Source organism: Cibotium barometz, chromosome 38 (assembly GCF_041138505.1).
Source record: "Cibotium barometz isolate CiBa-2024 chromosome 38, ASM4113850v1, whole genome shotgun sequence".
NCBI lineage: Eukaryota > Viridiplantae > Streptophyta > Polypodiopsida > Cyatheales > Cibotiaceae > Cibotium > Cibotium barometz.
In genome coordinates, this window is record NC_141083.1 from 5,961,867 (window position 1) to 6,106,045 (window position 144,179).

The 144,179-nt window shown below is 44.6% G+C and overlaps 2 protein-coding genes across 9 annotated transcripts in view; both read left to right on the forward strand.

Annotated features, from left to right (window-relative positions):
* Positions 1–470: 470 nt before the first annotated feature.
* On the forward strand, positions 471–83,598 carry LOC147616281 (serine/threonine-protein phosphatase PP2A-1 catalytic subunit-like). 6 transcript variants are annotated; one of them, XR_015262470.1, is made up of 7 exons: positions 472–948; positions 1,695–1,809; positions 2,035–2,143; positions 38,240–38,317; positions 44,601–44,792; positions 45,898–46,009; positions 83,174–83,304. XR_015262470.1 is itself a non-coding variant. In XM_086777349.1 (6 exons), the coding sequence occupies exons 1-6, from the start codon at positions 696–698 to the stop codon at positions 82,982–82,984; spliced, it is 795 nt and encodes a 264-aa protein (XP_086633475.1). In that variant the 5' UTR covers positions 471–695; the 3' UTR covers positions 82,985–83,076. The 6 variants fall into 6 exon arrangements, 4 of the variants coding, with proteins under 4 accessions (XP_086633475.1, XP_086633477.1, XP_086633476.1 ...); XR_015262471.1 differs by lacking the exon at positions 83,174–83,304 and adding an exon at positions 46,388–46,708; XM_086777349.1 differs by lacking the exons at positions 45,898–46,009; positions 83,174–83,304 and adding an exon at positions 82,937–83,076 and having other exon boundaries at positions 471–948.
* Positions 83,599–107,959: 24,361 nt separating this feature from the next.
* LOC147616282 (B3 domain-containing protein Os01g0723500-like) overlaps positions 107,960–144,179 on the forward strand; it is a 43,637-nt gene continuing 7,417 nt past the window's right edge. The window contains exons 1-4 of one of the 3 annotated variants that reach the window (XM_086777343.1): positions 107,960–108,037; positions 108,305–108,481; positions 131,464–132,141; positions 132,229–132,399. In XM_086777343.1, coding sequence (XP_086633469.1) covers positions 108,335–108,481; positions 131,464–132,141; positions 132,229–132,399 — 996 coding nt within the window. In that variant the 5' untranslated portion in view covers positions 107,960–108,037; positions 108,305–108,334. Of the gene's footprint in view, positions 108,482–131,463; positions 132,142–132,228; positions 132,400–144,179 lie in introns of all 3 variants that reach the window. The other 2 variants (XM_086777341.1, XM_086777344.1) reach the window with 2 other exon arrangements.

Genomic DNA, 144,179 nt, shown 5'->3' on the forward strand with positions numbered 1-144,179 from the left:
GGTGTGTATATGTGTGTGCATGTGAGAGAGAGAGAGAGAGAGAGAGAGAGAGTTTCAACATTTGAGAGTGTGTGTATGTGACAGAGAGAGGGAGAGGGCATGTGTGTGTGTGTGTGTGAGAGAGAGAGAGAGAGAGAGAGATGGTTGTAGAGAGGGAATAGTTCTTTTCTGGAACCTTGGTCGGCCGCAGCAACGCGCGGGTGCAATACTAGTGTGATTTCATTGACTATGCTAGTCAACACGTAAATGTACTCTCAAATCTCTGCGTCTCCCTCATATTGGAAACTGCTTTCCAAACATTCTAACTTAAATGGTATTAAAACTAAGGATCTCTCCCGCTTGCGATTAAAAACTAAGGATCTCTCCCCCTTGCGATTATCTTTTGGGCGCTGCCCAGTGGTTGGGACGGGCGGCTTATCAGCAGCAGCTTGGGGACCGGGTTTCAAACTTTGAACTTGGGTTGTTGTGGGTGTGGGTCCAAGTTTGTGCAGAGAGAGAGATAGAGAGTGGGAGGAGTTAGGACTGCAAAGTCCTTGTCGCTATCGCCTCTCTTCTGAGTGCAGGAGACTGCTGTGCTCCTATCAGCCTATCCAGATCTCAGCTTTTGCTACATAGCAGAAGAGAAGAGAGGAAAAGCACCCTTACAACAGGACACACACCACGGATCTCACACCAAAGCTTGTCCTGCGCAAGACATGCCGCCCTATGCGGACTTGGACCGGCAGATTCAGCAGCTTCTGGAGTGCAAGCCCCTGTCAGAGGCGGAGGTGATGGGTCTTTGCGAGCTGGCACGCGCCATCCTGGCCGAAGAGTGGAACGTGCAGCCCGTCAGGTGCCCCGTAACCGTGTGCGGTGACATCCATGGCCAATTCCACGACTTAATCGAGCTCTTTCGCATCGGTGGCAAATCTCCGGACACCAACTATCTCTTCATGGGCGACTATGTGGGTAAGGCCTCTCGCTTCATGTTTTTCATTTTATTTTGGGCCTGTAAAAATAAATAAAATTTGCTACCCAAATTACACGAGTGGGGATTTTGTACTAGTCACCGTAAAAAGAGGATACACAATGCTGCTTCATTGTGGAGCAATGACTGCCAGGGCCAAGACTTCTGAAGAGCTGTTGGTTGTAGAGGCTGACTTTTAGAAAAGCTGTCAGCAAGCTGACAGAACTTGGGGGGGGGGGGGGAGAATTCAGATTTTGTAAACTTCATTTGGAAAGCTGCAGCATAGTGGGTTTTTTTGGAGTTATTGCACAAGGTTTTCAGTGTTGAAGTGTTATACTGCTCACGCACCTTCATGGGCGCACACACACAGCGTCCCACTGAGCTTGCTGCCTTGCAACCCACTTTCACGTGTGGGGTTGCCCTGCTACACATGCGCAGATAATTGTCATGGTGATGACATGCTGCTGCAGGCAGCACCTGTACTTTCAGACAGCCTACCGAAGACTTTCTCTTCGTTATGCCTCCCTCCATGCTGTGGTGGCTGGGAGTTGGAGGAGTGATCATTTGGCTGGCTTTAAAACAGCATTTACACACTGTACCAAAGGAAAGTTTTGCTTGACAATAAGTCTCTTGGAGTGGTCCTGTTATTGTGGTCTTTTGGAGTTTCTGTCATGTTTCAACACGAGCCACCTAGATGCTTTACTGGACAATGTTTCTTCACAGTGTTATTTATACATGCTGATTACAGATCGAGGCTATTATTCTGTTGAAACTGTGACTCTTTTAGTGGCGCTCAAGGTCCGTTACAGGGATAGAATCACTATATTGCGAGGCAATCATGAGAGCAGGCAAATCACACAAGTGTAAGGTCTATTCTTTTGGAGTGTTATATTGGAGTTCTAAATTTATCAGATTTTCTTAAACTGGGGTTGGTCACTTGAAAAGCACCCTCCCTTCCCCTCTCTCTCCTCTCTCCCAGCTCCCTCTGTTCTACCGTATTGCTGGCAGGTTTTTATGTATTTGGATGATAAGGTTCAAATAAAGTTCACAGTTCAAACATGCTAATAGGAGTCTCTGATTTGTTGCAGATATGGATTTTATGATGAATGTTTAAGGAAGTATGGCAATGCAAATGTATGGAAGTACTTTACTGATCTTTTTGACTATTTGCCTCTAACGGCACTTATTGAAAGCCAGGTAAAACAAAATATGTATAAACATGCTGGGACTACTTTGTGTTTGCTATATTATGTATGACTAAAAGACTAGAAAATTTACACTCACATGAACTAATTGTTAGCAGTCATCTCGAGTCCGTACGATATTACACAGTAGGGAGTGAGGGCTGTGTTGTGCCTGCCTGTGTATGAGTTTCTCCATTTTTTCCTCATTATCCATATTTTGCTAGTCGTGGGGGGGCTGTAGGACGTGGCTGACTGGTTTATCTGATGGCTGTCTCATCATGTTGCTTGCCGACTTGTTTTGTTGGGGCCAACTTTGTTTTTGTTTTTTGCTGGCTGACTGGATTACCCCAGTCGTGGGCATTGTTGGAGCTGTCCGCCTGTTTTACACTGGCCGACCAGCAGCCCCAGGTGGAATTCCCCCCCCCCCCACACTTGTGTTGCACTGGATGTTGTGTATATAGTAGAATTTATACAGCACTTCTCTCTCCAGCATTTCTGCGTTTCTTTTTTGCTTTGTTTAGTCTCATTTCCGTTGCTCATTCTGACATGGTATAAGAGCCCCAGGTAGCTTGAAGATTTGGAGACGGTGAGAGCATTCGAGACTTCTGCGTTTGGTGCTGTTTGGAGTATTTTTGGGCTGTACGGGACGTGGAGAAGACGGTAGAAGGCGGCATCATTGTTGGACAACCACCTTCCATTGAGGTGCAGCCTCTTCTTCATATTTTTTTTCCTACCCACCCTCCCTTCACAAGACCACGTGAACCCCCAAGATGGCATATTTGCGCGAGATGGTAGAGAAACATGTGAAGATCCCCACCCTCTTGACATTTGGACGGGAACAACTAAGGCATCTGGAAGGTAATGACGGAGTCTGTCTTGGAGTCTTATGATTTGGTTGATTTCATCGGGGTTGGAGTTCCAAGGCCAGAGTTGGAGGAGGAGGAACTTTCACTATCCACCAAGAAAGAGTGGGAGGCCTAGGCACAGTTGTGGGATTGTGTCAATGCTCGTGTGCGTTCTTTCATTTTACTTAATTGCACACCCCAAGTGATCAACCACAGCAAACACATGACGTTGGCTCGAGGGATTTGGCAGCACTTGGCTTCTTTGTACAATTGGGTATTGCCCATGAAGAGAATTTCCCTGGAAGTGCAGATGCGAGTGATGAATCCTGCAAAGTCTTCGACGATGCGAGAGCACATCAACAAACTCCAGGCTCTTCAGTAAGAGGTTCTTCATGCTGGGAAGGAGATATCATCAGAGGACATGGCCATCACCTTGCTGTCTCATCTATCCTCTCAATACTCAGCTTTCTATTCTTCTTTGATTACCAGTGGTAGCATGAGCATCATTACATGGGAGGAGCTTGTGCCGATGGTAGGAAGAGCGGTTTCTAAACCCTCCACAGGGCGGAGGTTCTGAGGCTTTGACTGGCCAACGATCGAAAGGCCGCAACAACAACAACAACAACAAGGGCAAAGGGAAGTCTTCATAGACGAAGTCTTCTGAGAAGAAGCTCGACTCAAAGTATGATGCTTTGAAGGCCGAGCAGACCTATAACCATTGTGGTCAGGAGGGTCATTATCGGAGGAAATGTCCTTAGTGGAGCACCGAGAAAGGTGCTGATTCCTCAGCTGCAGTCGCGAAGACTCCAACTTTTGTGCACTTAGAGATTATGGACACTGAAGCTTCATCTTCTTCGAGCAGGGAGGCGGTTGGTCTCACCGTTGGGGATACTTGGGAGTGAATTCTAGATAGTGGTGCTTCCAGGCATATGACTTCTTGAGAGTTGTTATAGGATCTTCGGAGGCAAATAGGTCACATCTTTATTGGTGACAAGTCCACTATCTAGATTCATAGTGAGGACAGGTTGGAGTTCTTTCCCGATGGCAGAGGGGAAAAGCATTCCTCCCGAGTTCTTTATGTCCCATCTCTTGGCTTTCATCTTTTGTTAGTGCATGAGGTTTGCAAGACCGGCATGCGGGTGGAGTTTGATGAGCATTTTGTTGCTATACGGGACAAAGCAACAAGCCAAGTTGTCTAGGAAGGTGGAGTGGAGAATGGGATTTACACTCTTAGCACTCTCTTCTCTTACAGGTACTGAGCTCCGTGATTTGTGGCATTTCCGTTTTGGCCACTTGAATGTGGATGCGTTGCGGCGAGCTTTTCAGGACCAAATGGTGGATGGCTTGTCAGATATTGGCAGCAAGCAGGGACATTGCAGTTCTTGCATTCGTGGGAAGCAACATAGGGAGTCTTTTCCAAAGCAGGCTACCAGGTGGGCTTCGAAACCTCTGGAGCTGGTTCACACTGACTTATGTGGGCCCATGCAGACCCCATCTTTGGGAGGATCCTTGTATTTCATGCTGCTTGTGGATGATTGTAGCAGGTTCACATGGGTGTATTTTCTTTCACAGAAGGAACAAGCCTTTGCTTGGTTCAAGGATTGGTATGCTTTGGTGGAAAAGAAGTCTGGATTGCAAGTGAAGACTGTTCGGGCTGACAAAGAAGGGGAGTTTTCTTCTACATGGCATCAAGCGGGAGCTGGCCAATACAGGGTCGTCTTCAGAGAATAGAGTAGTTGAACGAAAGAACCGCACTATGGTGGAGATGGCGACGACAATGTTGGAGCATCGAGACCTTCCTTGTCCACTTTGGAGAGAGGCTGTGGCCACGGTTATCCATATCCTCAACCGATCTTCGATGACTTCAGTGTCCAAGATGACTCCGTTTGAGGCTTATTTTGACAGGAAACTAGATGTCTTGTCTTTCTGTGTTTTTGGGAGTGATGCCTATGTTCACATACCAAAGAAGCAGAGAGGGAAGCTTGTAATATGCAGCGGAAGTCTTCGTATTGGAGGATCCTGTCACACAAATGCTCACACCGTCTTTTGTATCCTGATTTTCGTGAGTTTAGCAATCCGCTTTAATACTTCAAACCTTAAAGAGATATGAGAGAGAGATATGAGAACTGTACACTAGATTGGGTCCCAAATTACCCACTGAAGGGGCCCCTATCTCGTTACCGAGATAGTAGTTGCTTTATTACTTTAGAGAGAATGATTGTGGACTGTAGATAAGCCAAACGCAAGATCTCGGAGGATCGGAAGCTTGGCTGAACTGTACACAGCTGTAGAAACACCTCAATGAACTGATCTCGAGCCTATGCACTCTTCCCAAGGGCATGAGGAAGGGCTGCACACCTGAGGCTGAGAAAAGACTGTGGTGGATTGTTCTAAGCTATGTAACTATGCTATAAATGCTTATGAATGATATGTTATCTTCAGCAGATGACTGTTGCATGTATGGATGATGCACAGAAAACGCAGACTGTAGACTGAAACGCACTGCTATACTGTTGTAGATCTGCAAACGCAGGCCTGGAGGGGATTGAATGGCTGCTGGTGGTGTTATGTGCTCAAATGCAGACTGTAATTTGTTGTCCTGGGGTTGGTTGTGTGTTGTGTGCAGGCGCCTAGGGGCTGAGCAGATGGTTGAAGGTCTGAACTGTGCGTTAGGCAAAGATGGCTATGCCTAAACTGTGGAGTTGCTGTAGGTTGAATGGACTGCAAGAAGGGCTGCGCCTGATGACTGTGGAGCTGTGGGCTGCTTAAGGGGACTGCAAGAAGGCTGAAGCACAAAAAATCTAGAAGGGCAGGAACGAGTCTAGGCTGGAGGCGAGGAATGCTCCTAGTGCTGAGGAGGAAGGTGCCTAGCTCATTGAAGATTGAATGGAAGACTAAGCCTTATGCAAGTCTATTTATACTAGATAGGGGCTGGTCAAGTTGGCTGGTCATTTATTTAATAAACTTTATGTTTATAAATGACATTAAATGCTGAATAAATACCATAAAATATTGAAAAAATACCAGATAAATCCTAGTAAATTTCCTAAGGCTTCTGAGATGTTCTAAATGATGCACAGGCATATGAATGCACATTATGCAAAATGCAGAGTGCTTTTTGATGCAAACCCCAAGGCTTCTACTGACTCTACATGTATGAATGATTCTCTCCAAGTGGGTTAAGGGACTTGAGTGATTGACTTATCCGCTAAGGCTGAGGAATGATCTACGTAGCTTGTGCCTAACTTAGCGTGGACTGAGGATGTACAATGGGGTCACGGCGTCCGACAAATATCATCCTATTGGGTTCTAATAATGTACAAATGTTGCACTGCTGATGATGAGCCAGTTTGTCACCATGCACTGATTGCAGAGTGCATGCGACAAAGCTTGACTCAAAGTTCCCAAAGCTTGTTTTTGTGGGATTACCTCACCCACATCTTTAATGCAATTTTGCTTATTTCCTCTTTTTTATCTCATAAAGTATCACCAGAAAAAGACAAACATATGCCTGTCATAAGAAACAAGGTGTGTCGTATAACAACAGTTCAGACTCACGCACACACAAGAATATCATCAAGAACAAGGCAAAATCCTCTGGATAGAAGAGATGAAGACTAATCTCAATGTTTATAACCAATGGCTGACCCCCAAGGGCTTAGTTAGCAAAACTAAACACTAAATACTGCCACAAGCAAAACCATATTGCTAAATGACAATGAAGGAACACTGTCCTTTGTTGTGTAGACCTTGTGTGGCCCATACATAGGCTGAGTTGCTGGAAGCATAATCTGTCTAGTCTGCCATCCAAAACTAATAAGATTGCCATTTGTGGCAATCCTTCTTACCATACCCTATGATGTGACAGAAAAAACATCTATTTTCTGACTGATACTTTTTTTGCTCCTCTGGAGGAAGATAACCTCCAGTAATGCCTGCTTTAGCCTTTTCATTGGGGGTTTTCTTAGGCTTAGGTTCTTTATCTTTCTTACCTCCTGAATGGGAGCTATTAATGGCGTCCTTCTTAGCATCTTTAGAAGATGCGTTACCTTTCCGTGGCTGTGCAGTGGATTGCTGCTGCTGGGGTTTGGTACTGGACTGAGATGACTGCTTGGGCTTGCCTTTGTTCATCTTCATTCCTTCATTCTGAGCGAGAGTCAAAGCCCGGTCATATGTACTGGGTTCAAAGTTACGAACTGTGAACTGAATGTTAGGATCCAATCCACGAATGAATTGCTCCATCTTGGCCTGCGCAGATAGCCCTAACTGCTGCGCTAAAGTGATAACCTTGCCGGAAAACTGAAGCACTGGGGATCCGTTTTGTTCGAGACCATAGAACTTATCTGCGAGACCGGTCATGTACTTGGGCGGGAGGAATCTGGTCTTCAGGTCATGGACAAAGGTATCCCAGCTGAAAGCTGTGACACCTGTGGTCTGGTCTGTATAGAGATTAGACCAATGCTGCCACCAAGTGACTGCCTCACCAGTGAGATGGGGAGTCACTGCGGGACACTATCCTGAGGATCTGTGATCCTATCTAATGGAAAATGAGCAGTAAATTGATGAATAAACTGATTTATTGCAAAATGATCACACTTACCATCATACTTATTGAAATTAGGTTGACTTCAAATGACGGTAGTTGATGCTGCGGACTGCCGGCTAGTGGCACCTGAGACTGGGGATGCTGAAGAGAGGTGCTGGTATCTAAGATGAATGGCCTCCTTTTCCCTTTGGCGCTCGAGTAACATACGTTCTCGATCGAGCTCTTGTTGGTGCTCCTGAGCGGCGAGTTTAGCCTGACGCTGGTCTTTGTCGATCCTGCGCTGGGCTTCCTCATAGCATCTGACAAGGACAACACCAAAGATAAAGGCAAAGTTTCAAAGGAGGGATCTGCCAAAGTTGCATACATGGCAGTCACAGATTCATCCACTTCTTCAAAGGATTCATTTCTCGTGATTACAGATATGACTTCTCGTGAAGAGGTTAGTGTCACACGTGAAGCGGTGGAATGGGTTGGTGATAGTGGTGCTTCTGCCCACATGACCAATCAGGCCCATATCTTGGAGGACTACCAGACTATCTCTTCTTTAGTTCGTATCGGCGACAACTTTTTGCTTCCTGTCACCGGTGTTGGTAATGTTTCTTTGGGTTCCTCTGCCACCTTACATGATATTCTGCATGTACCACGAATTTTCAAAAATCCATTTTCAATATACAAAGCTTCTCAGAAGGGACTTGGTGTGTACTTTGATGATGAGGTCATCGAAGTAATCGACAGGAAGACTCTCTCGGTTGTTGCCAATGGAGTCCATGATGGGGGTCTCTACAAGATCACCAATTTTTCTTCCCAGATCCCTCACACTGATTCCCATATTCATTAGCTTTTCTCACCCGTGTTGGCTTTGGTTTTTGAGACAGATACTTCTTTGTGGCATTCTCGCTTCGGTCATGTACCCATTGCTGCCTTACAGAAGTTCCATTCTAAGTAGGTTGTCAGCGGACTACCTTAGCTCAGGTCTCTCTCACACATCTGCTCATCCTGCATGATTGGCAAGCATCATCGAGATGCATTTCCAGAGGAGGCCAGTCATCGAGCAACCCGAAGATTGGAGCTTATACATGCAAATCTTGCAGGACCAATGGAGATTGAGTCTCTTGGTGGGGCTCGATATTTTCTTCTTCTTGTGGATGATTTCACTCGCAAAGTTTGGGTATGTTTTCTGGCTCGCAAGCCAGATGCTTTTGCTAGTTTCAAGACTTGGATTGCGATGGTGGAAAATCAGTCTGGGGGTAGAGTTTCATTCCTCCGGACTGATAATGGTGGCGAGTTTGTACCATTTGATGACTTCCTTGCTTCGAAGGGCATTCACCGACAGACTACAATTCATTACACTCCTCAGCAGAATGGAGTTGTGGAACGAAAGAATCGGACTGTCAAAGAGATGGCTCGTGCTTTGTTGCATCATGCAGGTCTCCCTCCTACTTTTTGGGGTGAAGCTGTGGCTACCTCAGTTTATCTCATTAACCGCTCTCTCACAAAAGCAGTGGAGGAGATGATTCTGGAGGAGGCCTTTACAGGACACAAGCTTGTTGTATCTCATCTTCATGTTTTTGACTGGGTTGCTTATGTGCATGTCCCAGATAAGGAAAGGACCACACTCACCCCGAAGTCAAAGAGGTTGATCTTCACAAGCTACAGTCTGAGATCCAAAGGGTACTGCTTCTGGGATTCGGAGGTTGATGACATCATTATTGCTCGATTTGATGAGAGCTTATTTGGCATTGATTCATCTCCACCTGATGCATCTTTTGACTTTCTGGATGATCCATTCCTGGCAAATGCTAGTGATCTTTTACCTCTTCCACATCTAGCTCCTTCTCCTCCCCTTGCTGCAACCCTAGTGCCAACTGCTCCTTTATAGTCATCCGTTCTCGTTGCATCAGCTTCTGCAGCTCCTAGTCCCTCTATGAGTCATGCTTTGACTCCAGGATTACCCTCACCAGTGCTTACCTCATCACCACTTCCAACAACATTGGATGACTCTTCCACTGTAGCTAGATCTTCTTCACGCTTTGAGAGGAAGGCTAGCCTACCTCTGTGGGTTCTGCAACTCTTTAGAGATTCTGATCTCATTGATGCACAGCTCCATAACCATATCTCTACCACCACCCCTAGCCCTCACCGTTCATCTCGGGCTTCCACATCTCATCACACAGTGAATTATGCTCTCATGAATTCTCTCCAAGAGATTGATGAGCTTGAGAGTCCAGAGGAGGCTCTTTCACAGCCGTAATAAGCGGCAAGCCATGGAAGCAAAGATGACCTCTATTGAGAGGAATAACACTTGGTCTTTGGTACCATGGCCTTTACATCGTTGTGTTATAGGTGTGAAATGGATTTTCAAAGTTTCATGCAGATGGTACTTTGGACAAGTACAAAGCCCTCCTTGTTGCACGAGGATATGCTTAGAAGGCAGGTGAAGACTTTGATGAGACATGTGCTCCTACAGCTAGGTATACCACCATCAAGATTGTTTTGGCTCTGGTTGCACACTTCATATGGCCCGTGTTCCAGATGGATGTCAAAACCACTTTTTGGAATGGAGATTTAGAGGAGGAAGTTTATGTTGAGCAGCCTCTTGGTTTTGTGATTCAAGGACAGGACACCCATGTTTATCTTCTGTAGAAGGCTCTTATGAACAGGCACCCCGTTACTGGTATCAGAAGATTGATGCCTTCTTGTTATCTCTTGGCTTTGAGAGGGCATATGCTGACAACAATCTCTATGTGCTTCTTTCTGATGGAGATATTTTCATTGTTTTGTATGTTGATGACCTCATTCTTTCTGGATCAGATGCTAGGTTGGTCACACAGGTTCAGTCCAAGCTTTCAGAGACATTTCAAATGACTGATCTTGGCCTTCTACATTATTTTCTTGGGCTGGAGGTTTGGCAGAAAGATGATTGTATCTTCATTTCTCAGTAGAAGTATGTGAGGAAGCTGCTCACACTTTATGGATTGTCAAATTGTACACCTCTCTCTTGTCGCATGGATCCCAATGCCAAGTTATCCAAGGAGGATGATACACCCTTGGTGGATTCCATAGAGTACCGGCAGATTGTTGGCTCATTGCTTTACCTTGCCAACACCCGTCCAGACATCTCCTATGCTATGAGTGTTCTCAGCCAGTTCTCATCAGCCGCTTGAAGGTCTCATTGGCAGGCAGTTTTGAGAGTTCTTCGTTATCTTCAAGGTACTTTAGATTATGGCATCATCTACTCTTGTGGTGATGATTTGGTTGGCTTCACAGATTTTGACTGGGCAGGCTGCATTGATACTTGGAGGTCTACATCTGGATATTGCTTCATGCTTGGTACTGGATTGGTTTCTTGGAAGTCTCAAAAGCAGAGGACTGTTTCTGCTTCTTCCACTGAGGCTGAGTATAAATCCTACCGTCGCTTCTCTACCGAGGCACTTTGGATTCATCAGATTCTGGAGCATTTGTGCTGTGCCGACACTTCCTCGGTTACTATTTTCTCAGATTCTTAGAGTGCTATTCACAGAATCCTGTGATACAGGGACGATCCAAGCATATTGAAGTGCATTATCATTTTGTACGCGATTGGATTAAGCTGGGCCGCCTTCGATTGGCCTACTGTTCATCCTGGGGGAATATATAAGGGCTGGCTTCCTTTCCCCCAGTTCATCTCATTTTTTAGCATTCAGTTGAGGACATTAGGGAGGCTATTGCTTCTCACCATTGTACAGCACCTACGGGCTTCTCTCGTGCTCAGATTTCAGCAATAAACATCAGTTTTCAGCATTTACAGGTCTTGTACCTAGGCCTACATCTGTGTTTTATATTTGCTTCACTTTCTTTCAGCACATAGCTATGTTGAAGGTTGCCTTCTCAGAGGAGTTTGAGATGACGGATTTAGGCTTACTTCATTTCTTTTTGGGATTGGAGATTTGGCAGACATAGAGGGGGTTCTTTGTTTCTCAGCGGTGGTATGTTCATGAGTTGTTGGAGGCCCTTGGGATGGAGAACTGCAAGCCTATTTCATCTTCGATGGACCCAATAAACTTACTCTACATGATCCTTGTGAGCAGGTTGATGCCTCCTTGTATTGGAAGCTTGTTGGTTCATTGATTTGGTTGCTCAACACGAGATTGGACTTGAGTTTTCTAGTGGGGTTGTTGAGCTCATTTATGCAGACGCCTTTGAAGACTCATTGGGACACAGGATTGCGGGTCTGCAGGGTACGAAGGATCTTGGACTCTTTTATAACATTGAAGGGGCAACGAAGGACTGAGTCAGTCTCTGTGGTTGGAGTGACTCTGATTGGGGAGGAGATCCAGACACGAGGAGATCTACTTCAGGATACGGCTTTACCCTTGGCTCAGGAGCGATTTCTTGGAGCAGCGAGAGGCAACCAACTATTGCCTTGTTTGTTGCTACTGGGGCAGAGTATTAGGCTGTTTGTGGTGTTGCTTGTGAGGTGGTGTGGCTGCGGACTCTGGAGTTACTTGGGGGTTTCCAAAGAAGGAACCTGTCACGACCTTGTGTTTTTCTCTGGACAGTCTGTAGGTGTGCACGGGGACATGGTGGACAGTGTGAATGGCACCAGTTTGGGGCCAAGTAATTAAAGTCCCTTCACATAACCCAAGGGGACAAAGGGTTGGAGGGGACAAAGGTTTAAAAGCCTTAAAAATAAAAGAACACCCTCTTTTTGAAAGGAATCGTGGCCCATATGCTATTATTGGGGCTTGTGCTCTTTTTGGGGGAGTGGGTTGCATCTGCACGCAAGTGTGTGTTCTTTTTGGAGAAGAGGAGGCTGGCGGGCTGCACCCCCATGTTTGCTCTTTCTCTGGGCGACTAGCAGGCTGCAGGAAGCGCAGGTGGGACTGCCTCTCCCATGCAAACAGTCGGGCCAGCACATGTGGGCGTTTTGCTTTTTTGCGACTGGGGGCTGCAAGCACAAGGTGGGACTGATCTCTCTCTCTAACGCGTGGAAGGCAGCACAGTGCTGGACTGTGCGCCCACTCTGGCTGGCTAGGGATCGGGCAGCATATCCACAAGCTTTGGTCTCTTAGAAAGGAGGGGGGGAGGGGGGGCGCTGGACAGCAGGTTGGAAGGAGGCGCAGGGCTAAAGGCGGCTGCAGGAAGTGCACAGCCGTGTGGGTTTCTCTCTCTCCTACACACTTGTGGGGCATCAGCTTGGTGTTTGGTGGTTTCGAACACATGAACACAGACATCATGTCGATGGCGTTCAACTGATGGAACTTTCAGCTTCTCTTTGCTTTGGTTAGGGACTGTTTTGGAAAGGGTTCATGGACTGTTTCGTGGCAGTGCATGTGGCTACGAACATGAGCAATTCCCGGACTGTTTTGAGATCAGATCGAGGGCTGTTTGAGACTGTTTATGGGTTGTTTTGCTTGGCTGCAAGTACACTGTGTACATGGGATATTGGCTGCTAGTACAAGGTCACCTGGTTATGTTTCTTGGCATGGGAGCGACGCAAGCTCTCATGGGTGCATACCCATGGAGCAGATTGCTTTCTTCCTGCTTGGAAGGAACAGAGGGACCTGCAGTTTTGGGCATACCTATGTGACATAGTTGTGGGGCAGAAATACAGCCAGACATATTCAGTACGAACTCTCTCTTTGGTTTGTGTGTTGTGTTGGCACTACATTTGAGTATGTGCCAAGAATGTTTTCACGTGGAAACAAGACATGGGTTTCATGTTGGGCAGACGAGATGTTTAATGGGGAAACAAGTCACCTGATGTTTGCTGAAATAGGTCTTTGTTTCATGTGGAAACATGTATTTGGGTTTCTCCAGGAGATAGGTCACATGCAGGCAGGGGTCACAGGAGTGGACACATGTTTGGTACAGCCTTGCTACTGATTGGACAGGGGACATGGAATCCATGACTGAGATGGATAGTACCCTTGGAAGGTAGAGAGGGAGTGTACAGGTGTGTCTTTTGTATGGTATGCTGTGCTGTGATGCGAGTTCTCTTTTGGGAGACAGTTTGGGAGTCTTTGCTGTGATGCAGAAGCATTGGATGTTTGAGGGTGTGATGCTGTCCATGGGGTGAGAGGCTATGGATGGTTGTGGCAGCCCTGATCATGGGAGAAAGCTTCTGTATGCAGACTCAATGTGTGGGAGTCTTTTGATGTGAACAATGGCTGGACTTGTTTGTGGATGCTGAGTGGATATGAAGCCATGATGTAGGGTCTTGCAGGCTTCAGGAGTTCTACTATGACGGTTGAGTTTCCAGCCTTATTGTAATCAAAGCTCTCTTATAATCAATTAAAGAAATACCGCAAGGGACGCCACTGCGTTTTGGAGCCAATCGGTGTCCGTGAACTGTTTGCAGGAGCACTCTAGCTCCCCCTGTTTGTTTTCCTTTTCTTGGTTCTCAAAGGTGTTGAAGTGTTTTGTGTGCAAGTTTGTTTTTGCACCGCCCTTTGGTTTTGTCTGAAGACTGAGGTTGGTTTATAGAACCCACGGTCATCCAGTGCGACAACTAGAGCTGTATAGCTATTGCTCGTAGCTCGGTATTCCATGCCCGGACCAAGCACATAGAGATACAATATCACTTTGTTCGTGAGAAGATTTGACATCTTGCTAGTCTTTTGTTTGACGGAGGACAATGCCGCGGACCTCTTCATGAAGTCTCTACCTAAGCAGATGCTCCGTCAGCACTCCAGCTCACTGGGGTTGGTTCCACATCCAGGAGTTGAGAGGGGCTGGTAGCAATTATCTCTTGCCCCTACCATATTGCAAAGTAGGGAGTGAGGGCCTGTGTTGTGGGTGTGCTTGTGCGAGTATGAGTTTCTCCATTTTTTCCTCATTATCCACGTTTTCCCCAGTTTTACTAGTTGTGGGAGGTGGCCGACTAGTTTATTTGATGGCTTACTCAGCATGTTGGTGGTTGACTTGTTTTGTTGGCCGACTTTGCTGGCCGATTGGATATTATCATAGTCGGGGCATTTTTGGGGCTATTGGCCTGTTTTACACTTGCCGACTAGCAACCCCAGGTGGTATATATACCACACTTTCCTCCCCACACGTGTTGTACCGGATCTTGCGTATATAGTAGAGTTTATATAACACTTCTCTCTCCAGCATTTTTGCGTTTCTTTTCTGCTCTGTTAGTAGAGTTTATACAACACTTCTCTCTCTAGCATTTTTGCATTTCTTTTCTGCTTTGTTTAGTCTCATTTCCGTTGCTGCTCATTCTGACACTAATTAGGGTAAGCTATGCACAATCTTGCCACACACTTAAATTATTAATACTATTAAACAAGATGAAATGGCACAAAACCAAACAAGATAGCAATGTTGAAATTTAAATGACTCTTGCAACAGGGCAGGAAAGGGCCGACCACCATTGTAATAGCCTTTTAATATGATTGTATTACCAAGGACTCCTCAAGATACAAGCTTGCCAAATTTTCAGTGACATTCATGCAATGAAACACTAGCAAACATGATTTGTCAAAGTCGGAGTTGATTCCACAGTTTTTGTCGCGAAGAATCTCACTCCCCAATTCCCAATGTCTTGCCACAAGCAGCTATGCTCCACTGGCATCCATACACAAGCATGTCTGTGCTAGATCAAGACATAGGAGACCTTCATGGTCAAGCACACGGATGTAAAGTAAATTGTACTCTTCTCCCTTCTCTAAAATGTGCCAATTTTCCACGAGGAAGTGAAAGAGAAAGTAAGCCTTTCCATACATGAAGAGGGTGGCCATTGGGCCACCTTAGCAGAGGCCACATCTCTCCCATAAGTGGAGAGGGTGCTTGGCCGACCGCCGTCTAATAAGTGCCTAAACTCACTTGTAACTTGCCCACACTTTAATGAAACGTGGATGTCCAAATTCACTTATAACGTGTGCGGTCGTAAGTGTGGACCTGCAAAAGTGAAAAGTGAGAAATAACTCTAATAAGCATAAACAAAGAGTTTAGAGTCATAGCTACCACCTGTCTACCACTTGTCTACAAATACAGATTCACTCGCATGGTTCATGGAAGGGAGACCTCTGCCCGCAAACTACATGTACAGATCTCGTAGGCAATAAAACAATTCAGGCAAAAATAGTTCTAGGCATGCAGGTTTGCCTTGCAATGCACAAAATGTATTGGATAATCTTCCTTTCATTTAGCTTTTAGTTGGCGGTCATTTTGAGCATAGACATTCTGTCCCTAGCCAATCGGAATACTGTACTTTGAATCTAAGGGTGGACCAGAGTCCCTAGCCTACTAGCCCTAGGTGTAGATATAAGTCCCCTACCAATCTACATGACCCTTGGCGTAAGTCCCCTACCCGTGAGATCCTTCCATAGGTCAGAAGTGTACACTAGCATACACTAGTTTAGAGTACGTTTACCCTTATTATCCACATTAATGCCCTCTAATTAGGCAAGTTATACATGAATTAAGCTTTAGAAGTGTTGATTGCTTATTGTATCTTCACCCCTTCACAGCGAGATGTAAATTTTCGCAGCAACACTTTTGAGTCGAAGTCTTTTTTAAAGTTTAGCTTAATGTTTGGTTTTGGCTCTTAAGTGCTTTAGGTCTAGAGTTTACAGTTCTCTGTTTTGCTATTTTGTGTTGTTGTTTAGTATCTTAGCTCAAAAGGTTTAAGTTCTTATTAAGAAGAAATGTGTGTATGCTTTTGTGTGTATGTGTTTTTTATTTTTTAAAGTTTCTTTCATTCATGTAATTGTTTTGTTTTGTTTTCCTGTTTTCTTGTTTTTTGTTTTTTTGTTTGTTTTATTTTGTTTTATTTGTTTGTTTTTGTTTGTTTGTTTGTTTTTTTTTGTTAATGTCTTAATTAAAAGTCTTCATTTGATATTATCTTTTGATTTCCTCTCCTTAGTAGCTAGGTTTGTTAGTTTATTTATTTTTGATCTTTCAAATGCTTTGTTTTTGTCTTTGTTCTTCTTCACTATTATTTCTTTCTCAAATCTCTCAATTTGTAAGTTTAGATTTTTCTGACCTTATGAAGGTATATAATATTTCAAACATTGGGGATGCATAAAATTTTTAGCTCCTCCAAAATGCAAGCAAACAGAAGGACAACAGTGAAAGGCTTAAAACTAAGGACTATGTTGAAAGGCTCATCATTATAGCATGATTGATTTAAATCAACAATGAAAAAATAAAAAAAATTACCATTTATAAGTAGATTCCCTGCATACTGAGGCAAACATAGATAGTGATGAACAAGTGATGGGAAATCCAAATCCTATTGAACCTCTGGAAGGGCTTGGGAACTTTACCAAGCTTTGCTTGAACCAGCATGTAGCCATTGTGAAGGCTATGATCATTGACACCACCAAATGAGCAGGAAACTCGCCCCTTGGGAAGAATCATCCAGATGTTGACATAACCTTAAGTGCTTTGTGTGAATATATGCTCTTATGTGTGTGTGTGTGTGAGAGAGAGAGATGTGTGTGGTGTGTGTGGTGTGTGTGTGTTACGAGCTCTAGCCATGGCGATTCCAGCCCTCAGCCGGCCCTTCTGGTGATCCCGACCCGTTCATACTGTAGTCTACGGTTCGTTCTCCCTCCTGCGCCAGCTCGCTGTGAACAGACACCTTTCAGAGCTCCGTTTTGTCTCTTTCCTGTTTCGTTCCAGCCCCCTGCAGCTCTCCGTTTTGTGTGCGCGCGTTCCATCCAGCCCTGTGTTAGTGTGTGCGTCCCATCCAGCACTCCATTTGTCTATGAACACGACGATCTGCTCCACGATTTCAGCCAATTCGCAGCCCTTACTTCTGCTCGCTCAAAACTTCTCGTTGTTTCACCATCCTGTCTGCCCTCTCAACCCTCCAAGCGCCTCGCTACAGGTCTTTGTGTTCCCTTCTGTGTAAGTCTCGATGGCAGAAACAAGCAAGTATTATGTCAAGAGAGCACTTTCTCCTGAACCTAAAAGACAATCAAGGGAAACTCTGCCCCCCATAGCTCCTTCATTTGAAGATGCTTCCTATGTGTTTGACATGTTGAATGAGGATTTTCAAAAAGTAGAAGAGAATGGATACTACCTGCTCCGGAACTCACTTACAAGATGAAGTTGCCTTCTCTTGTGCATCCTCTGAAGAAGCTCTCTCAAACTGCAGTCATCATCTTTTTTCCAGGCAAAATACCCTCGGCTAATGATGTGGGACAATGGGTGAATTCTCTCCTAGGTGGATGCTATGTAGAAGGAGTCTATTTTGCCTCTCGAGGATTTTATGAAGTTCATCTCTTGGATGCATTGACAAAACAAAAGATGCTAGAAATGTCCCCTTTATTTTTTGGTCGTCAAATGGTGCACATCATGCCTTGGTCTCCTAATAAGGACTATCAGAATCTCATCAAACATCACTGCCCTGTATGGGTTGAAGTGGTTGATTTTCCAGATTACATGAGAACAGAGCTTCTAGGCTTAGCAATGACATTGGGACAAGTGATCTGTCCCCCTCGTCCCACAGGTAATAAAAATCGTTTTTGCATCTTATGGGATACTGATAGACCAACCCCCTCTGCTATTGCAGTTGAGATTGAGGGTGTTAATTTGGGAAAGAAATATTTCACTTTGAAATGGGGCATTTTTGCTGGAGCTTGTTTCTCTTGTCACAAGTTTGGGCACCTAGCTTCTGAGTGTCCCTCTATCCTTCATCCGCCTCCTGCAGCTGCCAATCCTCCGCCATCTAATAAAGGAGGTCAGAAGACATATGTGGAAAAGACTGAAGCTAAAGGAGCAAAGCCTTCAATTCATACAGGGAGCCAAGCCAATTCAACTCAAAACAAGGATAAAGGAAAAAGCAAGCTAGTGGAAAATAATTCATCTTCTCACGAGGGTTGGCAGAATGCAAAGAAGACTTTGCCTCTCAAACAAAGACCTCTCCAATCTCGTAATTGGGATGCTTCTGCTCCATCTCCTGGTCAACCTTCTACCTCTTCGGACAGCCTCATCTCAAAGGCATGGGTCAATGCAGTCAAGAAGGGTATTCCACTTTGTGAAGAAGATGATCTAGTCAGGGAATTGGATTCTGAGGGTCAGCAAGACCCTGTGGCAATGGCAGAGGCCTAATGCCTCCCTTTCTCTTTCAGGACTGCTCATCTCTTGTACATATTTTCATGCGTGCTTCTCTTAAATGTATTTCTTATAACATACAGGGCCTCTGCAACCAGCATAAATGGAGGCTCCTATGGCATTATATACATAAAACTCATCCAGATGTTGTGTGTCTGCAAGAGCATAATCAGCATTCTTTTGCTGGCCAGCATGGGTTCTTTTTAGGATATGATATATTTTATGCAGGATCTGAACAATTCTCTGGGCTGTGCATTTTAGCCAGACATGATCTGCAGCCCTGCGTAGCATATAATGATCTTTGTGGCCGATGGATGATTATCCAATGTATGATCAATGGAGAGATTTTTGAAATAGGCTCCTTGTATGCCTCTCAAATTTCAGCTTCCAGAGCTCAAATGTGGGACTCCATAAAGCAATATCCTTGGTCCTCAAATGCTCTACTTTGTGGTGACTTCAATAATTCTCTTCACTGGAAGGACAATACCACACATAAATCCCATATGCTGCCCTCTGAAATCCAGCAATGGGAACATATGACTTCATCACTTCATACTGCAGATTTATGGACAGCAACTCACCCTTCAGTTTTGGGATTTACATATCATCATAATGCTTTTACAAAATATTGGGCCAGGCTTGATAGATGGTATCTTATTCATGCTCAGCAATATGATGATTATACATGTCAAATGTGGACTGATTATTCTCAACAACTATCTGATCACACTCCACTTTGGCTCAACCTTTCATTTGGTATGCCTCTGGATGATATGCAGCTCTCTTTAGTCAGACACTTGCAGGTCAATCAATTATATCTTTCTCATGAAAAATTCCAGCAAATGATCAGATTGGCTTGCAGGCCATTGTTATCCCATGCTCAGGAGGATCTGGATTTTGCGTGGAACTCTTTTGTACATCGTATTCAAAATGTCATTAAGGAATATAGAAGATGGTACATGGCAGAAACCAGACAGCATATCCAGTGGGCAAAATCATACAAGCAGTCCTTGGTACAGATTAGCCATCAAAGTTCTCTTTCTACTTCTGAGCAGAATTCATTGTCTTGTGCTTCTTCCATAATTGATGCTAATGATAAACGCAAGCTTTTCAAATGGCAGACAAGGGCTAGAGTTAAACCTATGCTAGATAAGGGTTGTTCCTCAAAATCTTTCTTTCGAAATTTACATGCGTATAGACAAAGTCAATCTATCATGAGAGTCAGGAAACCCGATGGTCTTTGAACCCAGACTTTATCTCAGCTAGAAAAACAATGTCTGGATCATTTTCAGCTTCTTTTTTCTCAACCATCTTCTTCTACACCTCAGGTTGCATTGGCTCGGAGAAGATTTATTGAGCTTGTTTCTCCTATTGTTTCTTTGCAAAAAAAGCTTCAATGCTGGAAATGTCCTTTTCAGATATTGAATTGGATGAAGCCCTCAACCATTTGGGTAAACATAAATCCCCTGGCTGGGATGGTTTGATGGTTGAATTTTTTGTAGCCTTCTGGGCTGAATTGAAGGGTCCAATCTTGAAGCTCATTAATGTAGCCTGGCAGCATCAACATCTTCCCTCAGCTTGGAAGCATGGTCTGGTTAAGCTTGTGCCCAAAAAACCTCTATGTGAGACAATGGATGATTGGAGGCCTATCACTTTGATGCCTGTTATATATAAACTTATTGCTAAAATGTTGGTACATCGGATAAAGGATATCCTTCATGATGGACTTCATCCCAGGCAATATGGTTTTGTTCCAAGAAGGCATATACATGATAATATCTCCAATACTCTCATCGCAATGGAATATGCAAAATATTCTACTCAAGATGTCTTGGTCATGTAGGTGGATGTGGCAAAGGCATTTGATACGGTACAGTGGGATTATGTCTCTCAAATCATGTCTAAACTTGGTTTTGGGCCAAAGCTAGTTAATGTCATATATTGGCTTTTTTACTCAGATTCCACTGCTCAATGCTTTATAGGGAATCATTTGTCTGAGTCTTGGACTCTGGAACGATCAATTCGACAGGGATGCCCTCTCAGTGCTTTGTTCTATGCTATTGCTTCACATCCTTTGCTTCTTTATATGGATCATCTGGTTGATACTAGACAGTTAGAGGGGCTTTAGTTTTGAGGTTCACGGCGGGCCCATGTACCCGTGTATACAATGAAGAGAGTGAAAGCTATCATCCTTCTCATGAATGGTGTATAGTGCATCAATGTCAAGCTCTTGCGGCGGTGCATTGTGAGGGCAAAAGGACAGACGGACCAGATATACGAGAGATCAGAGTAAAACTACACAGCATGAAATATGTGAGTGAATATATATAAAAGAGTGAGTGCAGATATGTACAAGAGCCCTCATATGAGAGGTGACTCTGAGCAGAAAGAAGACCAGTGCTGAAGCAGAGAAGACGTCGGAGTTGAAGCACGGTTGATGACGAAGGCTCGTGTCGATGTGAGGCAAAGCACTTCGAGGTGATAGTGGCAGGGGAAAGGTAATGTCGATGATGATGATGGTGGTGCAGTCTTCGATGACACGGGTACTGCGTACCTGAAGCAAAGAGGGCTGCCGTCCCAAGTGGTGCAAGCTCTGGTGACACGGGTGCTGCGTACCTGAAGCAGAGAGGGCTACTGTCCCGATGTAGCAGAGAGGGCTGCTGTCCTGATGTAGCAGAGAGGGCTGCTATCCCAAGGGCTGTGCCAAAACGCACAATATATGCTGAAGGTAGCACGGATGTGAGCCCTAATGTAAGGCTGAGATAAACGCTGATATAAGCCCTGACGTAAGCCTGATGTAAGCGTAGATGTGGGCTGATGTATGCTGCAGCAAAACGTAGATGATTGCTGAAGCAAAGCGTTGATGTAAGCTGATGTATAAATGCTGATGTATGCTCTGATGTAGGCGCTGACATGTGCTGAAGTAAAACACAGATTGGAGCAGAAGAAGGCCTGGTGTAAGCGCCAAGAACAGCCTGATGTAAGGCTGATGTAAGCCCTACAGAAGGCGGCCTGGACCAGCAGAGAAAAACGCAGATATGAGCCCTTGCTGTAGGCGGCCAGATGGTACTTGATATGGTGATGAAGACCATGGTACTTAAATGATGAGATATAGGCAATGCTATATATAGTGAAGGGGGGGTGCTAGTCGGTCACCATAAAGGTGTAGGCTAGCAGCCAAGACAAAAAACCCCCAAATATAAAATATAAAATATCCAGAAAGTCCCTTTTTAGGGTTGGAAAAAGTCATGTTTCTTCACATACATTGCTATGGCGTCTGAGAATGCAGTTGTTGGGCAGAAAGCTTGAAATGAGAATCATCGACATAGAAGACGGGCTTGTTCGAAATAGGGTTGCAAGAATGCGCGTGCACACACACACACAGTGGAGAAGCTCAAGGGAGCACACAATGAGATGATAGATAGATAATGTATGCGTGTTGTACAAAGATGATAAGTATATCCCAAGCTGGGTGTATACTAGCATGGGAAAAAACCTGCTAAAGAGGGGAAAAATGCCCCGGTTGGTCCTAGTGTGTTCACACACCACTACGAAATATGGCTACAAATTTTCCTTGTAGTGATGATGTGAACAAGGGGTGAGCTGGCACTAGAAGTAGGAAGATGTGCCAAGCTCTTTGGACTGTAATAGGGAGCCCAGACTAGTCTCCATATGGAGGTAAGTTTAAAGCTTTGCGAAAAGCTTCAAACTTCTCTCGTGGGAGAGCCTTTGTGAACAGCCAAGCTGATTTCTCGTGCAAAGCATCTCTCCGTGACATAATGATAGTGCATCTCAACGTGCTTTGTGCGAGCATATTCCTCGGAAGTGTTATAGCGCTCTAACTGTCCGTAAGGATGGTAGTGGCTAAGGACTCGCTAATATCCAAATCAGCAATAATGCTCTTGAGCCAAACACACTTAACTGTAGCTGTAAACGTTGCCTTGTACTCAACTTTATAACTAGAAGTGGCCACGGTGGGTTGCTTCTTACTGAGCCATGATATGCATGAACCACCAGGGCGAAAGTAAAAACCACTTGTGGACATGCGTGTGTTGTAACATCCAACCCAGTCTGAGTGTGTAAGTGCATGCAGTTGTGAATCTTTCCCCTTGGGATAAAACAACCCAAAGTGCTTGGTGCCCTTAAGGTAACGAAACACTCTACACAAAAAGACAAGGCATCCAACAGCTTGTTGATACAAGCCAACATCAAAAGGGTCACCTGTATCTGTCAGAATATGTAGCGGAGATGATGACCAAATCTGGGAATACAAGAGCAAAAACGCAGGCAGAAAAACAGCACAAGAGAGAGAGAGATGTAGGCGTGTAACTCTGCTCTATATACACAAGAAGATCCCGAATATGATACAAATAAGGTATGGGGGCTGGGGTCCTATATATACATCCCTGGGAGGGTAGTCGGCCAGCAGATAAAGTGCCCACGACTGCTGAATAGGTCCCACGACTGCATAAATGCAGTCGGCCAGCAGCCCAGTAGCCCACGACTGATGAACATGCAGTCGGCGAGCACTGGAGTGCTCTTGGCATCCTTTGGCAACCCTCCCAAGCCTCAGAAAAATGGAAAAAAATAGGGGAAAAATGCGGGGAGTGAGGAAAAATGATAAAACACCTGATAAGGGTGGGTGTGCAGGTGGTGGATAGCTTGCCAGTAGATGGCAGCAGTTGGCAGGAACTTTCCAGTACTGTTGTTGGTAGTTCTTGTGTTCGTGAGTCAGAGGAAGCTGAATAGGTCACTTATGCTCTGATGTCTCGTAGTGTTCGGGACATAGAACTTCCAGTAGTTGAGGATGTTCTCTCCACGGGGACCTTTCGGAAAGCCAGGCAGGTGGCACGTGCTTACTTGCAGAAGGAGGTGGTTTCTCCAGGCTTTGTGGTTCCGGATTCAGAGGTGGTGGTTGACAGGTTTCAGAAGGCCTTGTGTGGTCTTCAGAAGGTTTCCAGGACTTGTTTGTGCACCGTAACAGGTGTTGATCCTTGTGAGCAGTGTGATGTCTCCGTGACTCAGAAGCTGTATGGTTCATTGATCTGTCTGGTTGATGGACACCAGATTGGACGGGAGCTTCCTGATGAGGCGGTTGAGCTCATGGTTGCGGATGTCTCTTTGGGAGGCAGGATTGCGTTTCCTGTGGTTTTTGCGGCATGCGAAGGATCATGGACTCTTGTACACAGGAGGGGGATTGTTTGATGGAGTCCGACTCCACGGTTGGAGTGACTCGGTTTGGGGAGGAGATCCGGACACGAGGGGATCTACTTATGGCATGGGAGCAGTTTTACGGAGCAGGAGGAGGTTACATTGCCGGTTTGGGCTTCCACCGGAGGAACCCATGGTCATCCCGAGGCACTTTGTTCGTGAAGAGATCGTTGCTGATGACATCTTGCTAGAGTTCTGTTCGACGGAGGACAGTACGGTGGACCTCTTCATGAAGTCGCTCTCTCAGGACTTGCTCGGGCGGCACCCCAGCTCCCAGTGGTTGGTTACACAGCCAGGAGCTGAGAGGGGGTGTTAGAAGTCATCTCCTGTCTAGATTTATCCACACTTAAGTGGCCATTACCAGACTACCACTCATCACAATCCTGAGGACCTGGGAGAGAGAGTGCTGAAAGCCTGTAAACTCCATTCTCCACTCCGCCTTCCCAAACCACTGGGCCTGTTGCTTTGTCCCGGAGAGCAACAAAATGCTCATCAAACTCCACCCGTACGCCAGTCTTGCAAACCTGATGCACTGACAACAGATGAAAACCAAGTGCCGGAACATACAACACCTGGGAGGAATGCTTCCCCCCTCTGCCATCGGGAACTATCTCCATCCTGCCCTCACTGTGAACTGGGATAGTGGATGTATCACCAGTAAGAATATGACCAGAAAGCCTGCAGAGATCCTGTAAACCGGAACGGGAAGGAGTCATGTGCCTGGAAGCACCACTATCGAGAATCCACCCCGAGTATCCGTCGCGGAGAGTCCTCCAATCTCCTCCCTGCCTGAAGAAAATGAAGCATCGATGTCCATCACCTCCAGGTGCACAAAAGCCGGAGTCTTCATGATTGCTACTGAGGAATCTTCACCCTTCTCGGTCTTCCGCTTGGGACACTGCCTCCAGTAGTGGCCTTTCTCGCCACAATCATTACAGGTCCTCTCTGCCTTCAGCTTCTCGCGGTCAGCGTCGGACTTTTTCTCAGAAGACTTCTCCGATGAAGCCTTCCCTTTGCCCGAGTTACGGCCTTTCGACCGTTGGCCAGTAAAGGCCTCCGAACCTCCACCCTAAGGAGGGTTCATGAATCGTTCCTCCTGGTCCAGGACCATGGGCACAAGCTCTCCCACGTGATGGTGCTAAGCCTGCCACTGGTAATCAACGACGAGTAAAATGCTGAGTACGAAGAGGGCAAATGTGACAGCAACGTGATGGCCATGTCCTCTGACGATATCTCCTTCCCAGCCTAAAGAACTTCCTGCTGAAGAGCCTGCAGCATTGTTAATATGCTCCCGCATCATCGACGACTTTGCAGGGCTCATAACCCGCATCTGTACTTCCAAGGAAATCCTCTTCATGGGCGATACCCTGTTGTAAAGTGAGGCCAAATGTTGCCATATACCTCTGGCCAGCGTCATATGCTTTATATGATTGATTACCTGCGGTGTGCAGTTGAGGAAAATAAACAAACGGACCCTGGCGTTGACACGATCCCACATCTGTGTCTGGGCCTCCCGGTCCTTTCGGATCAACGGTAACTCCCCTTCCTCTACTTCCGGCCGTGGAACACCAACAACGACGAAATCGGCGAGGTCGTAAGACTCCAAAACGGATTCCATCATCACCTTCCATATGCCGTAGTTGCTCCCGTCCAACTGACGGTCCACCGGGAACGTGGGGAGTGTCGGGATCTTCACATGTCTCTCGGCCATCTCAAACAGATCTGCCATAGCGGGGATGTACTCTGAAAAGGGTGGGTGAGTGGGAACAAAGAAGGAATAAAACCTGCAAGTGGCTGTCCAGCAAATCAGCCCGCCTTCCTCTTGCTTCTCCTCTTCCCGATCAGCCCAAAACAGTCCACCAATCAGCCACAAAAACAGTCCCCCTCTTGCTCACACAAATCCCAAGACCTATCTAGAGCCTAAGGCTTTGATACCATGTCAGAATACGCAGCGGAGATGATGACCAAATCTGGGAACACGAGCAAAAACGCAGGCAGAAAAACAGCACAAGAGAGAGAGAGAGATGTAGGCGTGTAACTCTGATCTATATACACAAGAAGATCCTGAATATGATACAAATAAGGTATGGGGGCTGGGGTCCTATATATACATCCCTGGGAGGGCAGTCGGCCAGCAGATAAAGTGCCCACGACTGCTGAATAGGTCCCACGACTGCATAAATGCAGTCGGCCAGCAGATGAATGCCCACGACTGAGGAAATCCAGTCGGCCAGCAGCCCAGTAGCCCACGACTGATGAACATGCAGTCGGCCAGCACTGGAGTGCTCTTGGCATCCTCTGGCAACCCTCCCAAGCCTCAGAAAAATGGGAAAAAATAGGGGAAAAATACGGGGAGTGAGGAAAAATGATAAAACACCTGATAAGGGCGGGCACACCCACAACAAAGGCCTTGGTGTATAAATCTAGACAGGAGATGACTTCTAACAGTATCTTCAAGACTTAGTCGTAAACCCGGCTCCATAGATGTAGTCACAGGTTTATTGTCTTCATGATTGAACTTGTTCAACAACGCATCTATGTATTTCCTCTGCAGCATAACAGTGCCATCATTACGCTGCCAAAACTAATGTCCAAATAATAGTGCAACGGTCCAAGATGTGACATCTCAAAAGACTTTTCGTACCATGCTTTGGGAGCTTACTTAAGACAATATAAACCAAGTATGCATGTATCTTTTCGTACCATGCTTTGGGAGCTTACTTAAGACAGTATAAAGCTTTCTTCAATTTGCATACTTTGATTCCTTACCTTTCTGAATAAAACCACAAGGCTGGGATACATAGACCTCCTCATGCAAATCCCCATTCAAGAAAGTAGTTTTGATATCCAATTGACGTACATTCCAATCTTTATGTGCTGCTAATGTAATGATACTTTGCATAGTAGTCATACAACATGTTGGTGTAAAGGTTTCACCATTCTTGCACATAACCCTTTGCAAGAAGCCTAGCTTTGTATCGCTTAACAATCGTCTGCACTACATTTGAGCTTGTAAACCCAATGCCGTTTTTGCCAAGAGACAAGTCTACCAAATCCCATGTATCATTTTTAAGTATTGAGTCATACTCAGATTGCATAGCACTCCTCCAATTTTCAGATTCCTTTGCTTCTTCAACGGAGACAGGTTTCTCTTCATTACATAAACTGGCAATAAGAGCATGGCTTGTGTCAACATGAGATATGTGATGAGAACCTGCACGTGTTTTACCAAGCAAAGGAGTGGCCAATTTGTTGTCACATAGTGTTTGCACCAGCCATTTTGGCATAATTCTTGACTCCTCAATTTTCTTTCTTTCCTCATCAACTACATCATCCACATTTAATTCATAAATAGGTTGATCTATGGGTTAAAAAACACCTTGATTTTTAACTCGTGTGGGTTGATTTTCAGCATTCCTTTGAGTACCCAAATGATTTACATCAATGTGTTCTGCATTGAACAATGAAAGGAAAGTATCGAATATGTCTTGCGAAGAAAGGAAGAGTTGAATTGCATCTTTAATAAACACAGCATCTCTAGTCACAAGAATTTGCTTGGTACCAAGATGATAGAGACGGTAACTTTTGCTTTCTGAGTAGTATTCCATAAAAATACATTTAACAGTCTTATCATTAAGCTTGTTGTGAATTTGCTCAGGCACAAGTATATAAGCAAGACAACGCAAAATGTGTAAGTGAGCCGTAGAGGGCTTTCAGCCATTCCAAGCTTTAAAAGGTGTAATTGTATGCAAAGTCTTTGTAGAACACCTGTGCAAAACATATGTTGCACACACGATTACTTCTAGCGAGAAACCATGGGGTAACTCCAGACTTTTGACCGTACAACGTGATATCTCTATGAGAGACCTGTTTTTACGTTCAGCTATACCATTTTACTGAGGTGTATATGGCATAGTACATTGGTGTTTTATCATGATCAGCCATGTATGCTTGAATCTCCTTAGAAGCGGTGCATTTATCCTATCAACTACACTGTACTAATTCTTTCTATTTACTACTTCCCTTAGTGCTAGGCTTCATTATGACTGAGTCTGCCCTGCATCTCCGGAGGTTTGACAGAAACTCAATACGAAGAGCTTTGTGTGAATATATGCTCTTATGTGTGTGTGTGTGTGTGTTTGTGTGTGTGAGAGAGAGAGAGAGAGCATATCTTGATACAAAGTTCTACACTCACTATTGGGCACTGATGACGTTAGTGGGGATGTCGTAGTATCTAGTCCATATTATGCATAATGGAGTTGATAGTTATATAGTCTTGTGGGTTGACTACCATGAGTATATAACATGCACGTTTCTAAAAGGTGAATTTGGACATGTTTTTGGATTCATCTAGGTATATATATATATATATACTCCCTCTCTTGATCAGTACATAGGATACTAATCTTACATGCAGAAACATTTTCAACCATTGCAACAAAGTGCTTAAAGCACATAAAAACCTCTAATTTCTATTTCATTGAATATACCTAGGCATGTCTAGAATAATTATCAATGAATGTGACAAAATAGAGGTAGCTCTCCCAATCGGTAGTGTTCTCATAGGACCACATACATCATTGTGTATAAGTTGTAGTTTTTAGACAGATTAGTTGAACCATCTTTAGGAAATGATGACCGTTGCATTTTTTCTAAGAATACAGTCCTCACAAACATGTTTGATAGGGGCTGATGTAAATGCAGCAAATTGCTAAAGTTTAAGTGACCAAAACTTGCATGTCACAGCTTAGTATCACCCATTGCCTTTGTGGCAAAGACTGTATGCTAGGAAACGACTAATTGTAGGGGTGGAAATGATGGAATATGAAGGGGCCAGTCCGAAACGCGTTTCTCACTGAAACGTTTCCTCTTTTGTAAACGGCGTCACATAACATTTCCAGTCCGTTTCCCTTTTAGGAAACGTGCATTCCTTGGCTGCCACGTTTTTTAAAAACTTTTCGAAACATGAAAAAACAGGCATGCGTTTCTCTTTTATGACACGTGCGTTCTCTAAAACATTAAAAAAAGAGACAGCTTTATGGTTTTTTCAAAGCTTCATGCATTTACTTTTCGAAACGTTTTGGAAAAAAAACCAGTTTGCGACATTTTGGGTAGTTATTGGGTACCGAAATAGTTTGTTGTGGGCTCTAAAAAGGGTCGCCTAGCCTAATCGTTACCTCAGAGCCACAATTTCTCATGAGTAGCGTTTTTTATTCTAGGAGAAAATTTTGACTTTTATTCCAGGCAAGAATTCAGAATTGCGACTTTTATTCCAAGGGTTTTGACCTTTTTTTTCCTTGTAAAAAGAACGACCCAAGAGCTCGCAAAGAAACACTACTCAAGAAACCACACGGCTCCCGAGTGGCTATTGGTCAGCTCAGAGTTTCATCACACCGATTGGAGATTGAGACTGGCAGAGCAGCACGGATCCCTCGAGAGGAGAGGGTATGCAGATTGTGCAGAGAGGAGGTGGAGAGTGAGGAGCATTATGTATGCAGATGCAGAGCATATACAGCCATCAGAGAGAGATATCCCATTTTATTCAGAGAGCCACATTCCCTACGCTAGATCTTTGAGGCAGCAGACCAGCGCATACTGGGGAGATACATTCTAGACATACAGCGCCACAGAGAGACATTATTACAGGCTCAGACAGCTCCAGAGGGGGGGCGACAGACACAGATTACTACATTTTTTCGGAGATCCATACCCCTCCCAGCCCCTACACGGCAGGGAATTACTCTCCAGAGAGCAGAGACACTTAGAGCCCGCAGGAGACAGAGGACACCTGGCTTTCGGACACCACGCCTATACCAGAGAGAGATGACAGAGATCAGAGCTCAGTTTCACAGAGAGGGTGCGGAGCGACTGGCTCGCTTCAGAGCACACCCAGGGATGTTCTTCAGGGAGCTGTGGACACCCCCTTCACTGATGTATACCATTTTATACCCCCAGTATGGTACAGGATGGAGCTAGCTAGGTTGCATATCATGATTGTATACTCCATGCATATAGCTTTGCATTCTCCTAGTAGTAGAGCTCCATTCCCTGCACACCCAGATTCAGCTTTTTTTATTCAGTACTTTTTCATTTTGTTGGGATGACAGAGGATACCCCATACAGGTACTCCGATTTGTCTCATAGGCCGAGTTCGGTCTTTTGGAAGACGTTAATAAAATCTTTCTTTCTTTCTTTCTTTCTCTCTCTAGCTCTTCACGTTGTGTTTAAACTTCAACCTTTAAATAGCTCTCTCTCCCTCTCTCTCTCACACACACACACACTCTCTCTCTCTCTCTTTTCAATAAGTAGTGTCATTGTCAAGAAAAAAGAAAACTTACATAACCACCAGTGACCACTACTTGTACCACTACCTTCTCTCATGATTCATGAATCATAACCACCTACTCATGCATTAATTTCACCATCTCTCCACGACCCCACCCATCAAGAACTTCTTCTTCCATGACTCCCCTTGAGTCTTCTATCCACCTATATAAGGAACACTTGCCTTCCTCACATCTCAAGCTCATACATCCTCTTAAGCATCCTTTGCACTTACCTTTTTGAGCCCTCTTAATCTTAAGCCGCTCTCTCAATCACCATCTTAGTCTTCTCTACCACTCTAATCTTCCAACTCTTCGACAATGAATCCTCAAACAATCGAAGCTTAAATCTCTGAGGCCTGAGCCGAGAAGGAGATGACCCAAGCTGACTATTGGTGGCAACAAGTCGAAATAGTTCGCAAGTACGACAACGAGAGGTGACAACGAGAGGTGGTACAAGAAAATTCCTATGCCGATTTTGTGGGCTTCAGAGAGGAGGTTGTGCACAACGTGTGAAAGCTCATTTATTTGGCATTAATGGACACGGCATTGGTCCATGCATGAAAATCGCAACAACGGATAAGGAAAGGATGAGGGAGGAATATCAAACATTTCTAGAAACAAGACCTGGCAAAGATCAACATGTACTACTAGCTTCAAGGCTCGTGAATGCTGCACGTGGAGCTCCTCCTCACCTTGACTCATCAAGCCAATGTTGCAAGGGATCATGCGGCATCTTCTCAAGCCAAAGGTAAACCAAGCACTTTATTTACTTCTTGGCATATGCAAAGGAAGGCACAAGGTCGATGGAGCCGTGGCTCGCTTCTTCTATTCTTGTGGATTTTCATTCAATGTGGCATGGTCTCCTTTCTTTAAAGAGATGGTGGCAGAGATTGGAGCCTTTGGTCCCAGTTATGAACCACCAAATTATGATGCACTATGCGAAAAGCTCTTAGAAGAGGAGGTCTCGGGTATCAAAGGGACCATCGCACCAATGAAACAAAAGTGGAGCATCTATAGTGTAACTATTTGGCCCTCCTAGCTCTTTTCACATGATAGAACTCATACCCGGACACATGAACAAGTTGATGGACACATGGGAACAGGGTTCCTAAAGTCGGCATCGGAAAAAGCACCAATCTTGGTCAAAAAGCAAGAAAAAGCAAAAAAGTCAAACTATGTTGATCAAAAGTTGAAGGCACCATTGGAAAGAGGATATCAAACTGGACCAAAAAGCTAAAGGCCGCTTTTTCAAAAAGCAGGTCCAAGGCCAAAAAGCAAGGTCCTGAAGTTGTAAAAGCACAAATCAAGAACTTTGGCTATTATTAATAATATTTAATAAAAAGCAAAAACAAGAAGACAAAACAAAAGCAAAGCTTGGCAAAAGCAGACACCCCTATCAAGTATATAAGAAGCTTGTACTCTCTTGGAGAGATATAGAAGAAGAACTCGTGGAGAACCACCTTGGAGAGAGCAAGAACCTTGTCATCATCTTCTCCTCCCCTCTACATCATCACTTGTGGAGAGCCATCTTGGAGGATTTTCCTTGTGGTGAGTGAGGAGCTTCGTTGCCATTATCATCATCTTCCTCTCCACCTTTTTACGCCACCCTGCTTTGTCCCAGAGTTGCCTCCCCCCAATTCTGCTGGCCGTTGTTGTTTAGAGACGGCTGTCGCCTAGATCCGCCACCGCTAGGATCCTCTGCCACCGCCGTCGCCTGGTGCCGGTGCTGCCACCACCCCTGTGCAGCGCCGCGGCCGCTAGAGCCAGCTCCGCCGTTGCCACTGGTGCCACCTTGTTTGTTGGGTTTCGCTACCTTGTTTATGCCTGCGCTGCTTGTCAGCACCACCTCTCCCAGCTTGACACTAGTGTGAGCAGTACTTACACCTCAGCCGCCTCAGCTGCCCACGCCAACAACAGCAATTGAGTTTTTTTTTTCTCACCTGTATCTACATCGGCCGAATTGTTTTTGGACAAAGCCGCATCAAAGGAGCCACTTGGTATATTGAGCCTGGGCATGGAACTTGGGCATGAAGCTTGGACATAAACATGGAACTTGGACATATAGCTTGGGCATGAAGCTTGGACATGAACATGGAACTTGGACATATAGCTTGGACATGAAACCTGAACTTGGACTTGAAGCTTGGGCATGGAATTTGAGCATGAACATGGAACTTGGACATATGGCTTGGACATGGATCTAGACTTGGATTAATTGGATTTGGTACTAGCCTAGTGAGAGATACTTGTGGGTCATCCCCGTGGTGTGCTCGGCATCAGAGATCTTGTGCCTCAATGTCGACATCGACTTGCATATCCTATGTCGGCATATCTATCTGTTTTGTATTCATTGATTGTATTGATCCTGGCCAGTGTGCCCGTGGATTGTTCTTGAATAAATTCCTGAAAGGGGGTGGGGCTTCTTCCCCGCACAGTGTGGTGTATTGTGCAAGATCCCTATTCCCTTCTCTCTCTCTCTCCCCTCTCTCTCTATATCGTTGAGTTTGTCACTTGTCATTGCACGCCCCACTGGGCTTTACATATGGTGTGTCTTTGTTGGTGGCTGACGGCTTAAGCTTTGTATATCAAATCTACACAATGTGGTGTGGTTTGTGAAATGTGGAGTGAAGGAATAAAGTATTATGGTGCACAAAATGTTGTGCAATGTGTGTCAGACATTGAGGCCGCAAACAAAGCGGCTGGAGGTTTGTTAGAGCAAAGGTACCCACATATCACTTGGAGTCCTTGCATGGCTCATTGTTTAAATAATCTACTAAAAGACATTGCCAAGTTGCAATGGGTCAAGAGCACAATAGATATTGGGAAGGAAATCATCACATTTGTCACTCGGCATCATTTCTCACTTGCTTTGTATAGGAAGTTTGCAAAGAAGGAACTTTTGAAATACTCTGAAACTCACTTTGCATATAACTTCCTTATGCTTCGCCGTTGTACAACATGAGGCCAACCTTGAAGCAAATGGTAGCAAGCCCGGATTGGGTATCTTAGCCTACCTCTAATTCAGCCATGGCACAATTGTGCTATAGTACTATCACTCAGGAGGAGTATTGGCCTGAAGTGAAGCAACTTCTTCTCATTTGCTTGCCTATTGTAAACCTCTTACGCCTGGTTGATGGCGCTATACCCATCATAGGAAAAGTCTATGAGGCAATGGATTGGATGATTGAGAACATTTGAACCATAGTATTCTGCAATTCAGAGTGCAGGATATGTGTTGGACCCGGAGTTTCAACACAAGGGCAGGCAACTACAAGCTGATGGCGAGGTCGCTCAGGGGTGGAACTCCACGCTCCAAAAGTTGATGGGCTCTGTTGAACAACGACGACTCGTGAAGGACTAGCTTGCAAGCTATCGTGGCCAAATGGGCATGTTTGGATGGGAGGATGCTTAGCATGACAGGTAAAAAAAGGTTATATGTCAATCAATTTTTATCTCAAACTCCATAGGCATTTAAGAAAGATCTTTAATTTTATGAATTAGATCTTTAATTTTATGAATTTCAGATTTTGTGTTGGTGGTGTTACATGGTGGGAGGATTATGGTGCTTGTAACTATTTGGCCCTCCGAGCTCTATTTCACATTGTGGAACCCTTGTCTAGACACCAAACAAGTGGAAGAAGGCATGGGATTAGGGACTGTAAGGTTTGCTCAAGAAAAAGCACCAGTCTTGGTCAAAAAGCAAGAAAAAGGAAAAAGTCAAACTAGGTTGATTGCGAGCTAGGAGCACCATTGGCAAGAGGAGACTTAGACGGATCAAAAAGCTAAAAGGTGCTTTTTCAAAAAGCAGCTCTAGGGCCAAAAAGCAAGGCCCTGAAGCCAGAAAAGCAAAGCATTAAAAAACTTTGGAAAAGGTAGTCAAACTTGAGCAATATTCATTGTATAAAGTATTTTATTAATAAAAGTAAAAAGAGCAAAAAGCAAAGGCAAAAAGGGAAAAGCAAAAGCTTTCTAGCAAAAAGCAAGGCTTCCCCAAGATATGAAAAGGCTTGAATCTCTCCCTTCTCCTCATACATTGAAGCTTAAAGATAACCCTCACCTTCATCAACATCATCACCAAGTGGAAGAGGATTATCATCATCATCGCCACCTTCTCTCCACTGCTTTACGGACCTGTTGGCTGCACCACTGTACAGAGCTGCCACCTGTGCCAAAGCCGCCTTCTGTTTTTTGCACTAGCAGCCTCCACCATCTGTTGCTGTGCATTGTCTGCATTTTTGTGCCGCTAGCCCTCAATACCCTTACCCCTACCTGCACCTTGCAGTTTTGTCGGCTCCCACCAGGGCTTCCAGCCAGCCAGCAGCTAGCGTTGCCAGCGAGCCAAGGGCTGCCAGCCATAGCAGTGCAGCCAACCAGCAACACAGCCGGCTAGAGCTAGTTGGCATTGCCCTGATTCAGCCACCTGCGCGAGCTTCAGCCAAGCGCCGCCAGCATTAGCCGCCCCATCTTGATAGAGCCGCCAAAGCCAGCGGCCTGCCCACCAACAAGAGCTATTTCCCTTCAACTGCTGTACTGCTTGTGGGGGATTGATCCGGTTTAAACACCTCTGTGTGCCTCTTTGGGGATTGCTTCTACTACCGGAGTGGGCACTGAACACCATACACTTCGTCATCTTCATACATCTCTTGTGTATCTTGTTTATGAGCTTGGACTTGGAGTTTGGACTTGGATCTTGGACTTGTATCTGAACTTGGATTTGGACCTGGACCTGGACCTAGACCTGGACCTGGACCTGGACCTGGACTTGGACTTGGACTTGGATTGGGATGTGGATTTGGACTTGGACTTGGACTTGGACTTGGACTTGGATCTGGATTTGGCCTTGGCTGTGGACTCGGACTCGGACTCGGATTTGGATCTAGTACTAGCTCGGTGAGAGATTCTTGCCCGTGGTGTGCTCGGCATCAGAAATCTCGTGTCTCGACATTGACTCCCTAGGTTTCTACACTGATATTTTTGTTTGATTTTGTATTCATTGGTTTTGTATTGATCCTAGCAAGCGTGCCTGTGGATTGTTCTTGAATAAATTCCTGAGAGGAGGCGGGGTGTGTTCCCTGCTCAGAGTGGTGTACTGTGCAAAGTTTCCTATCCCTTCTCTCTCTGCCTCACTCTATCTTCTCTCTCTATATTTGTATCTCTGGGATACGTGGTAGAATCTGTGACAGCACGTCTCGCTGGGCTTACAATGCTATTTGGCCATAAGGATATTAAGCCAAGCGTGCTCTTCTTCAGCATTGGAGCGACTATGGAGTACATTTAGTCACATCCACTCCAAGAAGAGGAACCGGTTGGGAGCTCAGAAAGCTAATGACCTTGTCTTTGTTAATGTGAACTTAGGTTTGCTGACCAAGATGAAGTCAAAGTATACACGTGATATGTTTATTGGCTTTTATAAGTTTGAGAAAGAATCCGGTTTTGTTCATCAAGCGATGGATGAGGAGGAGGATGAAGAGGTTGAGCCTATCGAGGCTCAAGATGATGATGCAAATGATGAGGAGGAAACAGATATCCTTCCGCAAGAGATTGTCTAGACTCTAGAGTCTATTTTTCTTGACCAAGTTTTTGGTATTGTACTTCATTTTAACTTTTTGTAGAAGTTAAACTCTTGAGTATTAATGCATTAGTCTTGACTTTTCAACTTGGAAATTGGAATTTCTCTAGTCTTCTCTCTCTCTCTCTCTCTCTCTCTCTCTCTCTCTCTTTCTCTCTCTCTCCGCGCTTCCCGCTCGTTCTAATATGCTTACGTGGCATTCCAGTTTTTGTCCCCTCCCTTGAAAAAAAAGCCGTTTCCGTTCCCGTTCCCGTTCCCATTTCTTCGTTTCCCATTTCTCTGTTGTACATACAACATGCTTTTGTCCTTCATATGCATCTAGCATGTAAAGGCCATGAGACAATGTACCAAAAGCAACAATTGTATTGCCATCACTGCGATCATGAACAATATATCTGTCATCTACAAACTGAACCACTAAGCAAGATTTAGTAATGACATAGAGAGATAACAAGTTCTTCTTGATCCCTGGTACATATAATACATGTGAGAGCGTGATTGTTCCTCCATTTGCGGCAAGTGGAATAATTTTACCAACTCCTTTTATATGATATGAGGAGTTATTTGCACATGTAATAATGTTCCCTACAGAGCATATTCAAGTGATGAGAATAAACTATGATGAGAAGTAATGTGCTTACTAGCACCACTGTCAAAATACTAGACATGTACATTTGTAACAACCATGCAGACATCCTTATGCAAAGACTCAAAACTGCATTGCACAATGAAAGTCCAATCATCATGTGCATAATTTGCAGATTCTTTGTTTTTTGCATTGGATGCTGACGCATCAACTACAGCCATACTCGAGTCTTTCTTGTTCTTCTACTCCAGCCACTTTTTGCATTTATTAATATAGTGACTAGGTTTCCTGCAATAGTTGCATTTGCCCTTTTTCTTTGGCTTGTCGCCTTTCTTGTTTGTAGGCTTTCCTGATGACTCTGGTTTCGGCTTGTAACTACCTTGAGGAAAGGATTTACCTTTACCTCTTTGTTGACTGGCAGCAAAAGTTGGATCTCCTGTATGCATGATAGATTTGTTTCACATGGATTGCTCTTCTTGCAAGAGATCAAAAACCAACTTCTCAAACACACATCACTACCAAATATGGCTACAAGGCTCATGTACTACTTGGATGCATGATGAAAAAAGAAATATCTACATAGAAGACATGCCCATGTATCACTTGGATCTGTGTAAACAATGAAGAGAGTGAAAGCTCATTAGCTGTCATCCTCCTTCCGAATGGTGTAGTATATCAATGTCCACCTCCTATGGTGGTATGTCTCTATGGTGTCTGAGAATGTCCTGTACGTGCAGAATCCAGATGGTGGGTGGAGACTTTGGGGGATGGGGATGTGTGGCTCTGTAGAGAGACTGCACCCTCTCTCTATAGTGACTCCTCGGGTGCAACTTGGAAGGTGCCAGAGGGTCATGGGCTTGGCTGTGACGTCTCTGCTTTCTTGGTTTGGGCAAGTGGTTGCCACCCTGGAGCCCGCCAGGGAAGGGGGGGGGGTAGGGGATGATTTAAAAATGTGTCATGGGGTTTAAGAGGTATCTTACTGTTCCCCTCTCTGTGAGTGCTACCACATCAGAGTTTCCCAATGATGGTGAAGCACCATCGAGTATAGACTCGGATATCTTCGATCTCTATATGCATCACCTATGAGAGGGGGCCAATACCATCCTAAATAAGGCAATTAAATCTTGTGTGAATAGTAAAGTAGACTGGGTATCTGCATACGTAATGCTACTCCATCTCAATCTAGTCGTGCATAACCTGCATACCTGTGCCTCTTGTGGAATGCCCTGAGCTCTCTTTGACTCAATCCGAAGGCGGTGGGAGGATACCCTCAACTGGCTGATGGCGATACTTATCACATGTTACATGTGGCTGTGGATATACTCTGGTGCCTCATTGCCATCCTTTGAAATTTGGTGCTCTCTGTAGAGCTGGACCTTTTGGGGAAGCTCTAGTGAGGACACTCATGGCTGACTCGTGAAGCTGGGTCAAGTCCAGGTGAATGATGTGGTTGATTTCTTACCAGGAAAGGTCCAAAAATGGGGAGTCCAGATTGTATTGGAATGGGGGAAGGAGGTCCATTTGAAGACCATACATGCCAAACCGACAACCTGAGAGAGAGAGAGAGAGAGAGAGAGAGAGAGAGAGAGAGAGAGAGAGATGCTGCTCCTGAACACTTAGTTTAACTCTACTTTAACTTAGTTTAACACTACTTTAACTTAGTATTAAGTTTACTTATTATTCCACTTTAACTTATTATTTTGAGAAATTGTGAATGCATGTGAGAGGACCGAAACAAGGCAAGTGTAGTGCATGACCTTTATACTTCAGAGAACGAGTAGTAACTCTAGTTAACTGAAGTAGCAAACTAACGTGCAACTGCAAAGCGTATAGCCCTGCCATTTTGTTGACAACGGGGCAGTGCCAGCAAAATTATAAAGCTGTCTGGTTTTTGAAATGGTTGTCAGTTGATCAAATCTGAATACTATACATGTATCTTTTTTAGCCTGCTTAATAATAAAACATGGTTTTTGTCAGATTTTCTGTTTACATGGTGGTCTCTCTCCCTCATTGGACACGCTAGACCACATTCGAGCTTTGGAACGCATTCAAGAGGTACAAAAAATTGTGATGTTTCATATGATTGGTTGTTGGAAAACTAGCAAGGGTTTCTTGTTTTGAATTACCAAGCTTCATTTTTCTAATGAAAAAATGCAAATAGGTCCACATGTCGGTGCCGATAAGAACTTAATACGTTGCCTACAAAAGGCTTGTTTTTTACTCTCTCTCTCTCTCTCTCTCTCTCTCTCTCTCCCCCAAGGCATCCAAGAGTTAGGAATCGACAAGGTGTGGCATGTGGGAAAAGACAACACGAATTACAAATTACTCATAGTCAAATTTAGATGTGCCTTAGCCCACATGGCTATTCTTAGGAAGAGGGCCACTTGAAAGGACACCACTCTCTTTAGGTATGAAGACTTGACACCTGTAAAATCCTCCACAAGATCTGCCCTAATCACAACCAGAAACACAATTAGTACCAAACCAAATCATAAGATAGTAGCTAGCTCACCTCCCAACCATGACTGGCATCCATTGATCTCCCTCGATCCAAGGTTAGGGCTCTTGCACAATCCATAGGCCCATGTCTCACTCTGGCGTCCCACACCATTGATGCTTGCGTGAAGGCCTTCAACACACCAACCTATGTACTCGCCATGTGCACGGCATGAGCATGTTTGCTCTCCTGGTCCAAGCCAGAACTTTAGTGGTGCATCCGCACAACGGTGTCTCATAATAATTGAGGCCCTCACTTATATAGTGATGACTACATCATAAATAGCTAACCTACTATAAATAGCTATTAAGCCTGTTTTATCAATCAAGGAACTCTAACCAAGTATCTGCATGCTTGTGTCGACCGCCCCCTCAAACCATTATGAAGATCCAAAACCTTGGCAGTAAAGACGAAGATCACCTTTGAGAGATCTCGACTGAAGGGTAGGCTTCTCGCTAATTGGTGGTTGCATGACTTTGCTTTGGCATCATACTTGCTTGGGCTTGCCAGGCTACTCTTGGGTATCCACTCTTTCTTGGTGACCTCCCTGAAGGGTTGTTGAGGATACATTTGGGGGTCCCAAGCAATTTAGTTTTATCCACAACTCTAGCCTCGTTGGATCCCCGTCAAGATGTTAGAAGCTCAAGGCTTCTACAATGGAAGCCCTTTCGTTTGGGTTCCAAAAACCTCGTGGATTGCACCCTAATCTCTAAAGTCAAAGAGAGTCAAGTAGCGACTCCAAACCCCAGTTTGAGCCCAGCAGTTGACATCTCGATGGGTCCTAACCAAACTGCTGGAAGTGCAAGGTTTCTACCAAGGGAACTCCTACAATTGGTTCGGAGATCAAACAAAACCGCACCACAAACCTCGACAACTACACCATCAACAACTAAATCAATGATGGTGTGGATGTAACTATTTGGCTCTCCTAGCTCTATTTCACATGATGAAACCCATGCGCCGAAACCAGACATGTGGAAGAAGACATGGGGACAAGTTCTGTAAGGTTTGATTAAGAAAAAGCACCAATTTTGGTCAAAAAGCAAGAAAAAGTGAAAAGTCAAACTAGGTTGACCACGAGCCAAGAGCACCATTGGAAAGAGGAGACTGAGCTGGACCAAAAAAGCTAAAAGTTGCGTTTTCAAAAAGTAGCTCCAGGTCCAAAAAACAAGGCCCTGAAGCTAGAAAAGCAAAACAAGAACTTTTGACTATAGTTGAGTAATATTTTATTTTTAAAAAGACCAAAAGCAAAGTAAAAGGCAAAAGCATCACTTTTTGGCAAAAAGCAAGGCTTCCCCAAGTATCAAAGAAGCATGAGCCTTTGTTTGAGCATCAACTTGAAGAAGAACCTCTTCATCGCATTGCCATCTTCGTTGAAGCATGGAGATTATCTTCTCCATCATTATCTACTTTATCATGAACCAAACCATGGAGTTTTTCAGCGTTGCCCGTTGATTTCAGAGTGCCTCCATCGGCTGTAGTGCCATGACATCACATGTCCATACGGCTGCACGGATCCATACGGACATGTACGGACAAAAAATCAAAAACACTGAAAATTTCAGAAACCCTAAAACTGCTCCAAAAATCCTAAAAACTGTTTTTTGGAGGTTTTTATCACCCGAAAACCATTAAAACAAGCTTAATATCAGTTTTCTTGCCAGAAAGAGCTTTTCCATGGTTTTCTTCATTGACAAGGTTGGAGGAGTTGTGGAGATTACTTATGGGATGAGCGAGTGATTCTTGGACTTGGATTTGGTTCTGGACTTGGATCTCGACTTGGATATGGATTTGGACTTGGACTTGGACTTGGACTTCGATTTGGATATGGACTTGGACTTGGACTTTGATTTGGACTTGGACTTGGATCTGGAACTCGGACTTGGATCTGGAACTTAGACTTGGACTTGGACTTGGCTTGGATTTGGACTTGGACTTGGATTTGGATCTGGAACTTGGACTTGGATTTGGATCTGGAACTTGGACTTGGACATTGGATTCATTGGATATTGGATATTGGATATGGACCCTGGTACTACCCCGGTGAGAGATTCTTGTGGGTCATTCCGGTGGTGTGCTCGGCATGAGAGATCTCGTGCCTTGACACTAACTTTGACTTAGGGATTCTACATCGGCATATTTGTTTGCTTTTGTATTCATTGATTGTATTGATCCTGGCTAGCGTGCCTGTGCATTGTTCCTAAATAAATTCTTGAAAGGGGGCAGGGCGTGTTCCCCGCTCAGTGTGGTGTACTGTGCAAGATCTCTATTCCCTTTTCTCTCTGTCCTCTCTCTCTCTCTCTCTCTCTGTATATCTTTATCTCTTAGACACGTGGTTGAGTCTGTCACAATGCACGTCTTGCTGGGGTTAGAGTGGAGACTGGAAGCTGTGCCTCCAACGCCAACCCCAAAGCTTAAGCATTAATGGAGAGCAAGGACTACTTTTAGAGAAGTTAGAAGAGTCCGTGGACACCAAGCAAGAGGCAGTACCTTGTCCATGTGGAGTGGCCTTACTCATACTTGTTCCCATCACACGAGTCACGTATGGCGCTAAACCTCCAAGAAAGGCATGCACACACTCTGCCATGGCACCGCCGAGCAACCCCAAGGCTCAAATGCACCATCATGTCCCCACAACACCCCTGTGTGCCATGCTGCAACACCAACTCACTGGAAAGACAAAGCTCAATCAAGCGCGCTAGCAAAAGTCGACAGGGGTGACGTCAAAGCTGTCATTATGGACGGGCAAGCGGTTGTCCGCCTTCGCTACATGAGCCCACACGGTAAGCCGGAACCCTTAAAAGCCGCATTGTACATATGTAACGTAACCACTCCTACCAATTGTACAAACACATATACCCGCGAATGATGAGAAATTTAAAAAAAAAAACCAAAAACAACTAAAAACTAAATAAACACGTGCACACACACAAAGCACAAACAACCCGCACATGCACCTACACTTGCGTGCATGTGCACGCACAAAACACCCACAACACAAACACTTGCATGTGCACACACAACACGCGCAACACAGACGTGCATGTGCACCCACTTGCATGCACATGCACACATTCACATACGCACGCGCGCACACACACATGCATGCACACACTCACTAAAAAACAAAAGCCCGCATCAACACACCTACTACCCACACATACACACAATCTCCATTTATCTACACACTATACACCGCACACACACGCGAGTGGTCAAATTGGCGCTCCACGAGATTTCTGGGTGGCTCTCTCCTATTTCTTGCAGGCACACGACAATTCTTCCATAGGTAAGGAGAGAGAGAGAGAGAGAGAGAGTTGTATTAACTTCTTCAAAAGGCCAAAATGACGTATCAGACCAAAAAGGTTACATCATATCCACGAGATACATCATCCTAGGTACAAAATAGTAATACAGAAAGATAACAAAAATCTGGAACTATAAAATCTGATCTAGGTACATGAGCAGAGAGCTCTCATATCACCCTAATACATCCCTCATGGGCCGTTGTGACATGGTGCTCAAGGTGGAAAAACTGAGCCGGCGCGAGAAGGTCTTGCTATGATGGGAGATCATGGCCCGGATCCTTCTGTGGTGGCGTGGTTGTGGGCGAGGGCCATGGGGTCTGGGGCGTCGAGCTTTGCATAACTCAGTGGCTATGTCGAGTGTCACACCTCTTGGCCGAGCTCGTGCACTAGCTTGTGGTCTGGGTATGGTGGGTGGATCGGCCCTCTAAGTGCTAGTATGGAAGAAGTCGGTGAGAGCTCTCTGTGCTGGTCCTTGAGCAAGTACAGTTGATCTGGATCTCACTAAAGACTCCCTGTGTCTGCGGAGCTCTAGAAGAAAAAGTCCCAGGCATCTCTGATCCGAGAAGTCCATGATCTTGGAAAGTGGCCCGAGCTCGGAAGAGGCAGTGGAACCTCCCCTGAATCTCATAGTATATAGGGCATCAGCATATGTAATGGTCCTCTGTCTCGGGGTTTGTGTGACAGAGCTGGCATATCTTGTCCTTCGGTGCGGCCGCCTTGGGCCCATGTATGGCAGTCTCCACTCTCAGCTGGTGGGACGAGGTGCGGATCTGGCCAATCACACATCTCACCCCAGGGTCCAAATGATAGGTGTGTGTCCATGTAGCGTGGCCGGATGATGAAACCATCCTCTGTCAAGCATAGGAGGTGATTTCTGTAGAAGGCCCTCTTCGTCCCGAGTTGACGATTAGGTGAACTCCATGTCCTGTGAGTATCCAGTTTGACAATGTCCTTCCTGATAACCCTGTTCCGCTCTGTGCGGCTGAGAGCAAATGACGGGCCTCTATGCTATAGCCTGTACTGGAACGGGGGGAGTGCCTCCATTTGCATGCTGTGCATGCCAAACCAAGTGCCTACTTGTGCATACCAGTACCCTGATCTCCCTCGAGTGTCAAGTGTCTCGAGGACTCTAGGGCTAGCTGGGGGTATCTATCTAGTGGAAGCTCCCATAGCCTGTGTCAGTATGTCAGTCTGGAATAGAGCCTCTGTCACTATCGGTGCAGCCCTCATCTCTGTCCTTCTCCTCCAACTCTGGCCTTGGAACTCCAACCACAATGAAATCAGTCAAATCATAAGACTCCATCATTACCTTCCAGATGCCATAGTTGGTCCCGTCCAACTGTCGGTCCACCGGGAATGTCGGGAGGGTGGGGATCTTCACATGCTTCTCAGCTGTCTCGAGCAAATCTGCCATCTCGGGGGTTCACAAGGTCTTGTGAAGGGAGGGTGGGCGAGAAAAAAAACGAATAAGAGGCTGCAACTGCTATGCAAGGTGGCTGTCCAGCAATGACCGCCTTCTACTTGCTTCTCCACACACGTCCGAACAGCCGAGAAATTATCCAATCAGCACCAAAAAAAGCAAATCTTCAAGCTCTCACTGTCTCCAAGCTTCAAGCCACCAAGCAAATCTTCAAGCTCTCACTGTCTCCAAGCTTCAAGCCACCAGGGCTCTGATACCATGTTGGAATGGGCAGCAGAAATGAGACAAACTGTTGTGAGAAAGAAAACGCAGAACTGTAGGAGAGAGAGAAGCTGTATAAAATCTACTATATACACAAGTGATCCAGTACAAAGCTGGTGTGGGGGGCAAGGCATGCATATATACTACCTGGGCAGCCAGTCGGCCAGTAGGAATTGAAATAAGTCGGCCAGTGTAAGATCAGGTCGGCTAGAAGAAAACAGTCTCCCACGACCAGAAAAGCAGGGAAAAAATGGACATTGAGGAAAAATGGAGAAAACTCCTATCCGGGCGGGCATACCCACAACAGAGGCCCTCACTTCCTTCTGAGTAATATGTTACAGATAGGGGATGACTACTAACATGAGCACCCCTGGTATATGAGGCTAGACCAACACCTTGACCTTACCCCAGCCTAGCTATGGCTTCCCATACCACCGCAGGTCATGCCTCCAAGGTGTGTAGGTAGAGCCCAAGGTCGAGGCCTTGCTTCGGTCTCTATCCAATCCCCCCTATGAGGCATGCCAATAATTCGTAATATAGGCTTGGGGCTAATAATAAAACATGAAAGCACACTTATTACTATTTATAGTTATATAAAGGCCTTCTCATTAACCCATGTCAATGCGCCCATAAGTCACTTATTCCTTGTGTGTCCCTTCTCGGGCCGCCCTAGGCATAAGCCTAGCCTCAAATTATATGCCACTTTTTGTTTTGTATTGAATTCTTGAAAACATTCTTCGCTATTGTACATCATGCATGTGAATTGAATACTTAACTTGTTTATTTGATAATCTTAATTTAAAGGGTAAAATAGTTTTCAATATCATTTTACAACTTTTTCTTCTTATGTAGGTGCCTCATGAGGGACCCATGTGTGACCTGCTTTGGTCGGATCCTGACGATCGTTGCGGGTGGGGCATTTCACCTCGTGGTGCTGGGTACACATTTGGTCAGGATATTGCTGAGCAATTCAATCATGTTAATGGTTTGGATTTGGTTGCTCGTGCACATCAGCTGGTTATGGAAGGTTTTAATTGGTGTCAGGTGTGCTCTCTCTCACATCCACTCTTCTATTGACTATTTTCATTCCTTTGGTGTTTCTTATTGTATGATATATCTTACACTAGGGTTTGCATCCAGGATATGGTTTGATTTATTGGCTGTGCTGCAAAACCATAGAGCATGTTTGTATGCTTATTGTCGTGAGATTCTTTGAGAAGTTTTCTCTTCATTATCTTATGAACGCAGGATAGTTGTAGGGCTTTACATGTGGCTCATTCCCCACAAGAACTTGACCAATTGGGCCAAGGATGTAATGAAGCAACAACTTAGGGTGCACATGCATAAATGGGTCTAGGCACATGGGCTTAGGACATCTCTATACATGTGGGATTAAGGCACATGTGGCCTTGGGACTATAAAGGCACATTGCCTATGTACTTTGTACCCTTTTTATGACCTTTTGGTCCTTTTTGGACAATCTTGGAGCCTTTTGGCTTACATAGATTTGGACTTATGAAAGGCTATTTCCATCCTCTTGGTGAGAGGCTAAATCACTTAGGCCTTGTGGATTTCTATGTGATTATCATCTTAATTATATGCAATCTTTCATGGTGATTTCTCATATCTCAGCGTCATTTCAATTGGTATCGGAGCTTTGCTTTGATCTTGGTCGTTTGGCTTTGATTTTGGTGGTGATTAAGACTCAATCATTTTTGGATTAAGTTTTACACAGTTTTTCAAGATTACTATTATCTTGATTTGTCGTCGGGATCAACATTGAAATTAGTGTTAATCATTTTTGAATCTATGCTAATCACCATTTTTTAGAAATCCTATTCTTTGAGTTTAGTGCACAGTTTCTTGATTATTGATTTTCTGTGATCAAATCTTTCCGTAAATCTTAGTTTTCTTCATCATTTGCCTAGTTTCTGGGAAATCTTGGCAATTTGGAGGGAATTGTTGGTTATTGTGTAAATCTTGGTGTAGAGTTTATCAAGAAAGTGTGAAGACTACAATTCTATTGCAGATTTGAGTAGATATATGTGAAGATTGCAGTTCTGTAGTAGATTTAACCAGATCTATGTGAAGATTACAATTGTGTTAAAGATTTATGCGGACTTATGTGCAGTTTATAGTTCTGTTTCAGATTTAGGCAAATCATGCTGTGCAGAGTGCGGTTTGTAAGGTTATTAGTGAAGATTTGTAAAGTTTGCAAGATTATGTATAGAAATCAGTAAATCTTGGTGCAAACTTAAACAGTGAGTATTCTTGATTAAAACTTCTCTAATCTTGATCATTTCTTGCAAGTAGTTGTGTTTCTTTAAGAGAAATTGCAACAAATTCAAGAAACCATGATATTGTTAAAACTGATGTAAGAGAAGCAACATTAGTACATCTTGTTAGAAGAAATGCAAGATTATTGCAACAGTTGGTGATTAAGACTAGTTTGGACAATATTTTGGCATGAGAAATGCAACCTCGTGCAGCTCTTGGTACATTGTTGAACATATCATGGTGTAGATTCATTAAGTTTACAAAGAAAAGTCCGTAGAAGTGAAGATCTCGGTGTTGTCAGATTCATCTATGGGTGCAGGCCTACAATAGACTTCTAAAGTGTCACGATTTGTATGTATCAGATTCTCTCTTCATTGCTGATTCCTGTTGCAGATGCAAAGAGTAACCATCCAAGGGAACCCCTACCCTCGATTGGTTGCGACTCTTCGCCAAAGGATGTACCTCTTCATCGAATAGCCACATCCCTTCGACGAATGGTTGTATCCCTTGATGAATGGTTGTGCCTCTACATCAAATAGACACATCCCTTAGCCTAAAGTCGTATCCTTTCGTCTATTGTCATGTCCTTTCGTCAAAGGACATGCCTCTTCAAATGTGTCTCTTCATCTCCTATATAAGAGACCTATTGTACTCAGTTTAATATAACAAGTCAATTCAAGCTTCTCTCAAGTGTTCTCCTGAAGTCTCTTGTTCTTTAAGTTAAGTACTTAAGTAGTAATTAGTACACAATATGAAGGATTAACAACATAATTCTCACAGTGGTATCAGAGCAAATTTTTTTCCTACCCGTGGGTTGTGAAGCCCTCACCCTCTCTGCGGCACTCCCTCATCCACCCCTCTTCTCGGTGTTGTATGGAAGAAGCGGAGTGATGGTGGACTTGGCGTAAATCCTAGCTCATAGTGATGTAAACAAAAACAAAAAGGTTTCACACCCATACACACGCACCATGTGTATTGCAAAGAGGGAACCCTTGCTGCATACCCGGACTACCCTCCCTCCTTGCTGACCGGTGGTGTTAGGCGTTTGCAACATGGCGGGAACTTCCCCTCTCGCTGCCGAATATGGAACACCCCTCCCCCCCCCCTTCGCCTCGTTCGCTGCCAGTGTGAGCCCTTTCTTGCTTGGAGCAGCTGCCGGCCCTGAGTCCTCGCCGCCGAATAGCACCCTTCGAAGCGGCGCACCCTCCAGTCGGCGACACGTCACCTTTGCACCTTCAAAAAAAAAAACACAAAATTTTAATATGTACCATTGCCAGGTGGGTCTCTCTTAAAAAAAAAAAAAAACAAACAACCAACGGGCGTGCGCTGGTGTGAACCGCCACCCCTTGGCGATTCGGCAACCACCATCCGCTCCCCCCTCCCCCCCCCCCGGCTGTCAGGATGCCGCCTTCTTCATGCTCAACCCCCTTCTTCCCAGCGATTCGGCAACCATCCTCCCGGCTGTTCGTGGGTTCTTCTGGCTTTGCCCACACCACATAATCTGTGCGCTCTCGCCCTCTACGTGCATGCTTCATGGTAAACTTTCCGGAGGAACCCGACATCATGCACATCTCTTACCTGAGTTACATCGACGAGATTCCCGAGGCTTTTCTTCCCGAACACAGCCGTCCTCGTGCCCCCACTCCGGAACCAGTGCCACTTCCCGCCGATGCTGGGTGGATTCCAAGTCTCTCGGCCTCTCCTACCCCAGTAACCTCGGCCTCTCAGGTGTACGGCATACATGTCAGCAGCCCGCATGTAACCGAACCCGACGCTTGGGCGATTTGGACTATTTTCCTCACCTGCGAGCCACTGCATCTTACTCATTTCGAGTACTTTCTGTCACGGTACCCTCAGTTGGCACACTTTCTTCCAGAGTGCAGTGTGGATGGCCTCCACAATATCTCCTCCACGCGCCCTCCTGTGACATTCTACTGCGAGATCTTCGTCCCCGATTATACTCCATTATCTCCGGTGCACAGTTCTTTGGCGGAACCAAACGAAGGAGTGGAAGAAGACGCAGTAACCTCCGAGGACGATCCCGAGGAAACTTCGAGTACGAGGATCCTGTTACTACCTCTCCAGCAGCTGCTTCTTCGATCCTACATTTCGGGTGGACCTTTCCTGCTTCACCTCAGTACTCTCTCTGAGTTCTCCAGATGTCGACTTCGCACGACAACGTGCCACCCGCCGATCCTCAGATGGAGGCCTTGCAGATGACCACTCTTCAACAACAGATGGAGGACTTGCACAAGGCCCTTTTCGACGGTATGGCATCAATGCGATCACAAATGGAAGACATGCAACAACGGCACCAACACCAGCGCGAGGGATCCAGGAAGTCACAGTGAGTGCGTCGTTCGCGTTCTCCAACATCATCATCGTTATCCTCGGTGGGCCAGCAGGATGATCCCTTAACTCCTCCCGATCCGACTGCCGAGGTAGACAATGTTGAACTCAAACTTTTGTATAAATTAATGACCACAGCACAAACACGAAAGATGGATATCAAGTTAGATGAGCCCTACAATGGCCTCCGCGATAAGCGGTTAATCGATCACTGGCTCTACAAGATAGAGGTTTATTACTTAAATACCGAATCGCCTGAAAATAAAAAGGTGGCATTGGCCAGTACCCTCTTGAAAGATACCGCCTTCCTTTGGTGGTGACGCAGGATTTCAGATGGCAAGTCTACACCAACGTGGGATAAATTTCGGAGTGCTCTTCGCAAGGCTTTTGAGCCTGCAAATGCGAACTTTCATGCCAGGTCTTCTCTCCGCCGCCTGAGTCAAACTGGCTCCGTGGCCGCGTACATCTCAGAGTTTCAAAAACTGGCTCTCGAGATAGAGACACTCAGTCCCTCTGACCAGCTTCACAGCTTTATTGACGGGCTTGAACCCACGATCCAAGACGAAGTCCATAAGTACAATCCTACCACCCTGGATGAAGCAATCTCGTATGTTGAGCGCATTAGTGATTACCGGCGTCCTCCCAGGAACTTTTCCTCCGGCGCCCGTTCCTACCAGCGGAATCGACCCAATGGGACTGGCCAACCCCAGCGTCCCAATTCTGGACAACCCAACTCTCGGCGACCATATTCTGGACAACAATCCTTCCAGCCGCGCTTTTCCGGGCAAGCTCCGGCGTCAAACGCAGGATCCTCTCAAACCAAATCCTCTGGCAGCAGAAACCGAGATCGGTCTCGACAGGACCGTCGTAGCAATGATCGGCGCAACTTCAAGCGAGAAACCCCTTTAGGACAGCAAACCTCTTCATCAACTGGCACTTCATCCCAACCTAGTCGCCCAGGCCTCTGTACAATTTGTTCTGGCGATCACTGGTGGTATGAATGTCCTCAGCGCCCTAAACCCTCCAACACTCGGCGCAATTCTAAGGTGGACAGTAGCCACCATGCTGATCATAACCCGCCTGCTGTGAAAAACAAGAACAAACAGATAGCTTGTTCTGTTCGCGTTTCTGAGATTGTCAGTACCCTGATGCTTAATGGCCAAAGTACCAACCCCGTTCCGGTGAATCTTTCCAAGCAGGTCCTTAGTCTTCTGGGTTTCATTGGCGACCATCCCATCAATGTGTTGGTGGACAGTGGTTGTTCCACTAATTTTGTGAGAACTTCTTTGATTCACAAGCTTCGTCTATAGACCCGACATTTTGTGGATGCTTTTCAAGTAGAGCTTGCTGATGGTTCCTTTCTTAATTGTAGCAAAAAGGTGCAACAGCTTCAGTTCCAGATTCAAGATTACCAAGATCACCTTAATTTTTCAGTGATGCCGTTGTCACATTATGACATGATATTGGGACAATCTTGGCTGTATCGATATGATCCGGTGATCAGCTTTCGTTCTCATTCAATCTAGCTATATCATGATGGTCGAAAGCTGGAACTTCATGGCCTTTTCAGTGCCAAACCTATCACTGTTGTTTCTGCCCTGCAAGTCAAACGCCTCGTCCGCAAACGTGACTGTACAACATCCCTGGTCATGTTACGGGAGATTGAAGCGGAAACTAGTGAGCAATCTCAAGCCTCGTCATCAACAACTGCTTACTTGGAGCAACCCTTCTTCAGGCCTTTTCAGGATTTGTTTCCGAATGATCTTCCGACGACATTGCCTCCTCGTCGTCCTGTGGATCACCCGATTGATCTTATCCGAGGTCAACCTCCTCCAACCCGAGCTTCATACCGTGTTTCTTACTCTGAATCTCAGGAGATACAAAAGCAAGTACAGGAGTTGCTGGACAAAGGTCACATCCGTCCCAGCAAAAGTCCCTTCGGAGTCCCGGTTTTGCTTGTCAAAAAGAAGGATGGATCAATGCGGCTTTGCATTGATTACCGTGCTCTCAACAAGCTGACAATCAAGAACAAATTCCCTTTGCCTCGCATCGATGAGTTGTTCGACCAACTACTTGGTGCTAAGGTGTTTTCCAAGATTGATTTGAAGTCCGGCTATCATCAAATTCGTATCCGTAATGGTGATGAATACAAGACAGCCTTTCGGACAAAATATGGCCATTATGAATTCTTGGTCATACCTTCTGGGTTAACCAATGCTCCGGCCACTTTCATGACCCTGATGAATGAGATTTTTGGGCCATACTTGGACAAGTTTGTGATCGTTTATCTCGATGATATTCTGGTTTTTAGCCGATCACAAAGAGCATTTACAGATTGTCTTTGAAGTACTACGCACCAATGTGCTGTACATCAACAAAAAGAAGAGCGAATTTTTCAAGAACCATGTGGAAATGACCATATTATCCTTGTTCCAGAAGTAATTCTTGACGTGCGACAGAAGGAAACAAGAAAGTTGACTACAAAATTTCTTGTGAAGTGGATGGATTTGGATGAGTCTGATTCCACTTGGCAAACACAGCAGTACCCTAATCTTCTTCAAGAGTTCTTTGACAAAGAGGAGACGTGCGCAACCACCTGCGTGCAGTCGCCTGTGCGCAATCGTCTCTAGCAGGATGAAGAGATGGCTAGGTGCAGTTGCCTATGTGTAGCCGCTTGCAAAGCAAGGAGAGAGATGGGAGAAGAACCTAGGCGCAGTCACCTGCAAGGCAAGAGGATGGTGGCCTGTGCGCAGCCGCCTGTAGAGCAAAATGAAGAGAGACCTGTGCGCAAGAGCAAGCAGAGTCTCCTGTGGGCCAGCGTCGAATCCCTTAAGGTGGTCATGCACAGCTGCCTATATACAAGAGGAGTATCACGCCTGATTTGCATGGAGAGGCACACGATGAACAGCTGGCCGGCCCTCCTGAATCGCATGGAGGCGGCCAGTTCCAATATCCCAAGGGTAGGTGGCCATGCACCCACCCCCACACACATGATTAAGTGAGGGGCTCCGTCCCCACCATGGCCCATATGTGGGTGCCCACCGGCACTATATGAGATATTGGGGAGGGTGCCCACTCATTAATGAGTGTGAACCTGCAACCTTATAAAAACAAAGGTTAAAAAGAATGCTATAAAATAAACAAATGCAATATACTTCCACCTGTTCACACGCAACAAAACTCGTCAGAAGACAGAGCAAACTTCACGACTCACTGCCAAGCGTCCCCGCTCAGTAAGTGGCATGTCAATTAGGCAAACACTAGATAGAATACAAGTCATGCAAAGACAGTTCTAGGCATGCAAACATGAATGCATGTGCAAACAGTATCATGGACGTATCTCCCGTTCATGGAACAAGTACTAATTATTTCTGTCGGGCACAATGATGGCACGACAGAAAACTTAAATCCCGGTCTTCCTATGGAATGACAGTCCCATAGGTAAGACACAGATCCAGGCATGAGCCTTCCTATGGAGTGACAGTAACATAGGCAAAACACGGCACATATACTGGCTCTTCCATGGCGTGACAATCCCATGGGTAGAACACATTCTAGGTCATGCACGGGTGGCACCAGTCTGGCTCCCGTCCATACAACACCATCCTGCTAACACACGGGTGGCACCAATTTGGCTCCCGTCCATGTTATGCAAAATACTGGCCCCTTGACATGAGATACCGGCCTGGCCTCAAGTGAACAAGACACAGATCTGGAGATGGACCAAATGGTCGGCCAATTGGTGACATCCCCTCGGGCTTCTAAAGAGTTGTCCTCAATTGAAAAGCCTCAAGATATGCCTGCAACAAGTGTGGGTAGTCAACAAAATAATCTTCATTTACCCACTTTGCATCAATGTAATTCTTGAACTTCACAAGGTATCTCCTGGAAAGCTTTCCGTAGGTAGCCTTCTCTCCTTGTGAAAGGCAATTTGCTCTGGCCGGAGGATCTCCTCAAGCTCATCAATCTGTGGCGGATCTTCTGTGACAAGGTCGTCAGGATTTGGCCCGACATACTTCCGCAAAAGACTCACATGAAATGCATTGTGAATCTTCCAATGACTAGGTAAAGCAAGCCTGTATGACACTTCATTGATCTTTTGAATCACCTTGAAGGGTCCATAATAACGAGTAAAGGCTACATCCAAGTCACGTACATACTCATCAGCTGCAAAAATCTCATCCTTTGTACGAAGGATGGGTGGCAAGACCACTCTCCCATAAATAATCTCAAATGGGGCCTTTCCCGTGGAGGCATGCACCGTATTGTTGTAGGCAAATTCAACAAGTGGAAGATATTTCTCCCATGCAGTCTTTTGATCTGCCACATAACACTTCAACAAATCCAACACGGCTGAATTTGCAGCCTCACTTTGACCATCCGTTTTGCGGGTGATAGGCTGAAAGCAATGCTTTCCCATGGCTGCAAGGGAATAGGCAATGGTTGTAGCAAACCTGGAGGCTTCTGCCTATCAAATTTCACCTTTTGGCAGGTGACACATGCACGCACATATGCCTCAATGTCTCTATGCATGCTTGGCCAAAAGAAATATCTCTCAATCATGCGTGTAGTAGGCATGATACCTCTATGACCAGCATAAGGTGGAGCGTGACATTCCTCCATAACCTTTGGACGCATATCCTTCACCACACATAAGCAATTATCCTTCATAAGATAACCCTCTTTGATCACATAAGAGCCATGTGAGTGACCAGCCATCAAATCAGTCCAAATATGACAAAAATCAGCATCCAAATGATACAAATCACGCATAGTAGTCAATTCCCCATGTGAGGCTACTGAAATTGCAGCCACATATGGCCTCCTGGACAATGCATCTGCTACCAAATTCTTCTTTATTGCTTTATTAATATGGATGTGTGATACAATAGGTATGGAATCTCCCTCTTTGCCAGCATGATCAACACTACCCTGCATATCGGGAACTGCATGCACATTAGGCTTAGACTGCTTGTCCTCTTGCATCTTGCTTACGTTTGGGGCATTGCCGAAACATATGCTCTTTGCTTCCACATGCAAAACATTTCCCCTCTTTCGCATATTGCTCCCTTTGCTCAGGAGTCAAGCCAAACCTGTTCTTGAGCACACAATCCATGGATGAGGTATTTTCAGCTTTACCTCCCTTCTGGATCTCCCGGAAGCTCTTTTTAGGTGGCTGTCCACCTTTTTGCAGATTTGGGACAGCCTTATCTTTGCCCTTTGAATCCCCTTGATCTTGCTTAATTTTGAGCACCAATTACTCCGTAGCAAGAGCAGAGGCTATAAGCTGTTGCAAAGTGTGCTTCGGGTGCAATTCAATGCCCGAACGATAAGCTGGTTGCAATCCGGAGCAAAACTTCCTCTTTCTTTTATCCTCAGTGATTAGCATAAAAGGAGTTACCTCAAGCAACACTTTCCAAGACTTATTAACATACTGCTGCACACTTTCATTATCTCTTTGCTCAAGTCTATCCCACTTTTGGGTGAGAGTTTGCTCCACATTAGGTGGCAAGAACTGGGCATAAAATCTGTCCTTAAATTCTTTCCAAGTGCAAATGGGGTCTTTGGTGGTCTTTTCAGTGATCCACCAATGAGCGGCGGTCCCCTTCAAGAACATGTTAGCATGGTGTACTTTTTACTTCACAGTGAAGTCCTCATCACTAAAAGCAATATCAAACTGTGCCACAAATGCTAGCACCTTGGAAGCATCATGCTCTCCATGAAAAACATCAAACTTAACGGACTTGTCACCTGCTTTGAATTCCTTGAGTTTTCTGGCATGAGGCTCATGGTCCTCTCTTTTTCTTTTCCCCTTATCCAACGAGGCAGTCCTATCTGCATGGGCTCCATGGGCCATCATGGAGGTTTCATGAAGCACGGTGGCATGTGCTCCACGAACCTGAAAATCTGATGCATGTGACCTTCCTGCATAAGGCAATGTCTCTCCATGAGACAACTCAGTAGGCAAAGCTCTTCTATTTGCAGACCTGTCAACCCCTCCATGGGATACATGCCTTGATTACATGTGACCATCATGCCCTCCACGAGCACTAGCATACATATACCTGTCACCCTTTGTGCCTTGTGGAGAAGATGCATGGCGAGAGGTGGCTGTCACCTCTTCCCTTTGCATAAATGACCTCAACCTTTGAGATGCGGGATCTCCATGCTTCAAGCGAGGTGGATTTCTGAATTTCAGCTCTCTATCTTCCCCCTCTTTAATATCACCTTTACGGAGGAGGTAGGAGAGTGCCAACTCCCTTGGCTTCTTGCCCACTTCTCGTGCCATGGACTCAAAAGTCATGTCCACCATTGCATCGGCTTTCTTGGCTTCAATGGCACTTTGTACATGGGGATCTTCATGCAGCTCTTGCTCTTGTGCCTGCAAAAGCTTTCTCATATGCTCCAATTCAGCCCTCATTGCATTAGGCTCCTCTTCTTGCATAATTGTCTTTCCACGAGACGGTTGTCCCCTCGAATCACTATCATTCACCCTCTCAAGGGGCTTGTGCCTTCCCTGCAAAGCATCAGAACCACACGAGGCACTTGATGGGCCCCTCGAATTAGGCACTTCCAAAGGATTGCCTTGGCTGTCCATTGTGTTAAGTGTGCTAGAAGCGGGGTGTCTAATACACATGTTCGTTTCCCCACTAAGAAGAGGGAAATAACCGTGCTTTGATACCAATGAAACCGATCCCGTCAAGTGGGAATAGACTCCGTTGGACACCCACACGCGTAATAGCACAACTTAAATATCACAATATAAATGGACAACTCAATAACAACTGAAAACTGAAATGAAATGAAATGATGATCAATGGACACCAGCACCGGGGCCGGAACGGGCCGACCCCCCCCCCCCCCCACCCCCCTCAATATATGATATATTATTGGGAGTATTTAAGTGATACAATGCTCCATGGGTTCAATGAACCAGATGATGTCCATGTACAATTGAAATGAATACAGTTACCAAACAAGAGACTTGAAGTAGACGTCGAAGGAGAGCGATCCACTTGAAGAAGTCTAGTCTCTACGGTCTCGTGCCTTCACTGGAATCCGCAGAGAGTGCCCCACTGGTGTTCCACGACCACGCACAAACAAGCGCTCCTGTACTAACGCCTGGCTCTCACGATCTCAGCACCCATGGACCGTGGTTCTCCAGAAGCTTGGACTACCCGGCATGGAACGAGTGTTAGTAGCAGAGAGTATCCCTTGTAAGATTTACACCAAAGACCTTTGCTTGAATCTCAATCCACTCACCTTGTAAAACAATGAATATGGCTTTCAGTAGTACTAGGCACCCACGTATGAAAAGAGAGAAGTCTTTATTACTGCTGTTGCTGCCAGCTTGAGAGATGGGGGAATGAATTGTCAGCAGTAGTTGCCCGACAGTACGGGAAGCTGGAGTCGCTTGTGCGCAATCTAGATAGAAGTCTTGTGTGTGCAGCCGCCTGCAAGGTGAGAGATGGAAACCTGTACGCAACCACGCAGCCGCCTGTGGTTGGGCAAGCGACAGAGGAGACCTGCGCAGCCACCTGCCGGGCAGCCGCCTGTGCGCAGTCGTCTCTAGCAGGATGAAGAGATGGCTAGGCGCAGTCGCCTATGTGCAGCCGTTTGCAAAGCAAGGAGAGAGATGGGAGAAGAACTTGTGCGCAGTCACCTGCAAGGCAAGAGGATGGTGGCTTGTGCGCAGCCGCCTGCAGAACAAAATGAAGAGAGACCTGTGCGCAAGAGCAAGCAGAGTCGCCTCTGGGCCAGCGTCGAATCCCCGAAGGTGGTCATGCATAGCCGCCTATATACAAGAGGAGTATCACGCCTGATTTGCATGGAGGGGCACACGACGAACAGCTGGCCGGCCCACCTGAATCGCATGGAGGCGGCCAGTTCCAAAGTCCCAAGGGTAGGTGGCCATGCATCCACCCCCACACACATGATTAAGTGAGGGGCTCCCTCCCCACCATGGCCCATACATGGGTGCCCATAATGAGTGCCCACCCTACCAAGGGCACTATGAGATATTGGGGAGGGTGCCCACTCATTAATGAGTGTGAACCTGCAACCTTATAAAAACAAAGGTTAAAAAGAATGCTATAAAATAAACAAATGCAATACACTTACCACTTGTTCACACGCAACAAAACTCGTCAGAAGACAGAGCAAACTTCATGACTCACTGGTAGGCGTCCCCGCTCAGTAAGTGGCACGTCAAACATGCAAACACTAGAATACAAGTCACGTGGAGACAGTTCCAGGCATGCAAACATGAATGTATGTGCAAACAGTATCATGGACATATCTCCCGTTCATGGAACAAGTACTAAACATTTCTGTCGGGCACAATGATGGCACGACAAAAAACATAAATCCCGGTCTTCCTATGGAGTGACAGTCCCATAGGTAAGACACAGATCTAGGCACGAGCCTCCCTATGGAGTGACAGTCCCATAGGCAAAACACGGCACATATACTGGCTCTTCCATGGCTGACAATCCCATGGATAGAACACATTCCAGGTCATACACGGGTGGCACCAGTCTGGCTCCCGTCCATACAACACCATCCTGCTAACATACGGGTGGCACCAGTCTGGCTTTCGTCCATGTTATGCAAAATACTTGCCCCTTCACATGAGACACCGGCCTGGCCTCAAGTGAACAAGACAGATCTGGAGATGGACCAAATGGTTGGCCAAATGGTGACAGCAAGCAACCTTGATGGACACAAGGCATAAATCAACAGAAATGATGCAAGAGAATGAAAGATTACAGTGTAATGTGCAAGATTGATTAGTTTCAAACAAGAGAATCAAAGATTACAATGTAATGCGCATGTTTCTAACCCTCAGTTTCAGCTTGATTTGTACAACCAACTAACCTTGCTAGGAATCGAACCCAGGTATAAACTAGTGTGCTCCATATACCACAAGGTTTGGGGTGTCGGCTGTTGGGGAGAAATATAGATCATTAATTGATTTAAATGCAAATTTTTTTTAAAAAAAATTAAGAAATGGCATGGAGTTTCAGTTTACAACAAGATTACTGTGCGGATGTGTTCAAACTTGATTCAATTGGTGTTTGGGTTGCAAACTTAAGCTTCATTAGACTAGTACATCTCAACAAAGAAGGGTTCAACAACTATAGCAAGGGGTGGAATTATTACATTCATAGTAGCACCTTTCACTTTCATAGATTCAGCTTGGCGAGCACTACTTTCGAGGGATCAATACCCACATTCACAATAGCACCGTTCACTTTCTCACAGGTGATGCATACTTTGGTTCGTCGACCATTTGTTGGAAAAGCTCACAAAGGGTCGATGTCAATGCTGAGCCTGGCTCTACCTCGGATCCTTGCCAAGCCTCTCTCTTGTACCTCCGAGGGTAACTGCCTTTGTGCGATCCAATCTCCAAGGGACCTGGCTAGTCCTATGCTCAAGGTGCCCCATGATACATGAGGTCGGGCCCCTGACATGTGGCCATTGGGTAAACGGATCAAGGCTACCGAAGCCGCTTCTCAAAGGCTGCCGGAGCTATTTGCCTCAGGGTCTGTTTGAGGTGATCCCAAGCGTGAAGTAAGTTGGCTGCAAATTAGTCCTCAAAAGTTGGACTAAAACCAGGGCCCTGCATCTTTGTGAAAATCCTTCTGGTACTCTACGGCCAAGGGTCCCCTAGACTCGGAGTGCGGACTGAAATCCAGGCCAAGAGGAAATCCTTCTAGGGCTCACCATGGGGAAGGAGTCCTCTAACGATGAGCTTGCCCAACAGGGCATGACTTTGAATAGCGAGGTCAATGGGGCCTAGCCCCCCTCAACTACATGGCTGAATGATCACTCTCCATGCCACCTTGGCCCTTGCTGGCCTCCCGTCACTGTTGGCCCATATGAAGTTTCTGATCAAACGTTGTACTTGGCCAATACATGCCTGATAGAAGGCCCGGCACGAAGTAACATACCACATGGTGGCAAGAAGAACCTGGTTCGCCACCACCACTCTACTTGAGGGAGAGCCTCACATAACTCCAATATAAAAGTTTCTTGCGAATGCTCAGAAGAAGAGGGGTGAGCTATTGCTCTGGAGAAATGTTGATGCCAACCTGGCAACCAAGATAGCGAACTAGAGTGCTCCTCGGAATCCATTGGAAAGCATCAACTGGCCACCAAGTTGAGGTTTTTTGCCACACATCAAGAGCACAAATCAACTGGCCGCCAAGTTGGGGCGGGTGCAGAGCCTACCCAAAAACCACATGACTTGTGCCAGTTGATTTGTGCTCTTGATGTGTGGCAAAAAACCTCGATCGCCTCCGCGAATCTTTGGAGATTTCCCACATCTCCAGAAAGGAAAGTTGATGTGTCATTTGCAAACTTTGAGTCAAGCAAGCATGCGAAGGGGGAGGCGCAATCCCTGAAGTCCAGTATCCTAGGCTGAAAGAAAGCTGCTCATGGCCTCGACAACGAATACCAATTCTTGTCAGACCGAGCGGGAAAGGTGAAGTCTGCCACCACGGGCTCCCTGAATGAGAACCTGGCTGTGTGAGGCTGAGTAAAGTTCGGACTCCACGAATCCACTCCACGGGGAATCCCATCCGGCTCATTGTGCCCTCCAGAAAGCTCCAATCCACCCTATCATAAGCTTTCTCAAAGTCTAGGAGTACCACAATGAGGTCCTGCTGCCGCATCCTGGTTGAAGCAGTCACTGACCAAAAGGTGAAGATGTTGTCTAGAATGCTCCAATCCTGAACAAAGCCGGTCTAAGTGTCATGAATCAAGTTCGAGAGAAAGGGCTGAAGTCTCCTGTTGATGGCCTTGGCCAGGATCTTATAGGTGGTCCCTAGAAGAGTGATGGGTCTCCACTGTTGGATCTCCAATCTGTCACCACCCTTCTTAGGAATCAAGTGAATCAAACCCTGTAAGAGTCTCTCTGGCATGGCACTTGTGATCATAATCTCATTGAAGGTACCTCAAAGGCTGCCTTCCAAGAGGTCCCAGAGATGAAGAAAGAAAGAGACCGGAAGCCCGTCCGCCCCTGGGTAGTGCCGTCATCGCCTCTGATTCCTCCTCGGTGAATAGAGTCAGTAAGAAGGACCGAAGAGAGAGAGAAACCACCTGTCTCGTGTGCTACCAGACCCTCTTGTGGGGATAATGGGACACTTGTGAGAGCAGACATCTGAAGAAGTCAGTGGCGATGGCTCTCACCTGGGGGGGGGGGGGGGTCATAAAAATAGCTCCATCCTGGCCACGTAGCTTGCTAATACCATCTCTCCTCCTGTGGGGACCGGCTATCTCAAAAAAATCCCCTATGACTTTGTCACCGGCTTGGGTCCAAAAAGAAGCTCTGGCGTGGTATATGTACTCTAGCCTCCACTCCTCAATGGATCTAATCTCCATGCGGGCAGCAGCACGCTGGCTCTCTATCCATGGGCCATCTGGGGAGCGCTCTTGAAGCCACTGTAAAGAGGGTGGACCTCTCCTCAGATTCCGCTCCTACTCCCGAAAGCCCTCCAATCTACTCTTGGTTGCCTCCTGCAAGAAACCGCTGATCTCCCCTAGGCCAGTATCCAATGTGCACACAGCAAAGCCTGTGGAGAAATCCAATCCCGCCCAAATGTGCTCTATCTTGTTGTAAATCTCGGAGTCCTGAATGAGGCTGTCTGGAATCCTATGTGTGGGAGGATTAGAATTAGGGTTAGAGTTCATGTGGGAGACATACACAGAGAAACAAGGGAGAGAGAGAGAGAGAGTTGTGGGGATAAGTCAACTCATGGGAATGAGTGTGTGACTCCCCTATCACACAAGTATATTGCACTAGTACACATAGTGCACTTAGTACATTAAAAGTACTAAGTGCACTATGTACTATAACTTATGGGCTTGTACACACTATAAGGGTGGGCATAATGCCTTTACCCCAACAACCTCCCACTTAAAGGCAAAGTGCCCTTAAATGAAGGAAAAGAAAAATCAGCATGTACATGATAATATACAAGGCCATATCAAGGCTGAAACTAGCCTCATGCAATGCCCATCAAGTGTCTGCAATGAGCAAACCGCTCCGGAGGCAAACTCTTTGTCAACAGATCAGCCGGGTTGTCATCCGTATGAATCTTAACAAGCTGAATTTGCTTGTTCTCTATCACCTCTCTGATGAAGTGATACTTCACATCCACATGCTTCGTCTTTGCATGAAAAACAGGGTTCTTTGCCAACTGGATGGCACTCTGAGTGTCACAATGCAACAATGGAACATCCCCTGTATAACCCAAATCAACCACTAACCGAGATAGCCATAATGCCTCCTTGCAAGCCTCTGTGGCTGCAATATACTCGGCCTCTGTAGTAGATAAGGCTGTGCACTTCTGCATCCTGGATATCCATGACACAGCACCTCCTGTGAATGTAAACACATAACCGGTAGTAGACTTCCGGTTATCTGGATGACCGGCATAATCCGAATCCGTGTAACCATGCACTAATGCATCCTGTTTGCCAAAGCAAATGCACATATCCTGTGTGCCCTTCAGGTATCTCATGACACCTTTCACTGCTTCCCAATGCTTCTTGCCAGGGTTGGCCATGTATCTAGAAACCACTCCCACTGCGAATGCAATGTCCGGCCTAGTAGCAACCATGGCATACATGAGACTGCCACAAGCTGAAGCATACGGAATCTTGGCCATATCAGCCCTGTCTCTATCTGACTGTGGGCTGTCCATAGCACTGAGTTTCACATATGGAGGCAAAGGAGTACTAGTCTTCTTCCCCCCGTCCATATTGAACCTCCGCAAGACTTTGCCAATGTATTCCTTCTGAGACAAATACAACACATGCTGATTTCTATCCCGAAGTATCCGCATACCCAAGATGTGATTTGCATCACCCAAATCCTTCATATCAAAGGTTTGATGCAGCCTCTGCTTCAAGGTATCCATCTCCTTACGAGATTTCCCGGCAATCAACATATCATCAACATACAAGATGAGGATCAATAGACTGCCATCCAAAGCTTTCTTGGTGTACAAGCAGTGATCTATGTCACTTCTCCTGAATTTCTGGGTTTTCATGAATGTATCAAATTTATGATACCATTCCCTTGGTGCCTGTTTGAGCCCATAAAGACTCTTTTTCAGCTTGCATACAAGCTTCTCCTTTCCACTTACTGCATAACCCTCTGGCTGTTGCATATATATCTCCTCATGGAGATCACCGTGAAGAAAAGCAGTCTTCACATCCATCTGAATCAAGTCCAGATCATCATGTGCAACCAAAGCTAACACAGCTCTAAGTGTGGTCATTTTGACCACTGGAGAGAAGATCTCATCAAAGTCCACACCATATTCCTGCTTGAAGCCCTTAGCCACTAACCTGGCTTTGTATCTTGGCTTTGCATCTGGTGCAACTTTGAGCCTGTAAACCCACTTGCATGGCAAAACCTTCTTGCCTGCAGGCAAATGCACCAATTTCCATGTTCCATTTTTGTGCAGAGAATCCATCTCTGACTTCATGGCACGCTCCCAAAGAGCCTTGTCTACCCTCTGTAAAGCCTCCTTATAACATGAGGGCTCCCCACAGTCAGTAAGCATCAAGTAGTCAACCCCTGGAACAAACCTGTCAGGGGCTCTGGAGGGTCTTGTGGACCTCCGTACCCAATGACCATCATTTGCAGGTTGCTGTCCAGCCTGCATATCACCCATTGGTGGCTCCTGTTCCATGCCATAAGGCTGAAATATCATGCCCGGTATTTCTTCTAACTGTGGTATATCCATAGGGATATCTTCTGCCATCTCTGGCTGTCCATTTGGACCATTTTCAGCACCATTTAAGGGCTGGTTTTGCTGCTGTAATGGCTGATTTACAGCCCTTGGTTGTTGTCCATGATGTCCATCATCATCAAAGATGACTCTGCCAGGCTCCTGTTGCCTTGCAGGCTCCTTATACATGCATGTTTCATCAAAAAATGACATCATTGCTGCGTATAATCTTTCTATTCACGGGATCCCAAAGTCTATACCCCATTTCACCTCTGTCACCATATCCTAGGAATATGCATTTGTGAGACTTAGGATCAAGTTTGGTGCGCATTTCCCTGCGTATGTGCACGTACGCAACGCAACCAAACACTCTCAAGTGCTTGTATGACGGAGGCTTCCCTGTCCATACTTCCTCTGGCACTTTCCCACCAAGCCTCGTGTTAGGTGACCTATTTATAAGGTGAACGGCTGTCATAACAGCTTCAGCCCAAAAACCATGAAGTAATGCAGCATGTGACAACATAGAACGGACCTTCTCCTGAATGGTCCTGTTCATCCTCTCTGCTGTCTTGTTTTGTGGAGGATCATAAGGAGTAGAGAGCTCCCTCTTGATGCCTTTAGCATCACAAAAGTCTTGAAACTGTTTGGACATGTACTCTCCACCATTGTCGGAACGCAAAGCTTTCAGTGTTTTGCCAGTTTGATTCTCAACAAGAGCAACAAACTTCTCAAACACTGAGAATGTATCACTCTTCAAACGAAGAGGATAAACCCACACCTTGCGTGTGGCATCATCTATAAAAGACACAAAGTATTTGGCTCCTCCCAAAGAAAGCTAAGGCATCTCACATACATCTGTATGCACAAGCTCTAACTGAGCATCTTTTTGTCCAAGAGCTTTCTTGTGGGGGCACTGCAGTTGCCTGCCATATATACAATGCTCACAAAATTGAAAACTTGAAAACTTTAGAGAAGGCAAGTAACCCAAACGAGACAATTGCTCTATTCCCTTGACACTCATGTGTCCCAACCGGCTATGCCACATAGAGATTTTCGGCAGCTCGGTTGCATTTACATTAGCATGGTGACAAACACCTGCATGCATGAAGTAAAGAGTGTCCACCTTAGAGCCTTTGGCAACAACTAGTGAGCCCTTACTAATCTTCCACTTTCCACGACCAAATGTGGTAACATAATCAGCATCATCAAGCTGTCTAGTAGAAAGCAGATTCTTCTTGATCCTCAGGCACATGCCTGACATCATGGAGCATAAGCTGTGAGCCATCTGAAAACACATGCCTCACATCACCTCTGCCAAGAATCTTGCATGCATGGTTATCACCCAAATAAACCACTCCTCCATTGCCAGCAGTATACCTGACAAACAAGTCTCTGCAACCTGTGACATGAAAGGAGGCACCTGAATCAATGATCCATGAGTGCATACCATGACCACCTGTAAGAAGTGAATGGGCATCAAGTGAAGACGTAAATAGGACCTCATCCTCACTGCCACCTGCATGTGACACATTGATTTCTTCAATCTTGACTCCACTTTTGCCCTTTGGCTTTACATCTTTGGCTTCATCTTTCTCTTTGTCTTTGCCTTTTCCCTTTTCCTTTTGATCATTTTTCCATTTGTAGCATTGCTTTTTAATGTGTCCCTTCTTGCCACAATAATGGCATTCCAAGTCCTTTTTGGAGCGAGACTTGCTCCTTCCCCGTTCTTGGCTTTTTCCCCTTTGCTGGGATCTCCCACGCGCATTCATTGCATTGGACTTTCCAACAGAGTTGTTTTTCCTGTTCATCTCTTCTTGAAGAAGAGCACCCTCAACATCTGCATATGACAGCATAGCATGCGAATTGCTAGTGGCTGTCCTGAATGTGTCCCAACTCTCTGGCAAAGTGCATAAGAGAAAAGTGGCTTTGAACTCATCGTCCATTGCCAACTTTTGATTAATGACCTGGCTGACAATACCATTAAACTCATTTAGATGGGCTGTCATAGACGCCCCTTCCTTCATCTGAAGACCTATGAGTTTCTTCAACCAATACACTTTGCTTGAGGCACTTTGTTGGGCATACAAGTCCTGCAATCTCTGCCACATTCCCCAAGCTGTCTTCTCTTCACGAATGCTGAAAAGTAAAGAGTCTGACACAGACAACATGATAGTAGATCTTGCCAGCTCATCCATATCTTCCCACTCTTCAGCAGTAAGAGAAGCGGGCATTACACCCCTTTCTTTGATAGGCTTGTGCTGCTTTTTCTGGAGCAACACATTATAGCACTGGGTTTGCCAAATATCATAGTTATGTGAGCCTTCAAGCTTCTTGATGTGAAGCAATGAAGAGCTCTCACCTGTGGTTGCCATAGCAATATGCAACCTGTCAATGCCTGACTCCCTGCAAAATGTGCAAACACTGCACCAAAAGCACACAAAGTGCTCACAGTTGTTCTCCCAAGCTTTATCTCCCACTGCGGAAGCACAAATGCAACTTTACTCCCACTTTTGTGATGAAATCACCAAAATCTGGTTGCTGCAGATTTAGGACAGCACCTTAAATGTGCTCTGTTGCCCTTCCAAAGTACTGTACAGCAGTACTAAGTGCTCACCTGTGATGTACCAAACCTATACCGGCAAGTACAGCAACTGTAAATGAATTTTTTCCCCACTCAAATCAATGTGCAGCCATGGCAAAACTTGTACAAAGCTGTACCAAATCTGTACCAGCAGGTACAGTAGCAATAAATGCTCTCCTGGCTGTCCAAATGAGTGAAAATCAGACTTTTACAGTCCCGAACACTGCATACAACAGTCCCGAACAGAAATTGGGCAAAAGCCCCTTGACTGCAAGCTGATTTCTGAGGATTCAAGGCATAAATGTCTTGCCTGCTGCTTTGCCAAGCTTAACAAGCATAAAATCTTGAAAAGCCCCTTGATTTAAGATCAATTTCTGATCATACATGGTACATTGACGCACATGAAGGCATCCAGAGTGTTCACGATGCTTCCCCCTGGCCACATATACATCCAAATAATGAAAGCCCCTTGATTTACAGGCACATTGAGTGCTTGTAAGGCATCAACACATTATCCACAGCATCAACTGCGAGTGCCTGCATGCAAATCAACCCAATCGGCACAAAAGCCCCTTGATTTGCACTGCAATTTGCTGCAATTTTGCCCAAATGTGCGATTTCTCACATCATACAGCATGTATGAGTGCTTAATTGCACAATTACATCAAAAGCCCCAAATTTCGACATCCAATTTTCTGCAAATTGATCCTGATTGTGACCAATTTCCTGCAAATTGATCCTGAATGTGACCAATGTCACCCAATTTTGCCAATTTTGCTCAAAATTGAGCAATTCGACACCTGTACCTGCTCAATTGTTGATTGTACTTGCTCAATTGCAAATCCCAAAAAAAAATTGAGGAAAATACCTTGTAATTTCTGATTTTTCTTCAATTTGCAGGCTGAATTTTGTTGTTGCAGGAAAAGGGGTTGATGATGCTGCTGCTGTTCTGTGCAGGTGGGGGGGGGGGGGGGGGTGGGGGCACTTCTTGCTGATGAAAACTCCTCACGTGTGAGTATCCTCAAGCGTGGTGTAGAAGACTGCTGCGAGCGCTGCCCCTTGGTGGTATCTTTGAAGTAAAAGCAAGTGCGAAGCTGGTATCTTTGAAGTAGAAGCAGGTGTGAAGCTTCTCTTCTTCGCCTCGCCAGGAAACGTGGGTTTCCTTATTGGCTCGCATAAAGCTTTTTTGACGCGTTTCCCTCTGCGGCTTTCACTTCACAGTCCGCCGGCTCTTACGTGTCTAACGCCCAGCGCTAATACGCTTGCAGTCGACGGCTCGGGTGGCGCACCAGGAAGGGGGCGAACCTTCAACAAAAGCCCCTCGACGCACTCTTCACAGCCACGCGTCAGTGCTTGCAGCAAACGAGGCGTTGGTCCAAAATCTGTAGCGCTAGCTTGTGTATCGAAGAGAAAACCGCGCCTTTCTTCCTATGACTCTGACCGGAGGCCTGCGCATCAGACTTGAGCTCGGCTACCGCTAGCGATAATCGTTTGTGGCGTAGCTCCTACCCGGAATTAGAGTCGCCCCTTCCCTTGCGCAGCAAGCAAGAGCTTCAGAAGCTGTGTGAGGACATCTCCGAGAGCTCTTATGACCTCTCCCTCAAGGACATCGTAGATCCCTGCTACTCTATCAGCGAAAACCTCAATGCTCTGATACCAGTTGTGTGGGAGGATTAGAATTAGGGTTAGAGTTCATGTGGGAGACATACACAGAGAAACAAGGGAGAGAGAGAGAGAGAGAGTTGTGGGGATAAGTCAACTCATGGGAATGAGTGTGTGACTCCCCTATCACACAAGTATATTGCACTAGTACACATAGTGCACTTAGTACATTAAAAGTACTAAGTGTACTATGTACTATAACTTGTGGGCTTGTACACACTATAAGGGTGGGCATAATGCCTTTACCCCAACATCCTAGAGCTCACTTGTCTGTCATGCCTCTTGGGGTCCTCTAGGGAAAGAATAACTGAGGTGTGGTTTGAAAAGGTAGTGCCTGCCAAGATACCAGTCATGCCTCCACGGCTGCAAGCCCACTGATCAACGTAAAACTTGTCAAGTCTAGAGAGGTTAGGACCGGTGCTGCTCCTATCTGATTGCGAGAAGCTAAGGCTCTCGGGACTGAGCCTACGCTCTGGAAGATGTCAAGGGTCTCATCCCCTAAGTATCAGTATCATGTCCTCCCAAGGAGAGTACTCTGCTCTTGAGACGGTGGCCGTACCTCCTCCAACTTTGTCCTCTACCGCCTCTATCATGTTGAAATCACCACCCATGCACCAAAAGTCAGCTTGGGGAAGGGCCTACCGGATTGTGCTCCAAAAGGGGGCTCTACTTGCAGCGGCATTTGAGGCATAAACATTGAGGAAGCCAACGCTATCCTCTCCAATCAATATAGTAACCCACTGTGCTCGCCTCCGGACTATAACTCATGAGCTTGTCACTATCGGCAAAAGCTGCTTGTTGACAGAAATCCAAACTCCTTGAGTCCCTAAAGGGCCGAAGAATGAAGACCAGAACGTATGGGTCCTCCCTGGTAAAATCTTTCCGCATCAACGAGTGTGCCCCTCTGAGAGGTGATGCTCTTGGAGGAAAAGAATGTCGATAGGTCTCCCCACTACGGCTCTCTAAAGCTCTCCTTTGAGGAGGCCTCGTCTCTGAAAGCACTGAGGTCCCCCTAAACCCTGTATGTTCCAAGAGACTATCCACATATCAATCTCTGTGTGAGGTCGAACTCATGGAATTGCCCTCCACTTTGAGAGTCTTGGGCGAGGGTTTAGATGGGGAATAATCACAATCTGTCCTGGGGCGAAGGCAGGCCAAGTGGGCGCGGATCTTGTCCTCCATGTAGCATCACTCTGTTCGAGTACGAGAGTATGCATACTTCGGATGCCATCAATCACAATGGAGGTACTTGTAAGAAGGGGGAAGAGATATTGCGACAGAAGTATGCATGAACACAAAAAGCAGCACCTCCATGTTGGAAGCCACCATCTCCCCGTCCTAGTCTTTGTGGTCTGAGCCCCCAAGCTTCATCCTAGCCAATGGCCAAAGATGGGTGAGTACGTCGGTGATGTGAAGGTCATTAAGGTGATGGGAGAGCTCAACCGCCTGACCTTGGATGGTGGCTGTCACCGACTTTGAATCCCACTCCATGCCCGGGGCTGCACTTAGAAAGAAAGAGAAGATCATCGCGCCATTCTCTGGCGTAGAGGGTATGGAGTGGTGAAAAACCACACATACCCAAACAGGTGCTGCTGTCTCCTCAAACATATATGTTCCTTCCGGCAACAGACATAGGAAGGAACTATAATCCACATGCTGCTCCAAGATCTTGGGGGGGGCCCACTTGGGGACTTTGGCGGGAGAGCCCTCATCGGAGAGGCGGCAATGGTCATCTCCATCGGCTCAAAGAAGCAGTGAATCAAGCGGCCCATGGAACCCCCTGACTGCCTCCGCTCCGGGTTGGGGGCCGCAGGGGTCGACATGAATGCTCTAGAGAGTTGCTAGCTCCAATTTTAAGGTGCCACGAAGTGCTTTCATAGCTTTTGTCTAAGTGGCAGACCCAACGCAACTGTGGAGAAGGGGGAGGGCGGGCTTTGATGAGGAGGTCGCAGCTGAAGGAGATGCTACGGAAAGAGACGGGGGCGAGGATGCGGGGCTGAGAGGGGTGGTGTTGGGAGAGATCCATTGGAGGGAAGACTAGTGGAAGAGGCTCATCGGGGGCACAATGGGGTCTACTAGTCTCACTGGGCACTGAGAATTCCAAGAGGGATCCCAGCGGGGAATCGGCCGCCAAAAAGGAGGGGTTGAAGGGGCACGCTCAACGACTGGAGGGGGCCTGTCACCAATGGGTGAGTGCCGCGATAAATGCTCATAATGGTTCTTTGACAGAATCGAATCCTTATGTGCACGGCCAGCCTGGCACGCATGGCGACGACGCTCAGCCCTGGTGGTTAGTTAATGACCCGAGCACGGGCCAACCGTTCACCTCTCTCCGGTAGCTGGGTCGTCCACGGTTGGGACTTGCTGCTCTGGCGCCTGAGAACCAGCCTCCCTCTCTACCCACTGGTGAGGATCTGAGAACGGGATACTGTCGGAATACGCAGCGGATATGAGACAAACTGTTGAGAGCACAACGTAGCAGGACACCAACATGACGATGAGCAAACACACGAGAACCACCAAGAGGAAAAGTGTTGAACTGTGTGTGGAAGAGAAAACGCAGAAGAGAGTAAGGCTGTGTGAACTCTGCACTATATACAAGATCCGGTACAACATAGAAAGTGTGGGGGGACAAGGGGCCATTTTATATGGCCCCACGTTGCTGGTCGGCCAGTCTAAAATAGGTCGACAGCAGCCATTGCTCACGACTAGAAAACACCTGGTTGGCCAGGTGCCAGCAATCGGCCTGGTCACCATAAGGAGTCAGGTAGTAGAAAAAACAAGTCGGCCAACAAGAGATCAGTCGACAGCCCTCCACACCTCAGGAAAAATGGAAAAAATACATGGAGAGTGAGGAAAAATGGAGAGACACCAAAACTGGGCTGGCACACCCACAGTAGAGGCCCTGGTATAATGTACAGACAAGAGATGATTGCTAACATCTCCTCTCAGCTCTTGGATGTGGATTCAACCCTAGGGAGCTGGAGTGCCACCAGAGCATAGCTTGAGGTAGAGATTTCGTGAAGAGGTCCGCCGCATTGTCCTACGTCAAACAAAACTCTAGCAAGATGTCATCAGCAAAAAACTTCTCACGAACAAAGTGACTCTGGATGACCGTGGGTTTCTCCTGTGGAAACCCAATCTCACCAAGTAACCTCTGTAACTGCACCACCTCACAAGTAGCACCACAAGTAGCCAGGTACTCTACCTCTAACAAGGCAATAGTCGGCTGCCTATTGCTGCTCCATGAAATAGCGCCCGAGCCGAGGGTAAAACAGTAGCCTGATGTAAATCTCCTCGTGTCTTGATCTCCTCCCCAATCTGAGTCACTCCAGCCGGGGAGTCTGACTCCATCCATCGTTCCCCCTCTAGGATCACAGCAGAGTCCAAGATCCTTCGTATGTGCAGAAACTGCAAGATCCGCAATCCTGCGTCCCAATGAGTAGTCAAAGGCGTCTGCAGAAATGAGCTCAACAGCCCCACTGGGACACTCAAGTCCAATCTGGTGTTTAGCAACCAAATCAATGAACCAAACCGTTTCGAAAACAAAGAGGCAAAAACCTACTCACAAGGATCATCAACTGTAACTTTGGTATGCCAAGTCCTGGGAACCTGTTGAAGACCATACAAGGCCTTCCAGAACCTATAAACCACCCCCTTTGAACCCAGAACTTGAAAGCTTGGAGGTTGCACAACATCCGCCTCCACCTACTAGTCACCATCTGCCACTTGGTTGGCAATCCTACAAGTCCCCTGGGAAAGTGCTTTCTCAATTACAGGAGGCTCTTTGTCCCGACTGATACGAGACATCAGAGCATAGTTCACCTGTAAAGGCTCCTCTGACTTACGAACGCAAGAACTAGAATGTTCTTGCCTACTGCTACCAACATTTGACAAGCCATCCACCATCTGGTCTCAGAAAGCTTGCTGCAGCGTATCCACATTCGAGTGGTCATGACGACACTGCCACACATTTCCTAACTGAGAACCTGTAAGAGAGAGTGCTGAGAATTTGTAATCCCATTCTCCACTCCGCCTTCCCATACAACGTGGCTTGTTGCTTTGTCCCAGAGAGCAACAAAATGCTCCTCAAACTCCACCCGTACACCAATCTTGCAAACCTCATGCATTGACAACATATGAAAACCAAGAGATGGGACAAAAAGAATGCTTACCCCCCTCCGCCATGGGGAATGATCTCTAACTTGCCCTCACTGTGAAACTTGAATAGGTATAGTGGACTCGCCACCAATCAGGATGTGACCTGCGTGCCTTCGAAGATCCTGTAATAACTCTCGGGAAGGAGTCATGTGCTTGGAAGCACCACTACCATCAATTTAATTCTGAGTGTCCCTAGCGGTGAGTCCAACCGCCTCCCTGCTCGAAGAAGATTGTCCATAATCTCCACGTTGCACAAAAGGTGGAGTCTTCACGGTTACTATTGAGGAATCATCACCCTTCTCGGTGAGCCGCTTAGGACATTTTCTCCAATAATGACCTTTCTCGCCACAATTGTTACAGGTTCTCTTTGCCTTTCTCGCCACAATTGTTACAGGTTCTCTTTGCCTTCAAGGGTTCACGATCCATGTTGGGCTTCTGCTCGGAAGACTTCCCTTTGCCCTTACTGCGGCCTTGCGACCGTTGGCCAATCAAGGCCCCAGAACCTCCGGCTTGTGGAGGGTTTGAAAACTTTCTTGGTCCAAGACTATAGGCACAAGCTCCTCCCATGTGATGGTGCTAAGCTTGCCACTGGTGATCAAAGAGGAGTAAAATGTTGAGTACTGAGAGGTCAGATGAGACAACAAAGTGATGACCTCTGAAGATATCTCCTTCCTAGCCTGAAGAACCTCTTGCTGAATAGCCTGCAACTTGTTGATGCGCTCCCGCATCGTCGATGATTTTGCAGGATCCATCACCCGCATCTGAACTTCCAAGGAGATCCTCTTCATGGGTGATACCCTGTTGTGCAGAGAAGCCAAATGTTGCCAAATCCCTTTGGCCAGCGTCATATGCTTTATATGGTTAATCACCTATGGTGTGCAATTTAGGAAGATGAAAGAACACACACGGGCATTGACACGATCCCACAACTATGCCTGAGCCTCCCGTTCTTTCCGAGTAGAGGGTAACAACTCCCCGTCCTCCAACACCAGTCGTGGAACACCAACAATAATGAAATCAGCCAAGTCATAAGACTCCAATACAAACTCCATCATTACCTTCCATATGCCGTAGTTGGTCCTGTCCAACTGTCGTTCCACGGGGAACGTGGGGAGAGTAGGGATCTTCACGTGCTTCTCAGCCATCTGAAGTTAAGTCTGCCATCAGGGGGGTTACTTTGGTCTTGTGAAGGGAGGGTGGGTGGGAAAAAAGATGAAGAAGAGGCTGCAACTAATATGCAAGGTGGTTGTCCAACAGTGATGGCCGCCTTCTACCCAATCTCCAAGTCCCTAACAGCCCAAGAGATCACCAATCAGCACCAAAAACGAGTAGTCCCGCAAGCTCTTCAAATCTCTCGTAAGCTCCAAGGTCTTCAAGAAACAGTCTTGCAAGCTTTCCAATCGTCTCCAACCTTCAAGCCACCTGGGGCTTTGATACCTTGTTGGAATACGCAGTGGATATGAGAGAAACTGTTGAGGCACAATGCAGCAAGATACCAACATGAAGATGAAGAAACACAAGAGAGCCACCAGCAGGAAAAGTGTTGAACTGTGTGGAAGAGAAAACGCAGAAGAGAGAGTGAGGCTGTGTGAACTCTGCACTATATACAAGATCTGGTACAACAATACCCAACATAGAAAGTGTGGGGGGGCAAGGGGCCATTTTTTGTGGCCCCAGCCTGCTGGTCGGCCAATCTAAAACAGGCCGACAGCAGCCACTGCTCACGACCGGCACCCAAGTGTGCACACGACCAGAAAACACCTAGTCGGCCAGGTCACCAAAAGGAGTCAGGTAGTAGAAACAACAAGTCGGCCAGCAACAACAAAATCAGCCGATAGCCCTCCACACCTAAGGAAAAGTGAAAAAAATACATGGAGAGAGAGGAAAAATGGGGAGACACCAAAACTGGGCGAGCACACCCACAATAGAGGCCCTGGTATAATGCACAGACAGGAGATGACTGCTAACATATACTTTGGGGGGGGTGCAGTGGAGGCAGTCTTCTGGATCGACGTCGAGGGCAAGCTCTAGCTAGATGGCCCATCTGCTTGCAGATGAAACATTGGCCTGGAAGGCATGATGAATACTCCACGCTGAAGAATGGGGTCTCCCTGGAGACATGGGATAGATATAACATGTGGCATTGAATCCAGCAACGCAACACAGATGCGGAGGGATGGAATCCCAGCTGCTCGCGCAAGGGCCGAGGCAGCAGTAGGGGGGATTCCATCACTCTCCCAATGACACCACCAATCACCAAGAGAAGATGAAGGTATTTCTTCCTAAGGCCGGGGAAGCAAACTGTCACTGGGAAGCTCGACACACTAGCGGGTGGGTCAGATATAGGGTCGAAGCTGTGCTGCCACTGCGCAAAGAAGGCTTGCGCCGTATGCAATGTGAGGGGTAGCCACGCCCTAGAGGGTGAATGTCTGTGATCGTTTTGCGGCTCACCTATGAGGCTCGCTTGTAAAAGATCCCTGAGTTGTCCGCCTGCGGGACGACGACCAACAGTTTTGCAAACCAAGGTGGAGGCCTCTAGAGTTGCAACAGTCGTGGTGAGAATCTGAAGGTCCGCTTCATAAAAGGATCAGCAAGCAACGGTGGCCTCGGTCAGGGATGACGGAGTGGCTGCCATGGAGTCCTCCTGGGGGGTGAAGACCAGAAAGTGCCGAAAACTTGCCGAGATGGGAACGCCTCGAAGATCCTGAAGCTGAGCTTGCGGGAAGGAGGAGCAGAGAGAGGAAAAGAAAAAACCCATGGCGGTGGGAAGGCGAGGAGACCGGAAGAAAGCGGAGGGGAAAAAGGAAAAAAAGAAAAGAAGGGGGAGGGGGGGATGCGGAAGGAGGAGCAAAGAAAGGGGGGGCTCAGAGAGGGGAATGGGGGCAGGGGGCGGCAAGAAGGATATTGGGGGGGGGGGGGGGGGGGGGGGGGGGGGGAGCACTGGGCAGGAGAGGAGGGAAGGCGGGAGGGGCTTGGATTGGGAGGGGGGGGTGCAGAGAGGGCGGCAAAGGGGAGGGAAGGTGGGAGGGGCTGGGGGGCGGAGATGAGTGAAGCAATGAGAGACTAGTTGGCGGAGGAATGAGCAGCGCGAGGGGAGGGGGGGAGCTCAGAGAGACGATGCGCAGAAATGTTTAATGGGCCGAGCCAAGTTGATGAACTCTTGATTACATTTTCTAGTCTCGGGAGGAGAAATAAGTGCGACCCCAAAAAAAAACAACAGAAAAAGGGCTGCAACACTCATGCGTGATGATACAAGTGCTGTCAGTAGCGAAGCAAGCTTCTTTGAGGTGAGCGAAGCTGCAGGCAACTGAACCTCTGGCCACCACGAGTCCTAGTAAGCAGGTGCTGTGAGCACGAGAGGTAAGCAGTGGAAGCTTTCAGCAGCGGAAAGACCACCTGTCAGTAAAGGGAAAACAATAGCGTAAGATCACCTGTCAGCAAAGCATCACACGCAATGCCTCAGCTCTTGCGGATCACAGCAAAGGCATCAAACATTGAGTAGAAGCAACACCTTAGCTCTTGCACATCACAGCTAAGGCACCAAGCGTCTCAGCTCTTGTGCATCACAAACAACCTAGCCATCATTGAGCTAAGCTCTAGGCATCGAATGTTTTTGAGCGGAAGAAGGAACCAAAGCACAAAGGGGAGCGGCGCCATGTTCTCATCGTGAAGAAGAGGAGTAAGTTATGAAGAAAAAAGAAAATCTTTTGCAAAGAGTTTATGACCTTAGGGTTTTGAAACCCTTAGACCTTCACATTTTGGCTTCCACACCTTGCCTTTTCACACTTCCTCTACATACATACACTTTTATTTTGCCTATACACCACGCCGCCCACTATTTGTTCCCACTTACACTAGAGCTTGTCTTGCACGGGTGGTGAGTTTGTATACCCTTGCGTGTTTGACCGTGTTCATACGCAGTTGGGAATTGGGTGTGTTGTCTTATGCATTGGCGCATTGCTAACCTTCATTCACACGCATTGTCACTTGGGTGTAGGTTTAGTGATCGTTCGGGGCTTGTTCAAAGTGATTCCATTTTGTGATTGTTCACACGCAGTGTGTTTTTTTTTTTTGTATTACTAGCCTTTTTCACATGCCTAGCACATTGTGGGCACACTTTGGGAGCTTTTGTAGACCTTGTTCATACGCTTTGTAATTGGTATGGTGTGTTCTCGATAGTCGGAGGTTTTGCTACATCCAAAAGTTGCCTATACTACTTAGGAAATGGCTTACTCTTTGTGGCACATCATGCTCTTATCCTTCATCTTCAAAATCCATCTCCATACAAAGTGGCACAGGCTGGAGATTGTGTTGCATTGGCGATTTCCTTGTTGCGTGATGGAGGAGGAAGATCCTCCTTCAACAGACGTGATTGTTCTTGGAATATTACATCAGGGCTCACTATGATGATCTTTGCTTGAGGATCATAGAGTTGATATCCCTTGCTACTGCAGAGAGTCATCCTCCCCACTCTCAGGAGCACTTGTAGTGTCACGAGCCATGATAGGCCCCATCATATCCGACTCCTAGAAACGTTTGTGGAGCTGCTTCTGCTCCCAAAAGGTCTACCTCCTGTGGCTCCTCCTGTGGCTCCTTGTTCATGGAGGTCTTGTGATGATGGCTTGGTTAGCCAGCATGTGCAGACCAGCAGATTGCTACCACTATGGGGTCCTGTATGTTTTCTCCTTTTTTTTTGCTGCCATAAAAGTCTCATAGGAGTGGAGGAGAAGAAAATACCATGGTTCCAATCTCTCATAAATCTGTTGTGTTTCCTCTAGAAGATCCCTGTACGTGGACCAAGTGGACAAAAGAGTGTGAATGATATGCTGCTGGTCGGCCAATTCAGCCTGTCGGCCTGCTTAATATTGACCAAAAAGAAATGCTGAAATAAGCATTAAATGCTAGCACAATTTTCATGTTGCTGCCCATAAACTGCTGGCCCACTGTAACACCTTCCCGACCTGTTGCTGCTGTGTCCTATGCTGGCCAACTGGAGAAAGTGCTCGTGCCAGGCTGTATATGCTGTCTATTATACAAGTGCTGATGCTGGCTAATGCCTTGATGCATTTAGTGCTGGCTGATTGCAGGTCACAGTTTGCCGACTGTGTCCCATGGCCATGCAACTAAGCCTTTACATGCTTGTTACATGCTTATGATGCAAGACCTAAGCTATAGTTGACTACTACATTGTCACAAAATTCCTTACAGGCTCTATTTTTCTATTGTTCATGTGTGGCATGTGGAGCTTGACATGACATACATGTATGGCTGGTGTAGCCTGGCATATGGAGCTTGACATGACAGTACATGTATGGCTGGTGTAGCTTGACATGATAGTACATGTGTGGCTTGCGGGGCCTGACATGGTGTACATGTACGGCCCATGGAGCATGACATGATGAAATTCTCTGGGACTAGCTATCTTGGAGATCTTTTGTATTTATGTTTTGGGAAGATTCCGGAAGGATCTTGAGCCCTGGACATTTTATCGGATACAACTGAGCAGATGGGTGTTTCTTCCAATATAATTGCACTCGTGTGTGCATGACTTTGATTTTATCTTTGGATGACTTGTCTTGTTTGCTTGGACAATGCCTGAGATTTCTGCCTGTGTTTTCCATGGGGCTGGGGATGCTTGGGCACCCTGTGGACGTGTATGTGCACACCTGTTTGGGACTGACAGGTGGTCTACATGTGTTTTGCAGGTGGTAAGTATTCCCAAAAACTCAATTTACAGCTTTATGAGTTCACATGTTAATAATTATTGGTGCAGGTTCACACTCACTTATAAGTGACCGAACAACTTATAAGTGAGTACACATTGAACAGGACTTATTTCATACATGTGGCGACCAAAAACTGGGCACTGGACATTATTTGGACCTCCTTCATGTAGGCCACCCCTTTCTTGACCAAAAAAGCATACGTGTGGGCTATTTTCAACTTGGAAGCCTCTATTATTGAGTAAAACTCCAGATTGGAGGGGGGGCGCATGCTTTTCAGGGTGCAGGAGGGCTGGTTGGCTGGTTTTCAGCTTGTTGGCAAGCTTCTACAGCTATCCATCGCGACTAAAGTTCTCCACTGCTGGCCAGCTGAATTACAGCTTGAATAGAGGCTGGACAGAGGTTAAATACAGGGAGGAAGAGTTGGTCGAGGGTTTTCTAGACAGTTTTCCTTCCGATCGGGGGTTTGCAGGCTTGTGCACAACTGCTGGTCGCTTTCTTCCGAGACTACTGAGGGCTGGTTGACTGCTGAAAACAGCTTTTGAGGGCTAGTCGACTTGCTCTATGAGCGAGACAGGAAGAAGTGATGTTGAGTTGTCCCGGGCTGATGTGGGAGTGCTATGGGCTGTCCATAGTTGTCCTGCATGTGCTTGATGTCGGGAATGCTCACTTGTGCTGAGAATTGTCAGCAAATTCAGTTTATGTGATGTTTTCTTGTTTTCATATTGTATTGGAAGAAACAGGTGCAGCCAGTGTGGTGAACCTTGGGCACCCGCAAAGTTGTATTGGAAGTAGATTCCTTTTTGGTAATCTAACCATAAAAGGGGGGGGGAGGAGGTCAGCCCATCTTCTAGCCCCTAGTGTGGTGCACTTTGCAAATTTGTCATCTTGTTTTATCTAGCATGCTTATATGTATTTTCAGATTTCATGATTGATTAGATTTTCCGTGTTCAGTTGCCCTTCCTTTTACAACATTCATCTACTTGATAAATTCTCCAAGTGGGTAAGAGGACTTACACATGTAGACTCTCTATGGCTATGGAGACTGACCTATGCTTGACGTGTCTTGGGCTGGGGCTCACAATGGGGTCACGACATACGACAAATATTCCTTAAAAGGAAAATCCTATTGTATGAATGTTGCACTGATGTAAAGCCAGTGTCTCACATAGCACTCCAGTGCAGGGTGCATGTGACAAGCAGGCACAGCTGACAAAGGGTGTAGGCACATAAAGCTAAGTGGACAAAGATGCAAAACCTTGATATGATGCTGTTGTACGACACTATAGTAGCTATATCAAAATCCTAATATGCTGTTGTACGACACTATAGTAGCTATATCAAAATCCTAATATGCTGAATTTGTGTAGAATTCTTGAAATGGATTGAAATCCTAAAATGGTAGAATGGTGGGCAAAGGTAGGTGCCCAAGGGTGGCAATGCTATGATACCACTCTTAGATTCAAGGTTAGGTTTAGGGTTAGTAATGAAGCACACAAAACACAGCTAACTTGCAGAAGGAGAAAGTTAAACAACTTGATGCACACAAAAATGAGATAAGAGTGGAAGTACAAAAGTTAGGGACTTAATAAGTCACTTTATAGCCAATGAGGTGATAACTCAAGTGGTGAAGGTGTTTGCCTAAGACCAAGAGGTCTTGGGTTCAAAACCCCCCTTGGTGCTTCCTTGGCGGCATTGCCTACCGGCGGATAATTAAGCGCCTATAAGCGGGCGCCTACGGACGATGAAAAATTAGTAACTATGGGAGGATCTTGGGCCCAAGGCTAGTCGAAAAATGAAAATATTTTTTTTTTAAAAAAAGAAGTCACTTTACGCACTCTAGAAGACTATGTTCACACGCGAGGGAAAATACCGTTTTGTGTGAAGGTAAAAAGTGCCTCGGTGTCCCTAATTCACATGTACACTACTATAAATCTCACAAGATATAGGAGGATACCCAACATGCAGAGAGGGTGCGGGACTTCCAATACACGTAAAAGGTGCAACACCATGGGAAGGGGTCTTGATTTCACCTCTCGCACATCTTGGTTGTCTCACAAGACAGAAGTGTGCTTACACTAATTAAAGATTGGATTCTTCATCAGCATGGTTAAGTTACTGAATCAAGAAACACATCTCTGATATAACATAGCAAGGCATCCACATAAAAACTCTTCACAAAACTATAGTGATGACAGAGCATAGGGACCAACAGATGGGTTGCCCCCTCCTCCCCCGGGAAGGTACATTCTATTGCCTCAAGGGAGTATTCTTATACAAGAACATTGAACGGGTAGCCTAGCCTAGCCATGCACCACGGTTTCTTCCAAAAACTTTGAATGAAAACAAATCAATCAATCAGTTAGCTTGCAAGTAGCCTAGCTACCAAAAGCAACAAGGTGCCTAGCACCACCCTCAAAGATTGCCGAGCAATCCTCAAGAGATGGAAGCCTAGCTTCCCAAGATCCAACTATCCAATAGCTGATTACCACCTTAGGCAAGTGCCCAACACTTCCCAAGAGTCTCCCCGCTTGATTCTTCACAAAAAACACCAGCAACAAGTACAAGACTTGTTCTACTTCACCTCCATGCTTCGATAATACCCTTCTCTAGTGCTTCCATGCGAGAAAAGGGCACAAATCAGGTTCAGCAGCAGTTTGGCAGCAATAGAGAGCGCCCACGCATAGCAAATGTGTAGAGAAATGGTTGGAATTGTTGGTTATACAGCTCTAATGCTGCTACATGCCTTTGGGCTGCCTGGGAAGGGCTGCAAACAGGACATAGAGCAATAGCTATGCTAGGAGGGGGCTGAAAACAGGGCGTCTAGCTAAGAGAAGTGCCGGGGGAGGGCTGAAGTGGGGCTCCCAGCTCTAGGCTTCAAGTAGTCATGAGGAGAATGGAACGAGGGTTGCTTCTCTTAGTTGGTAGGTGCTCTTTTATACACTTGGGTGGGGTAGATAGCTTTGCATGCATGCAAAAAATTGAGGTTGCATGGGCTTGCATGTGATATGCATGTATGAAGGTAGCGTTGCATGTAGCATGCATGCATGTAGGTGGGCTTGCATCTGACATGCATGCATGTAGATAAGCATGAACATGCATGAGCAAAGAGTGGATAATCGTGAGAGTAGAGAGTAGATAGCCCCTTTTTCTCTAATCTCCACAAGTTCTTCTGATGGCTCATATGCTTCATAGAAGGGGGCGACGAGCTCCATGAAGGGCCCCACACTTCAACAAATTTGCCTGGCCTCATTATTAATGAATATGAACACTGAATACCTTTGGATATAATTTGTCATTGGTCTTCAAATACCTGTTTCTTTTGCACAAATCCACATGCTACAGGTGAACAAAAGACAGTTTGTGCAGCACATTGGCCCACGGGTGCCGTCCAAGCGTCCCCGGATCCATGGGTCCCACATGTGATGAAATCTTGGCATTGTCCATGGGTAGAAAAGAGTACACAAATAAAAGTAAACCATGCACATAATGTATGCATCTTAATACATATTTGGCATTTGACTCTCCTAGATCCGTCAAATGCCCATAGCCGCTATCACATGCACCCTTGTGGCGAGGGTCTTCAAGATGCAACTGGCACTCACTAAGATGGGCATGTTCACACGCTCCTTCATGGCCAGGGTCTCCAAGATGCAATTGGCACTCTCTAGCTATGCATGGCCAAGACATGCCATGGTTGCATGCGGTGTAGTGCACCCGTCGATGCATGTAAAAAGATTATTGATATAATCCCGAAAATTAGGAGCTAGTTACATTCTCCCCAGCTTCTAAACAGCTGTCCTTCATGGCTAGGGTAAGATGCAACTGGCACTCTCTAGGGAAGCATGGCCAAGACATGCCATGGCTGCATTCGGTGTTGTACATCCATGTCCATGCATGTAAGAAGCTTAGTGAATAATCTTGAAAAATTAGTTACATTCTCCCCGGCTTGTAAACGGTTGTCCTCAATTGAAAAGCTTCCAAGTAGTTGTTGAGGAAATCGGGATATTCTTTTAGGTCCTGCTCTTCCATGCACCTAGAATCCATAGGAGAATAGTTCTTGTACTTAACCAAGTACTTCCGGATCAGCTTTCCTCCTCTGATTTTGCGCTGTTGGTGGAAAACAATATGCTATGGTCCTTCAATTCATCCACTTCTGGTGGATCTTCCAGGTGGTGTTCCATTATGAAGTGTTATTGTATGCAAACTCAACTAGGGGAAAATATCTTTCCCATGCTATGTTCTGTTCATAAACATAGCACTTGAGCAAGTCTACTACCACTGAAGTTGCGCTCTCACTTCGTCCAAAATAAGCTCGTGGTCTTGGGATTTCTATCACTAAGAATAGATTTGGGCATACCATAATGCTTAAAGATATGAAAGAGAAAGAGTCGAGCCATGTGGTCTGGCTTAATGGTCTTCCTTACTGGAATAAAACGAGCCTGCTTACTGAAGCCACCAATAACACTGGTGAGCAATAAGGAGACGAGCTAGGCCTTATCAAGCCCTTCTAAAAAAGATCATTAACTTGTGTCATGATTTCCTCTTGTTGGCTTGCACTTACTTTGTAAGGGGGTTGATTTTTGGAGGTGAGTTCCTAGGGATCGGGCAAAGCCTCATACAACATCACACCGCAAGATTTGAGGCAATACACGTCGAAATCAACGCTGCAATCATCACCATTTTTTCTTGCAAATCAATAGATTTCGGCTTTGATCTAATTAGAGGTCCAGGAGCTTACGTAACTCTTCCCACTTTGCATATTCAGTATACAGCATCTCCCGCCTCAAACTCTTCAAGACACACCGGATATATTTGACGTGCTCCTCCAGAGTATGATTGTATACAACCATATCGTCCAGGAATATGGTTTGCGTGACAAGCTCATCGACCGTCAGCCCATCAACCTGATGATCGTCACCATGTTGAACGATCTCGTCCAGTTGACTATCGTCGTGCTCTCTACCGGCCATGGTGAAACCCGAGAAAGCTGTGGCTGCCCAAGGAAATCTCGCATGTAAGGGTGGAGTATCGCGGTGTCCTATCTGTCTTCACAGAAGTAAAGACCTCTAATAGCTGTAGAGAACTCTCAAGCTCTGCCTGTGGAGAACTGAAGCCTAAGACCCCTTTTTATACTTAAAAAGGCATGCTGTTGAGTTCTTAAAAAAACCAAGTACTTTCAGTTTTTTTTTTCAAAAAATTCGTGCTTTTTCTTCTAATGTGTGTAAATATAGGAGTCCCCTTTTTGTTTAGAAAACCTGTCCCATGCCTTTTAAAAAAACAATGTCCAGCTTTGTTCAAAAAATCATGCCATTCTTTTTATATGAAAAAAACATTATGCCTTTTTTTTTTGAGAAACCAATGCTCAGTTTTTTTTATAAAACATTCTGTTTTGTCGTGTAGGTCTGATGCTGCTTTTGCTACGCTCCAATCTGTACATATGTACAGCTGTGCATGTTGTGTTTGTATGGCCTGCGTACAACAGGTACAGCTTGTCCCGGCTTCACTCCAGAACCCCACGTGCGTGACTGCTGTACCTGTGCACAGGCCCGTACATCCTTGTGCGGCTGCCACGTGGCTTGTACGGCCTGCTGCGACCTCTGTACAGCCACCTGCCCCTCACTCCACACAAACCACCACGATCTCTTCTCCCCTCTCTCACACGACTAGACATAACCAACCCTACACCAACCACAATCTCCATGCAACATAGAGCAACGACTTGATAGAAGAAGCACGATTCATAGGAAGAGAACGATGAGAAGCTTACCCGGGTCTCTTGTCGGATTTGATGCATAACCACGCATACCTTTCAGCTTCTTGCATTAGGGTTGGCTCTGATACCACTGTCAAATCCCCAAGGTGGTGCACCCCGTAGGCCAAAATCTGCAAAACAAAGCCATAAACTGTGAAGGGGGTGCAGGCCTGACTCACCACCCAACCACGACAGCCGTGGGCAAAGCCCACAAGACCTAGTTGTCCCCACCGAGCCACGAGCTGAGCTAACTAGCAAGACGCACTGACCAGTATCTACCCCACGACATCCCATACCGCCACAGAGCTACCCTCGCGGGCCTCGAGATTGTTGTTGGCCTCGGCTACATGAAGCATGTGCACGTCTGCACTAGATCCAGGCTCATGACCATAGAGCTCTCGCAAAGACTCACGAGACTCTGACTAACTGACTGACCTTGGCCACCCTTTTATAGGCTCTTGGCCGGTCACCGAGCGTCCACGCTTGGGCGCCCGGCCGTTAGTCCATCCCTAGCCCAGCTCGCCAATCAGCTTGCCTAGCTCCAAGCTACCCCAAGCCTCGAAGCTAGTCTTGTGTGAGTGCTGCACACGGTAGGTACACTCTGTGCACATAGCCATAATAGGCATTTCTAGCCAAAGGCTCCTGAGGGCAAGTACTAGTGGTATGGGACGGTAGAATGAGTTTTTGTTGGGAGTCAGCCTTAACAACAGTCTTTAGCCTGCTTTATTTAACCTGCTGGATTTTGTCTGACCTTGGGGTTAGGTTTGCCAACTCTAGGTCAGCCAGTTTGATTGCCTCTCTGGATTTCAGGTTGCTTTTCTAATGTCTAGTGATGTGTATGTATGTGTCCCACGCTTTGCAGCCTGACAAGCCTTGGATCTTTGTCATGATCATTTTGCCTGTCTTATGTGCTTGTTGGCATCTGCTTATTTCAGGCTATAACAGTGGGTGAGCAACAAGGACGAGTTGTACATATTTCTTGACATTAGAGAAAGAAAGAAAGATTGTATTACGAAAGACCCTAAGGGTCTACCAGACTACGATTAAGTACATATGATCCCATGAATAACTGGATTATGTGTGTGTGTGTGTGAGAGAGAGAGAGAGAGAGAGAGAGAGAGAGAGAGAGGGGTACTGAAGTTTCGTTTCTTGTCACTTTTACTTGAAATCAGGACAAAAACGTAGTAACAGTTTTTAGTGCTCCCAACTATTGCTATCGATGTGGTAATATGGCCGCTATTATGGAAATTGATGAATGCATGCAGAGATCCTTTCTCCAGTTTGAGCCAGCTCCAAGACAAACTGAACCCGATACTACTCGTAAGACACCTGATTATTTCTTGTAGCCCCTTGTGGTGGTCCGAAGCACTTTTACTGTTGTGGTATTATGGCAGCCATTATGGAGAGTGAGTGATCCATTGCCACGGTCCTTTCAGAATTTGATTTGGCTCCAAGGTGAACTGAGCCAGTGTAAGACACCCTCTGACTATTTATTGTTGTCGTTGATGCCTACGAGTACACTAAGGCTGGCATTTGTGAGCTGTATAATTTTGCGTTCAGTTAGATGCATTCCAAATAAAAGGGTTATTTTAGTGAAGCTGACTGAAGCAATGGATGTTTTTACTCGTCGGAAAAGTAAAAGTGATTTTTTTAATATTTAAGTTTGAAATTGTGATGTGGTCTTTTTTAATGTTACTGTGGAAGGGTGACACCCACCAACCCACCCTAGCTCAGTAGATATCAGTGTTCATTCTGCTGCTGTATGCCGTCTCTTAAATTATGTTAAATTCTGCTGCTGTTTGCAGTCTTTTCGTTCATACTTGGTACTTTTTGTTCTCTGCTAAAGCTTCCATGTTAAATTCAGGAATATATGGCCTTGAAGGATTGTATGCAATCAATGAAGGGGAGGAAATAGTTACTATGCATGCCCTTTGGAATCTTGGAGCTCACTGTTGTGTTTTTGACAAATACAAGTCGTACCCCCCAAAAATTAAAAAAAAAAAGAAAAGAAAATGGCGCATGTTCCCAAATTGTTGGTGGTGGTGTGGTCTTGCCTAATTTCAAACATCGAAAAGACAAGAATGAATGAAGTGTGTGTATCGTTGTAAGTAAGAACAGAAGTCTGTATTACGATATTGTGCTTGTGGAAAACGAGTGCCGATATTTTCATGTTCGTTGCACCAGTCAGGAAATTTTCTTTTTTCTTTCTTGCCCTCGTGGACTGAGTTGCAATTTTGACACTCCCACCCCTTCCTCCTCCTCCTTCTTCCTGAGCATATTGTTGGACAGTCAAATCACTTCTTGATTGAACTTTTTCTACTTCTCTGCTGTCTTTTCTCTTCCTTGGCGGCCAAGCTTCCTCATTTTTATGAACGTTAAGCTTTGTCGCCATCATTGAAAATTTTTCCCTTTATGGATGGTGACAAGTCCATTTGTTCTACCATTGCTTCTATTGTTATTAGTGTCTTCATTTTCCTGAAGGCCTTGTTAAAGCTTCTCCAACTATTTAATATAGTCTTTCACTAGTTCTTTGATAATATAATCAAGGGGCCAATCTATACACTCTACTCTCAAGTCACCCATATCTTAATTATACGAAGTGCTCACTCACAACTTGATTGAACTGTCATTTGCTGAATAAGAAGACGGTTCTTCACAACTCGATTTAAGAGTCACTTGTTGACGTAAGAGGACGTTTCTTCACAAATTATATGTCAAACTAGCTTTTAGGCGATGCTTACTTTATTTCATTGTTATCGTGCCTTTGTACGCGTCCATTCTTTATGTATGTGTGCGAGAGAGCGAGAGAGAGAGAGAGAGAGAGAGAGAGGTGCCCCTAAACGATTAAGAATTTGATGAAATTAAGTCAGCAATAAGGAAAAGAATTTACACTAGCGTGGCACAAGTTAAATGATCCACCCTTCCCTTACACACGTACTCTTGGTCATATTTCTTTTGTCCTCGTGTATTAATGGGAGGAGCAAAAGTATGCAAGTATAGACTCCTAGTTCACCCAATATCTTTGAAGGTTTGTATTAAGATACTCTTGAAGGCCATGGCTTCACAATCTCTTAAGTCACTGTGCGAGACATGAAAGAAGAAAGTAGTAGAGGTGGAACTGGAAGGCTTTGTATCTTAATTGGAATGCCTCCAAGGCGGGCATGGACGAAGGTGGGGAAAATAAGAACTATAATTAAGTGGAAGGATTTCTGGCTAGACGCATTGACCCATTTCTAGAAAGTATGAATGATGTGTTCAACAAGTACCAAAAGTTAAGTGTGGTGGATCTATGGAGTAAGATTGCCACAAAACTTTTATCAACTTATAGTGCCTTCAATAAGGATAGTGAAAGTTTCCAAAAGAAGTGGGGCAATACAAGGCTGACAATGCCACCATTTATCATGCAGGTTTCCAAAAGAAGTGGGGCAATACAAGGGTGACAATGCCACCATTTATCATGCAAGTGTACACGGTATAGTGGATGGATATACATGCACACAAGAGAGCCCATTTTGTTTGTGTGTCAACTATATATATGCCTCTACCTTAAGGGGATAGAGTGATCGACCCTATATGGTGAGGCATCGGTGTGGATGACATGTTGACAATAATGGATCATATGTTGGAGGAGGGGATGCAACATTTGCAACTTGGATGACTCTTTGGCTCAAATGGATATAGTGAACGTGAGCTAGTGGATCATCTGAAGAACGACATCTCGTTGTGAGGCTCTTGAGTCCCTTTGGCTATATTTGAGGTCATGCACACTACTAGCATGGTGGCCTTTCTATAGAGCTTGTGTCAAGAAATGAGGACTTCGTTCATTATTGTTCTATTGGCAGATTCGACATTCAACTCTTCAATTTCAAGATATCGTGTTTAATTTTTTGCTATTCAAATGTAATGCTATTAATGTATTGTGTGTGTGGGTAAAAGATAATGTGTGTGACATTTTCTTGATATTATATTAGTTTTTTTTAAAAAAATTATTGTTCCATTGGGGGATTCAACATTCAACATTCAACTTTTCAATTTCAATTTTTGCTATTCAAATGTAAAGTTATTAATATATATTGTGAGTGGGTAAAAGATCATGTGTGTGAGTGACATTTTCTTGATATTGGATTAGATATTTTTATAAATGTAATTTCAATTGTTTCTTTATGTGAGTGACGCAATGCAAATTTGTTTGTTAGAGAGAAATTAATGTGTTGCTTATAGTCACTTTATTGTCCATTCCAGTTATGTTCTATATTGATTGCCCAAGTATTGGAGAGCCCTTTGGATAATGATGAGAACATGGTCACAACATGGCTCGACATAAGTGAATGTATATGGCAAGATCGCTCAATACAAGGAAGTCCATGAACCGTGGAAGGGGTGGGCTTACCCTCATCCAAAACACTTCTTAGAAAGATACTTGCTTGGCTCCTACTCTGGCAATATGTTCAAATGGCATCTTCGTGTTAGTAGAGACACATTTTGGTATATTTGTGCAAGGGTTGCAACATATCATGGAAATGTGGAACACAATGATGAGGGAAGATGTAAGCTTGGATAACCTTGTCGAGAACACTTCTTAGATAGATACTTGCTTGGCTCCTACTCTGCCAATATGGGACAAATTTAGATGTAAGCTTGGACAACCTCGTCGAGAACACTTCTTAGAAAGATACTTGCTTGGCTCCTACTCTGCCAATATGGGACAAATTTTGGTGCATTTGCCCAAGGCCTGCAACATATCATGGAAATGTGGAATACAATGATGAGGGAAAATGTAAGCCTGGAGAACCGCTGTGAAATTTTAAGAATAGTAGTCTTTTTGAGATTTTTATCTAGCTTGTAAATTATTGACTTAGCTTGGCATAAACTCCTAAGACATAAACATGTTAATCATTATAAATCGTTCATAATTGCAACCTTTTTTAAACTAGATCCATGCGTGTTGTGTGCATGTATTTGTGAGTGTTAAAAGAAGAGGCCATACACAAGGTATGGTAGGGGGTCGTACAAGTCTCCCCTTAAAACTATAATTATAGGGTACCATTCCCCTGTTTAGTTCTCCTTGCTCACTAAGAACTTGTTCACTATGGCCTTACTAAATTGTTCAATCTTTGCTTGCTCTTTTCTTATTATTAAACCTGCATATAAACGAGAATATTAATTAGCATATTATTCATGGACATGATTTTTACTAAATATTCAAGAAAGTCTCAAAAGCATCACAAACTTCCAAAAATTTAAACCGATAATATAAACTCTTCTTTGTGAGAAATAGTCTCTCCAAGTAAGGCCTCTCATCAAAACCTTAGATTTGCTTCAACATCAATACACAATATCAAGCATGTATGTTTTCACCTTGCATGCCTTGCAATTCCATCAAATATGTGATTCATTTCATCGATCAGTTTATAGATGCCAAATATGTGATTCGTTTCATCGATCGGTTTATAGATGCCAACATCAACTCACCACTTTATAGATATGCCAAATCTTAAGCAAGCACAAACCTTTTTTTAGTCCATGGAAGGTAACTGTTACAAAGTACTAATAATGATGATCAAGATAACTGTTACAAAGTCTTAATAATGATGATCAAGGTAACTATCACAAAGTCTTAATAATGATGATTCTTGGTCACATGCAACCAAGGAGTTAAACTATTGTGCATCTCCCACCTCAAAATAAGCAAACATCAACACACAATTGGATTTAACATGTGTTGGAGGTGGTCCTCATAGCTTTGATATCTTTGATCGATCTGCTTGTCAAAGGATGAAGGGGAAGGTACACATACTCCTTTGGTACAAGATTTATCTAGGCCACCAACTCCTTATTATTAAGAGAAGATTCAAAGATTGCATCACTTCATTGGTGAACTTAATATCGACACTTTGTGGACATGTGTCCTTAGCACATTCCATTTCTTAAAAATCCCAAGTGGCCCCACATCTTATGAGAATCAATCCTACTTTTTTCCCCATTCCACATCATCATTCTTTGAATGAGTTCACAAAATCTAAAAAGGAATATAACTAGCTACAATTTCATCATCCCTAGAAGCAATCTATCATGAAGGCCCTTGTCCATTTGGTGGACACATGCTATATCATGTTGTACAAGAGAGTACTCAAATGCCAATTGCTCCATGTTATCTATGATCTCTTAAATTCTTTGGACATTGTGAGGTGTATGGCCCTTTGGCTATTAATCGAAATAATACCCCACTTGAAATATATGAGCTTCTATTTTTAGCCTCAAAATTTGACAACCAATCTCTTTCCCGCTTTGAGCTCTTGTTTCTAGACTGAGTGCTTAAAGTTTCTTTGGTCCATGGCCACATATATGAGGAGATCAACACATCACCATGCATAACTTCCTTATCAACACCTATAGAAAATACAGGATCTTCTAGTATTACCAACAAGAGGAACGTGCTTACCACATAGATGTATGGGACTAAGTGTCGATCGAGTAGGGGGTGATGATAATCGAGTCAACACGAATCTAGGGTTTGGCATTTATTTAGAGGATTATATAACTTTGGGTTATAAGTAATAATTCATTCTATTGATAACAGGTTCACTTCTAAGGGTTATAGCACGTAACCAAGTCAACACGAAACTAGGGTTTGTACTTTATATAACTTTAGGTTGTAAATAATAATTCATTTATTGATATCAAGTTGTTCTTACTCTAAATGGAGTGTTATTTATCTTCTTCTTCTCTTGAAATATTTAGCTTACTAAAAATAAAAATTTATAAAACTAGTAAATTTGAGTGAGGGGGGTTGTAAATGAAACATAAGCCAATGGTGGACATTTTTTAAGTTGTTTCATTATGTTTTGGGAACTCTTACACCATTACACACTGTAGCCATATTTGGTAGTGATGTGTGTGAACACACTAGGACCAACCGGGGCACTTTTTTCCTCTTTAGGAGATTTTTCCCTTGTGCTAGTATACACCCTTCTTGGGGTATACTTATCATCTTTGTACAACACACATTCATTATCTATCTATCATCTCAATGTGTGTTCCCTTGAGATTCTCCACTCTGTGTGTGTGTGTGTGTGTGTGTGTGTGTATTCTTACAACCTTATTTCCAAAATTTGGTATTAGAGTATACGCTCCTCACTCCTGTGTTGATGCCTACCCTTTACTACCACGAGCTGCATGTCTTCTTGAATTGGATCAAGGAGCCCTTGTAGGAGAGGAAAGAGGACCATAAAGTGTGTACTACAATTTTTGGGTCGGATTTTCATTTCTGGACGCGTTTTGGAGGCCATTCGTGCAGTTTTTGATTTTCTGCAAATATCTTCGAGGATGGGATTTGCATTGTTCTTCATCAAATTTTAGAGTAGTGTTGTCAGATCTACTACAAACAGGTTTGTAGATACACGAGAAAGCATCAACATACACTCACCATACCGGATCTTGTCTACAAGCTACACTTCAGCGACATCGATCTCTACATTTTACGAGTAAATTTTCTACTCACTTTACTCTACATTTATTTCTACTAACTTTACTCCTATGATGAGGACACCATCTATTGGGGACTACCTCTATTTTGTCACATTCATTGATAATTATTCTAAACATACTTAGGTATATCCTTTGAAACAGAAACAGAGGTTTTTATATAACTTAAGTACTTTGTTGCTATGGTTTAAAATTTCTCTATATGTAAAATTGATGCCCTGCATATCGAGGGGGGCAGTATATGTCTAAGGAGTTTCATGCATACATGGCTGATCATGGGATAAAACACCAATGTATTGTGCCCTATACAACATGTCTCTCATGGAGATGGCATGTTGTATGGTCAAAAGTTAGGAGTTACTCATGGTTTCTAGCTAGAAGCATTCATGTGTACAACATATGTTTTGAGCAGGTGTCCTACAAAGGGTTTGTAGACAATTATGGCTTTTGAAGCTTAGAATGGCAGAAAGCCCTAGATGGCTCACTTACACATTTTTTATTATCTTGCGTATGTACTTGTGCCTAAGCAAATTCGTAGAAGCAAGCTTGACGATAAGGTTGTTAAATGTAATTTTATGGGATACAGCTTAGAAATTGAAGGTTACCGTCTCTATCATCTTGCTACCAAACGGATTCTTGTGAGTAGAGATGTTGTATTTGTGGAAGATGCAGTTCAGCCCTTACTTTCATGTAAAAAACAATAAAATGTATATTTGCATGACATATTCGACACTCTCCTTCCATTGTTCAATCCAGGACACATTGATGTAGAGCATTTGGAAACTCAAAAGAATGCTGAAAATCAGCCTACACAGGTTACAAATCAGCATGTTTTTCAGCCCATGGATTAGCCTATTGAAGAGGCAAATGTGGATGATGCAGTTGATAAGGAAAGAAGGAAAATTGAGGAGTCAAAAAGTATGCCAAAATGGTTGGTGCAAACACTACGTGGTGATAGCAAATTGACCATTCATGTGCCACTACCTATTGTTGGTTAAGAGTGAAACAATTGAAAGCATATTTTTAAATGTATGTCATCATATTCTTTAAAGTCTTCTTGGATTTTGTATTGGGTTTTAAACACCACTTCCCAAACCATAACCTCTTCTTATCCTTATAATCCTCAAGTGTCCTTTCAAGTTCTCAACAACCATAGTCAATAAAATAATGTTGAGAAAATGCAAAACATAATATCCAAATACATTTTGATTTACTTGAGAGTTAAAGTTAAAGCAAATGAAATATGGTTTGATCATACTTTGGTCGCTATATATTTTGGTGATAATGACTCTTCTTAATCTATGGCTATATAGTAGGAACACTTCTTAACCTATGGCAAAGGATGAAAAATTCATTTGTTCAAGCCAAACATAAATCTTGCAATCTCAATGTAAGGCCAACAAAGCATTACGCAAGGAGGTATGGCCATGTTTCTTGCAAGTAATTTTTTCAATGTTTCTTCTTTGTGCCATCAAGATTTCTCCTTTCATTTTTGGCATTTACTTTAGTTTCTTGTGCAAGAAAATAATTTGAGAAAACATTTTAAATTAAATGCCTCAAAATGATTCCAATAGTCCCAAACCATGTAAGTTGAAGATCAATGCTAAAATCTTTTTTTCTCTCTCTTTTTTCTTTTTGCTTCTATGAATTTGGGATTGAATGTGGCCATGTGTGGCCAAGGCCCCAAATCATGGCTACTAATAGTGTAGTCATCAGGTTGGATATAACATTATTTGACTTTGGTTCTCTGCCCCCTCTTACATAGCATCTACACATGGAGACAATTATTATACGTACACATGGTTTGCATGTGTTTGTTTACACTTACATATGCCATCATGCTTATGACCCAAGGGTTCCCAAATTACTAGTGGTGGACATGCAATTAATCTTACACTTGTCCCATGATCATTTTCTCTCCCTCCATTTCCCTTGTTGTGCATGCATATACAAAAAGGTTAGCATGTGTTGTGTACATATACAATCAATGGCCTCTTACATTTATCTTGTTGGACAACATGAACATAGATCTGCTCTGCTATCATGGCATTGTGTATGGCTTGTTGCATATGCATGAAGTCCCATCGTGCAAACCTGGGGAGGTCCCAAAGTGTACTCATGAAAATTCTTCAAGTTTGTAATTTTTCCCTCTTGATTTCCATATTAACATTTGCATATTTACATGTGGCTTTGAACGGGCTTTATGCTTTTGCCCTCATGCTAAAAACATGACTTTGTTGTAGAGGCTTTCATATGTAAACTTCTCCATGATTTTGGTGTCCCAAATCATGGTCACACTAGCATAGCCAGGAATGTGGACCTAATGCTCTTAGATGATCAAACCATTCACAGTCATAGACCATGTCCCCAACATATGAAGTGTTATCTCCAAACACTCATTTTTGTTGAATTTGAAATATGATTTGCTTGTATGGCATCATTTAAGATTGCAATCTCATGGGAAACCTATATGATTGCAATCTGGTACAATTTGCAACTCAAGGAACCTTAGCTATCATGTGTGCTACTAGTATGTTAGCATGTAGGGTAGGTATATCTTCAACATGTATGCTAGCATGTAAGAGCATGCAAACACTTTACATATGAGTCTCAAATCATGGCAATGCTGGCATATCCCTAAATTTGGGTTGCACATTGTTAAAATTTATAATTTTCCCCTCTAACAAGTGCTTGCCCTCGTTGATAATGACTCCACACATGCAAGTACATAATGCAAATGGTTTTGAGCCACTTCATAATGTTTACAACTAAAAGAATTATAGCTATCTAGCATATGGGGCATGCATCCTTTGAACATATTTACTAGCATATGGGGCATGTATCTTGTTTGCTTACTATCATGTGAGAGCATGCAAAGCCATAGCATGTAGGGCCTAAATCATGGATATGATGGTACCATAAATTTGGCATGCAAATTCTTAAATATGGCTAAATCACCCTCTTATAAGTGCTAACCTTTATGCTTAATGACATGATATACATGTAATTACATAATGTAAATGTGGTTGAATAATATCATGATGTTTGTAGTTTAAAAAATGCTAGCTATCATGTGTGCTACTAATTATTCTAGCATGTAGAATAAGGATCATGTGAACATGAATGCTAGCTATGATGGACTTCATTTTGTAAGGTATTTTGAAGTGGTTTCTTTTCTATGTAAAAATGTTTGATATTTCAAGATTTAACATTTTTTATAAAACTTATTACATAACTTAGTGAGAAGATACATATGCATATATTGTATGTTCTTTCTTATATTTTGAAAGGTGACAAAAAAAAAAAGAGTTGCTATTTTTGTTGTAGCAGAATAACCTATAATAAGAGAAGTCTCTCCTTTTTGGGTTATGAAGCGCTTCTCTTAGTTTTTTAATTATGATGAAAATTTAATGCTTTTACTACTTTTGTATATTTAAACTTTATGGAAAGATGAAACGCATTGTGGTGACAAGGTTGTTATAATGAGAGAGTTTTAACAGTAGCCTTCTTAAGGGTTTGTCAATCACGAGAAGATTGTGTATGGATGGACATAAAAAAAAGATTGATGGTGATGTTGTTCTATTTCTCTTGTTTTATGCTATGCTTTTGGCTATCATATCAATTCGATTCAAGTCTACATAATTGAGGAGATCAAAGTAGTGATTTCATAATTTCTACTCAATTTGTATAATGGAGTAGCTTAATCATTGTCACCTACTCGCTTTGCTGCTTCTGTAAATTAATCTCTCTTCAATATGCGGAGATTTCAATGATTCTGGTCCATAGATATTTTTTAAAAAATCCAAAGAAAAATCCCATGGAAGCATGTTTTTCCACCCCCAGCCTCCTCCCCTCTCCCTCTCCTCCTCCACCTCCACTCTCCTTCTCCTCTATTAGCCCCTCCTCCTCTTCCTCCCCTTCGCCTCTCACTCTACGCTGCAGGTCCTCCCTCCTTCCTCCTCCCCTTTCTCTACAGGCACCTCCCTCCCTTCTCTCTCTACGCTTGCCAGCAGCCCCTACTCTACGCTGCAGGCCCTCCCTCCTTCCTCCTCCCCTTTCTCTACAGGCACCTCCCTCCCTTCTCTCTCTACGCTTGCCAGCAGCCCCCAACACCCCTACCGTGCTTCCCCCCTCCTCTCCCCCCCCCCCCTCTCTCTCTCTCTCTCTTCCCCCCATGCGTTCTCTCTCTACACGATTTAAGGCGGGCGCAATTGGGCAACTATTTGAGCAGTTGCAACCGCTGGAAAAAAAATACAGTAATTAAAAAATTTAATTCCGTAAGGTTTAATCCTAAGGTCGAACCTTAACAAATTATATAATTAAGTTCCCTCAATTAATTAATTGAATATCTTTTTTCACTCGTTGTATGCCCCTATTAGTGTTAAGTGGATTTTTCTCCTTGAAGAACAAAGAAAATTTTCTTTTCTTCTTATTTTTCTTAAATTAATTAATTCTCCTCTTCCTCTATCCACGCGCGAAGTTTTTTCTTCTTCTCCTCCCTCCATCAATCATCGGCCCTATGCGAATTCTGGATTCTGGTCTCTCTCTCTCTCTCTCTCAGAGTCCGCCGGTTGTTATTTATTTTTATTTCCATGAACTTCGTTTGGCCATTTTCTTTTACTTTTTTTTTTTGGTATATTATCATCTGTTTTCCCTTTAAGTTGCAGGCCGCCCATTCTTTTTTCTTCTTCTTCTTCCCCCCGCGCCCCCCCCGCCCCGCCCCCCTTCGCTTTGTTGTGCCCAGCACTTCAAACGGTCGTTCTCATTCAGCACTGTAGCATGGCCATTTTCTCGGTGCCGTTCTCATTCAGCAATGTTATGTCTGCATGGTTGGTGGTCGCTTCATTTTCTTTATACCAAGCTTTCACTATTTAATAATAACGCTAAATGAAGTTTATATTTAAAGCTTCTCCATTAAAACCTCTACTTAATTAACTCCAAACAAAAAGAGCTTTGTGCTTGTTGGTTTTTTTTTAAAGAGCTTTGTAGTTTAATACTCAAACTATAAATTTTTATAACGTATATTTTAAAAAAACCCTCAAGCATTTATATCCCCACTATCCTTACCATTAAAAGGATTTTCGAGCTCACTCTTCAAAGGTTTTTGCAATCGGCATCAAAGCTCACAACCTAAGTTAAAGCATTCTAGCAAATTGCATAGAGACACTTCTATACTTCAACTAGAAAACAAAACTTCACGGTGATTCTTCTTCTACAATTCATGACTCCTTTGAAGAATTTGCCAACGCATTGTTATTTGGATTATTTTGGCATCAGAGAGTTCTTATCATCATCAACTTAAAGCAGCATGACAAGATTCTTCCCAACAAACGATAATCAAATAAGTTTGTTACTTTTGTAATTTTTAAATTATCGTTTTATAAATTATTTTACAATTAAAAAAGTGCTAAAATTTGATGATGATGAAGATTTCTACTACCATAACTACTTCGACTCTTGAGATAACATATTCATTTCATTTGATTATTATTACAATAAATTTTGTTAAAGACTTTTTGTAAATTTAGGAGAGTTTTTATGCATCAAAAGCAAAACTTCTTGAAGGAACTGCCCTTCCATCTTGAACTATACTTTAAGAATTTTTCACTATGTATTAGTCTTGTGATATGGGACATGAGATTAATCCTGTGATATGGGATATGAGATTAATCCTGTGAGAAGGATTCCAATGCATACTTATCTCTAGATTTATGTGGGGTAATTTCTGGTAGTATGGGACACTAGAATTTATTACACATAGAAGTCCTTGATACAATGGTTTTTTGTTATAATTAGAGAATATACTTGAATTTAAATATTATATAATAATTTATCTCCTTTGCTCACAATAAGAAAACATGCAATCGAGGTCAGTTGCTTATCCAAACAAGAGGGATATTACATAATGTCCACCCTTTAGTTATACGGAGACACCTGGACACTAGTGGAATTGGTATCATAGGTGAGACCACATTAAATATTGGTTCCCTCTACTGTTATTGGCATAGCTTGAGACCATGCTTTTGACAAGTGTAACAAGTAGTGCCATGCTTAACAACTGTATTGTGGTCAAAGTGAAACAAGTGGACTATGCTAGACAACTGCATTGTGGTCAAAGCGTAACAAGTGGTTTATGCAATTGATGTGCCATGCTAATTGAAAGTGTAACAAGTGGCAATACACTCCATGCTAGATGATGTGTATAATGATACTCTCATTGTAGTGAAACAAGTGGTAAGTGTATGTTGTGTTTGTGCCTATCAATGTTTCATATTGGGATTAATAATAGAGAAGAGCAATTAATTAGAATAACTACTATATTTATGTTTGAGAGATAGGTGATGAGCAGTGAGTGTGTCACACTTTAAGGATCTTGTCTATATCATATTATTTTGTATTATTATTTGTGATTTGATGATGAGTGCAAGGGTCACCAATTTAGGTGTCGCACGAGTTTTATTGTTGTAGCCCATGTTCACCCGAGCCTCTTGAGCCATGCCTTTGTGCCTCAGTCAATGAACCTCTGAGTCTCTTTGTGGTATTCCATGTCCATAAGAACCTCTGAGTCATGCCTGGTCAGCCTTTAAACCATGTTTGGACCTCTGAGTTTAACTTGCATGTTATGACATTGATAGTAACGAGCATGATGTTATTGTTGTAGCATTTTTTTCTACACAACTGAGAACAGTTACATGTATATATTTTATCATATTTTTGATGCATAATAATCATAGAAAAATATGCTTGATTTAATGTGTGCAGAAATCAGCTGAATAAATGGAATGTGCGAATGTGCACAAGGTTATTATATGTGTAAATGTGCACAAGGTTATTATATGTGCGAATGTGCACAAGGTTATTTATGAATTATTTTGTTGGCCACGTGACAAATGTTTGTACAAATTATTTATGCACGCTTGCGCATGGCGATGCTATATTCCTAACACATATGCTAGAAGAGTTTTGATTTTTTACACTTAGTGTGTGAACAAGCTCTAGTGCTTGAGCTATTTTTGTATAAGTGGAAAAGTAAGCTACGCACAACTATTAATTGCTCCTTGGGCTATATATTGAAATGAAATTCTCAGGATACTCATGTTGTGGAAGTGGAGACACACGCATGAGGGGGGAGATTGCACCCAATAGTGTCTTGATGGTTATGTTGTTCTATTTCTCTTGTTTTATGCTATACTTTGCTCTATCATATCAATTTGATTCAAGTTCATGCTTTAGTCTTTAATAAATTTGTGAGTTTTTTAATTGTTTCTTCAAGAAGTACAAAAGGTCTTGTGACACTGATTATCAGCGAAGATGGTAGTGACTGAGGACTCACCAATACCCAAATTAGTAATAAGGCACTTGAGCCAAACACACTCAAGTATAGATACAAACATTACCTTGTACTCAGCTTCACAGCTAGACGTGGCCATAGTGGGCTGCTTCTTGTTGAGCCATGATGTGCTTGAATCACCAAGGCGAAAGCAAAAACCACGTGTGGATACTCGTGTGTCATAACATCGAGCCCAGACTGAGTCTGTAAATGCATGCAGATGAGGTTTACCTCCCTTGGGATAAAATAACCTAAAGCGCTTGGTGCCGTTTAGGTGACAGAACACCAATTTGACAAATTGCCAATGCTTTTTGCGTGGGCTATGCATAAATCTGCTCAATATTGAGACCACATATTGAATGTCAAGCTTGGTGTTACACAAAAACATACGGCATCCAAAAACTTCTTGATACAAGCCAGCATCAAAAGAGTCACTTGCATCTTCAAAACTTAGTCGTAACTCGTACATGTAGCCATGCATTTACAGTCTTCAAGATTGAACCTCTTCAATAATGCATCTATGTATTTCCTTTGGAGCATAACAATGCCATCATTACACTGCCAAAATTTAATGCCCAAATAATAGTGCAACGGTCCAAGATCTAACATCTCAAAAGACTTCTCTAAATCATAAGAGTTGAAATATGATCATCATTAGGACTTGTGAGCAACATGTCATCAACGTATAACACGATAACCAATAAAACATCCTCAATCCTCTTAATATAGAGGGTACTGTCAATTAGGATGTTGCGAAAACCCTGTGTAAGCAAGTATGCATGTATCTTTTTGTACCATGCTCTGGGGGCCTGCTTAAGACCATATAAAGCTTTCTTCGATCTCTACATACTTTTGATTCCTGACTTTTCTGAGAACAAAACCATGAGGCTGAGATACATAGACCTCCTCATGCGAATCTCCATTCAAGAAAGCAATTTAGATATCCAACTAATGTACATTCCAACCTTTTGTGTGCTACTAATGCAATGATACTACGCATGGTAGTTATATGACATGTGGGTGCAAAAGTTTCACCATAGTCAATACCTTCTTGCTATGCATAACCCTTTACAACAAGCCTTGCTTTGTATTGCATGATACTATCGTCAGCTTTACCTTTAAGCTTGTAAACCCATTTCGTACCAATGGCCTTCTTGCCATGAGGTAAGTCTACCAAATCCCATGTATCATGAAGTGGTTTTCAAATCTTGGGAAATAAGATAAGTTTTCATAGTTATTATAACGATCAATTTAAGTGCACACCACATCTTACTCCATAAACTTGAACTTTGTTCTTTGCAAAGTCTCATTATAGATGCATTTGTAATGGTTTTATAGTGTAACAGAAAGTAGTTGCAAGGTCAAGAGGAGGAGCCACTTTCATCAATACATTCCTTATCATCACAAAGAAAGATTAGCATGCGTCCGTTGGACAGATATGCATAGTTCTAACCTTTTAAAATAAACACGTGCAGATTCTCATCGTGCATCTCATGTTGTATTGCCAGTTTATGTAATGAAGAGAAACCTGTCTCCTTTGATGAAGCAAAGGAATTTGAAAATTGGATGAGTGCTATATAATCTAAGTATGATTCGACTCAGATGATTCGAGGAGTTATGCTATAGTGGATGATAGCATTGGTTCACATGAGGTGTTGCACGATGCCAACTCTGAGATGTGTTTCTTCGGTTTCCATGATTGTCTATACAATCCTAGTTTCTTTGAAGCTGGGACACTCATCTTCAGGTGCATCATATGCCACTTAGGATATATGGTAGACGATTACATGGCATACCATTCAGATGCACTTGTGACATCTCTTCGTTTTGATCTATATGGACCATTCGACATTCCAGTTAGAAGTGTTGCTTCCATTTGGTGGATACCCTAGATGTCAGTAACATGTTATGGTCATGAGGATGTGCTTATGAGCTATCCCTTGGACTTAAGCTTTCCTTTTGACCTGGGAGCCGTTGTTGCTACATTGGATTTGAGGGTCCGTGATGCATACTACATTTATCCATTTGACCCAGGAGGACTCATACCTAGCCTCATGCATCGACATTGGTTTCTTGCACTTCCCATTTGACCTTGGGGGATATTTGGCTACTTTCATCATTGACATTGGTCTCTTACACTTTCCCTTTGATCCAGGTGGGAGATTTCTTAGCTTCATCATCAATGGAAGGCCCTCATCCTTTCCATTTGGCCCTGGGGGGTCATACTACTCATGTTATGGTATTTGGGTCTTCTATGACAACGACTTATGTCATGATTTTTGGCTTTCATATATAGCCTTTTGTATATGTTTGATTTTTGCATGACCACCCTTTGATTTCAAGGATGTCATTATAGGAGGGGATGGTTTGCAAAATGAAGCAAAAAATTTAGATTAGGTTTACGACCATGGTCAGGGGCTCAAGTATAAAAGGGGGATCATGGGCTCAAGCAAAAAAAATAGATTAGGTTTACGACCATGATCAGGGGCTCAAGTATAAAAGGGGGATCATGGGTCACTATTGTATCTTTTGGACATATTATGATATTTGAGAGGTTCTCTCACTTAGGCATCATGGCTCTTTGTATGAGATTGTCTCCTTAATCTTATATTAATCCATGGTGATTATGCCATATCTCCGTTTTATGATCACTCCATTTCAATTTTGTAGATGTAGGCATCTTGAGCCCATGTCCAAATGCACGTATAATTAATCCTTTTGCCAAGGCTTTACATCTTTGTACACATTAATCTCATAGCTATTGTTTGCATCCATGGCACCAACCGCATTTTCTTTCTTCATTGGCCTTTGACTAGCGCTCACTTGGTCAAGTGGTGACTGGTTAACATGCCCTTAGATTATAACATACATGGGTTGCTTGTGTTGTAGGCAATGGTGGCTAACGAGTTTTCATATAATAGAAACTATCAACTTAACTTTACTCTAGTGTACTTTTATTAAGACACAATACAAAATTTGATTCAAATTTCCTTATGATTATGGAATATTTTGTCACATTGCACAAAAAAGGACAATAAGAGTAGACAACTCATGCTTGTTAATTTGATAAAAGTGGAACTACACTTTGAATAAGAAACATTTTTATTAATCGTATTCTGATAATCATTATCATCATGTGTAAAAACCATCACACGAGATCTATTTAAATATGAAATTCAAGGAATGTAAAAGCTCCTTCATGTGAAAACCTTAGACATGCTCTTAAATATATATATTAGTATTTTTGTTATATCTAAGTTGACCTTGTGGTGTTGAATATATCTATTAGTATCATAAACATCTTAAGGGAAGGCTACCACATGGCAGCCACTGGGTTGGCCACGTGGCAGTCTCCCAGAGCTCCCAGAGAAAGTGTGGCCATACTGGCACCCGCCAAGACACAGACCTTTTTCAAGGAAATAAAAACCATAGGATATGCTCCCCGCGCTCAGAAACCCTAGAAAACACGTAGAATATGCCCGCCCTACCCTCAAAAACCCTAGAAAAGACGTAGGTATATGCCCCTACCCGTGATCTCAAGATCCTTGGAAAGGCGCAAGATATGCCCTGCTCTCTGAAACCCTAAAACGCACGCAGTGTATGCTCTGCAAAAAACCCTAAAAGATGCTTGTGGACTCTGAAACTTTAGTTTGTTTCAGAAATGGCCCCACTACATCAAGGATTCTTCTTCGCTTGCTGGATATTCTTCGTGCTTTTGCTACAAGATACTACTGCAGCATCGATCTTGTTGGGAGCAACCAAATCTGCGAGCATTAAGAGGGGGGATGGACAGATGACAATGATGCACAGAAAAGCTATTCCCTCTCTTGTACAAGTGGCACTATAGAAACCTTGATTGTATAGCAGAGAAAAAGATCGCTTGAAAAGTGAAACTTGGCAGGGAAAATCAGAGGGAACAGGGGCAAAATGTACACACAAAGGGCCCTCAAAGATGATCTTTGTCGAGGGGGCAATGCTCTCTCTCTCTCTCTCTCTCTCTCTCTCTCTCTTAAATATCTGAAGGGAAGGCCCACATGAGCAACCACAAGCTTGGCCATGTGGCAGCCTCCCAGAGCTCCCAAAGAGAACAACGAGGCCATACTGGCAGCCTTCCCCGGCACCCAGGAAGTGATTGTAAAAGCACGCTGATTGGGTAATTTGGGTTGCCGTATGTAGTGACCAAGTGCATGCATCCGGGCTTTTTCTTATGTAGTGACCAAGCGCTGCATCCGGGCCTTTTCTTCCACTTGCATGGCTTCTACAAGGGGGCCTTGATGTGATCATGCCCGACTTGAACCACCCTATGCTCTCGCACCCTTACCTCCTTCTATCTCTCTCCCAGCAACTCGATCTCACTGTCCTCTTTCTCCTGTGCCTTCTATCTCTCTTCGGTATTTCAAACTCTACCCCAAAGGGGCCGCGTCATGTTCCAGACCATCCACTCTACAGCCTGCCCACCCTGGACAGCTCCATCAAGGCCTGCACAGCCTCCATTGAAGACATGACCTCTTTTGTTGGGCTCCACTATCAACATCCTCGAGCCCAACGTAGCCCTAAGTACGTGGGACCACCCCAAGATATGAAGGCGGCCTTAGTGTGGGTTGAGACACTCGCTGGCATTCATACCAACACTATGGTTTGCCACAAGGTCATGTTTCCATCCATGGTCCATGTGTGCAACTACACCAAGGGCTACAAAGCGGAGGTCTAACACCCCGCCCCCCCAAGCTAATTGGCACCCACCACCATAGCAACCCCCCATCCAAAACCATCTGTGCCTTCGCTATCTACCATTTCAACACCACTAAGTGGATCGAGGAGCATCTATCTTTCGCCGTCCTTGGCACCTCCCCTACTAAGGGTGAGGTATGCCACTGGGTCAGAGCCAATGGGTACCTGTCTAAGAAGATACACCTCCTCTTAATTTTTCAGATAAGAGCAACGTTTGCATTTTATAAATAATACCAAGTCTCACTCTAATATATTAAAAGAAACTAAGCGAAAGCCTTACATGGAAACCTATGCAGTTATCTTCTATTAATTCCTTATTGGAGACCTACCACATGGCAACTGTGGAGCTGTCCACATGGTAGCTCCCTAGCTCTCTAAGAGGTAACTCAAGCGGTGCTCTCTCTCTCAGCCTTCAAAAAAACAACATGCACGCTCTCTCTTACCCTCCTCTCTCTACTATACACATGGCCATGCGAAACTGCGTGACTTGCAGGGACTCTCATATATATACATATATATATCTTTCTTACAAATGCAGTTCTCTCTCAACTGTGGACACGGCTATAGAAAACTACGCGATCTGTAGGATTTGATGTCACAAAGATGAGTACAAAAGATTGTCATATATATATATACACATATATCTTATAATATTATCATATATATTCCCACATAATGGATGTAGATTATGAGAGAAGACACATCATGAGGGAATGATGATGGTAGACAACCTTGGTGCACACGACGCAGATTGTGCAAGCTTTGGTGTTGTGTTGATATTGATGGAGGATCATCCTCATCATCATTATCGAGTGCAGAGAGTAACCTTGGTTGGTTTGAATTTAGCACTAAAATCAGCATCATCCATCAAGAGAGGGAGACTATACATAGCAGTAAAACATCATCATTATCAAGTGTAGAGAGCAACCTTGGTTTGAACTTTGCATCCAAAGAGGGAGATTGTAGAGAGTATTAACATCATCGTTATCGAGTGCAGAGAGTAACCTTTGCATCCAAAGAGGGAGATTGTAGAGAGTATTAACATCATCGTTATCGAGTGCAGAGAGTAACCTTTGTTTGAACTTTTCGGATTCATCATCAAAAGAGGGATAATGAACATTAAACTTTGTGTCAAAATGGCAGCATCAACATCTTTTGGTGCATCAACATCGAGAGAGGGAGATTGTGTCAAGCATTAACGTTGTTTGTGCAATTTTTAAGGTGATTAAAGTTTGCGAGAAATTTTGAAATTGGTATATATATATATATATATATATATATATATATATATATATATATATATAATTTAGATACCATTAAGGTTCTTAAACCTTAGAGCCTAAGAGTTGATTTACGCGAGCAAAGAAGCAATATATATATATATATATATATATAATTTAGATACCATTAAGGTTCTTAAACCTTCGAGCCTAAGAGTTGATTTACGCGAGCAAAGAAGCAATATATTTTGATATCGTGTGGAAGTGAGGACATATTTCTTCTTCTTCTTTTCTTTAATCTTCTTCTTCTTCTTTTATATCTTACACAAAGGTTGCCACGTGGTAGTCGCCAGCTTGGTCGTGTGGCATCCTCCCAAGAGCTCCCACATGTTTAGCGGGTTGTGCACAACCACGATAGTGAGTGTATAAACCCTAGCCTAGAGAGATCCTACTAGCAACTATTAACAATGTAGACTCTAGAGAGAAAGAGAGAGAGAGAGAGAGAGAGCTGATTACTGTGATAGTCACACTCTGTGTCGAGAAGCCTAGACGACAGAGTGCGAGCCAGTTACTGTCACACTACAAACTACGAGCGCATTATTATGAAGTTGGCACCCGCTAAGATATTATAAAAGAGAGGGATGATTAATAGTGTGAGCTAGACGGGGTGATTAGTTTTTTATATGTCGCTATATAAGATATTATAGAAGAGAGGGGCGATTAACAGTGTGCGCTTGACGAGGCGGTTATCATTTTTTATTTTTTATTTTTATGTTGCCCCCTTATCCAACCATGTGGCGCGTGGTAACCCTCCTTGGTCATCCACATGGTAGCTCCCAAACTCCATCGTGCCTAGGGTGACAAAGGCACATGTAGCAAGGGCGATAGAGGGCAAACACATCACAATAGTATTAAATATTCCCAGTCCATCACTAGAGACGTAGTAGCTAGCAATGTGGGTAAGGGTGACAGAGGGCACACACGCAGCAGAGAAGGAGTAAAGGAGAAAGTGCGAGCAAAGGGCAAACGTAGTAAAGGAGCCTTGAGACACATGCAACATAGAAGGAGTAAAGGAGCCTTGCTTTAAGGGCTGTTTCAACTTAGCATCAGAAGAGAGACCGGGTAAGCCCAAGTTGCCTAGAACGGATAGCACCGACACCATCATCTCGAGAGAAAAGATCTCGATGGAGGTGGAGAGGGACATACGAGATGCTTCACTACAAGTGTGGAATACTAATTTCACGAAGGGTAAGCATAATATATATGTTAGATATTCGTAACGCCGCTACGGGCGTTACCACAAGAGGGGACGGCCTCTGGCTCACCACCCAGCCATAGAGGAAGAATGAGGATTGCCCCTCATCCCCTAGGCTATATAGTGTGTGGCCTGCCGTCCACACTAGCCTGGCCGCCCATGACTCCGCATGGGCGTCCTCTCCCACTGAACCCCGGATATAGCCATCCGGTCTGCCCGTCGGTCACACAGGCGTTACAGCCTACGTGACATTACCCCCCCCTTAAGAAGAGTTTTCGTCCTCGAAAACAAACTGGGGAAACCTTTTGAAAATTGCACTACGGCATTCCCAGGTAGCTACCTCCTCATCCCTATCTATCCATTTAACAAGTACCTCTTGGTACACTTTATATCGGGTTTGTCTGTCTCGATACCCAAGAATCCTTTCTGGTTTATGTGGTATCTTTGGTGGAGTGATCAATTTCACCAAAATATCTAGAGAAACTACGTTCTCTAACCCGTGAACTGATTTCTTCAGTTTACTAACATGGAAGACAGGATGAACTTGAGAACTCTCCGGTAACTCAAGTTTGTAGGCTACGTCCCCAATCTTCTTAAGGACCTTGAAAGGACCGCAATATCTATGAGAAAGTTTATCACACTTTCCTGTTTTCATGGTTGCTGACTGCGCAGGAACCTTTAAAAATACAAAGTCATCTTCTGCAAAGGTCACTTGTCTGCATCCTTTATCGGCAAATGTTTTAGCGCGATCCTGTGTGCTACGAATGCTCTTGCGTGCAGCTTTGAGCATATCATTCATATCTTCAAGGAACTCCTTGACAGATTGAATCTTCTTCTTATCTAGGCCTACAGCCATCGGAGATCTCGGCTGGAATCCATACATTAACATGAATGGTGTAAATCCAGTCTCGCTGAATGCTTGGAGCTGTTATAAGCAAACTCCAATATGGGCAAATATTCTTCCCAATTTGATTACTTCTTACTTACATAAGAACGCAACATATCCTCGAGTATTTGGTTAACCCTTTCTGTTTGACCATCAGACTTCGGATGGTCCGCCGTACTCATACTCAGAGTAGTATCCAGCTTTTTGAAGACTTCCCTCCAAAAGTGGCCGTTGAACTTTCTATCTCTATCTGACACTATATCTGCGGGCAAGCCATATAGCTTGTAGAGATGTTCAATAAAGAGTTTTGCCAACTCTGGCGTTTTTACCATTTTCTTGGTGGCAATAAATTTTGCCATCTTGGTTAACCTATCCACCACCACCTAGACCGAGTCATTACCTTGACTTGTCGTGGGTAAACCGGTGATGAAATCTATGGAAATGCTTTCCCATTTCCCTTGAGGAATGCTTAAAGGATGGAACAAGCCCCAAACCTTTAGCCTTTCACGCTTATTGACCTCACACTTATTGCATTGCAGCACATAAGTCTGGACGTCCTTGAACAAACTAGGCCAATAAAATTGTTGTTTGACTAGTGCATAGGTCTTTTATATCCCGGGATGACCAGCACTTGGACTATCGTGACTTTCTCTAAGAATGCATGCTCAAAAGTCACCAATAGTTGGTACACACACCCTACCCTTGTAGAGTAATTACCTGTCGTCAATGGAGTAGTTAGCATACTTCTCCCCCCGACGAAGTTTAGCATCATCCTTTGAAACCGTGTAGGGAAACAAAGGTGATGAAGGGCCTATGTCTGAGCTCTCCGGCTCAAAACTATACCCCGAAGACTCGGCTAGCCTCTCCGGACTAACTCTCACCTCGCTGCCCACCGCACCTATGGCCAGTCTCTCCAGACTAGCATTACGTGCCGGCGAGGAAGGTGGGCACGGCTGTGACAAAGTGCGTACGCGTACAGCGCGCCAGACCTCTGTAAAGACAGGATCATGCTCATAAAGCCACGGAGTGATTCCAAGAACTCATTCTTGAAAACCGTAAAGCTTAACTCATTAATTTGTGGCATGCGATTAAGCGCATCCGCCACAACATTATATTTACCCCTTTGGTAGCGAATCTGAAGGTCAAACTCCTGTAGGAGCTCCGCCCACCGAGCTTTTCGACCTTTCAACTTGTTTTGACTCGAAAGCCATGTCAGGCTTTTGTGATCTGTACGTACTTCAAAAGTAGCATCATATAAATAGTGTCTCCACTTTTTAAGTGCATGTACGATGGCCAGTAACTCCCGCTCGTAAGCCGAGTAGTTACGCTGAGCCCTATCTAATTTTTGCTCTCAAATGCAACAGGGCGTCTCCTTTGCTCTGATACCAGTGTTAGATATCCGTAACGCCGCTATGGGCGTTACCACAAGAGGGGACGGCCTCTGGCTCACCACCCAGCCATAGAGGAAGAATGAGGATTGGCCCTCATCCCCTAGGCTATATAGTGTGTGGCCTGTCGTCCACACTAGCCTGGCCGCCCATGACTCCGCATGGGCGTCCTCTCCCACTGAACCCCGGATATAGCCATCCGGTCTGCCGTCGGTCATCACAGGCGTTACAGCCTACGTGACAATATATTACGCAATATATAATATTGTGTGTGTGTGTGTGTGTGTGTGTGTACATATATATAGATACTTGATATATATATATTATACAAAAAATATATATACACACACACATACACACAAACACACATATCTATAATACGACCTTATTTGGGAGCTGCCATGTGGTAGCTCTTAGCTGCCCTGTGTGGTAGCTCCTCCTTTCTTCTCTTCTTCTATAATATACTACTATACTCTTTTATACCATACTATACTACTACTATATATAGATAGATATATGTATGTATCTTCTTCTATACTATACGACTACTCTTTTTTATCTTATTTGAGAGAGAGAGAGAGAGAGAGAGGGGGGGGGGGGAGCTAGTAGTAATATATATATTATATACTACTGCTACTATATATATATATATGTATGTATGTATGTATATGTATTGTCTTCTATACTATACTACTACTCTTATTTGAGGGTTAGAGAGAGAGAGAGAGAGAGAGAGAGAGAGAGAGAGAGAGAGAGAGAGAGAGGGTTAGAAATAGAAAGAAAGAGGGTTAGAGAAAGCTAAAGAGAGTGAGTTAGAGAGAAAGAATGAGTTATAGAGAGAGAGAGAGAGACAAAGAGAGAGAGAGGCGTTAAGAGTGAGTGTTTTTTAAAGGGAAAAAAAAAGAGAGGAGAACGAAGAGAGAGAGAGAGAGAGAGAGAGAGAGAGAGAGAGAGTAAACTTAGTTTAAACAAGATGTTTTTTGTTTTGTCTTAAAGGGAAAAAATAAAAAAGAGAAAAAGAGAGAGAAGGGCAATTAACCCGCGAAGGTCGAGGCTGGGAAGGGGAGGAGTTTGAGGAGTTTCGGGTAAAATTTGAATTTGGAAGTCTCAAAAGATGTGCGAAGCACGGGTTTGCCAACTAGTGTTTGTTATACCTAAGTTGACCTTGTTATTTGATGAAGCATACCTTGCTTGATGCTTTGTCACTACATTGATATGTTGGGACATATGTTCTTGCATTTGTAAAGTTATTTTGAAGTTGTATATTTGTTGGGAAAAAAAGGAGGACATCATTTGCAAATGGGGATTTGCTTTTCATTCAAAACCCAACTTCAACAAAAATTGACACACTATGCCTTTAGCTAGAGAGATAAGAGAGAAGAGTATGCCTTTAGCTAGAGAGATAAGAGAGAAGCAGATGGGAAGAATGGGAGGAGGGGGGTTTCAAACTCAAACAATGGCGAAAGTTTAGTGGATTCCCCTTGGATAGCTTAAAACATGAACAAAAATGGGGTTTGCAAAATCCAATTTCAAAAATTAACTGGCCCGGGGCTCCCTAAGCAAAGAGAGAGAGAGAAAAACGAATGCTTAGTGACTTCCTAGAGGAACGATGCTAGTGGGGTGAGACAGCGGCACAAAGCTTTTAGCAACGTTCATAACCCACCCAGCTTAAAAACATATAAACAAACGTCTGACTCTGAGTCCGTTATGTCCAGTCCAAACAAAATCGCCCACCATTGAGGTAAGTTGAGATGGTTTTAGCGTCCAAGCCCAAGGCGGCTCAGGTTCCTTCCACCTTGATTAGAAGTGTACCGTTGCCCCTCGTTGGCGGGAGCGATGGCTAATGTTGTCTAAACAGGTCGTGGTGACAAAACAAATCAAAGCTGATCAACCACTCACGTTCTGTAATGGCAGCTTGAAAGACAAGTTTGTGCTCGTCTTCTCTTTAGCTCAAAGTAGCTCATATCTTACTTACCCCTTTGACAACTCCGTGTATATTGTTTAGCAGTGAGCTGTGGTCTATCTTTGTGTGCTCAAGATGGCGTACAGTCAAGAAGGCATCCGTGAAGCTTCTCAACCAAAGGGCTCTCTACAGACTTACCCAGCAGATGGTGCTGAACGTTGCCCTTCTTTCTGCAAAATCGTCTCTGAAAGCATGGAAGGCTCTTACTGCACGTCTTGGTTGGTAGGTGTGAGAGAGAGAGAGAGAGAGAGAGAGAGAGAGAGAGAGAGCTTTCTTCCTGATTTGGGCTCATCTGGGGCTCTAAAAAAAAAAGAATTAAGTGCTGCTGGGGTGGTTAACCAGCTAACCAGCAACTCAGCCTGCCCAAGGGGTCCCCCCCCCCCCGCCCAAGTCATTTCCGCATACCACGCCAAAGGGGGTCTTGCAAGTCCTCGTATTGGTGTCATCTTTGTGTCTCATCTCCCCCTTTTTGCCGTTGCTCGTTACCTGAGTGAGCCTCACCTCTCTGTTGTGTAGGAGTCTTAGGGACATTGAACCTGTATTTAGAGACATCGATCTCTTGTTTTTTGTACCGTTTTTTATACTTAATGCGGGTGTCACGTGCATCACCCCCCCCCCCCCCCCCCCCCCCCCCACAAATGTAACCTATGCATGTGGGCATGTCTTAGGACTATGACCCAGACAGGTTAATAGGGCAGTAGAAAAGACATTTGACAAGTTGTGGGCAGAAAGGAAACCGTAAGTTAAATGAAGGTTTTTCTAAAAAAGGCCTTGGGGATTGCATTTACAGAGGCATCGGAGAGTGATAGGGTGGGTGGTGGCCTCTGAGCTATGACCATGCGTTTCTTCAAAATTTTTCTTGGTTGGCTGTGGCAAGATTTGGTCTCTGTGTCATGCTTAAGAAACGAACCACAAGGGTACTCTAACCATTCAAGATGTTCGATTGTAGTCATTCAGAAACGTGATGTAACAATACCCACATGCAGCCATGCCTTCAAACTGAGTACTGGTGATGACCTTTGTTAGGTGTACATTGGCCAAAAGTGGACAAGCATCCATGCCCAGAAGTATGGTATGCCATTTTAGTGAAAGTATAGTCTCAATCATATCTGGAGGTCTTTGTTTTCTCTAAGCATTGGACCATCCAAGAGGAATATCAGAAAACAGAGACAATGCAAGACTTTAGAGTGTTCTATGAAACACAAAGTAAATAACATAACGTGGAACTTTTGTAAGTTTGGATATATTCCAAGCTTAAGAAGGTATATATAACAAAACTACCATGGGTCATGGGATATGAGGTCTAATATTACCACTGCCTCTTGTAATGGGATTTCAATTCACACTTAGGTCCATGTGTGATAAGACACATTGATAATTCCAAGCCATTGAAGTGACAAAATACGTGGACTTAACACTTCCACTTCCAAGTTTCCAAACAATGCAATCCTTAAGACTCTTAAGTCATGGCATCAAGATGGACCCAAAGTTAAAAGAGGGGCACCTCACTTACCAATGATTTTTGCTGCTGTTTGGGGATCCTTGCCCAGTGACTTGATATTCAATTATTATTTTTAATTGCGTCATGAGGGGTGGTTGTCTTTACTTGTCTTTACTTGATTAGCACATATTTAAGCCTGAATACTAATACTTTGTTTGCTATCCACAGAGTTTTGGGGAGGGGGTAAATCTAGTTATGGTCCTTTTGTGTTGAGTGAGTCGTTATGCAATGGTATTGCAACAATCACGCGGTTTCACTTCCCGTTGGTGTTTCTCCTAGGCATACAGTTTATTGGGGTTGGCTCCACAAACTTACTCGAAAAGTGCAAATGCCTGCACTAAAACAACTCGACGAATGATGCTAATTGAGGGTTTTTCAAAGAAAATGAACAACATTATGAGTTTTTCCCTAGCTTCATACATTCCAAGAAGCAAGTACAATTGTTATTGATGTGATAGTTCACTTGTAAAAAAGTATCTTGGTTAAATGTGAATACTCTAAATAGGTTCTAACTAAACCTAGCTAATATGGAGATTTGTCACCGATGTACAATCAACTTAGGTGTGGTACGTGAGCATTTGGCTTTCTAGTACTATTAGAGGTGCACACGTCTATGTCCTCAAGCTTGCCATATGACCATCCAATGGAGTCGTGATGCAGACTCACTAGAGATGATGTACCCATTTAGTCTATGTAAGTGACGCTATCGTTCAGGCTATCTTTTGATGCCCATATAATGTCAAGCCATGCATATCCACATGCTGACATGTAATAGAGAAGTCCTCCATACTCAGCTTTATCATTCTATCATGTCGCATATTGTCTGTCCTATCATCTGGTCATGTAGAATGACCATCTAGATAAAGGTGTCCACCACATTATGCAAAGCGACCCCATTAATTGGCAAACACTAAATCCTCTAAATTGATGAATAGCATGCATGCACTTTCTCATGAGTTAAGGTAATGTGGAGACTTGCAACTGATGTAGTATCGAATTTTGGTTGCCTTGCTACCTACAATGGGACTTGGGATATGAGGTCCTTACCATTGCGTCTTGTAAAGGGATTTCAACTCACTTATAGGTCCATCTGTGATAAGACACATTGACTAATCACTTTCTTCTTCCAAGTCATTAAACTGATAAAATACATGGACTTTTTAACACTTGTACTTTCAAGTTACTAAACGATGCAACGAGTACTTGGCTATATCCTCTTTGCATACAACACTTTGCTGCATTGAGCTCTCCATATATGCCACACAGCTATACTACTGCAAATCTCCCATCTCTAGCAAGAACTTGGTGATCAACGACTTGTAGATGGAGTTGGGACTGGTTAGTCTTTTTCTCATCATTCAATAAATCAACTACACCAACCTTGGTGGGGGCTGAGCAGAGAGGGTATTTGGGACCCAATCGGGTGTATTGCAAATACTCTCGGTCGTGTATTTCTTGATGCTTGGCCATGTATGCATGATGTTGCATGGACCATATGTGATCTAGGAGTCTTTTAAACCTCAGATAGGTTGCTCTCTATAGGCCGACGACCCCTTCTTAGTCGGAAGTGCCCTAGAGAGGACGGGCTTCCAATTTCTCTCTTTCAAAGGCATTGGGATCTCTTGGAGGTTGGCCTACGGGATGCTTTCAATGAGGTCATGCAAAAAGGCACCTTCTCCAAGCGTTTGGTTATCGGCTTCTTGGATTTGGGGAGTCTTGGCCATCTACTCTTTCGCCCACAGCTAGGCCTTGATTAAGGGCACCCGCAGGGAGTGCTTTTCCATCTCTCGCTCGGTGTGCCAAGGTTGCCCCTTGGCTCCTCTTCATTGTAGAAGCCACGAGCAGTTTCTTGCTGGCCCAGGATGTAGGCATCCAAGGTCTTAGTCTTTCCTCCGCTATTTGGAGGACCTCTTGGCTGACAAGTTTGCAAATGATATAGCCGCTTACCTATTCGGCTTGGATGGGAACCTCTAAAGACTCCTGAGTTTTTTGCCTTGCTTTTGAGTGCATGTATCATAAGGCACAAGTTGTGTGTTTTTGAGTGGGTCTCCCCTCTCGCCTTTGACTTCGGTTCGCTACCTTGGATGCTAGGTCAACATCGACATCACCCTTGAACAACAAATAGCCCCCCTCTTGCTCCTTTACCAGAGCTCCGCTAGCCTTAGTCTTGTTGATCGGGTTGTTATGGCCAACTTGGTATATTGCTTCGTGCTCGGCCTTCTCCCGCTCAAGTATTGGCTTGGTTCAAAGGCTCATCTGTAATTTTTTTGTGGTCCGACAGTGATGGGTGCGCTGTTAGGGTCAAGGTGCCTTGGCGCATCATTGAGACCGCTTCACTGAGCAGAGCACTTTTGGTTGGTAAGTCGATTGTCCGTGGTCTCGTGCTATGAGGAGAATCGTGGAAAGATTTTCTTTTAGCCGCATGCAGGTTCGCACCCCATCTTGTGGTGGTCCTTGGCCCCTAGCATCAGGTGGATCTTCTCGACATGTCCTATCCGTAGGTTTAGCACCTCTTTCATGGATAAGCTTCATACTTGGGAGGCCCTTCATCCGTCCTTTTTTCAATCCCCTCCTAGCTACGACGAGGAGCTCCTTCAACAGCCTCTTATGTGGAACACTCATTCAGCTCCCCTCAAGCCACCCACCTGAAGCTTATCCCTACCTTGCCTAGGGTGGCATTAGCTTTGGTCCACGTCACACTATGGAGCTCAGCCCCACCTCGCTTGGGGTGGCATTAGCTTTGGTCCGGGTCACACTGTGGATTCCTTGCTCCATTTTCTCACCCTTCCTACCCCGGTTCAACGGTAGGGAGTTGCATGCCTCACAGGAGGGTTTCCCCTTAAAGGAGCCTCGACATCGATTCTACCATTCCAACAACGTGGGACTCTCCCATGGATCTTCCTTTCACTTCTCGACTTTACCTCTCCCATGGATCTTCCTTTCACTTCTCGACTTTACTTGGGTCGCTTCCTTCGTGTAACATGATATGCTTGTGTCAATCTTTGGCTTACAGGACGACAATCCCCAACCCCGCTCCCCAACCCTCCCTTGCCTTTGTGGTAGGGGATCATGGCACATCGATCCTTCCAATGTGAAGGTGGCCGATGATCCGACCTGGCCACTTTGGCTTTTGGAGAGTGGTATTGGCAGTTCGGACGCCCCATACATCCCCTTCTTCGAGTACTTGGTTGACCTGGGTTGGAACATTCTCTTAGAGCAACTAGATGGCACCTTGGCGGCTTGAGCACACACTAGAGCCGCCTTGTAGTTGGTACTTGGATCGCCAATGCGAGCCGACCAGCCTTGTATAGCCGATGGAATACCGTTGAGGAGACTCAGTGACATTGCCTTTGGGATTGAGCAGGCTCGGTGCATTCTCAAGCTATTCGCAACCGAGCTGAGCACCCTCCGATTCATCACATGGGGAGCAATTGCTTGGACTATGGAGAGGGCACAACCCTTCTTGCCCTTTAGCTCACCCCCTTTCGGATTTCGGCCCATTAGAGGCTCAGCTGTCTCGGTTACATAGTGGACCACAGGGATGAAGTTGGAACTATTGGACAATTAGTTGGCCTTTATACTTCCTACTCCATTTTTTTTTGAATAAGCCAGTTTAGGCAATCTACAGCAATGGCATGAAGGAGAGGAGTTAAAGGGCACCCTTGTTTAATAGATTTGATGAGAGGGAAGAAAATCAGATGAACATAGCTGGATATTCTTTGACATTTGATATACATGCTTATGGGAGGTGTGGACCACCAAGAATGGTCAACTTTTTGGTGCCTCAGTTTAATAAGAGGATAGAGACCCTTGCTTGGTGAAGGCTAAAATTTTCTTCTTGATGTAGGTCAACAACTGATCCTCAGAGGTTTTTCAAATGGGGGGGGGGGGGGGGGGGGGGGGGGGGGGGTTGTAAATCAAGCCGCCGATGGCATCACTATATTAGGCTTGCCGGATGTGCCAAGCTGCTATGCTGCTGATGATCTCCCATCGTGAGCTAGTGTGTGACTCTAGAGTCCAGGGCCAATGAGTGAGACTCAAAGCAAGGCCGCCTCCATCATCCTGATAAAGTAAGGCCTCACCCACCTCTGCAACCCAAGCTAGAGTCCCCCATGTGACGGTGCGAGCAATGCTTGGATCGGAAGTGAATAGGTAGAGGATACGCTGCAATGTCTCCGACTCTCCTTAGGGTTGCCACAGATGTAGCAACTTGCTGGTCTGCTTGTGATCACTAGCCACGTGCCCACAGCCCGTGCCCACAACCAAGCTCTAATGGGCTTAAGAGCTAGAGAAAAAAAAGGAGATCTTTTGGGGACAGAAGCTGCACACCCGAGTCCTTGCTAGATGAAAGTTGTCGGAACTCCCTGTGCCTGCCAATGCTGGGGGTGCCATCTGTGGTCTCAAGGAGGATCCGACGACCAAGCTGAGCAGAGTGATCAAAGAACGGGACGGCCTACTCGGGCTCCTGAATCAACAGGTCTCTCCATTGCCACGAAGCTGCCAGGTGTGGGAAGAGGCTCGCTGCAAACCAGTCCTCAAAGCCAGTGCTGAGATCATGAAGGGGGCCCTCCAAGAAGATCCATCAAATCCCTGATGTCTAGGGGCCTCCACGGGTAGGAAAGCGCGAGGAGATGTGGCTGATTAGGAAATCCTTGGCTCCTCCTCGTGTAAGCCCAGTGGGGCGTGCCGCGACAGATCCAACCACAGTACACACACATACTGAGTGGGGAACAGGCCCCGCCCCCCTTTTAGGAATTTATTTAGGGACAATCTACGGGCTTATCAAGCTAGGATCAACATGCACGGGATCTCTGATGCCGAGAACACCACGGGGATGACCCACAATAATCTCTCACCGGGCTAGTACCAAATCCAATATCCGAATCCAAGTCTAGATCCAAGTCCAAATCCAAGTCTAGATCCAAGCTTGTAAAGAAGACACATAGTAGATATATGCAGATGACATGTATGATGTCTAGTCGCAAGGTGGATGCCCAATCCTGGAATAGATACGGCCCCAACAAGATGGTACAAAACTGGGTGGCGTTGTCCTGATAGCTGGCGGTGATGATAGCTTTGTTAGGCGGCGGCTAGTGGATCTGGGTGGTGCTCAGATGGCTGACAACCACATAGGCAAGCGTCCAGCTAGAGTACAACAACGTGGGAAGCGGCGCGGATGAAGAGGTGCTGGCGTTCACAAACGGTGGTTGGTTGTGTTGGCTGGCAGCACACAGTGGCCTGCAGGGGGGTAGGGGTAGTGGCAGTAGATGGAGGTTCAGTTGGCAGCTAGCGCACGGTGCACAAGAGGTGGCGGCAACTGTAGCACAGCCAGGTGGCGGTAATAGGTGGCGCTGGCCAAAATAGCTGGCACCGTTGGTTGGGTCTGTTGGAGCTTGGCGAAGGCGGCACACAAGCAAAAGGCAGTGTAGGTTGGTTTAGAAGGCAGTAGCGACCGCAGCAGTAGCTGTCTCAGGTGGCAGCGCTCAAGCATAGCCAGATAAATGGTAGAGGCGGTGCTGGCTGAAGTGCTGGTGCTGAACAGAAGTCGTAGGTGGTGCAGGGGGGCACGGAGATCGGTAACAATAATCTCCAAACTTTGGTGATGAAAACAATGGTGATCTCCACGCCTAGTTGTAGATGAGAAAACTTCAAGTCTCCACGATGATGATCTTGGAGATGCTTATGCTTATTTATCCCCAAGGGAGTCCTGCTTTTTGCCAAAAGCTAGGAAGGCTTTGGCTTTTGCTTTTCTTTACTTTGCTTTTCCTCTTTTAGCTTTTAATATTACTTGAATATAGCAGCTTTTCCCAAAGTTCTTGTCCTTTGCTTTTTGGTCTTTGAGCTGCTTTTTGAAAAAAGCGGCTTTTAGCTTTTTTGTCTGGTTTAGTCTCCTCTTGCTAATGATGCTCTTGGCTCACGGTCAACCCAGTTTGACTTGTTTCTTTTCTCTTCTTTTTGACCAAGACTGGTGCTTTTTCTTGAGCAAACCTTATGGTCCCTGTCCCTATGCCTTCTTCCACTTGTCTAGTGTGTCTGAGCAAGGGTTCCGTCGTGTGAAATAGAGCTAGGAGGTCCAAATAGTTACATTCTCTCCCTCTTACACTGCAGTTGTCGTAAATTGAGGAATGCAAGTTTTCCAAGTACATATGTATATCCATATGTTCCCAGTTCATCAACTACATCCATACGTCTCAATTACTAGCCCTGTCTAGTGAGCTTGTGCATCTGGTGTGTCCCCATATCTGTTGTGTCATTTGCTCATCTCGCAACATCTCTATACCTTTTCTTTAAACCAATAGCTTTGTTCTTGATGGTACTTCTTCATGGCTTGTCACATGTGTTAGTTAAAATAAATGCATACTTACCTCCTGAAAAAACTAGACAAAAACTAGTCAACAAACAGATATGCATCATTCGCTTCGCGTCTTCTGGGTATTCCAGGTACTAGCTAGGTAGTCTGGAGCCCAGTGGACTATCGCATGCCATAAATCCAAGCATTGTCCATTCATCAAAAACAGCACACAAAGTCAAATAAATTAAAACATACATAAGTATGCAATGCACAAGTAATTATCCTCCTATTTATGGATTGTCTTGTTTGGTTTCATTGGAAACCGTGCTGAGCTATTCGGCTCCCGAGGGAAACCGCTCAGACTATCCTCAAGGTTATCTGGTCACTAGAACCGCCCGAGAGTTCATTGATAGTCATTTGGGCCATGTGGTCACATTGACCGCCCGACTATGAAATCCAATACAGTCATTTGGGCTATTTGGTCGCAATGACCGCCCGACTGTGAAGTCCAATAAAGTCATTTGGGCTATCTGGCCGCAATGATTGCCCGATTGTTCATCAATAATCATCTGGGCTATCTGGTCGCAATGACCACCCAACTATGAAGTCCAAGATATCTGGCATCGTTTGTTAAGATTTTAGCTTAATTAAATATGATTAAAATATCTTAATGCTTAAATACTTGAGTAAACATGAGGCAAAGAGCGGAAAGTTGTGTTGTTTGCATTGAGACACGCGGAAAGTTGTGTTGTTTGCATTGAGACACAAGGCCTTATTAAATAGGGCTTGAAGTGTTGGTGTGGACTCACACACTCACACACAGAGTCCTGCAGCAAATTAGGGTTAGGTGCAAGAAGAAGGAAGCTCACACCGAAATGAGAAAGAGAGACAAAACACCAAATGTGTGGTAGCCACAAAATGCAAGTCGAACCTTGCATGTGTGTCACATCCATATAATATAGAAGTACAAAAGTTATATGGATAGAGTGTCCTTTCACACTTGATATCCAAGGGAAAAACCACATGGGAAAAGTGTCCTTGGTTAAGCCCTGCTCACACATAGCACTACCATAAGTGAGCATATGTATCTGTCTACAAATTTGTTGGTGTGGACTCACACACTCACACACACACACAGTCCTGCAGCAGATTAGGGGTAGGTGCGCTAAGAAGAAGCTCACACAGAAATGAGAGAGAGAGAGACAAAACACCAAATGTGTGGTAGCCACAAAATGCCAGTCAACCCTTGCATGTGTCACATCCATATAATATAGAAGTACAAAAGTTATATGGATAGAGTGTCCTTTCACACTTGATATCCAAGGGGAAAAACCACATGGGAAAAAGTGCCCTTGGTTAAGCCCTGTTCACACATAACACTACCATAAGTCAGCATATGCCTACAAATCCCCCCTATAGTGAAAGCTTGAACCTGTACAAGGTAGCAGATCACTCTGTGTATGAGAGTAAGACCAAAGCTTTGCGGAAAGCTTCAAACTTCTCTCGAGGTAAAGCCTTTGTGAATAGATCTGCAACATTATCATGTGTAGTGCAATAAGATAAACTGATCTCCCCTGCATGTAACCTCTCTTTGACATAGTGATAATGAATCTCAATGTGCTTGGTACGTGCATGAAATACGGGATTTCGTGCCACGGCCATAGCACTCTGGCTATCAGTGAGAATGGTGGTGGGTGTCTGCTGACAGTCATGAAGATCAGCCAATAATCTCCTCAACCATACACAATCTACACAATCTACTGTAGTTGTGAAGACTGCCCTGTACTCAGCCTCGCAAGTAGATGTGGCAACAGTGGGTTGCTTTTTGCTCAACCAAGATTTGCATGAACTACCAAGAAAAAAACAATTCCCACTGGTGGATTGCCTAGTATCATAATCACCGCCCCAATCTGAATCACTGTATGCATAAAGCTGCAAGCTGCCCCTCCTGGGATAGAACAAACCAAGACCCAAGGTACCCTGAAGATAACGAAAAATGCGTTTGATTGCTTGCCAATGCTTTGTGCTTGGGCTGTGCATGAATTTACTCAACAAAGACACCCCAAAAGATATGTCAGGTCTCGTGTTACACAAGTAAATGAGGTATCCCACTGCCTGGTTGTAAATACCGGCCTCAAAAGGCTCTCCAATATCATGCATAGTAAGCCGTACACTTGGTTCTACTAGAGTAGAAATGGGCTTACATTCATCCATGTGAAACCTTTTTAGCAAACTTTTTATATACTTAGTTTGCTGCATAACAATGCCATCATTTGTATGCATAAACTATATGCCGAGATAGTAGTGTAAAGGTCCCAAATCTGACATATCAAATTCAGCTTTCAAATCAGCTTTGAAATCTGAAATTGGTGCTTTGCTAGTCCCTACGATGAGCATGTCATCTACATACAAGATGACTATGAGAATATTGGCACCGGTTTTCTTCACATACAATGTGCTTTCAGTTGGACTATTCACATAACCTTGGCTGGTTAGATGAGCATGTATTTTATCATACCAAGCTCTTGGAGCTTGCTTTAACCCATACAATGCTTTGTGTAACTTGCATACTTTATGTCCCTCACCAGGAACTACAAAACCAATGGGCTGATTTACATATACTTCCTCCTGTAAATCCCCATTTAAGAATGCAGTTTTGATGTCCAATTGATGCACTTTCCATCCTTTATGTGCAGCCAATGCAATCAGTGATCTTATCGTAGTCATTCTCGAAGTAGGAGCAAAAGTCTCCTCTTAATCTATTCCCTTTTTCTGGGAGTAGCCTTTAGCCACAAGTCTTGCTTTGTACATGTCAATAGTACCATCAGACTTCCTTTTGACTTTGTACACTCACTTTGTTCCAATGACATGCTTGCCTTTCGGCAAGTCCACAAGATCCCAAGCATTGTTCTTCATGACAGAAGAGATTTCATCTTGCATAGCTTGCACCCAGTGCTCATTCTCATGTGCTTCTTCATAAGAAGAAGGCTCTTCTGAAGCAAAGAGACCAACAGGACATGTTTGATGGGCTATTACCCATTGCAATTAGGGGGGATTCAGATCAGCCAGCCCCTACACAAGAAAATCCTCATGTAGAACAGCCAACAATTCAGCTCCCTTCTATGGAAGAAGTAGAAGATCTTGTTAGGGAAGAGCAAACAGCCATAGACACAGCCAAGTCGGTGCTAAGTTGGTTGCTGAAAATTTTGTAAGAAAGCAAACTTGCAGCTCCACTCACAGGTAGAACAAGGGCTAGTTCTAGCCATGCATTGAATATGCATTATGGGGAGTCTGCGTTAGCCATGGGATGCCTGTATCATGAGTTTTATACAAGCTGTACATGGGCTGTACTGAATTTTCAGCAAATACCACATCTCTATTGACAAAAATCTTGCATGTTGTTGGATTATAAAGACGGTATCCTTTGCTCTCATTATTGTAGCCCGCAAAAATGCATTTCATTGCTTTATCATCTAGCTTTGTTCGGAGTTGTTCTGGCACATGTGCATATGCCAAACACCCAAATGTACGCATATAATCCACTTTTGGCTTTCGGCTATACCAAGCCTCAAATGGTGTTATGGTTTTCAAAGCTTTTGTTGGACAACACATGAGTTGCACACATTATAGCTTCCATCCAAAAATTGAGGCAACTATCTTGCCATCTCCATGAGAGATCTATTTTTCCTCTCAGCTACACCATTCTGCTGCGGTGTATAAGGCACAATACATTGGTTTTTGATGCCCTTTTGAAGCATATAATCCTTGAATGTAATTGACATGTATTCTCCACCTCTATCTGAGTGGTGTGTTTGGACTTTACTTGCACACATATTTTCAGCCATTGCTACGAAGTGTCGAAAGCATGTAAACACCTCTGCTTTAGCTTTCAAGGGGTAAACCCAAGCAAACGTGGAGTAGTCATCAATGAATGTGACGAAATAAAGATGCCCGCCTATGGATGGTGTCCGCATTGGACCACATACATCATTGTGTATGAGCTGTAATTTACTTTCAGCTCTAACAGCTCCATCCTTGGGGAATGGTTTTCGATGCATCTTTCCCAAAATACACCCCTCACATACATGTCTTGTTGGAGACTCAAGAGGCGGCATATTATCAACCATATGATGCTTCTGCAAAAGTATCAAACTTTGAAAATTTACATGCCCAAAATGAGCATGCCATAGCTCTGCATCATGCATAGCAAGAGTGTGGGCAGCCACTGTATTTGCATCATAAGTACGCTTGTCATAGCTGTCCAGCTTATACAAGTCTTTGTATCGTGTTCCAGAAGTGACTATTTCATAATCCTTTGATGGATCTTTTACTAAACACTTCCCTTCAAATTCAACCTTTAAACCTTGGTCATTTATGATTGAGATGGAGAGTAGATTTTTCTTTATCCCTGGAACATACAACACATTTTTCATACATATTGGCACCATTGGCTGCATGCCGGATATGTGGTGGTATGATCTGCACATGATACAGTGCGGCCATTTGAAGCATAAACCAAGTGTTGAAATACATCTTTGCATGAAGTGATGTGGCTCGAAGCACCACTACCAAAATTACCATGATACATCTTTGAGGGCAAAAGAGACCAAAGGATCAAATATATGAAAGATTAGAGTAAAACACACAGCATGCAATGGTGATATGTATATAAAGGATGAAGTCCAGTACAAGAGCTCTATGTGAGACTCCGAATGAGCAGAGAAGGCTGCTATCCCAAAAAACGCAGACGTCAATCCCGAAGTAAGCCTGATGTGAGCGCCTAGAAGCAAGCACCGATGTATCTTTGAAGTAGAGCTGAGATGTAAGCGCTTATGAGCTAATAGCTGTTGATGGAAAAATGCAAGAGTATGCTGTGGTGAAAGCGCAGATGTATGCACCATGGACCAGCAGCAACAATATGTGAAAAATGCTGAAGAAGAACTGCAGGAGAACACGTTCAGTTCAGCAGCAGTAGTGACAGGTTTCGCCAGTTTGTAGGCGGCTTGTTCCAACGCCAATAGATGGTACTCAAGCACGCTGTGGTGCTGTGCGTGATCAATCCAGCAGAAAGGGGGTGAAATGCTGATGAGAGTTGGTGCCCAGTCAATGTTGGTTGATGGAGAGGATTAAGAGGCGCCTCATATTTATATGAGGGCAAGGAGCTAGTCGGCCAGCATGAGCAGTCGGGCAAAGATAAATGTTATAAAAACGTGGCTCTTTTTGGGTATATTTTCACACACCTCCTCTTAGACCAAAAAGGAATCATGAGAGAAGATGAGGAGAAAAAAACAGATTTGGTTGTCGAAGATGAGGATTCATGTGATTTTAGACAGAGGATGACTTCTTGGGATGAAATTGGTCATGCAACCGAGTGAAGCGCAAGAGTTTGGCACTCACACTCATATAGGTTAGGCATAGGTTCTAAACTAATGGTTTGTGCGACAAAAGTAAAGAAGCTAGGTGGCAACTTGTTTAGTAAAGTGATAACTTGATCTTACTGGGACGTGGCAAAACCAGTGGTGGCGAACTTGTTTAGTAAAGTGATAACCTGATCTTCCTGGGACGTGGCAAAACCAGTGGTGGCGAACTCGGCGTTAAGGCGCCGATATTCAGCAACTTTGACGGTTAGGTCATCCCCTTCTTTGATAGAGTGTCCCGCTTTCCATAAAAAGCATCGAACTTGATGCTCTTTTCTCCCGGCTTGAAGTCCAGTTTGTCGATTGATGAAGGCTCCTTTGCCTTCCTTTCTCTTACTTGACCTGAAGATGCTGCATCCGAGAGAGCGGGCATAGGGATACATAACCCCCCCCGCGGGTCTCCTCCACGAGAGGTTCTAGATCCTTTTACAATAGTGACTCCTTTGGCTCGAAGATAGGCTTTAGCAACTTCAACTCCTTGGCTTCGGTGGCTCAATCCTTGATGAAAACTTCAAACATTTCAACCCTCTATGGTCTTGTTCCTTCTTGGCTCTCCAAGCAAGAAATTCTTCGTCTCTGAGAAATCGTCTAAACTACTGAAAGTCTGGTGATGTCATGGTCGCGGTCTCATGAGAAATGGATCGACGGCCTTGGTTACCGTCCTGAAGTCCTAGATCGGCCTCATAGTTATTCCCTTTATTAGGCCCTTGGTCTCCCTCTACTCTCAACATGGCTCTGTCACCCCAAGAAAGATTTCCTCGAGAGAAATCCAGCTCTAATACCACTGTAAGCCCAACGGGGCGCATCCAACCATGTGTCCAAGAGATAGAAATATAGACAGATAAGATAGAGAGGGGGAGAGAGAGAAGGGGTTGAGAGAACTTGCGCAGTACACACACTGAGCGGGGAACAGGCCCCGCTTCAGGATCAATCCACGGGCTTATCAAGCCAGGATCAATACAACCAATGAATACAAAATCAAAATCCAATATCCGAATCCAAATCCAAATCCAAGTCCAGATCCAAGTCTAGATCCAAGCTTGTAAACAAGACACACAATAGATTATGTAGATGACAAGTGTATGATGTGCAGTTGCAAGGTGGATGCCCAATCCTGGAATAGATATGGCCCCAACAAGATGGTACAAAACTCGGTGGCGTTGTCCGATAGCTAGCGATGATGGCAGTTTTGTTAAGGGGAGGCAGCTGGTGGATTTGGGCGGCGCTCAGATGGCTCACAACCACATAGGCATATGTCTGGCTAGAGTACAACAAAGTGGCGTTGTCAAACGACGGCTGGTTGCGTTGGCTGGCAGCACACAATGGCAAGGGCAGAGGTAGCAGATGGAGGTTCAGTCGGTAGCTGGACAACAGGTGGCGGCAATGGCGCAGGTTGGTTTAGAAGGCAGGAGTAGACATGTCAGGTGGCAACGCTTACGCACAACCAAACAGAGGCGGTGTTGGCTGAGGTTCTGGTACTGAACAGAAGTCGTAGGCGGTGTAGGGGGGTGGTAACAATAATCTCCAAACTTTGGTGATGAAAACAATGATGATCTCCACGCCTAGTTGAAGATGAGAAAATTTTAGGCCTCCACAATGATGATCTTGGAGAGGCTCATGCTTATTTATACCCAAGGGACTCCTGCTTTTTGCCAAAAGCTAGTAAGGCTAGACTTTTGCTTTTCCTCTTTTAGCTTTTAATTATAAATTATTACTTGAATATGGCCAGCTTTTCCCAAAGTTCTTGTCCTTTGCTTTTCTAGCCTCAAGGCCTTGCTTTTTGGCCTTAAGCTTTTTTGTCCGCCTCAGTCTCCTCTTGCCAATGATGCTTGCGGTCAACCCAATTTGACTTTTTGCTTTTCTTTGCTTTTTGACCAAGACTGGTGCTTTTTCTTGAGTAAACCTTATGGTCCTTGTCCCCATGCCTTCTTCCACCTATTTAGTGTCTGGGCAAGGGTTCCGTCATGTGAGGAGGGCCAAATAGTTACACCTCGGGTTGCAAAAACCCACGCACAATCAGCTTGCCCAAAAGGCCCTACTCTGGGTCACGGGATGTGTAAGTCCACGCCTCCCTGAGTCTGAGGTTGGATCAATATGCACCAAGTCACCTTCGCTCGAGCTGGGCAACCATCTCCTGGAGACCAAAGAAAGTTCTAGATCAAACGTTGCACCAGCCCAATGCAAGAACGATGGAAGGCCCAACGTGAGGTGATGTACCACATGGTGGCTAGAAGAACTTGGATGGCTACCACCACTTGTTGTGCAAGTGATAGATGGATATAAAAGCTTCCTCCGAATGCTTAGGAGTGGGGCTATTTGTTGCACTGCTGAAATATTGATGTCCATCCAAGATACCGCACAACCGTGTCGTGAGGGATCCATCTAAACTACTAACCCAAAAGCCACACAACTTGTGCCAGTTGATCCTGGCTTCTAAAGCCATGCAAAACTCCTCAACTGCTGTTGCAAAAGGGGGGGATGTTCCCTGCCAACCCCGTGAGGTATGCGGCAATGTCATCTGCAAACTCTGCATAAGTATGAGGCACGCTTGAAGCAAGGAAAGGAGCTCATGGCCTTAGCCACGAAAAGAAAGAGGAATGGTGCAAGCGGGCATCTCTAGCGCACCAAGCGGGAAATGGCAAAACGCTCTCCGCCTTGGAGCACTTAGCTGTGAGCCCTTGTGTAGAGGGCTGCAACTCCCCGAATCAAGGTAGGCCAGAATCAAAGTCTCAGCATAGTTCCCTCTAAAAAGGCCCAATCAACTGTCATAATGTGATATGCTTTCTTGAAGTCGAGAAACAAAATGGCCATGTCCTCCCTCCTAAGTCTGGCTGTAGGTGCCCCTCCCACAAGGTGGAGATGTTATCCAGGATGTTGTAGTCTGAGATGAAGCTAGTCTTGGTAGCATGGATCAAATCTGGGAGGAAAGACTGAAGGTGCATGCTGATCGCCTTCGCCAGGATCTCCTCAATCCGGGTGGAGACGGAGGGGTCCTTGAGCAGGCAGTTTGGAATCCTTGCTGAGTGTTGGCTGTCCGCGCGGCTCGACTCGACGAAGGTGAGCATCATTGGCTGAAAGGGGGCTCGTTGGGCAAACGGTGAAGTGACGGTTGGGAAATGGTGAGAATGGCAGAAATGGCAACAACGGGGAAAACAGCGAAACGGTGATGTCGAGCCGACGGGCCATGATGGGGCCGGGCCGGTGAAGTTGGACTTGTGTGGAAGACTTGGATATGGCTTGAGCTGTGCCAACGGGCCGAGATGGAGGCTGGGCCGGATGGGTTGATGGAAGGCATGTGCCAAGGTGAACCGGGCCGATGGGCTGAGACATGAGGATGGGTCGGCAAGAGGGAAACTTGACGTGGGAACCAGCCGTTCATGGAGCCATAGGGCTAGGAATTGGAAAGTTGCTGGATTCTCTGATATGGTGAGGCCATCAATGGCAAGTTAGGATGGTTTTGGCAATGGCAAGTTAGGATGGTTTTGGAAGGCAAGAAGGTGGAGATGGCTTGAGGATGGAAACGGGCTCGGGGCGCGTCACGTGGCATCCGTAACACTGGCTCATGGTGGAGATGGAGGGGTTCTTAGGCAGGCAGTTTGGAATCCTTGCTGAGTGCTGGCTCTTCGAGTGCAACTATGGATATGAAAGAGAAGCTCCTCCTAAGCGGTGCCCTCAAGGCCAGAGACTGTCGAGATTGGGCACCCACCATTGCGGTCTTCGGGATCCTCAAGTGAATGAATCTCAATAACCCATCAGTCACTTATGTAGTGACTACTGTCGCTATAAATAACAATCCAACTATAAATAGCCAGTAACCATGGATTATCAATAATAACGAACCCTAGCCACTTGTAACCTGGTTGTGGCCTTCCCCTAATCCCAGAGCTCCCCAACCCTGACCACATTAGGACCTAATCTCGAGGATTAGTATTAGGTACATAACATACTTCCCTTCCCAAGACCTTTCCACTGTAGGAAACAAAATCAAGGAATCTTCACTCTAAACTACCAACTGTCTGGTCCTCCACCGCCCTCCCTCTCTTTTCACATCTTGTACTCAAGGATCAACTTATTCCTAAGCTTTCTCTCCCCGAGATCCAGTATAAGCTCTGGCTCATGTGGAACAAAGGAAAAGTCCTCAACCTCTACTAGTTCTTGAGGTGTAACAATGTTATCCTCAGTTCCCAATTTCTCCTTGAGTCTACTCACATGGAAAACAAGACGAACTTTTACATTAGGAGGCAATTCTAATTTATAAGCCACCTCACCAATCCTTTTTAGAATCCAATAAGGTCCACAGTACTTAGGGAACAACTTCCCAACCTTCCCCACCAAGGGCAGCACCTAAGCCATAAAGGGGCTTGGGCAGCCAGCCGGCTGCCTACTTGTGCTCCTACATACAGTCGGCCAGTATCAGTCTATTCTATAGGCAGTTGGCCAGCATCAGCATATTCCACAGCAAGTCGGCCAGAAGGTGGTAGTTGGCTAGGACTGAATTCAGCAACCTGATTACTAGCGCAACATTTAATGCTGCAAAATCAGAATTTTTAGTCCAATTAAAACAGGCTGACAGCCCTTCCCTAGACCGAACAGCAGCTATCCATCATATATAAGCAGCGCTTATAATTCAGCATTCATCATTCATTACCAAATCAGTTCTACAACAGTTCCTAGCAAGTAAAGTGTGCCTGAAGCCTTTGGCTCCCTTGTGCATACTTTCAGCAAGCATTCCCAAGTCTTTCAGCATTCAGCCAGCATACGTGCATCCCTCAGTTTTGGGATTGCATAGTGGTCATTGAAGAGCGATTCAACGGAGCTTGGATAGCATCTAGATCAGCTTGTGTTTGGTCTATATCGTCCTTGCGATTGGTAGTCCTCAGTCATCATTCATATTCATTGTAAGTCCTCCAAAGAAATATAAGCAAATACTCCTGGGGGGGGGCGGGGGGGGGGGGGCTTTCAGTGGGTAAATTTGGACCCAATATTGTGTCGACTACTATCTGCTTTAGCCTTTCTCTCTCTTCTCTTCTCTCTCAAAGTGGAATTGCACAGACTCATGGGTATAAGGAAGGCTTTGTTGCACGATACGACGATCAACCTATTGCATGCTACAATAAGTGCCTTCCCCCGTCTCAACTTAGGTCTATCACTAATGTACTTGATCGACTCATGGTCAGTCAAAGACAACAAATTTGGATCCATATAAATAATGTTTTCAAATTAATGTGTGTATAAACCGCATACAATTCTTTCTCCTAAGTATGCCACCTGACTTGGCTATCATCACCATAGGCAGTTGGCCAGCATCAGCATATTCCACAGTAAGTTGGCCAGAAGGTGGTAGTCGGCTAGGACCGAATTCAGCAACCTGATTACTAGCGCAACATTTAATGTTGCAAAATTAGAATTTTTAGTCCAATTAAAACAAGCCGACAACCCTTCCCTGGACCGACCAGCAGCTATCCATCATATATAAGTAGCGCTTATAATTCAGCATTCATCATTCATTACCAAATCAGTTCTACAATAGTTCCTAGCAAGCAAAGTGTGCCTGAAGCCTTTGGCTCCCTTGTGCATACTTTTAGCAAGCATTCCCAAGTCTTTCAGCATTCAGCCAGCATATGTGCATCCCTCAGTTTTGGGATTGCATAGTGGTCATTGAAGAGCAATTTAACGGAGCTTAGATAGCATCTAGATTAGCCAGTGTTTGGTGTATATCGTCCTTGCGATTGGTTGTCCTCAGTCATCATTCATATTCATTGTAAGTTCTCCAAAGAAATATAAGCAAATACTCCTGCTTGCCAGGGGGGGGGGTGGGTGCCCTTCAGTGGGTAAATTGGGACCCAATACTGTGTCGACTACTATCTGCTTTCTCTCTCTTCTCTTCTCTCTCAAAGTGGAATTGCATAGACTCATGGGTATAAAGAAAGCTTTGTTGCACGTTACGACGATCAACCTATTGCATGCTACAATAAGTGCCTTCCTCCGTCTCAACTCAGGTCTATCACAAATGTACTTGATCGACTCATGGTCATTCAAGACAACAATTTTGGATCCATATAAATAATGTTTCCAAATTAATGTGTGTATAAACCGCATACAATTCTTTCTCCTAAGTATACTACCTGACTTGGCTATCATCAAGCTTCTTGCTTTCAAATGCCATAGGCTGTGATGTGCAACCCCCCCCCCCTCGGGAGTTCTATCCAGTCCCCCTTGGGGCTTTGGAGGGTTGCTTGGGAGCCCCAAGGAAAATGCATCACATAGGCTGCGTCTCCCTGGAATAATGTAGCCCCTACGCTAGCGTTAGTCTCAACCATAAATGGTTGGCCAGGATCGGGTAAGGCTAAATAGGTGCTTCCTTCAACTTAAACTTGAGAGTTTGGAAAGCCTTGTCAAGCCTCTCATTCTAGAGGTAATAGGACTATTTGATGACCTAAGTATGTGAGCTTGTTACAAAAGAACTCACACTTAGAGAGTTTAGCATATGATCGCTTCCATGTCAGAATCTCCAAGACTACCTAAGATTCTCAACATGCATATCATCTAAGAATACCACAATGAATTTTCCCAAAGAATCCTCGAAAGAGATCATTCATCATCTATTGAAAAGTAGCACGAGCATTCGTGAGCCAAGAAGTTAATACAAGAAAGTTGTAATGGCCATAACATGTATAGACGTCTACCTATCTTATAAACATCCTCCTCAGAAATATGTATTTGGTGATAGTGAGTATCTTTGTAAAATAAGTAGCACCCTACATCCTATCTATCAAATCATATGCTATGGGAAGAGGATATCTATTCTTTATCATAACTTTATTCAACTTTTTATAATTCACACATCCGCCAAGGCCCTGTTGGAGGTAGCAATTCATGCAGCTACTCTCGGGTTGTCGCATTACTGGAAGTTGTAGTGGATTATCCCATGTGCGAGAGCATGTGAAGTTGAAGAGCCATATATAGGATGTGGTGGTACCTTGTCATAGATATCTCCTCTGGTCAGGTTTTAGGGGGGAGCAACGGCTTGGGAGATGGGAGCCCAACCACCAACGTTGCTCAGTGCCCTAGGGTGGTGTGCATGTTGCTGTTGCGTGACTGTGACATGGTATCAAAGCTGGGCCTCTGTGGTCCTCGGCGGTCCTAGCCTCTGTTGATCGAGGTGCTCAAATTGAGGGAGGGTGTTGGAGGTAGCAATTCGTGTAGCTACTCTCGGGCTATCGCATGATTGGAAGTTGTGATGGATTATCCCATATGCAAGAGCATGGAAGGTCGAAGAGCCATATATAGGGTGTGGTGGCACCTTGTCATAGAATATCTCCTTTGGCCGGGTTTTCTGGGGGGAGCAACGGCTGGGAGATGGGAGCCCAACCATCGACGTTGCTTAGTGTGTGCTGTTGGCTGCATGACTTTGACACTACCGTCCTCCTTGTGCTAAGCATTGGAGCTCCCTAGGGAGATTTACTCCTAAGTATCCATCTCATCCGGAGATATTCCGACAAGTGTTAGGCAATCTCATCCTCTAAGGTGCTATACTCGTAGGCTAAGACCTTGGAAGCAAATCAATCTTATGATCCATTGACCTACTGGGCAGCAAACAATAAGGCAAATTCAATAGGGAAGATATCGGCAAAATCCACCTTAATGTCCTCTAGAGTTTGTCTCCCAAGCATCCAGCTTAATTGTATTTAAACTACAATTAACATTAGATAGAAGGGGATCAAGAACAACACATTGATACACCTCATTATCTGAATTTTCAATTATATTATGAAGTTTTGCTGAATTTATAAAAGAAGAGGGGTGGGACTACAAAAAATCACCATTAAGACAAATAGGAAAACCCTCCATAACAAAGGACAAAGTATGACCCTTCCAATCGACATGAACAACATGGCTATAAAACCATTCCTTTCCTAGAATAACATCAATTCTATCTAGATCCATGATAAAAAAATCCTAGGGCCCATGTATAATCTTGGATGGAGATTGGCAGCTGAGAAACCCGCTAGTCCCAAATCTGTCCGTGCTCCACAGCCAAGTTCACACGGTAAACATGATTACTTGGTTGTGTCTCCACTCTCAACTACAAGTTTGGCATTAACGATGTTGTTGTGCACAATCTTTCCAGTACCGATCTTCACATCTGTATAAGTTCAGTGGGACCGAAGACCGACATGTTGAAGTTACACACCATGCAGGTACTATGATCTAGAACTGTAGTATCAACAGAAGAGATTCTAGGGTTAGCTTTTACTTTTGTCACGTGAGGTGCCTTGGGCGCGGACAGTTAGCTCTCATATGGCCCTTTTGGCCAGAAATGAAGCACCCGCCATCTCAGAAAGTTCGAAGACCTTGGTGTGTAATTGCCCCAAATAGGGTTGAGCACAATCTTGTTACACACTTAAACTATAAATACTAATAAACAAGATTAAATGGCACAAAACAAAATGAGGTAGCAATGTTGAAATTTAAATGACACTACAATAGGGCCGGAAAGGGCCGACCCCCCTTGTAATATGTTTATATTCAGCCTCCCACTGGTGATCAAAGAAGAATAGAAAGCTGAGTACTGAGGGGATAGATGAGACAACAGGGTGATGACCATGTCCTCTGATGATCTCTCCTTCTCAGCATGTAGAACGTGTTGCGGAAGAGCTTGGAGTTTGTTGATGTGTTCTCGAATCGTCGAAGTCTTTGCAGGATTCATTACTCGCATCTACACTTCCAAGGAAATTCTCTTCATGGGTGATATCCGATTGTACAAAGAGGCCAAGTGCTACCATGTCATGTGTTTGATATGATTGAACGCACACGGGCATTGACACGATCCCACAACTGTGCCTGGGCCTCCCGCTCTTTCTTAGTTTGATAGTCAAAGTTCCTCCTCCAACAACTCTGGCCTTGGAACTCCAACCATGATGAAATCAAGCCAAATCATAAGACTCCAAGACAAACTCCATCATTACCTTCTAGATGCCATAGTTGTTCCCATCCAACTGTCGGTTCACCGGGAACATCGGGAGGGTGGGGATCTTCACATGTTTCTCCGCCATCTCGAGGAAATCACCCATCTCGAGGGTTCACGTGGTCTTGTGAAGGGAGGTAGGTGGGATTTTTTTTTGAAGAGGCTGCGTTTCCTCGCAAGGTGGCTGTCCAACAATGACGCCCGCCTTCTACCCGCTTCTCCATGTCCCGTACAGCCCAAATATTCTCCAATCAGCACCAGAAAACAACCACCCCTATAGCTCTCACTCTCTCCAAAGATTCAAGCCATCTGGGGCTCTGATACCATGTTGGAATGTGCAGCGGAAAAGATACAGAAATAAGAGAACAGAAAACTGCAGAATAGCAAGAGAGGAGAGACGGTGTCGAACTCTACTAGTATATGCGGTACAAATGAGTGGGGGGGCAAGGCCCACAATAGATATGGGCTGGGGCAGCCAGTCGGCCAGTGAATAACATGTCGGCCAACAGAAAATAATGGGCCCCACCTGAGCAGCCAAACCTACAGGCCAACAGGGAAAAATCAGCACCCCCACAAATAGAGAAAACTGGGAAAATGGACGATGGGGAAAAATGGAGAAAACCTCACACGGGCGGGCACACCCACATCACTGGCCCTCACTCCCTACAGTGTAATATGGTACAGATAGGAGATGACTGCTAACACATTCTCCATCCTCTCTTTATGGTTTGTGGGTGTATACAAGTTTGCCCCATCTGATCATATATGGAGTCATTCCAGATAAGGGGTTGTGTGTCTATATCAGCTTGACTGCTTGGGAGAGACTGTCATAGTCTAAATCTACAACTTGCACCATGCTTCCTAATAACTTATTGCGGTTCCAACTACTACCCTCTTTTGCCTGTAGTAAATGCTTCTCTTATATTATTCGAACGGTTTTGTTTTTCTTGGGGGGCAGGATGGGGGGAGGGGAACCATGTGCTTATATCTTCTGTATTGAACAACTTTTGGTGCTCCTTGTTACAGCAAATACCAAGCCTGTTTGTCAAACGGTACCTGCAAGAGTATACTCCAAAAGCTGCTGGCATGAAATCGCCAAACAAAGAAGTGTTTCTCGAGGGACCAAGCGGGAAACTATGGCCAGTAAGCATTCGTGGTCCGAAGATTGCAAGTTTGGGATTCAAAACAGGGTGGCGAAAGTTTGCCATTGATCACTCACTTGCAGCAGGTGATGTGATTGTCTTCAAAATGATTTCCAAAGGTCACTTTGTCGTCCAGACCTTTGGGAAATTTGGTCTAGAGAAAATGTTTTGTGACCATAGTGAAATCAAAACCTATCATGGCAAAAGGAAGGACAGAGAACAGACTATAGCTGACCGCTCCAAAGACTCGAATAAGAAATCAAAGACAGGGAAGCTTGTTTCCAATATATGCAAGAAAGAGAACATGGCAGCACTAGTGGAGAACTGTACTCTGAGGAAACTGGCCTCAAAGTTATGCAACAAGAAAAATGCAACAGTAAAATCCAACAGCTTTGATAAGGGCGCTTATGGGTTCATTGTTTTAGATAAAGAGAAGAAAGGGCTTGCACGCGAGCGTTTTCCACAGGACAAAGCCTCGGCAGATGCTACAAGTCAGCATCATGAGAGCATGGCACATAGCTTACCATTTCAGCAGATTGCTGAAGACTCACGAGTACTAAAGGTATGTCACATTGCTAAAAGGTTTACATTGCCCATGATGAAGGCAAAGCATGGTGATTCTGTCCAGCTTACTGATTTGCAAGTGCAGAAGGTGTCGGAAGAGAAGGTTACAAAGTCCTATATCGTCATCTCACAGAGGCGCCCCGTCTCACAAGCTGAAAAAGAGAAGGCATTGAATGCTGCTGAAGCTATCAAAACCGATCAACCAGCATTCAAGAAGGTCATGACAAAGTCGAATGTTTACAAAGGCTTCTGGCTGGTAGGTTCTTCTGTCTTTAAAAAAAAATGCTGACTGGTGTTTTACAAGACAAATGTTGGCCCTTGATGCATATTATACCATTTTGAATTATCCTCAACAAATTGGTTGACCACATAATATTTTAAATGCTATTTCTTGAATTTTTGTATTTCATAAGATCTAGATGGCATGCAGCTACCAAAAAAAAAAGATAACATGCTACCAAAAGATGTAATTATTGGCAGAGAGGAAGTAGTGGCGAAGACACGAGTCCTACATGATAAACTACACCCTATTAAAATCAAAGGCTTTAAGCAGAGTGTTACTTGAAATCTCTGGAGTTACAGGTGTAGGACGATGGTGCGTGCTGTTCTGAAGCATAGTCAGACAGAAGGATCCCTTTCAAAGGCCAAGGCCTTCAAGACTTTGAATATCTATGTGTGTGTGTGTGAACCCCTTCAGCAATAACCTCTTCACCATAAAATTTTCCACTTCTCTCAAGAAGGTGAAGAAATTTTCTATTAACCTTGTAAGTCAAAATAAGTCTCCCATGCCTCTCTAGGGATTTCGACTTCAACAATAGCCAGCTACAGCAACAGTCTGCTAGACTCACTTTAATGCACTTCATTGTATATCTCCTTGAATAATCACACAATATATTTATACATAAAATTATATCCAAAGAACAGAACCCAATTCTGTATAAGATTAATGTTGCATGGGTGAGCACTGAAATGCCAACATCATGGAAAGCAGGGTTGGTTACATTGGCTCCTAAAAAGGAATTGTGTGAAACGCTAAATGAATGGCGCCCAATCACTTTAATGCATGTGATATATAAGTTAACCACCAAAATGATAGCCAACTGCTTGAAATTTGTTTTGTATGATGGATTGCATCCTCAATAATATGGTTTAATATGGTTTATGCCAATAAGGCAAATAATGGATAATATTGCTAATGTCTATATCGCTATGGAATATGCCAAATATACAAAACAAGATGTGCTAATCATGAAGGTGGATGTGGCAAGGGCATTTGATACAGTGCAATGGGATCACATAGTTGATGTAATGGTTGCATTGGAATTCGGGACAAAAATGTAGCATGCAATCTATTGGTTGTATGCAAAAGAGTGAAAGATGGTGGAAAAAACACCTCTGGGGTATGGAAAAGTAAGTTGCCTTGAAAGCAAAGATTGTTTCTTTGGCGCTGTTTAGTAGGTGTCCTCCTTGTTGCGGAGATGCTAACTAAAAGAGGGATAACTGTAGCCACCTGCTTTGTATATGTGGAGCTCGTTTTGAAACTGTATCACATTTGTTATGGCATTGTTTGGAGACAAGGGAGTTTCTGCGAGATTGGCCGATGATATCACAGGACCCTTTTCGAGGCAAGCGATATGGAAAGCAACTGTGGATATTTGGGACTGGTGTGCCTAACTCTATGGACTAGATATTGGGCTCTATGGACAATATAGAAGACACCTCTACAAGCATATGCTTACAGTTGGAGGACATTGCTTTTAGCTAGTTCGAGTTTTTCCACTGCTTTTTAAGTTCTTGAAACGCAAACAGCATAGAAAAAGAAAACACAAGACTATGGATTCATCTCAGGTTGCAATAACGATGGTGGCCAATTGGAGGTGGCGATGAGTAGATTAACGCATGAGCAGGCTAGCTAGGCAGGAGGATGGCTTCATGGTGGTGGTGGTGGCTCTGATACCATGTTGGCAAATCACAAGTGATCAATCATAGGATGAAATATCTCCATGATTGTGGAGTGTGAAGAAGAGAGGGAAGAGGAAGCTTGAGACACAAGAGAGAGTAAAGTGGGCACCAAGTAACAATACCCTTTTATAGGCACCAAGCCCTATCTTTTGACTCTAACTAAGAGGTAGTTCACACGTAGAGTGTTCACACCAAGTTGGCTATAGACCTAATGAACCATATGCCCATATCCCTAATGTCACATGGTATTTTGGTATATTATTTCAACACCCCTCTCCCCACCTCCTCTACTGCGCCTTCTCCCCCCTTGCATGCCACTTCTTCCTTCTTGTTGCCCTACCTTGGCCTCTTGCGGCCAAGCCTTTGTTTTGGGCCTTCCCCCTCCCTTTCCCGTTTAGCCTCAGCGTCGGAAAGTTTTTTCTTGGTGTTCAAGTTGGCCCTTTTCGTTCAAATTAGCATTATGGCTAATCATTTCCCCTTTGCCGGGCGACCCTCTTTGTTGAGATCGAAAAAGACACCAAAATGACCCTTGTTTCGTGTGTGTGTGTGTGTTGTCTCAAGGTAACATTTTCGAGAAGAATTGGAAGACATTCTATTGGCAATGAGTGATATCACGCCTTCTTCCTGGCAAGACGGCCTAGTAAATTTGGCTCTGGAAAAGAATGTATGTATAAATTGAGACCTTATCACTTTAATGCCAGTGCTATACAAATTGGTCACAAAGATGATCTCCAATACAATAGCCAATGTGCTTAACAAAGGATTGAATGTTGCCCAATATGGGTTCATTCCTAGACAACAAATAAGAGACAACATATGTAATGCTTATGTGGGAATGGAGTATGCCAAATATAGTGGTTAGGAGGTGTTGCTACTATAGGTAGACATTGCCAAAGCATGGGGACTTTATTGCTACCACCATGAAAGTTGAAACATCTGGGGTTTGGTCTAAAAATGACACAAGTCATCTACTAGTTGTATGCAAGAAGCACAGCTAGATGTTGTTAGCAGTCATCTCTTGTGATCGGGTAGAAGGCGGCCGTCATCGTTGGACAGCCACCTCGCATTCTATTTGCAGCCTCTTCTTCTTCTTTTTTCCCACGCACCCTCCCTCCTTCACAAGACCTTGTGAACCCTTGAGATGGCAGATTTGCTTGTGAAGATCCTGACACTCCCCATGTTCCCGGTGGACCGCCAGTTGGACGGGAACAACTACTGCATATGGAAGGTAATGATGGAATCTGTTTTGGAGTCTTATGACTTGGCTGATTTCATTGTTGTTGGGGTTCCACGGTTGGAGTTAGAGGAGGGGGAGTTACCCTCTATTTGGAAGGAACGGGAGGCACAGGCACAGTTTTGGGATCGTGTCAATGCCAGAGTCCGTTCTTTCATCTTCCTCAATTGGACACCACTGGTGATCAATCATATAAAAAGCATATGACACTCGCTACAGGTATTTGGCAACGTTTGCTTCTCTCTACAACTGGGTATCACCCATGAAGAGAATCTCCTTGGAAGTTCAGATGCGGGTGATGAATCCTGCAAAGTCGTCGACGATGCGGGAGCACATCAACAAGCTGCAAGCTCTTCAGCAGGAAGTTCTCCAGGCAAGGAAAGAGATATCATCAGAAGATATGGCTATAACGTTGCTGTCACATTTGCCCTCTCAGTACTCAGTCTTTTACTCTTCGTTGATCACCAAGTGGCAGGCTCAGCACCATCACATGGGAGGAGCTTGTGTCCATGGTCTTGGACCAGGAAGAGTGATTCACGAACCCTCCATAGGGCGGAGGTTCCGAGGCCTTAACTGACCAACGGTCGAAAGGTCGTAATAACAGCAACAAGAGCAAAGGGAAGGCTTCATCAGAGAAGTCTTCTGAGAAGAAGCCCGACTCAAACCGAGAGAAATTGAAGGCCGAGAAGACTTGTAATGATTGTGGTGAGAAAGGGCACTATTGGAGGAAGTGTCCTAAGTGGACTGGGAAGAGTGCTGATTCTTCAGCTTCAGCTGCAAAGACTCTAGCCTTTGTGCACTTGGAGATGTTGGACACTGATGCTTCATCTTCTTCGAGCGAGGAGGTAGTTGGTGTTGGGTTTTATGCTGTGTATGCACCCAGAGGAGTGCTAGTGATCATCAGTAGATTACTGGGGCACTTTTTACTTCAGTTAGTGGAGGTTTTTTCCCCAGTTTAGTTCAGTTTCACTTACATGCAGTTTATAAGTGTTTTGGTCCACCCGGCACATTTATGGCCGGACATGTGAACACTTATCTTTTAGGGTCACTATCATGTGGCTATTGTACTTGATTTTTTTGATCATTGAAGCATACTGAAGTCGTGTTCACTCCTCTCTTGATTTCCACGCCTGATTGTCTTCTGTAAACCCTAACCCGAACACCCAATCCCTTCAATTGGTATCAGAGCATTGAAGCTCTACATTGCCCTGCCCGTACACTTGTTGCTGCTGCCCGTACAGCATACGTACATCCAGTCAAGCGCCGGCTTCAGCATCTGCTGCCCGTACACTAGCCTGCGCCGCCTCAGCTGTACGTGTGCGCTAGCTGCCCGTACATTCAGTACTGCACGTCGCCTACAACTTCTGTACCTGGTCGCCTTCAGTCGGGTACTGCACGTCGCCTACAGTTACTGTACCAGCCCCGTACAGTAAGCGCCGCCAGCAAATCGCCGCCTGCTGGTATCCGCCAGCAAGTCGACACTTGCAGCCTGTTGTGCCTGTTCGCTGCTGTCAGCATTAGTACCAGCTCTTGTCAACGCTGGTCGCCTTGAGTACTCAGTCGACTTGCTTCCGTACAGTCAGCGCCTGTACCTGATACGCACATCTGAACCTGCAGCTGACGTGTAACTGGTCGCCCTACTCCGTACAGTGCACAGTATAGCACACGACTGCAATAGTACAGTCAAGGTACCTGCACAGTACAGCCGACCAGATTCTGCTACATCAACATTCGACTGCAGTTTAGCCTACTGCTCAGCACAGAAGTGGTAAGCATTACACATTTTGAATATTGGGCAATTTTATTTTCTCTGTGAAAATATACAGGCACAACAGGCAGATTTTCTAGCAAGGGAATATACAGGTTTTTTGCATAGTTTGGGTGCAGCAAATTTGGGCATTTTTGGGGCATTTTGGCATTGTGTACGCCATTTGCTGCTCTACTCAGTCATTGGTGCATTGAGCTGCACATTCAGAGGATTGAGAGTGCAGGCAGATTTGGGTGAACTGTATTCAGTGGAGTACAGTTATTATCAGGGTTTCTGCTATTGGGTTTTTTGGTAAACAGGTACAACATTGTGCGTAAAGCATAATGGCAAATCAACAGCAAAGTGATGTATTCACATATTTGTCTAAGGAAGACAAATTGGATGGCACGAACTACTCCTTGTGGAGTTTTATGCTGAAAAATGTGCTTGTGGCAAAAGGTCTTTGGGATTTTGTTAGTGGTGATGAACCACGTCCAGGTCCATTGGCTCCAGAGACTCCTCCCCAAGGGGGTGCTCGTGGACGAGGACAACAGGTACAGGCTCGAGGACAGCCATTGCCTGTTCAGAGAACAAATGCTCAAAAGACATGGGATGCCAGGGATGCACAAGCTTTGTCACTCATTGCATTGTCAGTACAGAGGTCCATTATACCTCATATTCGTTCAGCTGGCTCTTCACAGAATGCATGGGTGACTTTGGAGCAGATGTATGCTGCTCGTAATGAGGCTAGGATCTCATTTTTGAAAAGAGAGCTGGAAAATCAGAAAATGAATGAAGGAGATGATATGTCTAGCCACTTAAACAAGTTGCAGGATTTGAGAGAGCAACTCATCAATGTGGATGAGATTATTCCTGAGACACAGCTTGTGTCCACCATCTTGCACTCTTTGCCAAGATCTTACTTGGCTTTTCATACCTCTTTGAACCTCAGCATGAGGAATGCTGTTGAACCCCTCAAGTATCAGGAACTTGTTGCTCTCTTACTACAAGAGGAGCAAATGAGGAAGAATATGAATATGAACACAAATGCTGAACAAGCATTTACTACAGGTCAAAAGGGGAAAGGAAAAACTCAGCCAAAGAGTGCAAATCAAAACTCAGGTGATGGTGGTTCTTCACAGGATACCAAGAAAGGTGATGGACAGCCCAAGAAGAAGGGCAAATGTCATTACTGTAAGAAGCCAGGTCACTACATCACGGAATGTAGAAAGAGGATTGCCAAAGAGAAGGCAAAGGAAGCTGGGATGTCTGTTAATGATGCTTCTAAAGCTCCTCCAGAGACTGCTTCTTTTGTTGAGGACAGGGATTACTGTTTTTATACATGCAGCTATGATGCCTCATGGTCTTCACAGGCACTCAGTTTGACAGAGTATGCATGTACTTGGTATTTTGATAGTGGTGCCTCAAAGCATATCACATCTCGCAGGGATTTGTTTAGTCATGTTGGCCCTGCCCCTGTTGGCAAAACTGTTCAGTGCCAACAATGCTTCATATCCAGTTCGTGGCATTGGGGAGATTCAGCTCACAGCCATTGATGGCTCCATTCTCCGCCTTACAGATGCCTTATATGTACCAGGGATAAAGAAGAATTTGTTGTCCATCTCTTCTTTAGCACATTGTGGTATGCAAGTCCACTTTGATGATGATAAATGCATGGTCAGAGACAAAGCTAATGCCTTGACCTTGATGCTTACTGGTACATTATGTCATGGACTTTATCAGTTGGATGCATTTCAGCCAGTGGATCAGTCTGCTTATCATGCATTCACTCTCACTCCAGCTATGGTTGATGCGGAGTTATGGCATGCTCGCATGGGGCATGTAAATTTTGGTAGTCTTATGCTTATGCAGCGACATAATATGTTTACAGATCTACCTCTCATGGAGAAGCCTCCAGATCACATTTGTGAAGGATGTATTTTGGGAAAAATGCACAGGTTTTCCTTCCCACGTGATTAGGCTCTAAGAGCAACTGCAAAGTTGCAACTTATACACAGTGATCTTTGTGGTCCCATGCAGACGAAGTCATTAGGTGGTTGCTTTTATTTTGCAACATTTATTGATGACTTCTCTCGTATATGCTGGGTCTATCCTTTGACACAGAAATCACAGGTATATGATGCATTTTTGGCCTTTGTAGCACTTGCTGAGACAGAGTCAAGATGCAAGGTGAAGACTCTCCGTTCTGACCGAGGGGGGGAATATATGTCACATATGCTGAATTCCTTTCTTGGGAGTAGAGGTATAAAACATCAGTATACTACTCCTTACACTCCACAGCAAAATGGGGTTGCAGAAAGGAAGAATCGGTCACTCATGGAGATGGCCAGATGTATGCTAAAGGCAAAAAGACTACCACATATCTTTTGGGTGGAAGCAGTAATGTGTGCTTGTCATATTTTGAATCGATGTCCCACAAAGGCATTGGTTTCTATTACTCCTTTTGAGGCTTGGCATGGCCGCAAGCCTTCTGTATCGCATTTTCGTATCTTTGGGTGTCTTGCATATGCACACATACCCAAAGAGTTGAGGAGGAAGCTGGATGATAAAGCCACAAAATGCATTTTTGTTGGGTATAGCCGTGAGAGCAAGGGCTACAGGTTATATGACCCACTATCCAGGAAGATATTCATCAGTCGGGATGTGATTTTTGATGAAAAATCAGAAATATCCATGGCTGGTTATGAGGCAAATCAGGCTGAAAATGATGTGTTTGAAGGTCTACTACCCATGGAGTTTCATTCCACAGTTGGTGATCCAACTCATGAGGGTACAGGACAGCCAGCAAATGATGTAAATGGTGCAGAAATTCAGCAGCCAAATGAGCCAGAAGCTGAACCAAATATGGGCCAGCAGGCACCACAGGTCAGACATATACCTAGATGGTATTTGAGGACATTACAGGACAGCCATTTAGAGGGTCCTCTTGCTGGTCGTACTCGTAGGGAAACAAGGACCAATGAGCATGCACACATCATGGATTTGAATCTGGTTATGGCAGCCAGTTTACAGGATGATGATGAGCCTGATTCATTTGTGGATGCACGAGATAATGTGCATTGGAACAAAGCCATGCAGGATGAGTTTGATTCTATTAAAAAGAATCAAACATGGGATTTGGTTGATCTGCCCAAAGGCAAGAAAGCAATTGGTACTAAATGGGTCTATAAGTTGAAAAGACATGCAGATGGATCCATTGACAGGTACAAAGCCCGTCTAGTTGCAAAGGGCTATGCACAGAAAAAGGGCATTGATTATGAGGAGACATTTGCTCCTACATCCCGTATGTCGACACTTAGGTGTGTCATTGCATTGGCTGCACATCGTGGTTGGGTTGTTCACCAGTTGGACATAAAGACTGCATTTCTACATGGGGACCTCGAGGAGGAAGTTTATGTATTTCAGCCCATGGGATTTGCAGAACATGGTCATGAGGGGAGTGTTTGCAGGCTGAAAAAGGCCTTGTATGGTTTGAAACAAGCTCCACGAGCTTGGTATGCAAAAATAGATGCTTTTCTACTCACTCAGGGATTTGTGAACAGTCCATCAGAGGCCACTCTGTATGTAAAGAAAGAAGAGACAGATCTGCTGGTCATCAGTCTTTATGTGGATGATCTCTTGCTCATGGGATCAAATGATGACAAAATTGCAGCTTTTAAGGAGATACTGCAATAGACATTTGACATGTCTGACTTGGGCCTTGTACATTACTATTTGGGCATACAGTTTGTGCAGGATAACAGAGGCATTGGGTTGTTGCAATATGTTGCTAAACTTCTAGAGAAGTTTAAATTTCAGGATTGCAAGCCTATTAGTACTCCTATGGAGCCTGGGATGAAACTGTCACTACAAGATGACAGTGTTTCCTTTGATGCCACTACATATGCTCAGGCTGTTGGGTGCCTCATTTACTTGTGTAATACAAGGCCAGATATTCAGTATGCAGTCTCTCAGTTGAGCAGATTCATGCACAGCCCACGGTTGTCACATTGGCAAGCTGTGAAGTGTGTATTCCGTTATTTGCAGGGTACCTTGTCTCTTGGATTGCTTTATCCTGAGGGGGGTGACATGCAGTTACACGCTTACAGTGATTCAGATTGGGCTGGTGATTTTGATACCAGACATTCCACTAGTGGAAATTGTTTCTTTCTTGGCTCTTCATGCATTTCTTGGTTAAGCAAGAAACAGACCACAGTGGCCACTTCGTCTTGTGAGGCAGAGTACAGAGCAGCCTACACTACTACTGTTGAGTGTGTTTGGTTGATATGGATATTTCAGTGGAGGAGCCTACACCTATCTATACTGATAGTCAGAGTGCCATTGCTGTGGCCAGGAATCCTGTGTTTCATGCTCGCACGAAACACATTGAGATTCACTATCATTTTGTTCGGGAGAGACTCCAGGCAGGAGATATCAGTCTGATCTACTGTCCTACAGATCAGAATGTGGCAGACATCTTCACCAAGGCATTACCACGTCCGAAATTTGAAGCATTCCGCAGTGCTTTGAATTTGTTTCCTTTTGGTGGATGATGTACAGTGATCACATATCACTCCAGGGGGGTTTGTTGGGTTTTATGCTGTGTATGCACCCAGAGGAGTGCTAGTGATCATCAGTAGATTACTGGGGCACTTTTTACTTCAGTTAGTGGAGGTTTTTTTCCCAGTTTAGTTCAGTTTCACTTATATGCAGTTTATAAGTGTTTTGGTCCACCCGGCACATTTATGGCCGGACATGTGAACACTTATCTTTTAGGGTCACTATCATGTGGCTATTGTACTTGATTTTTTTGGTCATTGAAGCATACTAAAGTCGTGTTCACTCCTCTCTTGATTTCCACGCCTGATTGTCTTCTGTAAACCCTAACCCTAACACCCAATCCCTCCAGTTGGCTTCACCGCAAAGGATACTCAGGAATGGATTCTTGATAGTGGTGCTTCCAGGCACATGACTCCTTCCCGTGACTTCTTTCTGGATTTGAAACGGCAGTCAGGCTGCATTTTCATTGGCGACAATTCCACCATACCGATACACAGTGAGGGCCGGATGGAGATCATTCCCAATGGAAGAGGGAGGAAGCATTCCTCTCGTGTTCTTTACGTCCCAGCATTTGGTTTTCATTTGTTATCAGTGCATGAGGTGTGTAAGACTGGCTTCTAGGTGGAGTTTGAGGAGCATTCTGTTGCTCTACGGGACCGCGAGTTTGGGAAGGCGGTGTGAAGAATGGTATATACAAACTCTCCACACTCTCCTCTTTGACAGGTTCTCAGATTGGTGATTTGTGGCACTTTCGGTTTGTCCACTTGAATGTGGATGCGCTACGGCGAGCTTTCCGAGACCAGATGGTGGTTGGCTTGCCAGATGTTGGCAGTAGGCAAGGACGCTATAGTTCTTGCATTCGTGGTAAGAAGCACATGGAATCTTTTCCGAAGAAGGCTTCCAGGCGGGCTTCGAAACCTTGGAGTTGGTACACAGTGACTTGTGTGGCCCTATGCAGACTACATCCTTGGGTGGTTCTTTGTACTTTATGTTGCTTGTTGATGATTGTTCTAGATTCACATGGGTTTATTTCCTTTCACAGAAGGACCAAGCTTTTGCTTGGTTCAAGGAGTGGCATGTGATGGTGGAGAAAGAGTCTAGCTTCTTGCAGGTGAAGACTCTTCGGGCTGACAAAGGAGGAGAATTTTCTTCCAATGCTTTCGTGAGATTTTGTGCGGAACATAGCATCAAGCGCGGGAGCTGGCCAATACAGGTTCGCTGTCAGAGAATGGAGTAGTTGAACGTAAGAACATGACCGTGGTGGAGATGGCGAGGACGATGTTGGAGCATCGTGATCTTCCTCGTCCACTTTGGGGAGAGGCTGTGGCTATGGCTGTCCATATCCTCAACCATTCTTCGGCGACTTCAGTACTGAACATGAGGCATATTTTGGCAGGAAACTTGATGTCTCCCATTTCCATGTGTGTGGGAGTGATGTATATGTTCACATTCCGAAGAAGCAGAGGGGGAAGCTCGACTCAAAGTCCCAAAAGCTTATCTTTGTGGGTTATAACTCTCTTTCCGAGGGATACAGGTTGTATGATCCAAAAAGGAACGAGGTTGTTGTCAGCAGGGATGTGGTCTTTGATGAGCATGTTCCGGTTTCCACTGTTGATGAGCCGCTACTTCTTGGAGACCTGGAAGATTCTGATGATGATTCCCAGTCTATTGTTCCAGTTGGACAGCCTCAGTCAGTTGAGGAGGTTGAGCCCGCAGTTGGAGATGAGCCCCCGCAGCAGCAGCAGGAGGCTCCGCGTTTTGTTCGAGTACCCAGGTGGTTGGTAGACACCATTCGGAAGTCAGGTGTCGTGGAGCTTCCCTCCGAATGGACCATAGAGGACAGATCTCGAAGATCACACGGAGTTCGTGATAAAAGTCATTCAGTGGAGCTTTTACAGGTAAACTATGCTTTGATGTCTCGAATCATGTGGGACAAAGAGCCCACTTCTGTCAAGGAAGCCCTTGCACAGGATACTTGGAGGAAAGCCATGCAGGTGGAATTGGATGCCATTGAGAAGAATAACACTTGGGAGTTGGTACCGAGGCCGTCAAAACGATCTGTCATTGGTGTCAAGTGGGTCTTTAAGACCAGGTATACGTCAGATGGGTCGGTGGACAAACACAAAGCCAGACTTGTGGCGAAGGGTTATGCTCAGCGGCCTGGCATCGACTATGAGGATACCTTTGCACCGACAGTGAGGATGACCACGATTCGGACCGTTCTTGTCCTTGCTTCTTCTCAGCGGTGGCCTGTATATCGAATGGATGTTAAATTTGCGTTCCTTAATGGTGATCTGCAGGAGGAGGTGTATGTTGAGCAGCCTCCAGGCTTTGAGGTTCTAGGATCAAAGGGGATGGTTTACAGGTTGCAAAAGGCCTTGTATGGTCTTAAGCAAGCTCCCAGGGCTTGGAATCAGAAGATTGATTCCTTCTTTCTACGGACTGGATTTCAAAATCGGTTGTAGATCCCAATCTGTATCTCTTTCGGGAACGTGGCATGGTCACGTTGATCATCCTTTATGTGGATGACCTC

What these genes read in the sequence shown, in the direction of transcription:
- LOC147616281 (XM_086777348.1), top strand. Translation starts at nt 696, where the DNA reads ATGCCGCCCTATGCGGACTTGGACCGGCAGATTCAGCAGCTTCTGGAG. An exon ending in CGGCACTTATTGAAAGCCAG is followed by an intron (nt 2,144 to 38,239) that starts GTAAAACAAAAT and finishes GGTTTTTGTCAG; the next exon opens with ATTTTCTGTTTACATGGTGG. An exon ending in CTTTGGAACGCATTCAAGAG is followed by an intron (nt 38,318 to 44,600) that starts GTACAAAAAATT and finishes CTTCTTATGTAG; the next exon opens with GTGCCTCATGAGGGACCCAT.